This window comes from Cupressus sempervirens, chromosome 10, assembly GCF_028749045.1.
Source record: "Cupressus sempervirens isolate cs-2001-9-10 chromosome 10, ASM2874904v1, whole genome shotgun sequence".
Classification (NCBI taxonomy): Eukaryota; Viridiplantae; Streptophyta; class Pinopsida; order Cupressales; family Cupressaceae; genus Cupressus; species Cupressus sempervirens.
Window position 1 is genome coordinate 217,283,953 of NC_143127.1, and position 122,547 is coordinate 217,406,499.

General features: G+C 38.7%; 1 pseudogene; it reads left to right on the forward strand.

Annotated features, from left to right (window-relative positions):
• Positions 1-21,505: 21,505 nt before the first annotated feature.
• LOC149533409 (putative E3 ubiquitin-protein ligase ARI8) lies at positions 21,506-117,746 on the forward strand (annotated as a pseudogene).
• Positions 117,747-122,547: the final 4,801 nt, after the last annotated feature.

Below are 122,547 nucleotides of genomic sequence, written 5' to 3' on the forward strand. Positions count from 1 at the left end.
GAACATAAAATTTTGGGTCTATGAATTTCCCATCAAATTCTGCCTAAACCAAACAAAAAATAGGAATATGTATCCATATTTTCTATTCCGGAATAACTATTCCAAACTAACAATTCAAGTTCCCATATTTGTATTCCCGTAGCCAAACAAACTTTAAGCCACTTAGAATGGAGTGCAAATATTTTTCTCTTTCATCGTTCTATAACTACTTGCAAATTGATCATAAAAAATGTCAGTGATTCTATATTGCAATATGTAATACTTTTTTTAAAAAAAAAATTGCACATTGTTATCACCTAATATTAAAACCACTTAAATTGACGATTAATTCAAATAAATCTATGAGATAAAACATCTCAATAAAGAAAAGAGGAGAAAGAAGAGAAATATAAAGAAGAAGATTTCTCAACTGATGACACGAAACAATACAACTTTGTCATATAAATTATAAAAATATGATAACTTTGATTGAAAATACAAATTTGATCAAAAGCTTTGTTTCTTTTTAAACTAAATTAGGGAAGAAACAAAGTCAATGGCCTCTTGTTATTGTTGAGTGATGTGTTGTGGGCTTATAACTGTATAACGCTTACTCAACTTGCTCTCATTCTTCTCTGGTAGGGAGATTTGAACCTGTGTAGTTGCACTAGAATCACAATCAGTAGAGTAAGAGTAAGTGTCATTTTTTGTTGTGTACTCCATCATCATCTTCCCAACCTCCTCCTTAGTAATTGAATTTCTTCTGATAAGTGTTTATTAGGTCCCTTAGAGAAAAAAATTGATTATGATGGATACGCAGATGATTACATGACCCATTTATTTGTTTTCTTAAAAGTGTGTCTCTTCAAATTTATGCTTAAGATATCCTTCATATTAAATTTTTCTTTATTAATTTATTAATAACCATTTTTAATTTACAATTTTGTGTTACAAATAGCTATGATAACTAAATATTATTTCTTATGGGAGGGGGGGAAATAAAACTTATAAAAAACTTTAGTTGTTTATACACTTGACAATGCAAAGATTATAATCTCTAGACAAAATAAATTGAAAAATAATAATTTTTAAAAAATTGCCAAAACATGATGATTTTTATCTTTAAAAAATTGTTGTTTTTTATTTGTCAAATTGTGTTATAGAAGGTAGCCTACAAAATAAATAAATAAAGAGAGAAATTTCACCTTTTTGGAAGGAAAAAATGCCTAAGTTTTTGAAATCTCTCCATAGAAAAATGAAAAAAGGATTAAGTGTTGGAAAATTTCTCCTCCATATCTCAAATTTCACCCTCTTCAAGTGTACAACTGTGACTCTAGAAAAATGATTGAAGAAATTATAAGTACAAAAAGGGGCAATTCTTCAAAACATAAGAAAAGGTGTAATAGTGAATTTAAAGCATTTGAAGAGAGATGGGGAGAAAGCTCTAGTTCTAGAAATTCAAGAAAGATGCTCAAATTCAAAATTCTAGTACCAACATCAAAGTACTAAGTGATCTAGTCTTAGACATTCAAGGCTCAAATATCAAAGTTCAAATCCAAAAATCCAAGAACATGGAAAAGGAAGTTCAATGTGAGTAAATTCTAAAGTGACATAATCATCAGCAATGGATTCTAATCCATTACAAGGAGATAAATTTCCAAGAAGGTACATGAAAGATGGGATGTTCGAGGAGAGATTTTTGGAAAAGTGAATCAAAGTTGGATCTTATGATGCAATTGGAAAGGACTCAAGCTTACATGGCCTTCATCATAATTTTGTGGCACCCAATTATCTTTACTGATGATTTGGGAACTCCAAGTCAGACTTCTATGCATTCAAGGAATAAAATCAACAACAATCTATTCAAGGAAGACTGGGCATTTATCAAGGAATGGGCATGCATAGTTGATATTTATTACACCCTGATTCTCTTTCTGTACAAGCATGCATAGTGGAAATTTTCTACCCACTATGGTAGTGGATTTCTTATTGCATTAATGTTGATTCCTTTTCTTTTCCCTAACACTAATTAGGGTTGATGTGGCATGATCTAGGCCATCGATTCTTGTGATCATCTAGGCCATCTTCTGTAATCAAGGACATACATAAAGGCCTCACTTGTCATGTCATTTGTAAGGGGGGGATTTTCTAAGACTATTTCTATGAGCTACTAAGATAATAGAGTTTTCATTGAAGCTTGGTGAATACTTGATGTGTCTTAGTGCTTTCTTTTTCTCTCGAATTCCCTCAATTACATTAAGTTTAGCCTAGTTGAAGTGTTGTGATTATAATGGAGAATATGATGGTATATTAATGAATTCCTTTGGTTCATACTTTTGACATTTTAGTGATTCTAATTTATTGTGCAAAGTTAGCTTGAACCCATTTTATGCATATGTTTAACTTTGATCATTCATATACATTGTTCTTTATGATGGTGTATGTGGTGGTGTGATAATCATTAGCCTAACCCTTGAAGATTGCACCTTTTTATGTGTAGCTGTAGTATAACTTGGCAAAGTGGAGCTCAGTAAGTTAAAGAATTTGTCCACTAGAGTAACATTTATTGTCATCATTTTTCTTAGGAATAGATTAGAATCTCTAAACCCTATCCAATTTCATTTGCACATATTTTGTGAAAAACCCAAAAGGTACTTCATCGTAAAACCTTTAGATAGGTCTCGTATTTAGTATGGTTTTAAATGAATCTAAGTTATAATCAAAAAATCACATCAACCACCAAGCCTACCCACAATCAAGGCCTAACATTGAAGCAACCCTAGAGTCATCATATGATTTTCTAGCAATCTTAGCATACATGAGACTTTGTTCAAGTCATAAGATATTTCAGTATTTTGTTCTACTATTTGGTGGGTCATAAAACACACATGAACAATATATTATCTAGCATACTAAGACTGTAGTGGCTATCGTATAAAGATGTAGCACATAAAAAAAATGGTTAAACTTAAGAATGGAACATAAGAGGTATATTTGGGTCTTGACTTTCCCATGAATGCTTTGGCCTATATAAACTTTGTTCTGTTTAACGGAAAGTGTCCTTACTAATGTCATATAGAATTATGTAGTTCACTGGATAGATAGAGGAATAAATAATTTTAGTGAGATACAGACATTGGATTTAAGATGTATATCCAAATTTCTTTCAAATAAAAATTCTAAAGAGGGTTAAAATTGTAGAGGTGCTTTGTTTTAGGAGACTACCTTCTACATTCAATTTTAGAAAATATAGAATGTTCAATAAAAATTTAATGATCGAATGTCTTTATGAAAATGTTAATGTAAAATTAAATGGAAATATATATAAAAATATTTTCCGAATGCTTGGGTATTGAGGATTATTGAATATTGATTTAAAAATATCTTAATAGCTTTTGCTTCATAATACATATGCTACAACAATTTATTCTAAAAAGGGGGATACAATGTTCGATGGATACAATGTTCTTAGTTCATGAGATAATATAAACTAGGCTTTTGCCTTCAAATATTATTTTGGACATGAAATCTAAACTTAGAGCTATGTGAAAAGAATGCCCATGAGGCTTGTTGATCTCAGATTGGTTTTGACAAGTGAGTGTTTATAAACTTAAGTCATTTACTTAGTTCATGCTGATTAAGTAGTATATGCTAAGCACAACATGTATAAGAGAGAGTATGCCAAGTCCATAGTGAGTGTTGAGTCACTTAAGTGCTGAGCAAATAGTGTATGCTGAGTGATTTAGGAGCTGAGTAAGTAGTGCATGTCAAGTCATTCATATACTGAGTCATAGTATAGAAATTAGTATATGCCAAGCATCAGAGAATTTAGATGCCGAGTAACATTATTTTGTCATAGTTGTTTGTATTGGAACAAACTACTATGTAACCCATTTTTGAGCTGACTTACAGATTGAATTACAATATTTTGGTGATAATGACAAATCTTAAGTTGGAGTCCCTATGAAGTACATGCATCCAATCAGGTAAATGGAAGGTTTAAGTGGAAAAATGGATGAATCATAGCCATTGATTCATACCTAAATCTAAGTCACCTAGGTCTTCTTAAGGAGGACAAACCCTAAACTTCATATGTGCATGGAAAGGAGTGAAGAAAGAAGTTTGCATGCACAAATAGAGTATTCATGGTGGCTAAAATTTTTTGAATTGAAATTGCATTGCAAAATTAATTAAAGGATAATAGAGGAAGGAAAGAGTAAATAATAGAGACACATCTAATCAAGAAGGATCAAGAATATATTAGTTTAGAGGTGATTTGTCATCAAGAAAAAAAGTGCTAACAACAAGATCAATGTTGAGTCATTCTAATAGGTAAATTAGTTATATCTCTTAATAGAGTGGTTCTAATAGGCTGTATTAAAATCCTTTAACAAGGTGCTTAATTAATTGTTAGTTAAAGTCCTTTCACAAGACACACTTCTAACAGGGTGTTGAAATCCTTTAACAAGGTAAGACCTAATAATCTTTGTAAGACTTTAACAAAGTAGACCTTTCATAGAGTAGATCATGTCTCATGATAAAATATTGTAACCTTCATTGGATACACTTTATTACTACAATAGTGAAGATTTGTGGGTGTCATCTCCACCCCAATTTTACCTTCTCATTAGAAGGTTTCTGGGTAATCATATCTGGTGTCATATATGTGTGAATGATTACTTGTTTACATGATTTAGATGTACATTCTTTACATGGTATTTTAATTTACTTATTAAATGTATGAGATGGATGTGTGGTGAATGTTTTATGGGTCAAAGTTTAAACTACCAATTCATAGCCCCCTCCCCACCCCAAATAGAAGTTTACCTTTCCTATTGTAATTCAAAAAATTGGTATCAAAGCCTTATTCTTTGAAAGAGAAGCTTTGTAACTTTGAGGAAAGATCTTGAAAATGGAAGTCCATAAGTTGGAAAAGATAATTGAGAATCACAAAATTGAAATACAACTCATTCTACATCAACTAAATGAAGCAAGAGAAGGCTTAAAGAAATCTTTGAAGAGAAGGAAGGAAATTATTATTAAGGAGAATGAAACACAATACAAAGAGATGGACATTAATAAGATATTTTCTAATGGAGAATCCAATGAATTTGATGAAGAGATTGTAGACCTAATGGAAAAGAATAGAGACCAAGCTGAAGAAATTAAAAATCTCAAGTTAGAACAAGAAACACAAGCCATATTACTATATGAGGTGACTGAATAGAAAAAGAAAGCTATGGAAGACAAAGCCATGATTAAAGATGACAAAAGAGTTTTTACCAACAGACTGGAAGAGAAATCATTAGAGCTAACTAAGATTGCTAGCATGCATTTGGATACTTTGAGTCAAATGAGTAATGCCAACTATGAACTGAATGTCAAGGACATTGAGATAATAGCATTAAACTTGCAGAATGAGCAGCTGAATAATGACCTAAAAGGGAAAAGCAATTTGCTGAAAGTTTTAATATACTTAGTGAAGCCATCAAATACTTTGAGCAATTATTGATATCCCCTAAATCCAACAATGATACATCTAGACTAGGATACACAAGTACTAAAGAAGGAGAGTCATCCAAAAGTGTTGAAGAAAGGAGCAAAAAAGGTAAGAATTCTCAACCTACTTGTCATAATTGTGGTAATAAAGGACATATTGCTAATATGTGCAGGAGCAAGGCTACAAATCAGAATGTTAAGCATAAGAGAATGGTTTACTACCATAAGTGCAATAAGAAAGGTCATCAAACACATGAATGTAGAACTAAGACCATGCACACACAAGGATTTGAAGGATATTGTTACAATTGTTGGAAGTATGGACATAGAGCTTTTGAGTGCAAATCCAAACCCATGTCATCATCAGACAAGAAAATAAAGGTAAGGAACAATGACAACTCTTACAACTGGGATTATAACACAAGATATAGCTATCATTATTGTCAAGAGTATGGACATGTTTTTGAGAATTTTTTTAGGAATCACTTCAGAAGTGACTACAAAAGGTGGTTGAGTCAAACCACATGTTTTAGTTATTTGAAGATTGGTCACATTAGTTGATATTGTCCAACAAGGTCAAAGGCACCAATTTTGTGAGTTCAATAAAGGTAAAGGCAAAGGAAAAGCAGATATTGAAAATGTCAAAAATGAAATGAACAAGACATGGAAGAAAAAGAAGGATTACAACACATCAAGTGGAGAAGGGATCACTTCACCCAATGGGCCAAGTGATCACACCTCATCAAACTAATAAATTGAGAGGTATGTGGGACTGATATTCAAAAATTATATCATACATCAGTTCCAAAAGATTTAGTACTAAAAAGTCTAAGTAAGAATGAATAAAGATGCAAGATGTTATTAGGAATCAAAGAAAAAGTCTTTAAGTTTTTTATGTTATTACCAAGCATGAAAAGTTTTCTATGATTGTTGAGTGAAATGTTAGAGGATACTGAGCTAATAGACTAGATAGTTATTATCAAGCTCATAATGGTTGCTGAATGAATGAAAAACTAGTGGATGTTGAGTGAGCCAGAAATTAGTTGATGTCAAGGTTACAGTTGTGTAAGCACTTAGCATTAATTACAATATTTCAAAGAGGTATTTGATCAATTTTTTCTCATTTAACATCATTCAAAATGAAGAAAAAACAAGAAGATCTAGAGGTGATCTAGAAATTCATTTGAAGTGATTGTAGGAGATTTGAACAACAATTCAACACCATTTTATCATATTTTTCAAGGTATTTATCGTGTGTTGAGCTACGTTGTTCCCTATTTTGTAAACTCTAGTTTTGTAAAATGGCATCTAGTTCAAAGGGTGTGGAGGGTAAAGAGGTTTTAAATGTTTGGTTGGTTAGTAAAAAAGTAAAACAACCTATTTTCAAAGCCATACCAGACATTACATACAAAAAAGATCTCTCTGGTGCATTATCGATGATAGCACTAAAAGTGTTAATGATTCAAGATGTCAGAAAGTGTTACAATTGTAAAATTGGGAGTATTGGTGACATGGAAATAAGAGAAGAATATGAAAAACTTTGTGAAAATGGTGTGTTAAGGGAAGAATTCAAGATTGTAGAAATGAAAGGGTTAACTCATGCCCTAGATTTCCCTAATGTTTTCAAAACTGAATGGATCAAGATTGTATTGAGTAGGATTCATGATAGTTCACTATACTTAGACAATGGATCAATTAGAATAACCAAAAGAATAATCCATAGGGTAATAGGGTATCTAACCCTAGACTGACCAAATACTATGAGGAGAAAGTCAAAAGAGGTTATTGAAAAGAACATAGGGGCTATATGGAATAAGAGGGGAATGATAATTGACACTATCACAGATCCTCTGATAGATTTTGCAGTAAGGGTAATTTCACATAAGTTTTACCAATCAAGAAGATTGAATAGTGTACCCTATATTGTAGTGGATGTGGCTTACAAGATTGTGAAGAAGGATCATACATATGATCTTGCCAAGTTACAGGTACAACAATTGATTGAAAGGAGCAACAAGGAAAACAAAGGGTGCTCAGTACAAATTTGGATCTATTTTTTTAATGTTCAAAACACATTTCCTACAATTGGCACTATGGCATGGAAGAAAAATCAGTTTGTGGAAATTCAAATAGGAGAGTTCATTGAATAATTAGGTAAAAATTTTGATTCAATAATGACAAGTTACTTTGAGGACTTCAAGCAATCTATGAAGAAAAGATTGAGGATTATAGTATCATTAGTTGAAAAACATTATGATGATGTTTATTTCCTAGTTGATGTTGATTTTGCATTTTTTCAAGCAACAACTCCAACATTGAGATGGCTAAAGCCATTAGGCTATGAAACTAATGTAGATGAGGCCTCTGCAGCAATAACAACATTACTTGCAGAAGAGTTAGATAAAGATGTCAAAGCATTTCGTAATTATGTGATCGCCAAATCTAAGATTACCATTGAATTAAAGATTGCCTCTATCATCAAGAAGAAGGAGAAGTTGGTAAAGAAATTGAAAGCTAAATTCAGTGAAGTTGTTGAGGAGGAAGAGGATGAAGAAGAAGAAGACACTTAGACCCAAGCACTCCTTGCATTAACACAAGGAAAGGGTGAAGATCAACAAGAGCAAGAAACAAAAATTGAAGAAGGTGTTGAGGAAAAAGAAGTTGAGGAAGCACCTAATCCTACTAATAAGAAGAAGAGAAAAGATAAGACACAAGTAGTGACAACTGATGAGAGCAAATAATGCCCCATTTTCTATCACATTTCATCATATTTTTGCATTTCAATTCCATTCTATTTTCATATCATTTCACAATTTTATGTTGCAAATGATTTAATATATAATTTATATTTAATTTAGTTTTGAGATTAGATTATGGAAAGTAATTATTTATTATCTTTACTAATAAGCCTTATTCTTTTTGCATTGAAATATATATTTGCAGCATGCATTCTATCACCTTCTATGCAAGACTCTTATTGGTATTTATTTGGAGTATTTTCTATTACAACAATATTGACTAAGGAATATGTTGAAGAAAATATAATGATATTATTATATTTATTAGAATTTTGCAAGAAATCACAATTCAAACATTTTATATAGTCAATATTGTGTGGTAGTTTCTGAGAAAATGAAGAAGAATCTAAAAAATCTGAGATATGGGTTTGGTCCAGAATAGAGCCAATTCTCTCACATGGAAAAATCTTAGAAAGTGAATGACAATTTTTTTATTAGTGGTTCTCTAAAGGACAAAATTTTAGATTTACCATTTTGGCCAGATTTTCATATTGTTTATTTGTTATATTACTAGAAAATTAGTTTGCAAACAATTAGTATATTGTTAAGAAATTAGTTTATTGTCTTATAGAAAGAGTGGTCATATATTTTACACTCTTTATTAAAAATAAAACAATACGTTTCAGCCATAAAGACTAAACTTCCATGATAAACATGGAATTGTTTATTTTATATGTAAAAGGCTATATAAGCCATCACATATTCAACAGAGTAGGAGAAGAATGTATAAATGATAATATCATAGCTATATTATTTTGTTGAGCTGATTTAAGAGTTCTTTGAGAATTTTCTTCAATAGGTTTGTTGGGAGGAAGGGCACACACTCTCCGCTACCGAATGTATATAAATATATTTTATATATTTTTGTAAGTTGTATTTCTTAATTGTTTATGTTCTATATAATTTCATATCAATATTTTAGTGTCTTAATTATTTATGTTGTCTCATTTCAAATTATTATTTCATATAGTATTTGTATCTATAATTCATCACTATGTTTCATGCTTAATCATTTAGAATTATATTAGTTGTATTAAGGTTTTCACTATATACTTTATTGTTTGAAAATTTATGAATCTTTTATTTATTTTAAATTAGATTCCATGTTTTAGATTTGGCTTTATGATTTGTGTTAAAGTTGTTGTTTCAAAGTTTTTTGAAATTTTTTTATAGTTCCTATCACTTGAAGATAAAAGAGAAGATCTTGTCGCCAAGAAGTGACAATTCCTATTGCCAATTTTATTTTGCTTTGTTGTAGGTTTTCTTCCATGTGTTCTAGTTGCATTCATAATCACTCAACTCACAACTTGCATCCCTTGATAGCATATTTCTCAGATGCTTTTCGTAAGCTTACACTCTTGGATTGACATGTATAGACCAGCCTAACATTTTCATAAATCATTAATTCTTGTTAAAAATGGAAAAAGAAATATGGAAATAAGCAAAAACCAGGAAAGAATCTAAGTGAGTTAATGCATGAAAAGATATTACCATAAAATAGGAGAGAGAAAGCTTCAAGCTCCAACACCATGAGACAAGATATTTGGAAAGGGAAAAGCAAAGAAAACCCCTTGTGACATTATGAATGAGGCATGAAAAGCCTAAGAAGAAAAAGAGAGAGAGCAAGAGAGCAATCGCTCATACAATAATTGAGAAGAGGAAGAAACCTCATTAGAAATGAGAGAGGAGGGTCATATCTTAAATAGAGATGTGAGAGAGGAGTTAGAATGTAACTCCCATGTCTATGAATGCCACCATTCATAAGTGTGTGAGGCCAAGTGTGAGATTCCTCTTAAGGAGGAATAATCTAAATTACAAATTACAATATATATTTGTCCTCACATAGTCCACTAGATGAAAAAATAAGATGTAGTGGAAAAAGGACAAAAAAGAAATATATTAGGATACCTTGGCTTATATCCTAATATATTATAACAATAAATAAAGGAGGTCTAACCTTGGTTTATAAACACACCAAGAAAAGATTACAACTTCTAACAATTCTTTTATTATTATTTGCCTCAATGTTGGCCTATCATTTTGGCATTGTTGTTGGGGAAAGGTGTCAAAGGCATGTTAGCTTGATGAGTTTAGTTAGGAACAGTGCATTAGGATGAAAGCTTTTGCAATTGCTAGCCTTGCTTAAGTCATTAATCTTAATTTGTATTGCTTAAATCATATAGATGCATTGGTTTAAGAGTTTTGTTTTAGAGCTTGCAAGTAGGCCTTAGAAATTAGATTCATTAGTTGCTTTTGAAATAAAATTCAATTTTACATTATCCCTAGTTGTGAGTAATTGGTAAAGAAAAGAAGCTATTTTGAAGAAAAAATGTTTAAAATGATGCATTTCCAAGGTTGTTCAAGTACATCAATTTTGGGTGAAAATTGTTTCAAAATTGCAAAATTTGAAGGGAACACAAGGGGAAAAATGTGCTTGGGTGTTGCTCCAGGATCTCCCAAGGGGCATTGCCCCTTGACCCCATTGGTGGTTGCGACCCCTAGACCCACGCCTTCAAATTTAAAAATAAAAGAAGAAATTGGTAGGGAAATCACATTGACCAAAGGTGAGATTTTAATACCCTCTCTACCTAATGAATGCAACTTAAATGATCTCAATCTTCCATTATCTCAAGTATGCAATAATTCTATCTCTATGTTTGAACATGAGAAAATGATTGATGAATTCTTAGAGCAATGTGATTTTGAGGATGAAAATTTAACTATTTGTTGTTCCAATTGCTACAGGAAAGATGATCAATGCATATGCCTAGTCAACCAAGAGCATAATGTGAATGAGGTACAATATATCTGTGATCCTTACCATGAGAGTGGAAGTGAACAAGTTTTTCTTGTAATTTATGAACCATTTAAAATGCCAACTCACAAAGATCAAGGTATGCATTATGTTAGTAACATGTATTGTCACTCTAATTCATTACAAAGCCAACATATTTCTTCAAAATGTACTTCTCCACCTAGCATGCACAATGAATGTAAGCATGCATGCTCACAACAACCCATATATCCCTCTTATATTACACCATATCCATCCTTACCATCTTCATTTCACCCATTCTACTTATTCACATCTATGTTATCTCCATACTTCTTACCATATTCATTCTCTTATTCGCATCATATTCTATCCACTCGACCTTATCCACCAAAGGCAACTATATTGCCTTAGATACCACTTTATAATAAGGAGGTTAATAGTACATATAAATGTTCATGGATCCCTTTACCATCTAATGATATGGTTAAAATTGATAAATCAACATTGAAATATATCAATACACTTAAGGAATGGCATTTTGGTTTAATTAAATTAAACAAACAATATTATTTATTGAATTATAATCAAATTTGTTCTTCTTTTCCACTTAGTGAATTCAAAATACCCACAAATGAGCCCATACTTCAAACTACATCAATTTTAATTAGTGGACTGATAAGCATATGTGTTTATGATTATTCACTAAGTAATGTTAAACCATATGCATTTCATATTTCACAAACATGTTGCCAGATCCTCCAAGATCTATATTTTATTTTTGTACTTAGACATATTGATATTTGGAGGCCTATGGTTAAAATGTGCATCCCTCACATACTTATTGATTTGGGACCAATAATTGATTAAGCACAATTATAAGGGATTCTATGCATTAATGGCCAGTATGTTAAAACTGGATGATTTCTCATTGTTGATTCTTTCCATTGTCCTAAGATGACAAAATAAACTATGGATGATTATTTAATAAGGGTCAAGGTATTAATATCCATATATTCTTCATTCTTGGTTCTTCTATCTTACAATGATCATTCATTGATTATACATGATAATTTCTTGATTCCTTGGATGATTTGACTTCCCTATGCTTTTATAACCTATAGTTAAATGGGAGTACATCCATTGAATTATTGAAATATTAAATATATCTATCATTACAAAAGGCTCACAGAATTCTAATGATGTGCTACTCTCTCTTGGGTTGCCTAATTTTTTTCGTTTTCCTAATGTTCTCATGACCTTGTAGCATGAAGTTAAGTTTGGGGCAATCCCTCCAATCTTGTGGTTCTTGGATGATTTCTAGTCAAGTTTCATTGATTATCTCATTGGTCCTTTTTAAAAACTTCACCATGTGACATCTAAACAATTCAAGGTATGTATTCTTATGTTGATTGACATTGGTATAATCATTGTAATCACATTCTTTTATTTTTATAAGTGTTTATTTATATTAATGACTCAACCTACCATTTGTATAAATGTATTGCTCACTTAATGGTAGGGTTTTTAATTGGGTAAAATTGTTTTACTATACTTGATATGCTTGGTTTTGACAATATGGTTACAGGTCTCTTTTTGTGGTGACATGCTCCTAGAACTAATACCAATTGATGATGTTCTTCTAAACAAGCATTACAAAACATACTTTGTTGGCTTTGTTAACATTGTGTAGGCTTGCTAGCTATCTGATCTGTTGGCTCCTGATTTAATAGTTTTACAAACAACCAAGAAACTAGACAAATGCATCTAAGGCTAGCAAATTCCTATGATGAATGCACCTGACTGCAGTCTATTATTAATTTGCTAGCCTTAGATGCATTTGTTTGGTTTCTTGGTTGTTTGTAAAACTATTAAATTAAGAGCCAACATGGTCCATGTATGTTTCACCTATTCAAGATCACAAGAAGATTATGGCATAAAGTGTTTACCACATTGAGATGAGATTTTTTTTCTTTGGTGATTTATCACATGGAGGAAAAACATACAACCTAGTCTATGAGATTCATGATTATTCCACAACACATCTGATAATACTTTGAAGATATTTATAAGAATCTAGAGCATCTTTCCAGCTACTGCATTCCTCTCTTAAGTTCTATGGACACATTGGAGACTATCATTGGTATTTCACTCTATGACCTTGTCCTTGATAATGAAGGTGTTTTTTATTTCAGAAAATGGATATCTCTCATTCTTTACAAGGATTGGATATGTAGCACAACTTCATGCTGGGTGATCTAGTTTTATCATCATCAGAGCACTATGTCAAATAAGTATCATCATCCTTGTGAGTACTTATTTCATCCAATGTCCTAGTGTGTTCTAAAGTTCTCTAAGAAGCTTTCAAATTCAGTGGCATGAGACACATAGATCAAGGTTGATTGGTGCAGTGTTCCCAACTTTGCAGACCTTATTCTTGGTCACCATTTCAAGTTTCTTATGCAATCAAGTTTCAATAGTACCTTCTACATGGTCATGGAGAAAAGCTTAAGTTTTTTATGGTATCATTTTTCATCATCCATGTCAGGATTTCATTTCTTTGTTCATTGTATGCAGTTATTAAAAATGAAAAAAAATTGATAAAATATAGAAAAAAGAACAAAAAAAAGCAGAAAAAATAAATTAATAATAATAATAATAAAAGATCCAACAATTAAAACCTTCTGGTGTTGTTGGCCAGTTAATATCTGAAAACTGGTTTCTTGTAGATGTTAGTTGTAAAATTACTTTTTAGTGGTGAAAAATATTTTTACAATGCCATTAAGTTGTGAGCGATTGAAAACTGGCTTGCCAACAGTCACTTGTCATTATCAAAATTTATTTTTAAAAAAAACAAAAAATCAAAAAAAGAAACAAATGCAATAATTGGTTTGAGGTGGCTATTTTTTAGGGACACTTATCTACTTCTATAGGCCTTTATCTCTCTTAGTTTCTCTAATATCTTGTATTACTTAGTTTTGTGGTTGTGCTTCCATTATGGTGATCCCCATTGATCACCTTGGGTATACACTACACATTTAGTTGAGGTTTTATGAATAGTGAATTTTGCTCCCTTCAGTGTGATCTATATTGCTTCAATTAGATTTTGGTGGCTCCTCAAGTTACAAGACTTCTTGACTATTTTGGTTCCTTCTAGAAGAATTTTGTCTACTACTTTTAGTCTAATGGTGCTCTTTTGTGGTGTTGCAGTTCTTGGTATACTCTTTGGTTCCTTGTTGCAACTTTATTATCAATATTATTGAGATGCCTTGGCTTCCCTCAACATGTGAGTTGGTAAAATAGTCAATTTTATTTTTCATTATTTTATCTCTTACCTTTATTAATATTTCTTAATATATTGATCATTTTACAACACTCATACTTAGCCCCTCCATGTTTCCTAGGATGGTCAACCTTTTTAGTTGGAGGGGAGGTGTATCATCTAATTACTTATCCATTCGCCCATTATCACCCATTATTTATCCTTTTCCTTATCATTTCACCATAAATATCATTATTTCAACTTGCATAATAATTTGATTTCATTAATTAGTCCCCCTTATATTTCTTTTTGCCTATCACCTATTTCATATGGCTAAGCATGGAAACTAATTTTTGTAATGTCATCAACACAAAAAGGTAGAAAAGAAAAAAAAAAAAAAAATGAAAAGAGAAAAAGAAAGAAAGAAAAGATAAAGGTTACAAGTGCAAACCTAAGAGCTCTTAATCATAATGATTACACGAGGACATGCAATATGTTAAGTTCGGGGGAATGATGAGAGCAAATAATGTCCCATTTTCTATCACATTTCATCATATTAGTGCATTCCAATTCCATTCTATTTTCATATCATTTAACCGTTTTATGTTGCAAATGATTTAATATATAAGTTATATTTAATTTAATTTTGAGATTAGATTATGGAAAGGAATTATTGATTATCTTTACTAATAAGCCTTATTCTTTTTGCATTGAAATATATATTTGCAACATGCATTCTATCACCCTCTATGGAGAACTCTTATTGGTATTTATTTGGAGTTTTTTTTATTAAACAATATTGACTAAGGAATATGCTAAAGAAAATATAATGATATTATTATATTTATTTGAATTTTGCAAGAAATCACAATTCAAACATTTTTTATAGTCAATATTGTGTGGCAGTTTATGAGAAAATGAAGAAGAATTTGAAAAGTCCAAGATATGGGTTTTTTCCCAAAATAGAGCCAATTTTGTTCTCGCATGACAAAATCTTTAAAATGTGAATGAGAAAAGAGTTATGAGTGGTTCTCTAAAGGCCAAAATTTCACATTTACCATTTTGGCTAGATTTTCATATTGTTTATTTGTTATATTACTAGAAAAATAGTTTGCAAATAATTAGTATATTGTTAAGAAATTAGTTTATTGCATTATAAAAAGACTGGTCATATATTTTACACTCTTTATTAAAAATAAAACAATAAGTTTCAGCCATAAAGACTAAACATCCATGATAAAAATGGAATTGTTTGTTTTATATGAGAAAGGCTATATAAGCCATCACATATTCAAGAGAGCAGGAGAAGAATGTATGAATCATAATATCAAAAATATATTATTGTGTTGAGCTGATTTAAGAGTTCTTTGAGCTTTTTCTTCAATCGGTTTGTTGGGAGGAAGGGTGTGCACTCTCCGCTACGGAATGTATATAAATATATTTTATATATTTTTGTAAGTTGTATGTCTTAATTGTTTATGTTCTATATAATTTCATATCAGTATTTTAGTGTCTTAATTATTTATGTTGTCTCATTTCAATTTAGTATTTCATATAGTATTTGTATCTATAATTCATCCCTATATTCCATGCTTAATCATTGAGAATTATATTAGTTGTATTAAGGTTTTCACTATATACTTTATTGTTTGAGAATTTATAAACCTTTTATTTATTTTAAATTAGGTTCCATGTTTTAGATTTGGCTTTATGATTTGTGTTAAAGTTGTTGTTTTAGAGTTTGCTACAATTTCTTTATAGTTCCTATCGTTTGAACATAAAAGAGAAGATCTTGTCGCTAGGAAGTGATAGTTCCTGTCGCCAATTTTATTTTGCTTTGTTGTAGGTTTTCTTTTGTGTGTTCTAGTTGCATTCATAATCACGTAGCTCACAACCTGCATCCCTTGATAGCATATTGCTCGAATGCCTTTCGCAAGCTTACGCTCTCTCATTGACATGTATAGACAAGTCAAATGTCATCATAAATCATTAATTATTTTATTACTATTTTCCCTAGTGTTGGCCTATTAACAAGACTCAAGAAGGTCACTAAACCAAGCTAGCCCAAACATACACCACATACCACAAGGGCTAGTGCACATGTCATTGCATAAAAGGCTAAAGAGAAAGCATAACCTACAAAGTAGGAAGGAGGAGCACAAAAAAGACCAAGGAGAAAGTACATTGCTCAAGTTGAATCTGATGAGGAAAGAATAGAATCTTATGAAAATAACCAATTCCAAGTGGTGAGTCATAATCTATCTTAAGATCTAGACAACCTATGTGAGAATGTTAGAAATAATGCTGATTTATCAGGATTTTCTCACATTGATTTTGATAATCTTGGAAAAGTTGAAAATAATCAAGTGGAGGAGGCAATATATGCCATGATGAAATTTTTTAAGAAAGCACCTCTAGAGATTTCCAACTATATTCCTAAAAGCCTAGATGATAGAATTGAGCAAAAATAGCATTATTGTTTGAACCTAGAAAGACAAATTAGGGAAATGTCATTTGCTAAAGCCATAATGAAATATGCTATTAGATTTGTTCCTAAATATATAGCTTTCAACATATTGTAGAGTAACATAGAAGATGTTGTAAAGAAGACCACACAAATGTGGAAAATTACATATAGACTAGCTACAACAAAAGAAGGAGAATAGGAGCCTATTGAGGTTAAAGATGATAAAGAAGACGACAACAATAAAGGCATAGTTGAGGGAGGTACTAAATGAATGTCGATGATCAGGCAACAATTGAGGTAGAGCAAAAACAAGAACAGAGTGTACAAGATACACAATTGCCAAATGTTAGTCCTCAAATAACAAGGGTGAATATTAAAATATTTACAATAAAGGATGTTCTTTGATCTTACTGCTCGAAAAATCAACCCTTTAACAAAGGAAGACTTGAAAATGATACTTGATCAAACTACACTATAGGATAATTAATGTGACAACCCTATATTAGTGAGTGTAGATGAAATTTAGAAATCAGTGATTGACACTAAAAGGGAAGAGGTGAAAACACAAGAACCACCGAACATCACCCCTCGAGTCACTAGTATACAATATTTAGATAAAATACCAAAAGTTACATCAGAAAAGGTTGATACAGTTGGAGAGGATAAAATAGAAACTAAAGGCACTACTAAAACCTAGAGTCAAATAGGTTAGATAGATTTATCTACACCTCTAGCACAAGTTCAAGGTGCAATTCAAGGCATTGTGGCAAAAATGGACAAGCCTGAAGAGATCGAGTTGACACCCAAGTAGAAGGAGCAAGCATCAATTCAAGCCTTGGTAACTTTACTAGAATCTAGAACTCCTAGTCACACTCTTTAGAGGCCAAGTACAGATGCAACACCTTTGAAATTCTTAGTGCCAAGTCCAAGTTCATCAAAGGCAAAAGAGGTAATAATATATGGAAATGTAAGCCTAGATGAAGAAATTGTTTTTCCAAAATATGATTATGCCACAATGACAATAGAGCAAATGGGTATACTAAAAGAAGCCTTGGCCAAAAAGGAATATCAACAAATACTTAGAAGGAAGCATAGGCAGAGGCAAGCTTTGCTTGATATTAAAGATGTCTTCTTGGATGTATTCAGTCTGCCTACTCCAGATGAAACTAAGCCACTTATTAAACAATTGACAAATATAGTAAATGTTGAGCACAACATGTATAAGATAGAGCATGCCAAGTCCATAATGAGTGTTGAGTAGACACTGTATGCCTAGTGATTCAGGAGCCAAGTAAGCAATGCATGTCGAGTCATAGTATAGAAATTAGTATATGACAAGCATCAAAGACTTCATATGCCGAGTAACACAGTTTTGTCATAGTTGTTTGTATTGGCACAAACTACAATGTAACCCATTTTTGAGCCAACTTACAAATTGAATTATGATATTATGGTGATAAGGATGAATCTTAAGTTGGAATCCCTATGAAGTCCATGCATCCAATTAGGTAAAGGGAAGCTTTAAGCAGCAAAATGGATGAATTATGGCCATTGATTCATACCTAACCCTAAGTCACCTAGGTCTTCTTAAGGAGGAAAACCTTAAACTTCATATGTGTGTGGAAAGGAGTGAAGAGAGAATTTTACATGAGCAAACGGAGTATTCATGGTGGCTAAGGAGTTGTGGACTGAAATTGCATTGTAGAATCAATTAGAGGAGAATAAAGGAAGGAAATAGTAAATAGAAGAGAGACATATGATCAAGAAGGATCAAGAATACATCAATTTAGAGGTGATCTGTCATCAAGCAACATAGTGCTAATTGCATGACCAATGTTGAGTCATTCTAATAAGTGAATCAATTAAATCTTTTAACAGAGTAGTCCTAACAGGTTGTATTGAAATCTTCTAACAAGGTGCTTACTTGATTGTGATTTAAAGTCCTTTAACAAGGCACACTTATAATAGGGTGTTGAAATCCTTTAACAAGGTAAGACCTAATAGTCTTTGTAAGCCTTTAACAGGGTAGACCTTTCACAAGGTAGATCATGTCTCATGATCAAATATTGTAACCTTCATTGGATACACTTTATTACTACAGTAGTGAAGATTTGTGTGTGTCATCTCGCCCTAGTTTTACCTTCCCACTGAGGGGTTTCTAGGTAATCATATCTAGTGTCATATATGTGTGAATGCTTACTTGTTTATATAATTTAGATGTACATGCTTTACATGGTATTTTAGTTTACTTATTGAATGTATGAGATGGATGTGTGGTGAATATTTTATGGGTAAAAGTTTAAACTACTGATTCAACCCCCCCACCCCCCTCCTAGAAGTTTACCTTCCTATTGTAATTCCAATAGAGGCTATCTTATATGATTTTCTATTAAGCACTAAGTGTAAATGTATCATTCATTTGACATTGTCATATTGGTCATCTCGGGCCCTCTATAACCCTGCCTGACAACTAGTAACGTGGTTATTGATTTTATTATTTTTAGGCTAATTGAACATAATGGCATTTCTGACACACACACACTCACACACACACGCACACACACAGATTACTCAATAACAACCAGCCAACTCCATGGTGACAGCATGAATTTTATAGGCAGGGATCAAATGGTTACAAGGCACTCATAAATGGTTCATCACATGTATAGATTAATATAAATGAATAATTTGCAACACAAAGCATGAACCTAGCAAATTCTTTGAGAAACAATTAGTTGAGTTGTAGATACTGGAAATTTACTTGCTAATTGAAGCAAACAAAAATCATCTAACAAATTAATAGAGGTATAAGTGAATAGAGGTACAAGGTAATATCTCTATATGCCTTAGTGACCAATTGTGGTGAGTTCATAGATAGAGAAAATAGACTGATAGAGATAGAGGATCGCACTTTAAAGGCCACAAATCCATGTTAGAGGACTTGAGAGAATTGTTATCAAGGATACTAAGACCAAAAGGTGCATTAAGGCAAAAAAATCTAAGAAAATATGCTTGGCCAAGCCTTAAAATTAAAAGGATTGGTTCAAAACCTAAATGCAAATTTAACCCACTTTTTTTATACATTATGAAAAATACATCAAGTGCTAACTCTATTGATTTTCAATTCAGAGATCCACATGCCTAAGCCTGAAAAAGGATAACTTGATTGCCACCCAATTTAACCAGGTGATTTGCAAATTGTCTACCAATTGATCAACATAAAGAGGCCTTCTTAAACAAATAACCAATTTATTCATGGAAAATTCTAATAAATTTATTTTTATCCCCTCTCTTAGGAGAAGACACACGATAGTAGCTTGGTCTAACTTGAAGTACTTAAAACCTATAAATGGTAAGTCTAGTTTTACCAAATTTTCTTTGTATTTGAGTCGATGAGTTAAACAGCTATTATAACATATGTTTTTGAATCTTTTAGAGTCTTTTAAAAGAAATAATTTGAATTTTTCTATGATAAGAAAATATATAATTTATCATACCCCTATGATAAAAAAACCATTACTTATTTTTGATGAATAGTCCTTTACTATTAATAAATAATATACTAAGATTACAATTCACGAAAAAAGGTTGGGGGATACAAGATCACCCCGCAATAAGTTCACATGGCCATAGCCGAAATCAAACACTATTCATAAAAATATATATATAAAGCAACCTTAGGCAGCCAATGCAGTGCCAACTAAGGATGGTGGTTCATCATGATCATGAAAGCCCCAATCATCTTTGGGATTGGGGGGTGGGTTGGGAATAGTCCAACTATCTTGATAATTGAAATTCTAATCATAAAAGATAACACAATGTTTATTAAAGCAATTTGGGAAAAGAGAAGATTGTAAACTAATAAATTAATAATGGTTAGTGTTAAATTAATAATAGTAAAATTTAATATAAAAGGATATGTTTTGATTAAATTTGAAGAGATGCACTTTTAAGAAAATAAATAAGTGGGACATGTAATTATTTATGTTTGCTTCATAATTGATCACTAAATTAACAAGTGCCACTTAGTGGCTTATACTTGGCTTAAGTCATAATAGTTAATAAAGTAGAATAAAAATGGTATCATTAGACATAATTTCAGTGTAATTTATCAAAAACTATTTCATATTTAAATATTATAAAATAATATATTTATAGCATAGTTGTATGTTAAGAATAATATATTAATAGTATAGTTGTATGTTAATGTATCTTAGTGTATCATTAAACAAATTATAATTTATCTATATTCTTTTTACTATAATTATATATTAGTGTATTAATATTTTATTTCATTTTATTTAAATTAAAAAATTATTAAATATATTTTTACAAATTTTAAAATAATTTTATCGATTTTAAAAACTAAAAATATCACATATATACTTTTGAAAAATAAAAATTCACAATTCAAAATTAAAATACTTAAAATCATATTGGTTGAAAAGAAAAAGATTAGTCATTACTTAAATAAAAGTAATTACAATACTATGTTACCTACTGCCTAGGCCAAATACAATATGACAAATACAATAATAGTAAAAAATTAAAATTAAAATGTATGTTTTAACTTAATAATAGTAAAAATTTAATATGAAGATGTATGTTTTGACTTAATTTGAAGAGGGGCAATCTTTGAGCTACTAAATTAATATTAGTAAAAATTTAATATGAAAAGATATGTTTTGATTAAATTTGAAGAGACGTACTTTTAAGAAAGTAAATAAATGGGAAATGCACTCATCTGTGTATCTATCATAATTGATTTGCTCTGTAAAGGAGACAAACCCGTATCAGAAGCAATTCAATTACTAAGGAAGACGCGGGGAAGATCAAGATGGAGTACGCAGCATAGAATTACTCTTACGCTTCCTCTGCTCATTGTGATTCCAGTGCAACTGCATAGGTACAAATCTGCCTGCCAGAGAAGAGTGAGAGCAAGAGCAAATCATGGTACACAGTTATAAGCCCACAAGACATCAGTGAGCGACAAAAGGAGGTCATCGATTCTGTTTCTTCCTTCTGCTCTAATTTATCCCCCTCCCACTCCAAAATTCTCCTCCACCATTTCAAGTGGAATGTCTCGAATTTGTTGGATGAATGGTTCATGGACGAACACGCGCGGCTTAAACATCGCACACTAAGCGTTGACCGCTTAGTGTGGTACTGTGGGGTCCACTCCCCAGCTCCGTCCCCCATCTCCTCCGTAATCTTCCAAGTTCCTCTGTAACGCTGTTACTCCGTAACGGTGAAAGTAAACCGTAAAATCCAACATACTCCTGCCGTGACTGTTTCGTTTTTAATCCACCTACTTCTACCCATTGTCATTAAACCGTTTAATCGCTTCTCCGTCCCGCGCGCTCCACTCCATGTCTGGGTTTTTTATTTCTTTTACCATGATTTCAATTCGTTTCACAAGGGCACTGTTCAAGTTTTTTCCAGCCGATTCAAGGTATGTAATTTTAAATCCTATTCTCCATTTAAAATTCTTGTATTGCAAATGAATTGCAGTCTCATTTCTGTGTTTTCTATTAAAAACTGGAACGTTTCTCGATGCCGTAATTGATAGTTTGCATTCTATATTGAACGTTTAGCCACCTATGGCACAGATGATGTGGTGAGCCACGTAATTCACTGCGTTGTGTCTATTTCCATTTGCTTTTATTTTTCTCTTTGATGTCCTTTAATCTGCTCTTTAAACTCAATAAAATCGTTCCAACATTTCTAAATCAAGGGAAACAACTATTAAATAGCTACCAGACAACCATCAATGCCTGAAACTGGATCTTCTACTGCTGCTAGCAAAGAGGACTCAGACTGAATGCTACAGAATGGTATGAAGTAGTTGACGCGAGAGGGATACCAGATTTCCTCTATTATTGTAGCCAAAGAAATTATGGAAGTTGTCAACATAGCCTTAGCTTAGAACCAAGAAGAATAAAGAGCTAATGGGACAATCTAATAGAAAAACAGGGATATGAATAGTAGAAGGTTTTTGCAATAGCATTTTCTTCTGTGTATGAAAATTTGAACTATTTTCAAATTTCCCCTCAAACTGCTGCAAGGTTGTCCACCTCTTTGTTTTGCTCTCTAGGAACACCCTAAATGCCAAATGCCTCAAAGTCTATATTCTATCTTTATAAAACTTGAGTAGACTATTCTTCGCTATACTTTGAGTTCTATTTGCATTCACGGACATTTCAGTATCTTCAAATCACTATAGCAGATAAATATCCTCCTGTCTTGGCTCTAAATTCTCTAGACAAACATATAGCAAATATGGGGGAAGTTCTATAACTGAAGTGTCTTCCAAAACAGAGGAACTTATCCAAAAGGTAAGGCTGAGATTTTGACAACTCCTGTTCTCTTAACACCAGTACCATCCAATTTTACAACTCCTTTAAACACTAGTTCATACCTTATATTAGGCTAATTGGCCAAAACAATTTGGCATGACAGAACTACTAACCCTATAATAAATCATACGATTATGAACAAGGTGATTAGCAATGACTAAGGACATCCTCTTTTAATTGACATAGACTGATTGAAATTGCTATACTTTTGGCTGAAACATTATTTCACCGATTGAAGCTCCTTGGTGCCTGTTAAAGGAAATCCCTTTGTGCTAGCAAAGACAAAGCCTCCCACATAATGACAGTTGTACTCTGTTCTTAAAGTAATTCATTTTAGAATTAATAACACCATTTTCCTGCGTGATTCAAAACCTAAAGTATTTCCCAAATATTTGTCTTACATTCATGCAGAATTTACCATGGAAAGAGCAGGCAAAGCTAAGGCTATTAGCATTGATCTGAGGACAACTTACAGCTGTGTTGGAGTGTGGCAGCATGATAGAATTGAAATTATTCCGAATGACCAAGGAAACAGAACCACTCTGTCCATGGTTGCTTTCACCCCCAATGAAAGGCTTGTTGGGAATGCTGCCAAATTTCAGATTTCAACTAATCCTACCAACATCGTGTTTGATGTCAAGAGACTCATTGGAAGAAGATACAATGATCCCTCTGTGCGGTCTGACAAACAATTGTGGTCATTCACCATTGTTCCGGGGAAGAATGACAAGCCTCTAGTTCAAGTGAATTTTAAAGGTGAGAAGAGAGTATTTGCAGCTAAAGATTGGCTTAAACTTTGAGCTTGAAGGGTTTTTCAATCTTAACTCTTTTCTCAAAATAGACATAGGCGGTGCTCTATGAATGCTTGAAAATTGCTTTATGCACTAGGCTTGATGGGTTTTTCATTATTAATCAGGTTCTCAAAAGAGGTATTGGGGAGCACTATGAATCCTTGAAGATTGGCTTAATCACTGAAATTGATAGGCTATAATTGGAAAAGAGCCGAGACCATTTCAAACATAATCCATGATAGATATTGCTTCAACTCTCAAGAAGACAATCATACAATGTTGATAAGTTCCTGTAGCAACAATTAGATCATGTAAGCTCAAACTTTAATGCTTTTCAATGTAGGGACTTCTATAGCTGAACAATGTGATGATCACTATGATGTTCAAGGCAATAGGTGCATAATCCACCAGACATACAATCAAGGCAATACATGTTGCCCTCGCTATGGTTGGAATCTCCATGAATTCTGCAAGGAATGAAGAAACTTTTCTGCAACAATGGCTTCAACCAAGGAGGCCCAATTTCATTCTCTTCCAAACTCAGCATCCTTCTAACCTGCAAGTACCCAATTCAAATATAACCCAAATTTGATTACCCATATGAACTATGATCAAATTCTTATCATCAACATTCAAAATCAGTATTCCGCCATGAATGCATATCACACAAAGTAAAAGCCACCCACCATTGTTAAGGCAAACATGAAACTCAATCAACTGCCATGAGAGTTGTGATAGTTTAAATTTGTAGAGGAGGTGCAAAAGACAAACCGACATACATACCATGAGTTATTGGATTCTAATATTTTTTTGTTGTATATTAGATGGATCTTGATTGGTCTCACATCATGGACGAAGCAGTTCAATGCCCATGTAGTGGAAAATATTCTTATGTGGATCTTTCATGGAAAAAATATGTACTTAAAGATTCAAAACTATTTTCAGCTTGGGTTAAAGCTGATAGATTGAAAGATTTTATCGAGCGAGAATGTTCAAGGGACTCATATCCAACATGCTTTTACAAAAGTCATTCAAGGAAGCCCTCTCAAAGTTTCGATACAAAAGATACGATTAATAGTTATCTGGAATAAAACATGTAAGAGTAATATTCTAGCTAAGATTATTTATACTTTCAATTGTAAAGTAAAGAGTGCCTATAATCATTTGTTAATTATGCATATTATTAATATGAAGATTCTTCATGATTTCCATAGGTATTGGTGTACATTTGGACCAGAGGACTATAAAGAAAAAGATGCAACACCATTTGATCCTTCCTCTGTTCCCAAATTAGGGAAAGGTAGTAGACCTGGTTGCAAACATACATGATGTGGTTGTACCTGTCATTTTAGCACCCAAATCATGGTTCATAGGCCAAACCATGTATTGATATGGTACCATCAAGTTCAACATGTGAACAAGAGTGGCATACCTTATCATGGTCAAATGAACAATGCATTTTTTGGATCAAGGTCCTTCTTTGCACCATTTATTAGTAAGCAATTACATCAATGGGTCGAATCATTGCTATTACTTGGCATGCCTGCAGATGCAGTGCATAAAAAACATAAGCAAATGGTGCATGAAAAGATGACAATATTTGAGGGTCAATCTTCTAGGGATGATTTTCTTACGATGGATGATATTGCAAATATTGATCACAAAATTAAGTAATTAAAATACATGTATGATAGTAGTGATGCTCTTTCAGTGCAACAATGGGTTTTGGCAAACCCTGACAAATGGTTTGCATATCAAGAGTATAGTGCCACTATTGATGGAGATGGAGAGGTCCCATTTGTGCTAGGGATTCAATTGCCAGAGCAACTTGATTGGATGCTTCAATATGGCCATAACAATATATTGGCCATGGATTCTACATTTGGTACCAATGCAATGAAGGTATATAGTGTATTGCGTTGTAGATTTAACTTTGAAATATTTACAGTTAAAGTATAGTATTGATACATTATGCTGATGTCTTATGATAGTTTCAATTGTATACAATGCTTGCATTCGACTCAAAGCATATGGGGGTACCTGTGGCATGGATTATTATGTTCGGATCTTGTGCACATGATATCACATATTGGATGCACATTCTTCTTCAACGAGCTCACTTGAAGAATATTAATTGGAAACTAAATGCATTCATGGTGGATGATGCAGCTGCTGAGATCAAAGCTATTAGGTATATTTTTTTAATCATTTATCCCTTTTTTATTTTTTAAAATATTTCAATGCCTCCTATAATATAAAATTTGACACTGAGTGAAAGTATTTATGATGCAGAGAAGTTTTTCAGTGTGATGTATATCTGTGCACTTGGCATGTTAGACGTGCGTGGCTAAAGAAATTGATTGCAAAGGTCAAAGATAATGCAATTAGACAAGAGATGTTTGATAGACTTGGATTTATCATGCATCATTCAAAAAGTGAGGATTCAACAAAGAATGAGATTCACAATTTTATTGACGACTTTAAATATGCACAACCCTCATTCATTGAATATTTTAAGGGACAGTGGTCTAATAGATTGAGTATGTGGGCTAGATGTTTCCATACACTTAAACATGCAGGACAAGAGAAAAATGGTGCCATAGAGTTTTACCATTCACACTTAAAGAGACGATTCTTGAAAACAATTGAGCATGCTATAAATCGTCGTGTTGATTGGTTGGTATATCAACTTTCAACACATGTTTATGTCTATTATTGGTGGGTGCAAGTTAGTAAAAAACATGGTTTCTATAGGAACTTTGATATTGAAAAAATTGAAAATACATCTTGGGTTCGGGCTATGAAAATTCCAGATGAGCATGTTATATTCAATGACACTAATGATCACATAGCATGGGCGACAAGTGAAAGCAATCCCAATTTTTGATATGAAGTGTATAGCTCCTCACCTAGTCTATCTATGTGCTCTTGCAAATTTTCGATACAAGGATACATGTGTAAGCATGTGATGAAGGTTAACTTGATGAAAGAGAGACAAAGGCAACATCTATCTAACAACTTGGATGTAGACGTTGATAATATTTCCAATACAATTGGTTCTATAGAAGAAGGATGCTCCAACAAATTCTCTAATTAGTTGGTACTTAAAAAACATTGAGTATTTTATTATATTGATATAAAATTATTTGCAAACTACATGTTTTAAAATTTTTAAATGTGTTGCAATATGAATGTAGGTAACCGATGCATTTGAAGAGATTGTAAATAATGAAAATTGCCAACCCTTGGAGGATTCTTCTATGCCCATACAGGTGAATTTATAACCATATCTTTGCTGTTCCAATTTTGATTATTTGGTTATATAATTTCTAAAATATGTTTGCATTATTTTTGTAGACTGCTGGAAATAGAGGTGAAACTGCACTAAAAGAAATGAGGCTACAAATAACACAAGAGTTGGACAAGTTACAAGAAATTTCAACTCACGCGTCTGATTTGGCAACACTTACTTTCATTAATAAGAATTCAAAGGACTTGTCAAATAAGCTTGAGAGTAGACATGTCTCATCCCAACTTGAATTAGACCATCCAAGTGCAAATCCATTTCACGTTGTACAAGATGGGTTTGGTCACACTATTCATTGACAAAGAGACTTGATTGAGTGCATGAATGTAAGGAGAAGATCAAATATTTCAAGGAGAACGCCTATGTTTCCACCATTGCCACAAAATCGCAAGCGCCGAAATTGGTTTGATGATCTTGATAGGGAAAATGAATGAGATGAGGAACAAATTTAGATCAATGAACATGATTTTGATATGGTTACACAAATGTTTGAAATCGTCCAAGATACTATTATAAGAACACAAGATTTTATTTCCATCCATTTTTATTTCAATATCACCTATTTTTGTCCTATTTTCATTCCATTTCAATCAACTTTGTATACATGCAAGTAAAATAACAAAAAATAATATGTATCTTCTTGCAGAAAATGTTGATTTATGAACCATCCAAGAGAATCTCAGCCAAAAAGGCAATGCAACATCCTTATTTTGATGATTTGGACAAATCTCAATTCTGATTTTAAGCCAGATTTCTGAAAATGCCCAATTTTCATAAAAAAAACTATTTAGGTCTGTACATGATATGTGGGGTACATGATACTATTTTCATAGTTCGGCTGTGAGCTACATGGGATACCTATCTGAATTTCAATTTTCTCATACTTGGGAAGCGTTTTTAATAATATTTAATCTTTCCTATTGAATATCTAGTGCGTGCATCTGTCTCTAATAATATTTCAATCCTTTCTATTAAATATTTTATTCAGCTGTCATATAAGGCTAAATTGTAACCAACTTATAACAGTCATTTAACTGACTGTTATGGTTGGGTAGAGAATATCTAGCCTTGAAAGGCTTTATAGAGGGAATGTAGGCGTGGTTAGATAGTATGGAGAGATGGTGGATACCGAGAAAAGTATTGTAGTGAAGTTTTAATCAATAAAACTAAGTCTATTCTCTGCAATTTACTCTTTATTCACGGTACAAGTATGAGACAGTGAGTTGTAGTAATTGTTTGCAATGTGATCTTAATGTAGGAATGATATAGAATGTGGCATTAGTGGTATCCCACACTCCCTTTCATTCTTCTTATCATTTCATTGAGTTTTTGTTGAAGAATATTAGATTGGTGTATCAAAACCAGTGATTGATTAGACACAGTCAACCTTTTATTGTTTTGAAGTTCTTAGAATGTTGAATCTCTCCCACCCTCTATAATTCCTATGATTGGTGGGAAAGGATGAAGATGTAATATATTCTTGGTTCATACTTGTCTTATGCAGGGGATTTGAGAAGAAGTGGTTGAAGAACTACAAACGGTTGTAGTGAAGTTTGCTGACAGAGAACATGCTCTGATTTGGAACTAGTCACCATGGAGTGACTTCCCTTAATGTTGGGGATATTGGGTGATTGATTTTTTTTGTATGGATCCATAATGATGCATTTGATCAGTTGGAGTGGTCTGGAGAAGGATTGAGTGTGGAAAAGGGGTCTATGATAGTCACAGAGAGAGAGAGAGATTTTGTCACAGAAAATTGGGTTCTGTTGCGACGGTCATATCTCCCAACCCCACCGTTGGATTTTGCTCAGATTTTTATATGTTGTTTGGGACCAAATTATGCCAAATATCAATGGTTAGATTGAGAAAATATTGTCTGGTTCAAAATTTATACATATCTATTTGCGGATCTATCCAGGAGATAGCAAGAAGGTATGAGAATTTTTTCCAAGGTTGTGTTTAATGGATGAAAGGAGTATGGTATGCTTGGATAGTGTCTAGAGAGGTTGAATAGGGTATTATGGAGAAGGTAAGGTTGTCTCAAAACATTAAGAGTGATAGGGGAACCAATGTCTAGTTGTGATCTAAGGTCGGGTTCAAGGAAGTTGATCCATGTGAAAAGGCTACTAGCTTTAAAGGCTGAATGTGAGTCTTGGGTAGAAGATTGGTTGTGCTGATCAAATGGGTTGTTGGGACATGGTAAGTAGGGCATGAGAAGACATTTTATTAATTTAAAATGAAGTTTGAAGTCTTGTGTAAAGATATGATGTTTGGAAGGCACTAGGTGTACTTGGGTAGCCTAGAAAGGAGGCCTTGAGGGGAATTTTGTAAAGAAGAAGTTGTTACATTTTGAAGTAGATTGTTGTCTGATATGATCAAGGAGGTTACCATCCACCACCTCTGCATCAATGAGAGATATTAAAATAACATGGAATTTAAAAACATGCATGAAAAACACTTAACACCAAATATGATCAATTCTGTGTTACTCGGCACTACTAAAATTTAGATTGGCTTTGCACCTAAACATGCTCAACATCTATTGTTTACATGGAAAGAGACATTATAAAGGGAAAGAGACATTATAACATCTAAACATCTTATAAACATAAGCAACATGAAGAAGAAAGAAATAAACACTCATGAAATGCAAAGAGAGGCAACATATAGAGATAACTATAGAGATAAAACATCATGAAATAAGAGAATACAAGATTAAATCAAGAGACAATAAAATATGCTTCCCACATAATATTTCAAAAAATGCTCATGTATAGGAAGAAAGGATCTATGAGAAAGAAAAGAATAAGTGAGACTAAGTGAAATTATGTAGAAATTGGAACATCTCAAGGGTATAAGAAAAATGAAAACAATTGATAATATTGTGAGAATCATCATAGTGGAAAGGACATGAATATACAAAAAGATAATCTTCAAGAGGCTAGAATTATGAATAGGATTTTTAAAACCCTACTCATTAATACCAAGTCCTAAGTTTTTATACTTTTATTTCATTATTTTTCCACATCATCTTCACATCTATTATTTAAAGAGCTCACACATGCAATACATAATCATTATGCAAGGACAAGAATTAAGCTCTTAGACATCTTAACATCTTAGGCCGAAGTTCTACTTTTCTCTATGTTCTCAAAATTTGCACATTTCTCACCATAATATTGCATGCAAATTCAACTTGGAGACAATTTTTTTCTCTATTTGGATAATCTTTGTTCATGTCATTGATCTCAAAGTACTTATCAAACTCTTGGATCTAATTTAGGAATATATCAAGATTGAGCTCATCTTTAACATAGATTTTTGTTTGTTTGTTTAGTTAACTATGTTATGTTTTTCTTGAAAAATAGCACCACTTTTTATGGTCCCCTTTTTTGAGAGCCTAAAAATAAACCATTTCAGAAAAAAAACTTAGTAGTTTAGAAACTAGATTCAAAGGACTAAGTTACTTTTATTTTTGTCATATCATCAAATTTTGAGTGTAACATCTTCAAATACTTATAGAAATTTAGAAATTTCTGATTCTAGAATAAAAGAGGCCACTTGTACCCAACTTTAGGAACCACGATTTTGTATACTTACCCAAACAACCTAATAACATGCACTCTCAAGTTTTGCTGAAATTACTATATAAATTCATTTCTCCTCCTATTGTTAGAAAAAGGCTGAGAACTTCAATCTCAAGTCTCAAATTATAGACATAATAATGAATCTCCCAATCGTAGACAAATATTAAGACCCCCATCTATCATCTTGTAAATGATAGATGAAATAATGAACATAGTTTTTATGCAGCTAATCGATTTGGAGTGTTACCACAAGATGGAGATCCTACCCTTAATTTTTTTTTCATAAATTGTAATATTTTATCATGGAATGTTGGAAGATTATTTTATACCCATTCAAAGTTCAAATTGAAGGATACTTTATTTAAAACTAATTGTATTATTTCTATAATAAACTAAATGATGATTCAGAGGGTGCATAGGATATATTGCAAGTTATTAGCTAGGGACTATTTTTATTAGTTTTATTCTTCCTATGTAAATGTCAAAAATAAAAACTCAATAGTGAAACTAAAATGTTAGTTCATAGTTTTAGCAGGCTAGCATAACTTAGTATATTGTTACTCTATTTGTTATTTTTTCTTATATTTGGTTGTTCATGTGAAATATGTAAGTTATTCTAACTCATCCAAATAAATCATATTACTTGCTTATATAAATATATCTTTACCTCACATAGAGGCATATTGGAATGCAAGCTTTGTAATGTTATTTTGTAGAGAATATTGTAATTTAATTTTGTATAAGTGATGCAAGAGCATCTTGGGTGTAAGAGTAATCTTGCATCACCCAAAAATATTTCATTTTTAGTCTTTTCTATTTTAATAAGGACCAGTAGACAGGGTGATTACTATTTGTGGGAACTTGCTATTTTTAGTAAGTTTTTCATATCAGCTCGGAATGTTCTCATTTTGTACATGAAGGTTCAGCTTAAGTACGAGAGATGCTATTGTAGATTTTCAGTGGAAAATTTTGCAAAAAAACCTTCAGGCTCTCTATTGGAGGCCTTCGAGTGCCAAGATTAGGTTTAAAAACAAGATGGAAGGGTGCTTGTGCCATTTTGAGCGTATAGATCAGAAGCTGGCTTTTTTGAAAATTGATTGTAATAGCCAATCGGAGCAATGGTTCGAGAGTTATGGCTTTCCGAAGTTGGGCTGCTGAAATTTCTAAAATAATTTATCAAAAAATGTATTTAGCCAACTCTATATGTATTTTTAGGGTTTTTCGACCCTAGGTATTAAGTGTGAACATCTAGAACCTTCTCGAGGGGCATAAAATTGCCTATTTAAGAAAGGCTTGAACATTGTCTATGACAACTCTAGGTGATAGTTCACAGCTTGTCTTGCAGATTTACCATAATGAAGGCACCCATGTGAGCTAGCATATTGTAGTTATGGATTTTGTAATTATGCATTTGCAACACAAATAAGAAGTCCATATTTTGTTTTGGCATTTTCTATTGTTTCTTTGTTTTTGTTATGAGTTTATGGTATTAAGGGGAGCACCCTTTATCAATAAATCTTTGTTCTTTTGTCTCCAAATCTCTTCTTAAGCTACTGATTAGATTTCTTACTTCTATATTATTGGGAGGCTTAAATTATTTGATTGGCTTTAAATCATAATAATATGTTTGAATTTTTAGCTAAGAGAGTTGTTGAACTTGTCGATGTGATGATATAGTAATTTAGTAGCTTTATGCTCTTGGAAGAGGCTTCAATAAGTTACTAAATAAAAATGCATGATGGATCTCAACATCTTATTATGCTCCATAATTGGGTCCTTGATATGGAGACTTGGTTTTCCTAAAATGGAATTGTAGTTGAAGATAATGTTCCTTTTGCAAAATTAAAGCTCTCTCTTGTTTCTAAGGTAATGGTCACTAAATGACAATATGCTCAGGACTAAATGTTATCTTATGCTTATATTTGCATGTTAGATTACTTTCTACATATGATGTTGTATATGTTAGGAGTGACATTCCTACTATGTTAATACCGATGATCTCTTCGGTGATTTGGAATGTTACGCACAGAGGGATGGTTAGGACCCACGATGGTCTAATGATGCTATTAACGGTTGGGAGGAACCGTGCACTTAATTTATTATGTTTGATCTTTATGATGGATGTATATGTCTTCTATGATGATGTATCATGTGATTATCTTTACTTTGATGTATCATGGATTAGAATAGGATGATGTACCTTATTCTATGTATGTATATTCTTTGAGCTTGTCATACCCTGTGGCATGTACAGTGGATGATGGAGTATTTGAAATGTAATGAATAAACATTGGACTTATCATTATTATTTCATGTGGATGTTGTACTAGATGGATTCATGTATGTAATTCAACGTTAAGGGATCTTAAAGAATGTAATCTGTTATGTATGATATGTTTAATTTCAGATGGACATTACTATTGCTTCCGTTATTGTGCATGAGGGTATGTGCAGGATCATGGTGTGCCAAAAAGTGGCGATGTGAAAAAAAAGAGTTTGAAGACGCCTAAAAGCGCTTCAAAATCCGCTCTGACTTTTTTTTACCTATCCAGGAACCAAACCTGGAAGGTTAAGCTGAGCCTTATCAGATATCTGATATCATATCGGATATCCAATTTTAAATCCAATATCCGACTAATAATTAAAATCATATAATAGTATGATATATTATTTAATATTATTATTATTGATATAAAATAATAATAATATTATTAAATAATATATCATACTATTATATTATAATAATAATATTATTATTTAATATTATTATTATAATAATTATTATACTATAATATAATAATATTATTATAATTATTATTATACTATAATATAATAATATTATTATTATAATAATTATTATACTATAATATAATAATATTATTATAATTATTATTATACTATAATATAATAATATTATTATTATAATTATTATTATACTATAATATAATAATAATAATAATATTATTATACTATAATATAATAATAATATTATTATTATTATATTATAATCGTATAATATTATACTATAATAATAATATTATAATAACATATTATATTATAATAATATAATATAATATTTCATATATTATAATATATAGTTATGTAATATAATATATATATAATATAATATAATAATAAAAAGTAATATCTTATAATATAATATATAATGAAAAAGTATAATATATTATAAATTATAATAATATAGTATAATAATAATATTTTATATTATAATATATAGTAAATTAATATAATAAATATAAAATATAATATAAAAATATATAAAATGTAATATATATGTTATATTATATATATTATAATATCGGATATCTGATACCTGTGCATGGATTAAACACAAAATCACAGACCAGCGGCCCTTATTTTCACGCGAATTTGGGCCAGTCAGATCAGATATTAGATAATAAATCGGATATCAGATAGCAAATCGGATATCAAATATCAGGTATGTTTCCACACCCCCCCCCCCCCCCCTGACTCATTTTTAACCTAAATTTAATAGATTTTAACAAGATTTTGTTTGTTTTAGTTGAATCTAGGGTTTTTTTGACAAAAATGGTTAAAATTTAGATTTTTTTTTAATATATATTACGTTTTGCAATTCAATAGGAATGGCTGATCAAAATGATGACACTGAGGCAGGGAATAATATTCCTCGCAACCCACCACAAAACGATCCAGTATCCCCACAAAACCGTCCACCAAATGATCCTCTACCTCCTCAAAACCCTCCTCGAATCGAGGATTTGATAAATGAAAATCTCACTGAGTTGAGAGGTTTGCATAGAACATACAATAATGTACCTGCACTGGCTCCTATGTTATCCACGTTAAACACCATAGTGGATAACATTGAAACTCTTACAAACCAACAAAATGCCGCTCTTCGTTGGCGTGATGAAATGCACCAGATGTTTGATGATGGTTTGGATTATAATGAGGTCGCGGCCCTCAACATAACCAAAGACGATTTGGCAAGCCTTTTTGCTAACCCAAAAACGGGTATACCAGTTGACCCAAAAAAACCAAACTATCGATTAAATGGTGCACAAATGACGCCATACGTGCAAATTTTTGGGACCGTTGGTGGATGGTCTTTGATATCCCTCCACATGGCAATTTAGACATACCATTTTATTTCCTTAAAAAATTATATGCAGAATTTGTGTTGAAACTTAAAGTGAACTATTGGAGCATGAAGCCCAACATGGGCTTAGGACTAGGAGCTCCTCAGGATAGACCCTCTTTCCAGCGGAAGAAACTTGGCACTTTTGTCCCCCCCCCCTGATATCTCCCCCCCTCCTCGAGTGCAGCATCTAGATATTATGGCAGAGGCTAGCTCTCAGACCATCAGATCCATTCATAGGCTGATTAGCCTAATTATATCTCAGGCTAGGTCAGTCTTGCCTCCTCGTGTTGATGATGTTGGTGCCAGTTCATCATCGGCTAGCTCATCACACATTTGTGTGCCTCACACTTGCATTACATGCAAGAATATTTCCCTGGGTCCCATAGGTGATCTTCCTGAGTATCATTTTGTATTAGACGAGGATACACCAGACGCACGTGCAGAGGCTACAGACCCTGATGCGAGAGAGGAGGGGAATGTAGAGGCATGGACTCCTTCGGTGTCGGTACGTGTATACATTTTTTTGTTATGACATATGTGATTTAAAGTTAATTTTTATAATAGAGTAATTTTAATTTTTAAGCCATACTGACTTTTACATGTATGTGATCTTCATTCATGTTTAGTTGATGACCGAGGAGGAGCTCAGACAGATAGATGATGCTACACTCTCGGCCATTTCATTTGGCCTTAAGACATCTATGGTACATTATGTTGTGTTTGCATTTCTTTTTTCTATTTGATATTGTAGCATATATGGTTGCTAATCTTTCTTTTATCTTGCAGATACCACCTGCCCCGGGGGGACAAAGTGCGGGGGGTGAGCCAGCATGCATTGACAAAGGAAAGGTAATTAGATGTTTTCTAATTGATTAAATATTGATGCATTCTTGTAAAATGTTTGTGGTAATCTCATTTTATTACATTATTTATTGTATATAGGGTGTGGCTACTGGCGATGAGCCTGTACAGATTCGGCGTCCTAGATCATCAGGGATTTTCATTCGCATAGAGAGCCCCATTGTATGTATAAGTATCATTTATTTTTTATTTTTTTAATTGATGCAGAGGAAAGTATGATTGTTGTTCTATACAATTTCTATGATTTTTTCCGTACCAATAATGATTCATGTCTTGCATATGTTCATTACAACTTAAATAGGCTTATATGCACCTGTCCAACCAACCAAGTTGGTTACAAAGGTTTATTTAATCAAACAAATACCAAATTACTACTTTCCCTCCAAAACTAATATGACCGTTTGAATTTGAAATTCAAATTTCAAACTATAGTTTTTATGCATTCCCTAACTTTCTAAACTATTCCATTGACTCAAAATTGGTCATATGGATTTATTAAATGCAACTAAGTAAATTTCCAGAAAATTGAAGTTTTTATTATTTTTTCTCCAAACCACCGTACACTCTGATCTCCCCCTTTCAACTGAGATCACATATGACATATATAAAGGTCTACATGACCGTTGGAACAACCATATAGGCGTTCCCAACCATAAAACAAACAAACAACCACTTTTTGCTAATACTGTTTAGACTCTAAATACCCTATTCTAAGGCCTTTTGGTCCCATGGAGTCACTTGGTTTATAACCACACCAAAATGCTTGTGGGCCTTACATGTGCCTTTATTACAAAACATAGACCAACTTGTAAAATATGGACCAAACCTTTATTCCAACTTCCTAATCTACTTGAATCCTCGCTTTCATGGAGTGGCAAGGTGTCCGGCAACAGAGATACTTGTTCCCCCTTGCCACATAGGTTAGGTGCCCTGCACCACCTTTCCTCTCTCTCATTCTGAACACTAGTCCACCAAGTGAATGATGTTCCTCTCAGTCTTGTTGTTGCTACTTTTACCTTCTTATCTGCCTCTATGTCTTCAAGATCAAAGTAGTTCTCAAGGGCCTCTATCCACCCTAGCACTTCTTCACTATCCATTTTACCCTGGTATATTGGAAAATCAATATGGTTCTTCCCACCATTACCTTGTACTGCCTTAATGATTCTCATAAATCTCCTTTCTTCAGGATCATCTGTTGTCTCATGCTCTTGCCTTGCATTACCAACCTCTTCTTCTTCATGGTTCTCTCCATGATTTCTTCCTCTAACCTCTTCTCCTCTAGGTTCTTGCCTTTCCTTTTCTACGGATTCTATCCTTGCAATAAGCTTCAGCCTCTCTCTTCTCATCTGTCTTTCTTCCCTCACTCTAGATGCTTCAAGTTCTCTCCTCTCTCTTTTCTCTTTTGCCAACTCTTCTCTCAATTCTTCAAGTTCTCTAGCCATTTGATTTTTAGGAGGCATTTTCACAACAAGTTTTCTTCCTTCCCAAGGGCCAAATCACTGATTCTCTTTCTTTCCTCACCAAGAAATCTCTGGACACCACTTATGTACCTTTCAACTCTGGGACACACAAGGAGGAATTAGACACACCAAGGCTTCAACAAAGGGACCAACAGACTAAGGATTTTCAAGATTATAGGTCTTGGTCACACTCCTAAACACCCAAACTTCAAAACCCTCCTTAAAATGGCTTAAAAACCAGGGCGTGCTTGTTCAAACCCCAAAACTCAATTCTAGAACGTTTTGACTTGTCTAATGACAAGATATGATCATGACAACCTACATGAACCTATCAAATGACACATCTACCATATGAAATCCTAAAATCCTATCTCATGCCCAATTACAACTTTCTTCCACATATGAGTCCAACATTATAACTTTGTATGCTTCCATGAGCCATAATTGGTGCAAGGATTGCCCAATTGACTTCAAGAGATGTTCCATGACCTCTGTAATGCCTTGGATCTTCAATGTTCCCCTGATGAGCACGGGATGCTCTTGCATCACTTATCTTGATAAATAAATTCAAAACTAATTTTTGTGATATTAACAACTACTATTTTGTATCTCATAGGAGACTCCTAGTGCACATGAGGTTCGACGGGACAGTTATGTAGATTTGATGACGCGGCCACTCACTCCTGAGGAGGAGCCTACAATAGTAAGTTGTAGTTTGAATTCATGATTAAATATGTTATAAATTTAGCATGCTATGAATTATAATGTTATAGTTTAAATTGTAGATTCATCTGACAAAGGTATTTGAACATATACAACCCACAATCACGGAGGTACCAGCATTGCCGAGGGCATACGAGAGGACTCCTAACCGGCGCAGGAGGTCGACGAGAGAGGTATTTATTATGAAATTTTGATAGTATTAATCTCCAATATGGAAAAGATCATTATGAATTTGAGTAATTCAATGTTAGATACGTAGAATCATATAAATTTAGTAGTCTAACTTTGGGTTTTCCTTTTTTGTTTATGTAGGAGGCATCTGATCCACCTAGTGCAGCGAAGAGGCTGCATTTTGATCATCCACCAGCACCCTAGGATAGTATAGTTTTTGAAAGATATGGACAATGAGTAGCATGAACATTGTCCAACATGATCGTTGAGAACATGAACAAGCTGGTGAATCCTCCTTCACAAATGAGGGCACAATGTCAAGTTTTCTCATCCAACATCAATCTGCAAGATGATCATTCCAAGCCATTTCCATTGCTCCCTTTGGACACAAATCTGCATATGCAACACAACAAAATAACAAGGACCATGGGTGCTTTCCACCCAACCATAGGCCTCAAAGAGACCACCCCCGCGCTAGGGAACAAGGCTCAAACTGGGATACACATACAATCTTTCAATGCATAAACATTACATTTCAAACTTGAACAATTTCCCCCCAAGACTATTTCACAATGGCTTCACAGATGGAACCATAAACATATGGTGAAGGTGTTTTCTAAAATGGAGACTTGCCATACCAAACCATATTTGCAATAAACAATTTTCATGCCCTCTCGGGGCTATCATAATTCACCAAATTTCATGCCCTCTCGGGGCTATCATAAATGAACCATTTAATGCCCTCTCGGGACCTCCACATTTCCTCCTCCAAACCCACTACCATCAACTATAACTCCTCAAACTTCCTTTCTACACCATACTTTCCTTATCACCCCCAACAAGATATGAAATGTTATGGCATACAATGGAGCCCATACTCCAAGGTTCTCAATACATTTTTCGAACCCAACTTAAGCCCTTCACCCTGGACTTCTCTTCCCTTCCCACAAGGGTGAGTGTAAGTCCCAATCTCTCTACGTGCATCCTACACAACCAATAAAACATGCGAGCATTCTTGAATTGACCTGTACAGTTATCTGACCGAATGATATGTCTATCCATAGCAATTGCATGCTCGTGTAAGAAATAAAAAAAATTCTCGAAACAATGTTGCACAAACTCGTGAGAGTGAGATCTATCATCACTCATATAAAAATGATACTCTCTAATAATCTTTTGATTATCTTCCGCACTATCAGGGGCATGTTTATATGTTATGTGAACAAAAATTGCAATCTGAATAGAGTTGTAATACTGAAATTGTGTCTCATTTTGAGGTTGCAATGTGTAGTTCTCAGAAAAATCAACAACTGATATAATAGTGCCAATGGGAAAAGTCTCCTTACACGTTCTAAATTGTTGATCCAACCACTGAGACCTGTGACTATGTCTTGCATACTTGTAAAAAAGATTTGCCTTGAAATCTGAAATAAAATTAACCACATTGATATCTTTTCCAACCAATTCACATCTAGAGCTCTCACTCCCACTCTTCAATGTGTATTTCACCATTTCATAGACCCTTTTTTTCACTATTGTCTTTCCAAGATCTTGTTCACACCCCTCATGGAAACATGTGTCAAATTTGGATAAGCCACCACATTCTGAACACTTCTCATTTAAGCAAGCATTTTTATAAAAGGAACAACCATCAACTCTACGACATAAGAGTTGATCTAACAAGTCTCTTGATGATTTTGGAAGCCCACTAGCCCCACAATCCTCCAACATTTCTTTACTATGCAAAGTAGAACGGATGGAGCATAATAGTTCATGGTGCATAGAAAACTCAACATGATATTTGCAACAACATGTATTTCAAATTTTGAGTGGCACACAATAAAATGGCTTCAAAGATTCAAAAGCCCTTTGTGATATATGAACACTTGGATGACTCTCTCTAAATTGTTTGAACAACATAGTTTGACTTACCTCCAAATAGTGTTTAGGATGTGGCGTGCGGTCTCTGATGCCAATTCTCAACTTTAAGACATCTTTAGCATTGGGTGATACTCGTGAGTTAGAGTGCCAAAATTGTATAATTTCTTCCTTCACATCGTCGGATAGCTTCTTATCAAAACGTGGAAGTCTCCCACCAAATGCCCATGTTTCATTTTGAAGAGGATCATCAATTTTCTCTCGTCAACTAAGTGCTCTTCTCAAAGTAGTACGATTTAGATTCAAATCAATACAAGTTTGTCTCATATATCTACCCTTTCTCAAATGATGACTTACCAAAGAGGTTGTAATAACCCTTCGAGTAGCTCTATTATCCTTCTCTCTGCTATTTTTCCCAACGCTATTGAGAGCACTGAAAAGATTCTTCACAATAATGGCATTTCTTTCCAACTTTTTATTGACACGAATTTTCAATTTGGAAAGCATAGGTCTCATCTTTTGCATCTTTAATAAGTGCATGAAAAGCTGACATTGCTCTACCACTGTCTTGTTGCCGAAAAACATCTAATATAGTCTTGAAGCCCATAACCGAATGGTTCTTTTTTATTCTTTTCCTTCCAAACTAGTCATAATCGTTTCATCAATTTCAATTATCCATTTTGGTGTTTTAGAACCTTCATGTCGATTATAATTAGGAGATATGTAAGGTTCTTGTGCATTAAGTTCCTGTGCATTGTCATCTTCGACATGGTCAATTATGCAATTTGGATTATCACTTGGTGGCATTTCTTCTTCAAAATTTTCAATCTCTACATTTTCAATTTCTGCATTATCATTTTCAATAGGTACATTTTCATTCCCCAACTGTACATTTTCATTATCTAACTCTATGATTTCACCTTCTATTAATTCATCGTCAACTTGATTGATATTTAGTATACCTTGTCTTTTTTTTTGGTGTTTCATTTTGTCCTTTTCCCTATATGCTGCAATGTCTTCATTGGATATCTTCCTTTTACGTTTATTCTTTTGACGACTACTGCTCCCCATTCAGATGACAAATTCGAACACCTAAGGTTATATTTTCGAATTCTTTTCGATTGGTTGGGCCCCAAAACACGACTTTTTACAAATCCCCTGAAAAAAGAGGTAAAAAAGTAATGTTGTCGGGGCTGTAGGGACAGTCAAATATTTGAAATTGATGCCAGTATAATCGGATATCCGATAATAGATCGAATATCCGATCCAGGATCGAATATTCGATATAGGAAAAGGACTTTTGGGGGGGAAACTTGCTAAGGTTTTCCTCCTTTGCCACAATAATATTAATATTATGAAAATATTTGGAGGCAAACGACTTTAATTTATAACTAAGTTAATAGTATATTAGTATTAGTATAAAATATCAATAATATTAATATAAAATAGTATTAATATACCTATAGTATCAATATTATTATTATACCTATAATAGTATTAATATTATTAATATAGATATAATAGTGTAAATATATAGTGTTTATTTATATTAAGCTACAATATATAGTATTAATATATATTATTATTATAGCCATAATAGTATTATTATTATTACTATACATATAATAATATTAATATTTAGTGTTTATTTATATTATAATTATTATCCTAAAATAGTATAAATAGTATATCCTAAAATATTATGTTATATATACTAAAATATTACGTTATTATATAGATATATTAATAACATATATATTAATATACTAATATTTATAATATATATTATATTTAATAAAAATATTACGTTGTTATATATATATATATATATATATATATATATATATATATATATATATATATATATATATAATATTATTATACATATTAATATAATAATATATAATACAAAGAGGGTCGTCATTTAATGGGTCAAAGGGGTTCCTAGGTCACCCTATGACCCCCTTTGACCCATATGAACGACTCGACTATGTCGCTAGGGGTCCTAGGACCCCTAGGGACATACGTCGTCGTTTAATGGATCAAAGGGGGTCATAGGTCACCCTATGACCCCCTTTGACTCATATGAACGATTCAAATATGTCCCTAGGGGTCCTAGGACCCCTAGGGACATATGTCGTCATTTAATGGGTCAAAGAGGGTCATAGGTCACCCTATGACCCCCTTTGACCCATATTACCCATTCGAATATGTCCCTTGGGGTCCAAGGACCCATACGGACATATGTCATCGTTTAATGGGTCAAAGAGGGTCATAGGTCACCATATGACCCCCTTTGACCCATATTACCCATTCGAATATGTCCCTAGGGGTCCTAGGACCCCTAGAGACATATATCATCGTTTAATGTGTCAAGAGGGTCATAGGTCACCCTATGACCCCCTTTGACCCATATGAACGATTCGAATATGTCCCTAGGGGTCCTAGGACCCCTAGAGACATATGTCATCATTTAATGGGTCAAAGAGGGTCATAGGTTACCCTATGACCCCATTTGACCCATATTACCAATTCGAATATGTCCCTAGGGGTCCTAGGACCCTTAGGGACATATGTCGTCATTTAATGGGTCAAAGAGGGTCATAGGTCACCCTATGACCCCCTTTGACCCATATTACCCATTCGACTATGTCCCTAGGGGTCTGAGGACCCCTAGAGACATATATCATCGTTTAATGAGTCAAGAGGGTCATAGGTCACCCTATGACCCCCTTTGACCCATATGAACGATTCGAATATGTCCCTAGGGGTCCTAGGACCCCTAGAGACATATGTCATCGTTTAATGGGTCAAAGAGGGTCATAGGTCACCCTATGACCCCCTTTGACCCATATGAACGATTCGAATATGTCCCTAGGGGTCCTAGGACCCCTAGAGACATATGTCATTGTTTAATGGGTCAAAGAGGGTCATAGCCCATTTGACCCATATTACCCATTCGAATATGACATATGTCGTCGTTTAATGGGTCAAAGGGGGTCATAGGTCACCCTATGACACCCTTTGACCCATATTAACAATTCGAATATGTCCCTAGGCGTCCAAGGACCCCTAGAGAAATATGTCGTCGTTTAATGAGTCAGAGAGGGTCATAGGTCACCCTATGACCCCCTTTGACCCATATTACCCTTTCAAATATGTCCCTAGGGGTCCTAGGACCCCTAGAGACATATATCGTCGTTTAATGGGTCAAAGAGGGTCATAGGTCACCCTATGACCCCCTTTGACTCATATGAACGATTGGAATATGTCCCTAGGGGTCCTAGGACCCCTAGGGACATATGTCGTCATTTAATGGGTCAAAGATGGTCATAGGTCACCCTATGACCCCCTTTGACCCATATGAACGATTCGAATATGTCCCTAGGGGTACTAGGACCCCTAAAGACATATGTCGTCATTTAATGGGTCAAAGAGGGTCATAGGTTACCCTATGACCCCATTTGACCCATATTACCCATTTGAATATGTCCCTAGCAGTCCTAGGACCCGTAGGGACATTTGTCGTCGTTTAATGGGTCAAAGGGGATCATAGGTCAACCTATGACTCCCTTTGACTCATATGAACGATTCAAATAGTCCCTAGGGTTCCTAGGACCCCTAGGGACATATGTCATCATTTAATGGGTCAAAGGGGGTCATAGGTCACCCTACGACCCCCTTTGACCCATATGAACAATTCGAATATGTACCTAGGGTCCTAGGACCCCTAGGGACATATTTCGTCATTTAATGGGTCAAAGGGGGTCATAGGTCACCCTATGACCCCCTATGACTCATATGAACGATTCAAATATGTCCCTTGGGGTCCTAGGACCCCTAGGGACATATGTCGTCGTTTAATGGGTCAAATGGGGTCATAGGTCACCCTATGACCCCCTTTGACTCATATGAACCATTCGAATATGTCCCTAGGGTCCTAGGACCCCTAGGGACATATATCTTCATTTAATTGGTCAAAGAGGGTCATAGGACACGCTATGACCCCCTTTGACACATATTACCCATTCGAATATGTCCCTAAGGGTTCGAGGTCCCCTAGAGACATATATCATCGTTTAATACGTCAAAGAGGGTCATAGGTCACCCTATGACCCCATTTGACCCATATTACCTATTCGAATATGTCCCTAGGGTCCTAGGACCCCTAGGGACATATGTCGTCGTTTAATGGGTCAAAGGGGGTCATAAGTGACCCTACGACCCCCTTTGACCCATATGAACCATTCGAATATGCCCCTAGGGTCCTAGGACACCTAGGGACATATATCGTCGTTTAATGGGTCAAAGGGGGTCATAGGTCACCCTATGAACCCCTTTAACCCATATGAACCATTCGAATATGTCCCTAGGGTCCTAGGACCCCTAGGGACATATGTCTTCGTTTAATGGGTCAAAGAGGGTCATAGGTCACCCTATGACCCCCTTTGACCCATATTACCCATTTGAATATGTCTCTAGGGGTCCTAGGACCCCTAGGGACATATGTCATCGTTTAATGGGTCAAAGAGGGTCATAGGTCACCTTATGACCCCCTTTGACCCATATTACCCATTCGAATATGTCCCTAGGGGTCCTAGGACCCCTAGAGACATATATCGTCGTTTAATGGGTCAAGAGGGTCATAGGTCACCCTATGACCCCCTTTGACCCATATGAACGATTCGAATATGTCCCTAGGGGTCCTAGGACCCCTAGAGACATATGTCGTCATTTAATGGGTCAAAGAGGGTCATAGGTTACCCTATGACACCATTTGACCCATTTTACCCATTCGAATATGTCCCTAGGGGTCCTAGGACCCCTAGTGACATGTCGTCGTTTAATGGGTCAAAGGGGGTCATAGGTCACCCTACGACACCCTTTGACTCATATGAACGATTAAAATATGTTCTAGGGACATATGTCATCGTTTAATGTGTCAAAGCGGGTCATAGGTCACCCCATGACCCCCTTTGATCCATATGAACGATTCGAATATGTTTCTAGGGTCCTAGGACCCCTAGGGACATATGTCGTCATTTAATGGGTCAAAGAGGGTCATAGGTCACCCTGTGACCCCCTTTGATCCATATTACCCATTCGAATATGTCCCGTGGGGTCCGAGGACCCCTAGGGACATATGTCATCATTTAATGGGTCAAAGAGGGTCATAGGTCACCCTATGACCCCCTTTGACCCATATTACCCATTCGAATATGTCCCTAGGGGTCCTAGGACCCCTAGAGACATATATCATCATTTAATGGGTTAAGAGGGTCATAAGTCACCCTATGATCCCCTTTGACCCATATGAACGATTCGAATATGTCTCTAGGGGTCGTAGGACCTCCAAAGACATATGTCACCGTTTAATGGGTCAAAGAGGGTCATAGGTTAACCTATGACCCCATTTTACCCATATTACCCATTCGAATATGTCCCTAGGGGTCCTAGGACCCATAGGGACATATGTCATCGTTTAATGGGTCGAAGGGGGTTATAGGTCACCCTATGATGCCCTTTGACCCATATGAGCAATTCGAATATGTCCCTAGGGTCCTAGGACCCCTAGGGACATATGTCATCGTTTAATGGGTCAAAGAGGGTCATAGGTCACCTTATGACCCCCTTTTAACCTATAATACCCATTCGAATAAGTCCCTAGGGGTCCTAGGACCCCTAGAGACATATGTCATCGTTTAATGGGTCAAATGGGGTCATAGGTCACCCTATGACCCCCTTTGACCCATATTACCCATTCAAATATGTCCCTAGGGGTCCTAGGACCCCTAGCGACATATCTCGTCATTTAATGGGTCAGAGAGGGTCATAGGTCACCCTATGACCCCCTTTGACCCATATTACCCATTTGAATATGTCCCTAGGCATCCTAGGACCCCTAGAAACATATATCATCGTTTAATGTGTTGAAGAGGGTCATAGGTCACCCTATGACCCCCTTTGACCCATATGTACGATTCGAATATGTCCCTAAGGACATATGTCATTGTTTAATGGGTCAAAGGGGGTCATAGCTCACCCTATGACCCACTTTGACTCATATGAACGATTCAAATATGTCCCTAGGGGTCCTAGGACCCTTAGGAAAATATGTCATCATTTAATTGGTCAAAGAGGGTCATAGGTCACCCTATGACCCCCTTTGACCTATATGAACGATTCAAATATGTCCCTAGAGGTCCTAGGACCCCTAGGGACATATGTCATCGTTTAATGGGTCAAATGGGGCCATAGGTCACCTTATGACCCCCTTTGACCCATATGAACCATTCGTATATGTCGTCAAGGTCCTAGGACCCCTAGGAACATATGTCTTCGTTTAATGGGTCAAAGAGGGTCATAGGTCACCCTATGACCCCCTTTGACCCACATTACCCATTCGAATATGTCTCTAAGAGTCCTAGGACCCCTAAGGACATATGTCATCGTTTAGTGGGTCAAAGAGGGTCATAGGTCACCCTATGACCCCGTTTGACCCATATTACCCATTCGAATATGTCTGTAGGGATCCTAGGACCCCTAGAGACATATATCGTCGTTTAATGGGTCAAGAGGGTCATAGGTCACCCTATGACCCCCTTTGACCCATATGAACGATTCGAATATGTCCCTAGGGGTCCTAGGACCGCTAGAGACATATATCGTCATTTAATGGGTCAAGAGGGTCATAGGTCACCCTATGACCCCCTTTGACCCATATGAATGATTCGAATATGTTCCTAGGGTCCTAGGACCCCTAGGGACATATGTCGTCATTTAATGGGTCAAAAAGGGTCATAGGTCACCCTGTGACCCCCTTTGATCCATATTACCCATTCGAATATGTCCCTTGGGGTCTGAGTACCCCTAGGGACATATGTCGTCATTTAATGGGTCAAACAGGGTCATAGGTCACCCTATGACCCCCTTTGACCCATATTACCCATTCGAATATGTCCCTAGGGGTCCTAGGACCCCTAGAGACATATATCGTCGTTTAATGGGTCAAGAGGGTCATAAGTCACCCTATGATCCCCTTTGACCCATATGAACGATTCGAATATGTCTCTAGGGGTCCTAGGACCTCTAGAGACATATGTCATCGTTTAATGGGTCAAAGAGGGTCATAGGTTAACCTATGACCCCATTTGACCCATATTACCCATTCGAATATGTCCCTAGGGGTCCTAAGACCCATAGGGACATATGTCGTCGTTTAATGGGTCAAAGGGGGTTATAGGTCACCTTATGATCCCCTTTGATCCATATGAACAATTCGAATATGTCCCTAGGGTCCTAGGACCCCTAAGGACATATGTCATCGTTTAATGGGTCATAGAGGGTCATAGGTCATCCTATTACCCCCTTTGACGTATAATACCCATTCGAATAAGTCCCTAGGGGTCCTAGGACCCCTAGAGACATGTGTCGTCGTTTAATGGGTCAAAGGGGGTCATAGGTCACCCTATGACCCCCTTTGACCCATATTACCCATTCGAATATGTCCCTAGAGGTCCTAGGACCCCTAGCGACATATCTCGTCGTTTAATGGGTCAGAGAGGGTCATAGGTCACCCTATGACCCCCTTTGACCCAAATTACCCATTTGAATATATCCCTAGGGGTCCTAGGACCCCTAGAGACAAATATCATCGTTTAATGTGTTAAAGGGGGTCATAGGTCACCCTATGACCTATGACCCCCTTTGACCCATATGTACGATTCGAATATGTCCCTAGGGACATATGTCGTTGTTTAATGGGTCAAAGGGTGTCATAGCTCGCCTTGTGACCCCCTTTGACTCATATGAAAGATTCAAATATGTCCCTAGGGGTCCTAGGACCCTTAGGGAAATATGTCGTCGTTTAATGGGTCAAAGGGGGTCATAGGTCACCCTACGACCCCCTTTGACCCATATGAACCATTCGAATATGTCCCTAGGGTCCTAGAACCCCTACGGAGATATATCGTCATTTAATTGGTCAAAGAGGGTCATAGGTCACCCTATGACCCGCTTTGACCTATATGAACGATTCAAATATGTCCCTAGAAGTCCTAGGACCCCTAGGAACATATGTCATCGTTTAATGGGTCAAATGGGGCCATAAGTCACCTTATGACCCCCTTTGACCCATATGAACCATTCGAATATGTCGCCAAGGTCTTAGGACCCCTATGAACATATGTCTTCATTTAATGGGTCAAAGAGGGTCATAGGTCACCCTATGACCCCCTTTGACCCACATTACCCATTCGAATATGTCTCTAAGAATTCTAGGACCCCTAAGGACATATGTCGTCGTTTAATGGGTCAAAGACGGTCATAGGTCACCTTATGACCCCATTTGACCCATATTACCCATTCGAATATGTCCGTAGGGGTCCTAGGACCCCTAGAGACATATATATTCGTTTAATGGGTCAAGAGGGTCATAGGTCACCCCATGACCCCCTTTGACCCATATGAACGATTCGAATATGTCCCTAGGGGTCCTAGGACCGCTAGAGACATGTGTCATCATTTATTGGGTCAAAGAGGGTCATAGGTCACCCTAAGACCCCATTTGACCCATATTACCGATTCGAATATGTCCCTAGGGGTCATAGGACCCCTAGGGACATATGTCGTCATTTAATGGGTCAAAGAGGGTCATAGGTCATCCTATGACCCCCTTTGACTCATATGAACGATTCAAATATGTCCCTAGAGGTCTTAGGACCCCTAGGGACATATGTCGTCGTTTAATGGCTCAAAGAGGGACATAAGTCACCCTATGACCCCCTTTGACCCATATTACCCATTCGAATATGTCCGTAGGGGTCCTAGGACCCCTAGAGAAATATATCATCGTTTAATGGGTCAAGAGGGTCATAGGTCACCCTATGACCCCGTTTGACCCATATGAACGATTCGAATATGTCCCTATGGGTCCTAGGACTGCTAGAGACATGTGTCGTCATTTATTGGGTCAAAGACGGTCATAGGTCACCCTATGACCCGATTTGACCCATATTACCCATTTGAATATGTCCCTAGGCGTCACAGGACCTTTAAGGACATATGTCGTCGTTTAATGGGTCAAAGGGGGTCATAGGTCACCCTACGACCCCCTTTGACTCATATGAACGATTCAAATATGTCCCTAGGGGTCCTAGGACCCCTAGGGACATATGTCGTCATTTAATGAGTCAAAAACCCTATGACCCCCTTTGACCCATATGAATGATTCGAATATGTCCCTAGGGTTCCTAGGACCCTTAGGGACATATGTCGTCGTTTAATGTGTCAAAGAGGGTCATAGGTCACCCTATGACCCCATTTGACCCATATTACCTATTCGAATATGTCCCTTGAGGTCCGAGGACCCCTAGGGACATATGTCATCATTTAATGGATCAAAGAGGGTCATAGGTCCTCCTATGACCCCCTTTGACTCATATTACCCATTCGAATATGTCCCTAGGGCTCCTAGGACCCCTAGGGACATATGTCATCGTTTAATTGGTCAAAGGGGGTCATAGGTCACCCTATGACCGCCTTTGACCCATATGAACAATTTGAATATGTCCCTAGGGTCGTAGGAGCTCTAGGGACATATGTCGTCGTTTAATGGGTCAAAGAGACCTATGACCCCCTTTGACCTATAATACCCATTCGAATATGTCCTTAGGGGTCTTAGGACCCCTAGAGACATATGTCGTCGTTTAATGGGTCAAAGGGCGTTATAGGTCACCCTATGACCCCCTTTGACCCATATTACCCATTCGAATATGTCCCTAAGGGACCTAGGACCCCTAGCGACATACCTCGTCGTTTAATAGGTCAGAGAGGGTCATAGGTCACCCTATGACCCCCTTTGACCCATATTACCAATTCAAATATGTCCTTAGGGGTCCTAGGACCCCTAGAGACATATGTCATCGTTTAATGGATCAAAGAGGGTCATAGATTACCCTATGACCCCATTTGACCCATATGACCCATTCCAATATATGTCATCATTTAATGAGTCAAAGGGGGTCATAGGTCACCCTATGACCCCCTTTGACCCATATGAACGATTCGAATATGTCCCTAGGGTCCTAGGACCCCTAGGGACATATGTCATCGTTAAATGGGTCAAAGAGGGTCATAGGTCACCCTATGACCTCATTTGACCCATATTACCCATTCGAATATGTCCCTTAGGGTCCGACGACCCTTAGGGACATATGTCGTCATTTAATGGATCAAAGAGGGTCATAGGTCCCCCTATGACCCCCATTGACCCATATTACCCATTCGAATATGTCCCTAGGGGTCCTAGGACCCCTAGGAACATATGTCGTCGTTTAATGGGTCAAAGGGGGTCATAGGTCACCGTATGACCCCCTTTGACCTATATGAAAAATTTGAATATGTCCCTTGGGTCCTAGGACCCATAGGGACATATGTCGTCGTTTAATGGGTTAAAGAGGGTCATAGGTCGCCCTATGACCCCCTTTGACCTATAATACCCATTCGAATAAGTTCCTAGGGGTCCTAGGACCCCTAGACACATATGTCGTCGTTTAATGGGTCAAAGGGGGTCATAGGTCACCCTATGACCCCCTTTGACCCATATTACCCATTCGAATATGTCCCTAGGGGTCTTAGGACCCCTAGCGACATATCTCGTCATTTAATGGGTTAGAGAGGGTCATAGGTCACCCTATGACCGCCTTTGACCCATATGTATGATTCGAATATGTCCCTAGCGAGATATGTCGTCGTTTAATGGGTCAAATGGGGTCATAGGTCACCCTATGACCCCCTTTGACTCATATGAACGATTCAAATATGTCCCTAGAGGTCCTAGGACCCCTAGGGACATATGTCGTCATTTAATGGGTCAAATGAGGTCATAGGTCACCCTATGACCCCCTTTGACCCATATGAACCATTCGAATATGTCCCTAGGGTCCTAGGACCCCTAGGAACATATGTCTTCGTTTAATGGGTCAAAGAGGGTCATAGGTAACATTATGACCCACTTTGACCTATATGAGCAATTCGAATATGTCCCTTGGGTCCTAGGACCCATAGGGACATATGTCGTCGTTTAATGGGTCAAAGAGGGTCATAGGTCACCCGATGACCCCCTTTGACCTATAATACCCATTCGAATAAGTCCCTAAGGGTCTTAGGACCCCTAGACACATATGTCATCGTTTAATGGGTCAAAGGGGGTCATAGGTTACCCTATGACCCCTTTTGACCCATATTACCCATTTGAATATGTCCCTAGGGGTGCTAGGACCCCTAGCGGCATATCTCGTCGTTTAATGGGTCAGAGAGGGTCATAGGTAACCCTATGACCTCCTTTGACCCATATTACCCATTTGAATATGTCCCTAGGGGTCCTAGGACCCCTAGAGACATATATCATTGTATAATGGGTTAAAGAGGGTCATAGGTGACCCTATGACCCCCTTTGACCCATATGTATGATTCAAGTATGTCCCTAGGGAAATATGTCGTCGTTTAATGGGTCAAAGGGTGTCATAGGTCACCCTATGACCCACTTTGACTGATATGAACGATTCAAATATGTCCCTAGAGGTCCTAGGACCCCTAGGGACATATGTCGTCGTTTAATGGGTCAAATGGGGTCATAGCTCACCCTATGACCCCCTTTGACCCATATGAACCATTCGAATATGTCCCTAGGGTCCTAGGACCCCTAGGAACATATGTCTTCATTTAATGGGTCAAAGAGGGGTCATAGGTCACCCTATGACCCCCTTTGACCCATATTACCCATTCGAATATGTCTCTAGCGGTCCTAGGACCCCTAGGGACATATGTCGTCATTTAATGGGTCAAAGAGGGCCACAGGTCACCCTGTAACCCCCTTTGACCCATATTACCCATTCGAATATGTCCGTAGGGGTCCTAGGACCCCAAGAGACATATATCATCGTTTAATGGGTCAAGAGGGTCATAGGTCACCCTATGACCCCGTTTGACCCATATGAACGATTCGAATATGTCCCTAGGGGTCCTAGGACCGTTAGAGACATGTGTCGTCATTTATTGGGTCAAAGAGGGTCATAGGTCACCCTATGACCTATTACCCCATTTGACCCACATTACCCATTCAAATATGTCCCTAGGGGTCATAGGACCCCTAGGGACATATGTCGTCGTTTAATGGGTCAAAGGGGGTCATACGTCACACTACGACCCCCTTTGACTCATATGAACGATTCAAATATGTCCCTAGGGGTCCTAGGACTCTTACGGACATATGTCGTCGTTTAATGTGTCAAAGAAGGTCATAGGACACCCTATGACCTTATTTGACCCATATTACCCATTCGAATATGTCCCTTGGGGTTCGAGGACCCATAGGGACATATGTCGTCATTTAATGGATCAAAGAGGGTCATAGGTCGTCCTATGACCCCCTTTGACCCATATTACCCATTCGAATTTGTCCCCAGGGGTCCTAAGACCCCTAGGTACATATGTCAACGTTTAATGGGTCAAAGGGGGTCATAGGTCACCCTATGACCCCCTTTGACCCATATGAACAATTCGAATATGTCCTTAGGGTCGTAGGACCCCTAGGGACATATGTCGCCATTTAATGGGTCAAAGAGACCTATGACCCCCTTTGACCTATAATACCCATTCGAATATGTCCTTAGGGGTCCTAGGACCCCTAGAGACATATGTCGTCGTTTAATGGGTCAAAGGGCGTCATAGGTCACCCTATGACCCCCTTTGACCTATAATACCCATTCGAATATGTCCCTAGGGGTCTTAGGACCCCTAGAGACATATGTCATCGTTTAATGGGTCAAAGGACGTCATAGGTCACTCTATGACCCCCTTTGACCCATATTATCCATTCGAATATGTCCCTAGGGGTCCTAGAACCCCTAGCGACATATCTCGTAATTTAATGGGTCAGAGAGGGTCATAGGTCACCCTATGACCCATATTACCAATTCGAATATGTCCTTTGGGGTCCTAGGACCCTTAGAGACATATATCATTGTTTAATGGTTTAAAGAGGGTCATAGGTCACCCTATGACCGCCTTTGACTCATATGTACGATTCGAATATGTCCCTAGGGCTCCTAGGACCCCTAGAGACATATGTCATCATTTAAAGGGTCAAAGAGGGTCATAGGTTACCCTATGACCCCATTTGACCCATATTACCCATTCGAATATGTCCCTAGGGGTCCTAGGACCCCTAGGGACATACGTCATTGTTTAATGCATCAAACGGGGTCATAGGTCACCCTATGACCCCCTTTGACTCATATGAACGATTCAAATATGTCCCTAGGGGTCCTAGGTCCCCTAGAGACATAAATCGTCGTTTAATGGGTCACGAGGGTCATAGGTCACCCTATGACCCCCTTTGACCCATATGAATGATTCGAATGTCCCTAAGGGTCTTAGGACCGCTAGAGACATATGTCATCATTTAATGGGTCAAAGAGGGTCATACGTCACCCTATGACCCCATTTGACCCATATTACTCATTCGAATATGTCCCTTGGGGTCCGAGGACCCCTAGGGGCATATGTCATCATTTAATGGGTCAAAGAGGGTCATAGGTCACCCTATGACCCCCTTTGATCCATATTACACATTTGAATCTGTCCCTAGGGGTCCTATTACTCCTAAAGACATATATCGTCGTTTAATGCGTCAAGAGGGTCATAGGTTACCCTATGAACCCATTTGACCCATATTACCCATTCGAATATGTCCCTAGGGGTCCTAGGACCCTTAGGGTCATATGTCGTCGTTTAATGGGTCAAAGAGGGTCATAGGTCACCCTATGATCCCCTTTGACCCATATTACCCATTCAAATATGTCCCTAAGGGTCCGAGGACTACTAGAGACATATATCATCGTTTAATGGGTCAACAGGGTCATAGGTCACCCTATGACCCCCTTTGACCCATATTACCCATTGGAATATGTCCCTAGGGGTCCTAGGACCCCTAGGGACATATGTCGTCGTTTAATGAGTCAAAGAGGGACATAGGTCACCTTATGACCCCTTTTGACCCATATTACCCAATCGAATATGTTCGTAGGGGTCCTAGGACCCCTAGAGACATATATCGCTGTTTAATGGGTCAAGACAGTCATAGATCACCCTATGACCCCGTTTGACCCATATGAACGATTCGAATATCTCCCTAGGGTCGTAGGACCCCTAGGGACATATGTCGTCGTTTAATGGGTCAAAGAGACCTATGAACCCCTTTTACCTATAATACCCATTCGAATATGTCCTTAGGGGTCCTAGGACCCCTAGAGAAATATGTCGTCGTTTAATGGGTCAAAGGGCGTCATAGGTCACACTATGACCCCCTTTGACCCATCATACCCATTCGAATATGTTCCTAAGGGTCCTAAGACCCCTAGCGACATATCTCGTCACCCGATGACCCCCTTTGACCTATAATACCCATTCGAATAAGTCCCTACGGGTCCTAAGACCCCTAGACACATATGTCGTCGTTCAATGGGTCAAAGGGGGTCATAGGTCGCCCTATGACCCCCTTTGACCCATATTACGCATTTGAATATGTCCCTAGGGGTCCTAGGACCTCTAGCGACATATCTCGTCGTTTAATGGGTCAGAGAGGGTCATAGGTCACCCTATGACCCACTTTGACCTATATGAACAATTCGAATATGTCCCTTGCATCCTAGGACCCATAGGGACATATGTCGTCGTTTAATGGGTCAAAGACGGTCATACGTCACCCGATGACCCCCTTTGACTTATAATACCCATTCGAATAAGTCCCTACGGGTCTTAGGACCCCTAAACACATATGTCGTCGTTTAATGGGTCAAAGGGGGTCATAGGTCACCTTATGACCCCCTTTGACCCATATTACCCATTTGAATATGTCCCTAGGGGTCCTAGGACCCCTAGCGACATATCTCGTCGTTTAATGGGTCAGCGAGGGTCATAGGTCGCCCTATGAACCCCTTTGACCCATATTACCCATTTGAATATGTCCCTAGGGGTCCTAGGACCCCTAAAGACATATATCATCATTTAATGGGTTAAAGAGGGTCATAGGTCACCCTATGACCCCCTTTTACCCATATGTACGATTCGAATATGTCCCTAGGGAGATAAGTCGTCGTTTAATGGGTCAAAGGGGGTCATAGGTCACCCTATGACCCCCTTTGACTCATCTGAACGATTCAAATATGTCCCTAGAGGTCGTAGGACCCCTAGGGACATATGTCATCGTTTAATGGGTCAAATGGGGTCATAGGTCACCCTATGATCCCCTTTGACCCATATTACCCATTCGAATATGTCTCTAGGGGTCCTAGGACCCCTAGGGACATATGTCGTCGTTCAATGGGTCAAAGAGGGACATAGGTCACCCTATGACCCTCTTTGACCCATATTACCCATTCGAATGTGTTCGAGGGGTCTTAGGACCCCTAGAGACATATATCGTCATTTAATGGGTCAAGAGGGTCATAGGTCACCCTATGATGCCGTTTGACCCATATGAACGACTCGAATATGTCCCTAGGGGTCCTAGGACCGCTAGAGACATGTGTCGTCATTTATTGGGTCAAAGAGGGTCATAGGTCACCCTATGACCCCATTTGACCCATATTACCCATTAGAATATGTCCCTAGGGGTCATAGGACCCCTAGGGACATATGTCATCGTTTAATGGGTCAAAGGGGGTCATAGGTCAACCTTCGACCCCCTTTGACTCATATGAATGATTCAAATATGTCCCTAGGGGTCCTAGGACTCCTAGGGACATATGTCGTCATTTAATGTGTCAAAGAGGGTCATAGGTCACCCTATGACCCCATTTGACCCATATTACCCATTCGAATATGTCCCTTGGGGTTCGAGGACCCTTAGGGACATATGTCGTCATTTAATGGATCAAAGAGGGTCATAGGTCCCCCTATGACCCCCTTTGACCCATATTACCCATTCGAATATGTCCCTAGGGGTCCTAAGACCCCTAGGGACATATGTCAACGTTTAATGGGTCAAAGGGGGTCATTGGTCACCCTATGACCCCCTTTGACCCATATGAACAATTCGAATATGTCCTTAGGGTCGTAGGACCCCTAGGGACATATGTCGTCGTTTAATGGGTCAAAGGGACCTATGACCCCCTTTGACCTATAATACCCATTCGAATATGTCCTTAGGGTTCCTAGGACCCCTAGAGACATATGTCATCGTTTAATGGGTCAGAGAGTGTCATAGGTCACCCTATGACCCCCTTTGACCCATATTACCCATTTGAATATGTCCCTAAGGGTCTTAGGACCCCTAGAGACATATATCATCGTTTAATGGGTTAAAGAGGGTGAAAGGTCACCCTATGACCCCTTTTGACCCATATTACCCATTCGAATATGTCCCTAGGGGTCCTAGTACCCCTAGTGACATATCTCGTCGTTTAATGGGTCAGAGAGGGTCATAGGTCACCCTATGACCCCCTTTGACCCATATTACCCATTTGAATATGTCCCTAAGGGTCATAGGACCCCTAGAGACATATATCGTCGTTTAATGGGTCAAGAGGGTGATAGGTTACCCTATGACCCACTTTGACCCATATGAACGATTCGAATATGTCCCTAGGGGTCCTAGGAGCCATAGAGACATATGTCATCATTTAATGGATCAAAGAGGGTCATAGGTCACCCTATGACCCCATTTGATCCATATTAACCATTCGAATATGTCCAAAGGGGTCCTAGGACCCCTAATGACATATGTCATCGTTTAATGGGTCAAATGGGGTCATAGGTCACTCTACGACCCCCTTTGAGTCATATGAACGATTCAAATATGTCTCTAGGGGTCCTAGGACTGTTAGGGACATATGTCGTTGTTTAATGAGTCAAAGGGGGTCATAGGTCACCCTATGACCACCTTTGAACCATATTAACGATTCGAATATGTCCCTAGGGTCATAGGATCGCTAGAGACATATGTCGTTGTTTAAAGGGTCAAAGAGGGTCATAGGTCACCCTATGACCCCCTTTGACCCATATTACCCATTCGAATATGTCCCTTGGGGTCCGAGGACCCCTAGGGACATATGTCATCGTTTAATGGGTCAAAGAGGGTCATAGGTCACCCTATGACCCCCTTTGACCTATAATACCCTTTCGAATATGTCCCTAGGGGTCCTAGGACCCCTAGAGACATATGTCATCGTTTAAAGGGTCAAAGGGGGTCATAGGTCACCCTATAACCCCTTTTGACGCATATTACCCATTCGAATATGTCCCTAGGGGTACTAGGACCCCTAGCGACATATCTCGTCGTTTAATGGGGTTAGAGAGGGTCATAGATTACCCTATGATCTCTTTTGACCCATATTACCCATTCGAATATGTCCCTAAGGGTTTTAGGACCCGTAGAGACATATATCATCGCTTAATGGGTTAAAGAGGGTCACAGGTCACCCTATCATCCCCTTTGACCCATATGTACGATTCCAATATATCCCTTGGGGTCTGAGGACCCCAAGGGACATTTGTCATCGTTTAATGGGTCAAATAGGGTCATAGGTCACCCTATGACCCCCTTTGACCCATATGAACGATTTGCATATGTCCCTAGGGGTCTTAGGACCCCTAGAGACATATGTCATCGTTTAATGGGTCAAAGAGGGTCATAGGTTACCCTATGACCCCATCTGACCCATATTACCCATTCGAATATGTCCCTAGGGGTCCTAGGACCCTTAGGGACATATGTCGTCGTTTAATGGGTCAAGAGGGTCATAGGGTGATTTGACCCATATTACCATTCGAATATGTCCCTAGGGGTCCGAGGACCCCTAAAGACATATATGATCGTTTAATGGGTCAAGAGGGTCATAGGTCACCCTATGACCCCCTTTGACCCATATGAACGATTCGAATATGTCCCTAGGGGTCTTAGGACCCCGAGAGACATATTTCATCGTTTAATTGGTCAAAGAGTGTCATAGGTTACCCTATGACCCCATCTGCCCATATTACCCATTCGAATATGTCCCTAGGGGTCCTAGGACCCTTAGGGACATATGTCATCATTTAATGGGTCAGAGAGGGTCATAGGGTGACCTATGACCCCCTTTGACCCATATTACCCATTCGAATATGTCCCTTGGGGTCCGATGACCCCTAGGGATATATGTCGTCATTTAATGGATCAAAGAGGGTCATAGGTCCCCCTATGACCCCCTTTGACCCATATTACCTATTCGAATATGTCCCTAGGGGTCTTAGGAAACCTAGGGACATATGTCGTCGTTTAATGGGTCAAAGGGGGTCATAGGTCACCCTAAGACCCACTTTGACCCATATGAACAATTCGAATATGTCCCTAGGGTCGTAAGACCCCTAAGGACATATGTTGTCGTTTAATGGGTCAAAGAGACCTATGACCCCCTTTGATCTATAATACCCATTCGAATATGTCCTTAGGGGTCCTAGGACCCCTAGAGACATATCTCATTGTTTAATGGGTCAAAGGGCGTCATAGGTCACCCTATGACCCCCTTTGACCCATATTACCCATTTGAATATGTCCCTAAGGGTCCTAGAACCCCTAGGGACATATGTCGTCGTTTAACGGGTCAAAGAGGGTCATAGGTCACCCTATGACCCCATTTGACCCATATTACCCATTCGAATATGTCCCTTAGGGTCCGAGGACCCTTAGTGACATATGTCATCATTTAATGATTCAAAGAGGGTCATAGGTCCCCCTATGACCCCCATTGACGCATATTACCCATTTGAATATGTCCCTAGGGGTCCTAAGACCCCTAGGGACATATGTCATCATTTATAGGGTGATTTGACCCATATTCGAATGGGTAATATGCGTCAAAAGGGGTTATAGGGTGACCTATGACCCCCTTTGACCCTTTAAACGATGACATATGTCTCTAGGGGTCCTAAGACCCCTAGGGACATATTCGAAAGGGTATTATAGGTCAAATAGGGTCATAGGTCACCCTATGACCCCCTTTGACCCATATGAACGATTTGCATATGTCCCTAGGGGTCTTAGGACCCCTAGAGACATATGTCATCGTTTAATGGGTCAAAGAGGGTCATAGGTTACCCTATGACCCCATCTGACCCATATTACCCATTCGAATATGTCCCTAGGGGTCCTAGGACCCTTAGGGACATATGTCGTCGTTTAATGGGTCAAAGAGGGTCATAGGGTGATTTGACCCATATTACCATTCGAATATGTCCCTAGGGGTCCGAGGACCCCTAAAGACATATATGATCGTTTAATGGGTCAGAGTTACCTATGACCCCCTTTGACCCATATTACCAATTTGAATATGTCCTTACGGGTCCTAGGACCATTAGAGACATATGTCACAGTTTAATGGGTCAAGGAGGGTCATAGGGTGACCTATGACCCCCTTTGACCCATATTACCCATTCGAATATGTCCCTAGGGGTCCGAGGACCCCTAGAGACATATATCATCGTTTAATGGGTCAAGAGGGTCATAGGTCACCCTATGACCCCCTTTGACCCATATGAACGATTCGAATATGTCCTTAGGGTTCCTAGGACCCATAGAGACATATGTCGTCGTTTAATGGGTCAAAGAGGGTCATAGGTTACCATATGACCCCATTTGACCCATATTATCCATTCGAATATGTCCCTAGGAGTCCTAGGACCCCTAGGGACATATGTCATCGTTTAATTGGTCAAAGGGGGTCATAGGTCACCCTATGACCCCCTTTGACTCATATGAACGATTCAAATATGTTCCTAGGGGTCCTAGGGACATATGTCATCGTTTAATGGGTCAATGGGGGTCATAGGTCACCCTATGACCCCCTTTGACCCATATGAACCATTCGAATATGTCCCTAGGGTCCTAGGACCCCTAGGGACATATGTCATCGTTTAATGGGTCAAAGGGGGTCATAGGTCACCCTATGACCCCCTTTGACTCATATGAATGGTTCAAATATGTCCCTAGCGGTCTTAGGACCCCTAGGGACATATGTTGTCATTTAATGGGTCAAAGGGGGTAATAGGTCACCCTATGACCCCCTTTGACCCATATGAACCATTCGAATATGTCCCTAGGGTCCTAGGACCCCTAGGGACATATGTCGTCATTTAATGGGTCAAAGAGGGACATAGGTCACCCTATGACCCCCTTTGACCCATATTAACCAGTCGTATATGTTCGTAGGGGTCCTAGGACCCCTAGAGACATATATCGCCGTTTAATGGGTCAAGAGGGTAATAGGTCACCCTATGACCCCGTTTGACCCATATGAACGATTCGAATATGTCCCTAGGGTCATAGGACCCCTAGGGATATATGTCATCGTTTAATGGGTCAAAGAGACCTATGACCCCCTTTGACCAATAATACCGATTCGAATATGTCCTTAGGGGTCCTAGGACCCCTAGAGACATATGTCGTCGTTTAATGGGTCAAAGGGCATCATAGGTCACCCTATGACCTCATTTGACCCATATTACCCATTCGAATATGTCCCTAAGGGTCTTAAGACCCCTAGCGACATATCTGATCGTTTAATGGGTTAGAGAGGGTCATAGGTCACCGTATGACCCCCTTTGACCCATATTACCAATTCGAATATGTCCTTAGGGGTCCTAAGACCCCTAGAGACATATGTCACCGTTTAATGGGTGAAAGAGGGTCATAGGTTACCCTATGACCCCATTTGACCCATATGACCCATTCGAATATGTCCCTAGGGGTCCTAGGACCCCTAGGGACATATGTCGTCATTTAATGAGTCAAAGGGGGTCATAGGTCACCCTATGACCCCCTTTGAACCATATGAACGATTCGAATATGTCCCTAGGGTCCTAGGATCCCTAGGGACATATGTCGTCGTTTAACGGGTCAAAGAGGGTCATAGGTCACCCTATGACCCCATTTGACCCATATTACCCATTCGAATATGTCCCTTAGGGTCCGAGGACCCTTAGGGACATATGTCATCATTTAATGAGTCAAAGAGGGTCATAGGTCCCCCTATGACCCCCATTGACCCATATTACCCATTTGAATATGTCCCTAGGGGTCCTAGGACCCCTAGGGACATATGTCATCATTTAATGGGTCAAAGGGGGTCATAGGTCACCCTATGACCCACTTTGACCTATATAAACAATTTGAATATGTCCCTTGGGTCCTAGGAGCCATAGGGACATATGTCATCGTTTAATGGGTCAAAGAGGGTCATAGGTCACCCGATGACCCCCTTTGACCTATAATACCCATTCGAATTAGTCCCTACGGGTCCTAGGACCCTTAGACACATATGTCGTCGTTTAATGGGTCAAAGGGGGTCATAGGTCACCCTATGACCCCCTTTGACCCATATTACCCATTTGAATATGTCCCTAGGGGTCCTAGGACCCCTAGCGACATATCTCGTCGTTTAATGGGTCAGAGAGGGTCATAGGTCACCCTACGACCCCCTTTGACCTATGACCCCCTTTGACCCATATGTACGATTCGAATATGTCCTTAGGAAAATATGTCGTCGTTTAATGGGTCAAAGGGGGTCATAGGTCACCCTATGACCCCCTTTGACTCATATGAACGATTCAAATATGTCCCTAGAGGTCCTAGGACCCCTAGGGACATATGTCGTCGTCTAATGGATCAAACGGGGTCATAGGTCACCCTATGACCCCCTTTGACCCATATGAACCATTCGAATATGTCCCTAGGGTCCTAGGACCCTTAGGAACATATGTCTTCATTTAATGGGTCAAAGAGGGTCATAGGTCACCTTATGACCCCCTTTGACCCATATTACCCATTCGAATATGTCTCTAGGGGTCCTAGGACCCCTAGGGACATATGTCGTCGTTTAATGGGTCAAAGAGGGACATAGGTCACCCTATGACCCCCTTTGACCATAATTACCCATTCGAATATGTCCGTAGGGGTCCTAGGACCCCTAGAGACATATATCATCGTTTAATGGGTCAAGAGGGTCATAGGTTACCCTATGACCCCGTTTGACCCATATGAACGATTCGAATATGTCCCTAGGGGTCGTAGGACCGCTAGAGACATGTGTCGTCATTTATTGGGTCAAAGAGGGTCATAGGTCCCATTCGAATATGTCCCTTGGGGTTCGAGGACCCCTAGGGACATATGTCGTCATTTAATGGATCAAAGAGGGTCATAGGTTTCCCTATGACCCGCTTTGACCCATATTACCCATTCGAATATGTCCCTAGGGGTCCTAAGACCCCTAGGGACATATGTCGATGTTTAATGGGACAAAGGGGGTCATAGGTCACCCTATGACCCCCTTTGACCCATATGAACAATTCGAATATGTCCTTAGGGTCGTACGACCCCTAGGGACATATGTCGTCGTTTAATGGGTCAAGGAGACCTATGACCCCCTTTGACCTATAATACCCATTCGAATATGTCCTTAGGGGTCCTAGGACCCCTAGACACATATGTCATCGTTTAATGGGTCGAAGGGCGTCATAGGTCACCCTATGACCCCCTTTGACCCATATTAACCATTCGAATATGTCCCTAAGTGTCCTAGGACCCCTAGCGACATATCTCGTCGTTTAATGGGTCAGAGAGGGTCATAGGTCACCCTATGACCCCCTTTGACCCATATTACCAATTCGACTATGTCCTTAGGGGTCCTAGGACCCCTAGAGACATATGTCACCGTTTAATGGGTCAAAGAGGGTCATAGGTTACCATATGACCCCATTTGACCCATATGACCCATTCGAATATGTCCCTAGGGGTCCTAGGACCCCTAGGGACATATGTCGTCATTTAATGAGTCAAAGGGGGTCATAGGTCACCCTATGACCCCCTTTGACGCATATGAACGATTCAAATATGTCCCTAGGGTCCTAGGACCCCTAGGGACATATGTCGTCGTTTAACGGGTCAAAGAGGGTCATAGGTCCCCCTATGACCCCCATTGACCCATATTACCCATTTGAATATGTCCCTAGGGGTCCTAGGACCCCTAGGGACATATGTCGTCATTTAATGGGTCAAAGGGGATCATAGGTCACCCTATGACCCACTTTGACCTATATGAACAATTCGAATATGTCCCTTGGGTCCTAGGACCCATAGGGACATATGTCATCGTTTAATGGGTCAAAGAGGGTCATAGGTCACCTGATGACCCCCTTTGACCTATAATACCCTTTCGAATAAGTCCCTATGGGTCCTAGGACCCCTAGACACATATGTCGTCGTGTAATGGGTCAAAGGGGGTCATAGGTCACCCTATGACCCTTTTTGACCCGTATTACCCATTTGAATATGTCCCTAAGGGTCCTAGGACCCCTAGCGACATATCTCGTCGTTTAATGGGTCAGAGAGGGTCATAGGTCACCCTATGACCCCCTTTGACCCATATTACCCATTTGAATATGTCTGTATGGGTCTTAGGACCCCTAGAGACATATATCATCATTTAATGGGTTAAAGAGGGTCATAGGTCACCCTATGACCCCCTTTGACCCATATTACCCATTCGAATATGTCCGTAGGGGTCCTAGGACCCCTAGAGACATATATCGTCATTTAATGGGTCTAGAGGATCATAGGTCACCCTATGACGCCGTTTGACCCATATGAACAATTCGAATATGTCCCTAGGGGTCCTAGGACCGCTAGAGACATGTGTCATCATTTATTGGGTCAAAGAGGGTCATAGGTCACCCTATGACCCCATTTGACCCATATTACCCATTCAAATATGTCCCTAGGGGTCATAGGACCCCTAGGGACATATGTCATCGTTTAATGGGTCAAAGGGCATCATAGGTCACCCTACGACCCCCTTTGACTCATATGAACGATGCAAATATGTCCCTAGGGGTCCTAAGACTCCTAGGGACATATGTCATCGTTTAATGTGTCAAAGAAGGTCATAGGGTGACCTATGACCCCATTTGACCAATATTACCCATTCGAATATGTCCCTTGGGGTTCGAGGACCCCTAGGGACATATGTCGTCATTTAATGGATCAAAGAGGGTCATAGGTCCCCCTATGACCCCCTTTGACCCATATTACCCATTCGAATATGTCCCTAGGGGTCATAAGACCCCTAGGGACATATGTCGATGTTTAATGGGTCAAAGGGGGTCATAGGTCACCCTATGACCCCATTTGACCCATATGAACCATTCGAATATGTCCCTAGGGTCCTAGGACCCCTAGGAACATATGTCTTCATTTAATGGGTCAAAGAGGGTCATAGGTCACCCTATGACCCCCTTTGACCCATATTACCCATTCGAATATGTCCCTAGGGGTCCTAAGATAGCTAGGGACATATGTCGACATTTAATGGGTCAAAGGGGGTCATAGGTCACCCTATGACCCCCTTTGACCCATATGAACAATTCGAATATGTTCTTAGGGTCGTAGGACCCCCAGGGACATATGTCATCGTTTAATGGGTCAAAGAGACCTATGACCCCCTTTCACCTATAATACCCATTCAAATATGTCCTTAGGGGTCCTACGACCCCTAGAGAAATATCTCGTCGTTTAATGGGTCAAAGGGCGTCATAGGTCACCCTATGACCCCTTTTGACCCATATTAACCATTCGACTATGTCCCTAAGGGTCCTAGGACCCCTAGCGACATATCTCGTCGTTTAATGGGTCAGAGAGGGTCATAGGTCACCCTATGACCCCCTTTGACCCATATTACCAATTCGAATATGTCCTTAGGGTTCCTAGGACCCCTAGAGACATATCTCACCGTTTAATGGGTCAAAGAGGGTCATCGGTTACCCTATGACCCCATTTGACCCATATGACCCATTCGAATATGTCCCTATGGGTCCTAGGACCCCTAGGGACATATGTCATCATTTAATGAGTCAAATGGGGTCATAGGTCACCCTATGACCCCATTTGACCCATATTACCCATTCGAATATGTCCCTTAGGGTCCGAGGACCCTTAGGGACATATGTCATCATTTAATGGATCAAAGAGGGTCATAGGTCCCCCTATGACCCCCATTGACCCATATTACCCATTTGAATATGTCCCTAGGGGTCCTAGGACCCCTAGGGACATATGTCGTCATTTAACGGGTCAAAGGGGGTCATAGGTCAGCCTATGACCCACTTTGACCTATATGAACAATTCGAATATGTCCCTTGCATCCTAGGACCCATAGGGACATATGTCGTCGTTTAATGGGTCAAAGAGTGTCATAGGTCACCCGATGACCCCCTTTGACTTATAATACCCATTCGAATAAGTCCCTAAGGGTCCTAGGACCCCTAAACACATATGTCGTCGTTTAATGGGTCAAAGGGGGTCATAGGTCACGCTATGACCCCCTTTGACCCATATTACCCATTTGAATATGTCCCTAGGGGTCCTAGGACCCCTAGCGACATATCTCGTCGTTTAATGGGTCAGCGAGGGTCATAGGTCGCCCTATGAACCCCTTTGACCCATATTACCCATTTGAATATGTCCCTAGGGGTGCTAGGACCCCTAAAGACATCTATCATCATTTAATGGGTTAAAGAGGGTCATAGGTCACCCTATGACCCCCTTTTACCCATATGTATGATTCGAATATGTCCCTAGGGAGATATGTCGTCGTTTAATGGGTCAAAGGGGGTCATAGGTCACCCTATGACCCCCTTTGACTCATCTGAACGATTCAAATATGTCCCTAGAGTTCGTAGGACCCCTAGGGACATATGTCGTCGTTTAATGGGTCAAATGGGGTCATAGGTCACCCTATGATCCCCTTTGACCCATATTACCCATTCGAATATGTCTCTAGGGGTCGTAGGACCCCTAGGGACATATGTCGTCGTTCAATGGGTCAAAGAGGGACATAGGTCACCCTATGACCCTCTTTGACCCATATTACCCATTCGAATGTGTCCGTAGGGGTCTTAGGACCCCTAGAGACATATATCGTCATTTAATGGGTCAAGAGGGTCATAGGTCACCCTATGATGCCGTTTGACCTATATTACCCATTCGAATATGTCCCTTGGGGTCCGAGGACCCCTAGGGACATATGTCATCGTTTAATGGGTCAAAGAGGGTCATAGGTCACCCTATGACCGCCTTTGACCCATATTACCCATTCGAATATGTCCCTTGGGGTCCGAGGACCCCTAGGGACATATGTCATCGTTTAATGGGTCAAAGAGGGTCATAGGTCACCCTATAACCCCTTTTGACGCATATTACCCATTCGAATATGTCCCTAGGGGTACTAGGACCCCTAGCGACATATCTCGTCGTTTAATGGGTTAGAGAGGGTCATAGATTACCCTATGATCTCTTTTGACCCATATTACCCATTCGAATATGTCCCTAAGGGTTTTAGGACCCGTAGAGACATATATCATCGTTTAATGGGTTAAAGAGGGTCACAGGTCACCCTATGATCCCCTTTGACCCATATGTACGATTCCAATATATCCCTTGGGTTCTGAGGACCCCAAGGGACATTTGTCGTCATTTAATGGGTCAAATAGGGTCATAGGTCACCCTATGACCCCCTTTGACCCATATGAACGATTTGCATATGTCCCTAGGGGTCTTAGGACCCCTAGAGACATATGTCATCGTTTAATGGGTCAAAGAGGGTCATAGGTTACCCTATGACCCCATCTGACCCATATTACCCATTCGAATATGTCCCTAGGGGTCCTAGGACCCTTAGGGACATATGTCGTCGTTTAATGGGTCAAAGAGGGTCATAGGGTGATTTGACCCATATTACCATTCGAATATGTCCCTAGGGGTCCGAGGACCCCTAAAGACATATATGATCGTTTAATGGGTCAAGAGGGTCATAGGTCACCCTATGACCCCCTTTGACCCATATGAATGATTCGAATATGTCCCTAGGGGTCTTAGGACCCCTAGAGACATATGTCATCGTTTAATTGGTCAAAGAGCGTCATAGGTTACCCTATGACCCCATCTGCCCATATTACCCATTCGAATATGTCCCTAGGGGTCCTAGGACCCTTAGGGACATATGTCATCGTTTAATGGGTCAAAGAGGGTCATAGGGTGACCTATGACCCCCTTTGACCCATATTGCCCATTCGAATATGTCCCTTGGGGTCCGATGACCCCTAGGGATATATGTCGTCATTTAATGGATCAAAGAGGGTCATAGGTCCCCCTATGACCCCCTTTGACCCATATTACCTATTCGAATATGTCCCTAGGGGTCTTAGGAACCCTAGGGACATATGTCGTCGTTTAATGGGTCAAAGGGGGTCATAGGTCACCCTAAGACCCACTTTGACCCATATGAACAATTCGAATATGTCCCTAGGGTCGTAAGACCCCTAAGGACATATGTCGTCGTTTAATGGGTCAAAGAGACCTATGACCCCCTTTGATCTATAATACCCATTCGAATATGTCCTTAGGGGTCCTAGGACCCCTAGAGACATATGTCATTGTTTAATGGGTCAAAGGGCGTCATAGGTCACCCTATGACCCCCTTTGACCCATATTACCCATTTGAATATGTCCCTAAGGGTCCTAGGACTCCTAGCGACATATCTCGTCGTTTAATGGGTCAAAGTTACCTATGACCCCCTTTGACCCATATTACCAATTTGAATATGTCCTTACGGGTCCTAGGACCATTAGAGACATATGTCACAGTTTAATGGGTCAAAGAGGGTCATAGGGTGACCTATGACCCCCTTTGACCCATATTACCCATTCGAATATGTCCCTAGGGGTCCGAGGACCCCTAGAGACATATATCATCGTTTAATGGGTCAAGAGGGTCATAGGTCACCCTATGACCCCCTTTGACCCATATGAACGATTCGAATATGTCCTTAGGGTTCCTAGGACCCATAGAGACATATGTCGTCGTTTAATGGGTCAAAGAGGGTCATAGGTTACCATATGACCCCATTTGACCCATATTATCCATTCGAATATGTCCCTAGGAGTCTTAGGAACCCTAGGGACATATGTCATCGTTTAATGGGTCAAAAGGGGTCATAGGTCACCCTATGACCCCCTTTGACTCATATGAACGATTCAAATATGTTCCTAGGGGTCCTAGGGACATATGTCATCGTTTAATGGGTCAACGGGGGTCATAGGTCACCCTATGACCCCCTTTGACCCATATGAACCATTCGAATATGTCCCTAGGGTCCTAGGACCCCTAGGGACATATGTCGTCGTTTAATGGGTCAAAGGGGGTCATAGGTCACCCTATGACCCCCTTTGACTCATATGAACGATTCAAATATGTCCCTAGCGGTCCTAGGACCCCTAGGGACATATGTCGTCATTTAATGGGTCAAAGGGGGTAATAGGTCACCCTATGACCCCCTTTGACCCATATGAACCATTCGAATATGTCCCTAGGGTCCTAGGACCCCTAGGGACATATGTCGTCATTTAATGGGTCAAAGAGGGACATAGGTCACCCTATGACCCCCTTTGACCCATATTAACTAGTCGAATATGTTCGTAGGGGTCCTAGGACCCCTAGAGACATATATCGCCGTTTAATGGGTCAAGAGGGTCATAGGTCACCCTATGACCCCGTTTGACCCATATGAACGATTCGAATATGTCCCTAGGGTCATAGGACCCCTAGGGATATATGTCATCGTTTAATGGGTCAAAGAGACCTATGACCCCCTTTGACCAATAATACCGATTCGAATATGTCCTTAGGGGTCCTAGGACCCCTAGAGACATATGTCGTCGTTTAATGGGTCAAAGGGCGTCATAGGTCACCCTATGACCTCCTTTGACCCATATTACCCATTCGAATATGTCCCTAAGGGTCCTAAGACCCCTAGCGACATATCTCATCGTTTAATGGGTTAGAGAGGGTCATAGGTCACCGTATGACCCCCTTTGACCCATATTACCAATTCGAATATGTCCTTAGGGGTCCTAGGACCCCTAGAGACATATGTCACCGTTTAATGGGTGAAAGAGGGTCATAGGTTACCCTATGACCCCATTTGACCCATATGACCCATTCGAATATGTCCCTAGGGGTCCTAGTGAAATGTCCCTTTTCTGATTTTTCATGATATTTCCAACCTCTAATCAGATCTTTAAAATCAAACAACTGCTATCACAAAGATCCACCAAATTCCTTAAGAAACCCCAAATCGGGTATGTTGAAAATAGTGCTAAAAGCTTCACAACTTCACAAATTATTAATGAATCTGAAAATGGAAATTTTTACAGAACTTTCAGCAGCATAACAGCCTACAAATTGATATTTCCAGATCCGTATAGCCTTTACACAACAGCTCGAAAATGTAGGACCAAAACTATGCTCATCGGGCTCCCGAAATAGCACAAAATATGCTCGGAAACACCACAAGAACACTAATAATCTATCTCAGAAGTTTAATCACGTCCCAATATATATATTCAGCTCTATTTTAACAGCTTAAAGTATAAAATATAGCAGCAACCAAAACTGATATGAAATACTCAACCGGAAACACCAAACTCTTACAAAAATACACCTGGAAACTCACAAATCTGCACTGTTCAGCACAAAGGCAAACTCTGTATGAGCATGCACATGGAATGGCTTCAAACTCCCGTCCTTAGCCTTCCTGGAAACCTGCAAACTCCCGTTCTTGGGTCTCCCTGGAAACCTGCAAACTCCCGTTCTTGGGTCTCCTTCTCCACAGGTTTGGCAGCCTCTGAAGAATAACAAAGAATGAGTGAAAATCAAGTCTGGAATCCCCCCAAAATGCCTCCAAACCTCTTTAAAAAGGGCATAACTGTAACTCACGTCCAAGAGAGGTTAATGAAACATATTTTAATAATAATTATCATTTATTAGTCCAACGGTTTCCAAAGATTAACTCCCTTTTTCCGAAACTTCACTTTCTTGGGCCTGCCTGTCTTAGCAAAGATTATTATTTTTTAATTATTTGAAAAGGGGACATGACAAGTCCTCCCCTCCCCAAACATTGCTTGTCCTCAAGCAATGGCTGAACAATAAACCAATCAATCCTCCTGGATCCCAAATGTAGTCATGAACTATACTACTACCAATTAACACAGACTCCTGCAAGATCCTCTGCAATATGACCAAGAGGAATCCATAATCAAACTGGCAATTATAGCTCAACCAAACTCCAAAATCACCATTACCACAGTCAAAAACCCATGAGACACAAACTCTTAGAATATCAAAACCCAAGTAAAGTGGACTACCAACATAGTAAATACCATCAATGCATTCCACTGGCCTATATGGAATGTACAATCCAACTCTGCAACAATGGTGAATGCTCTCAAATGAAACTATACCAAGTATGGAGAATCCACACACTATACAACTCCTGCAGTCAACACAACTCTGTAGATCATTGGCCACTGTCTCATAACCATAACTCCCATGCACCCCTGATGGTGAAAAGCCATCACAAGATAAACAACAAGAAATGGAACCCAAACCAAATTTTCCTGCCATCAACTCCTCAGCATAAGGATCAATTGTTAACTGATGTACATACCTTGCAATATAATGTTGATTAAAAAAACCAACCTCAGTCAACAACTCACCATGAACAAGTGATACAACCCACTGTGACTGATCACTAGCTAAGTCAGGAGATGTCATAGCCAAAGGAGTAGAATCAATAACAACACTTGCTGAAGCATCACTCCAAAACTCCTGCTCTAAGTCATGTATTATCAAGCTATCAACTACAAAACCTGTCGCCATGTCGTGCCCATCACAACTCTCATCTCGAGGCATCAAACTATTCCATAATTGATGATAAGCACTAGGAACCAAAGTACATCTCTGTATCATAATCTCATCAACATGGTCATCAAAGGTAAATTGATGAGCGTACCTCACAGTGTAATGCCGATAGAATGCGCCAATCTCAGTCAGTGGCTCAGACTGTAATCCAGATGAAACTAACTGCAATTGATCATCAACCATGTTGGAACTGACTACTACCTCCAAAGATATCACCAAGGGAGTAGTATTACTATCAGGAACCATGCCAACTGTCGACTCACCAACATCACACATGACCTTTGATACATCTCTAGTCTCTGTGCCTTCAGTACTAGAGGCCACCACCCTGTCAGGCATACAATAATCTGCTACAATACCCAACTCAACTAAACCTGACTCTAGTGGGAATGAACCTGACATGCCAATGTTAGTATCAAGGATGGATGCATCCCCATCTCCATTGTCTCTGACAATCTCAGTCATGGACATCCTCGAATCACCAAACACCATAGCTTGTGACTGTATAGAATCAGATAAAGACTGTAGTCGCTCTAACTCCATGGTCACCTTAGCCAAATGAAACTGTGACTCCTTGAAAGCCAACTGTGTACTCTCAAGAATCTCAAAAGTCACCTCAAGCTGCTCAGTAAGCTCACTCACCTCATCTTCCTTGGCCAACAATGCATCATATGTTGTACTACCCCACTCCATAAGATAATCTCTATCAGCTACCAACTGCATATAATTCTGTCTCAAAATCTGAATAGCCTCCCATAAAGAGTGGATCTCTGTCAAGGAAAGATAACTTCCTTCCTGCTCATCACTAGTAGGAGAACCCCATCCATAAACTGCTAATAATTGACGAGCAGCATCAAAATGTTGGCAAGTGATAGCAATGTCTCGGTCACTAACTCTCAACTGATTAGACACATGATGGCATTGGCTTGACTGTCTCCTACAAACCTCCTTTGATGCACTGTCTAAAGGAGTATCCTCAAAGTTACTAGTCTCTAGAGTATTACCATCCATGTCCTGTGAATCAACTCTAAAGCTCATATCAACATACAGAGTATCAAAATTTGTAGCACTGCTGTCCAACTCCTCTGTACCCAAAGAAACTAAGTCTTCAAAATTGCCCACTACATCCTCCTGGATGTCATCGATGCCAATATGATCCTGGGACTCATCTGTACACACTGCCAAATATGAAAGATCATCAACACATTCCAGCAAGTATGGTCGACTGGATATATGAACAAAGCCCAACACCGGTGTATAAAAACTAATACCAACATCAGACAAGATACTGGCACAAGAAAAGACAACACCGTGTAATCTGCTAATCAAATCCATGATAGCACCCAAACAAACACTGTGACCAAAAAGTGTTAAAGATCTCCAGTCAACTGAATCCCAAACACCAATATAACAATCTTGTGTCCATATCCGTAAACTAGAATCAACTGGTAACTCAAGCAAACTCCTCACCTGAGTAATATGACCAATACCAACTAACTCCACATACCTGTCATGATAAGGTAATGAAGTCACAATACTATCTTCACTCACCTTCAGCTGGCGGGATAAATCATGTGAAATACTACCTGCCTCAACCTCATGTGATGAAGCATCTAATTGCGCCTGGTACTCTTTCTCAGCAAATTCATGAATGCTCAATGTCTGCTCATCTCTACTAGGTATCTCACCATCCTGCACAACAACATCCTCATAATCATCATCTGAACCCACTACACTGTAGTCACTGCCTGTTGTAACTATACCATCCTGAATACCTGTGGCATCACCCTTTGACAACCTGTAAACAATTGTCTCAATTTGAGTATCAAGTTGACTGTTACTATCAATCTGTGTAATATCCTTTCCCACCACCTCCTGTGGCAAAGTAGAATCTGAGACCACTACCTGGCTATCAGCTAGTTTCTCAAACTCCTCATGCAAGTTCTTGGGAATTGTGTCATCTGTCCTGTGAGAAAATCTGCCAAATAGAAATCCAGTCAACTTATCCACCTTAGCTGGGTCAGATAACATGTCATTTATACGGTGGTGCTCAACCAACTGTTTAGACATGTCATGGCTTATTTTCATAAGTTTATCTCGAATGTCTAAATAACCATCCTTTCTACTATTTTGACTCTGGCTATCAATTGTCCAAGATCGTTCCCTCTGAGACTCTGTACTATACCTGTCCATTCTGGATAAAGTAGAGTGTAACCCCAATAGGATATAACTTCTTCAAGCACCAAGAACTAACATGCAAATGATTAGAAGTAGCATGCAACCATAGATTTGGACATGCAACTGATTAGAAGCAACATGCAACCACCAAATTATGACATGCAAGATCTGGGTAGTTGTCAAAACTGACATGCAAACTTCTACAACCGCCAAATTCACCAAGAACTAATAGGAAAATGATTAGAAGTAGCATGAAACCATAGATTTGGACATGCAACTGATTGGAAGCAACATGCAACCACCAAATTATGACATGCAAGATCTGGGTAGTTGTCAAAACTGACATGGAAGATCTGGGTACTTGTCAAAACTGAAATGCAAACTTCTACAACCACCAAATTCACCAAGAACTAACATGAAAATGATTAGAAGTAGCATGCAACCATAAATTTTTACATGCAGCTGATTAGAAGCAACATGCAATCATAAATTATGACATGCAAGATTTGGGTAGTTCTCAAAACTGAAATGCAATATCTGGGTAGTTGTCAAAACTGACCTGCAACTTCTACAAACCCTCAGGCTGGCAAGATCATGGCTCTGATACCACTGAAATGTCCCTTTTCTGATTTTTCATGATATTTCCAACCTCTAATCAGATCTTTAAAATCAAACAACTGCTATCACAAAGATCCACCAAATTCCTTAAGAAACCCCAAATCGGGTATGTTGAAAATAGTGCTAAAAGCTTCACAACTTCACAAATTATTAATGAATCTGAAAATGGAAATTTTTACAGAACTTTCAGTAGCATAACAGCCTACAAATTGATATTTCCAGATCCGTATAGCCTTTACACAACAGCTCGAAAATGTAGGACCAAAACTATGCTCATCGGGCTCCCGAAATAGCACAAAATATGCTCGGAAACACCACAAGAACACTAATAATCTATCTCAGAAGTTTAATCACGTCCCAATATATATATTCAGCTCTATTTTAACAGCTTAAAGTATAAAATACAGCAGCAACCAAAACTGATATGAAATACTCAACCGGAAACACCAAACTCTTACAAAAATACACCCGGAAACTCACAAATCTGCACTGTTCAGCACAAAGGCAAACTCTGTATGAGCATGCACATGGAATGGCTTCAAACTCCCATCCTTAGCCTTCCTGGAAACCTGCAAACTCCCATTCTTGGGTCTCCCTGGAAACCTGCAAACTCCCGTTCTTGGGTCTCCTTCTCCACAGGTTTGGCAGCCTCTGAAGAATAACAAAGAATGAGTGAAAATCAAGTCTGGAATCCCCCCAAAATGCCTCCAAACCTCTTTAAAAAGGGCATAACTGTAACTCACGTCCAAGAGAGGTTAATGAAACATATTTTAATAATAATTATCATTTATTAGTCCAACGGTTTCCAAAGATTATTATTTTTTAATTATTTGAAAAGGGGACATGACACCTAGGACCCCTAGGGACATATGTCGTCATTTAATGAGTCAAAGGGGGTCATAGGTCACCCTATGACCCCCTTTGAACCATATGAACGATTCGAATATGTCCCTAGGGTCCTAGGACCCCTAGGGACATATGTCGTCGTTTAACGGGTCAAAGAGGGTCATAGGTCACCCTATGACCCCATTTGACCCATATTACCCATTCGAATATGTCCCTTAGGGTCCGAGGACCCTTAGGGACATATGTCATCATTTAATGATTCAAAGAGGGTCATAGGTCCCCCTATGACCCCCATTGACCCATATTACCCATTTGAATATGTCCCTAGGGGTCCTAGGACCCCTAGGGACATATGTCGTCATTTAATGGGTCAAAGGGGGTCATAGGTCACCCTATGACCCACTTTGACCTATATGAACAATTTGAATATGTCCCTTGGGTCCTAGGAGCCATAGGGAGATATGTCATCGTTTAATGGGTCAAAGAGGGTCATAGGTCACCCGATGACCCCCTTTGACCTATAATACCCATTCGAATTAGTCCCTACGGGTCCTAGGACCCCTAGACACATATGTCGTCGTTTAATGGGTCAAAGGGGGTCATAGGTCACCCTATGACCCCCTTTGTCCCATATTACCCATTTGAATATGTCCCTAGGGGTCCTAGGACCCCTAGCGACATATCTCGTCGTTTAATGGGTCAGAGAGGGTCATAGGTCACCCTACGACCCCCTTTGACCTATGACCCCCTTTGACCCATATGTACGATTCGAATATGTCCTTAGGGAGATATGTCGTCGTTTAATGGGTCAAAGGGGGTCATAGGTCACCCTATGACCCCCTTTGACTCATATGAACGATTCAAATATGTCCCTAGAGGTCCTAGGACCCCTAGGGACATATGTCGTCGTTTAATGGATCAAACGGGGTCATAGGTCACCCTATGACCCCTTTTGATCCATATGAACCATTCGAATATGTCCCTAGGGTCCTAGGACCCTTAGTAACATATGTCTTCATTTAATGGGTCAAAGAGGGTCATAGGTCACCCTATGACCCCCTTTGACCCATATTACCCATTCGAATATGTCTCTAGGGGTCCTAGGACCCCTAGGGACATATGTCGTCGTTTAATGGGTCAAAGAGGGACATAGGTCACCCTATGACCCCCTTTGACCATAATTACCCATTTGAATATGTCCGTAGGGGTCCTAGGACCCCTAGAGACATATATCATCGTTTAATGGGTCAAGAGGGTCATAGGTTACCCTATGACCCCGTTTGACCCATATGAACGATTCGAATATGTCCCTAGGGGTCGTAGGACCGCTAGAGACATGTGTCATCATTTATTGGGTCAAAGAGGGTCATAGGTCCCATTCGAATATGTCCCTTGGGGTTCGAGGACCCCTAGGGACATATGTCGTCATTTAATGGATCAAAGAGGGTCATAGGTTTCCCTATGACCTGCTTTGACCCATATTACCCATTCGAATATGTCCCTAGGGGTCTTAGGACCCCTAGGGACATAGCTCGACGTTTAATGGGACAAAGGGGGTCATAGGTCACCCTATGACCCCCTTTGACCCATATGAACAATTCGAATATGTCCTTAGGGTCGTAGGACCCCTAGGGACATATGTCGTCGTTTAATGGGTCAAGGAGACCTATGACCCCCTTTGACCTATAATACCCATTCGAATATGTCCTTAGGGGTCCTAGGACCCCTAGAGACATATGTCGTCGTTTAATGGGTCAAAGGGCGTCATAGGTCACCCTATGACCCCCTTTGACCCATATTAACCATTCGAATATGTCCCTAAGTGTCCTAGGACCCCTAGCGACATATCTCGTCGTTTAATGGGTCAGAGAGGGTCATAGGTCACCCTATGACCCCCTTTGACCCATATTACCAATTCGACTATGTCCTTAGGGGTCCTAGGACCCCTAGAGACATATGTCACCGTTTAATGGGTCAAAGAGGGTCATAGGTTACCATATGACCCCATTTGACCCATATGACCCATTCGAATATGTCCCTAGGGGTCCTAGGACCCCTAGGGACATATGTCGTCATTTAATGAGTCAAAGGGGGTCATAGGTCACCCTGTGACCCCCTTTGACGCATATGAACGATTCGAATATGTCCCTAGGGTCCTAGGACCCCTAGGGACATATGTCATCGTTTAACGGGTCAAAGAGGGTCATAGGTCACCCTATGACCCCATTTGACCCATATTACCCATTCGAATATGTCCCTTAGGGTCCGAGGACCCTTAGGGACATATGTCGTCATTTAATGGATCAAAGAGGGTCATAGGTCCCCCTATGACCCCCATTGACCCATATTACCCATTTGAATATGTCCCTAGGGGTCCTAGGACCCTTAGGGACATATGTCGTCATTTAATGGGTCAAAGGGGATCATAGGTCACCCTATGACCCACTTTGACCTATATGAACAATTCGAATATGTCCCTTGGGTCCTAGGACCCATAGGGACATATGTCGTCGTTTAATGGGTCAAAGAGGGTCATAGGTCACCTGATGACCCCCTTTGACCTATAATACCCTTTCGAATAAGTCCCTACGGGTCCTAGGACCCCTAGACACATATGTCGTCGTGTAATGGGTCAAAGGGGGTCATAGGTCACCCTATGACCCCCTTTGACCCGTATTACCCATTTGAATATGTCCCTAGGGGTCCTAGGACCCCTAGCGACATATCTCGTCGTTTAATGGGTCAGAGAGGGTCATAGGTCACCCTATGACCCCCTTTGACCCATATTACCCATTTGAATATGTCTGTATGGGTCCTAGGACCCCTAGAGACATATATCATCGTTTAATGGGTTAAAGAGGGTCATAGGTCACCCTATGACCCCCTTTGACCCATATTACCCATTCGAATATGTCCGTAGGGGTCCTAGGACCCCTAGAGACATATATCGTCATTTAATGGGTCTAGAGGATCATAGGTCACCCTATGACGCCGTTTGACCCATATGAACGATTCGAATATGTCCCTAGGGGTCCTAGGACCGCTAGAGACATGTGTCATCATTTATTGGGTCAAAGAGGGTCATAGGTCACCCTATGACCCCATTTGACCCATATTACCCATTCAAATATGTCCCTAGGGGTCATAGGACCCCTAGGGACATATGTCGTCGTTTAATAGGTCAAAGGGCGTCATAGGTCACCCTACGACCCCCTTTGACTCATATGAACGAAGCAAATATGTCCCTAGGGGTCCTAACACTCCTAGGGACATATGTCATCGTTTAATGTGTCAAAGAGGGTCATAGGTCACGCTATGACCCCATTTGACCAATATTACCCATTCGAATATGTCCCTTGGGGTTCGAGGACCCCCAGGGACATATGTCGTCATTTAATGGATCAAAGAGGGTCATAGGTCCCCCTATGACCCCCTTTGACCCATATTACCCATTCGAATATGTCCCTAGGGATCATAAGACCCCTAGGGACATATGTCGATGTTTAATGGGTCAAAGGGGGTCATAGGTCACCCTATGACCCCATTTGACCCATATGAACCATTCGAATATGTCCCTAGGGTCCTAGGACCCCTAGGAACATATGTCTTCATTTAATGGGTCAAAGAGGGTCATAGGTCACCCTATGACCCCCTTTGACCCATATTACCCATTCGAATATGTCCCTAGGGGTCCTAAGATAGCTAGGGACATATGTCGACGTTTAATGGGTCAAAGGGGGTCATAGGTCACCCTATGACCCCCTTTGACCCATATGAACAATTCGAATATGTTCTTAGGGTCGTAGGACCCCCAGGGACATATGTCGTCGTTTAATGGGTCAAAGAGACCTATGACCCCCTTTCACCTATAATACCCATTCAAATATGTCCTTAGGGGTACTACGACCCCTAGAGAAATATCTCGTCGTTTAATGGGTCAAAGGGCGTCATAGGTCACCCTATGACCCCCTTTGACCCATATTAACCATTCGACTATGTCCCTAAGGGTCCTAGGACCCCTAACGACATATCTCGTCGTTTAATGGGTCAAAGAGGGTCATAGGTCACCCTATGACCCCCTTTGACCCATATTACCACTTCGAATATGTCCTTAGGGTTCCTAGGACCCCTAGAGACATATCTCACCGTTTAATGGGTCAAAGAGGGTCATCGGTTACCCTATGACCCCATTTGACCCATATGACCCATTCGAATATGTCCCTAGGGGACATATGTCATCATTTAATGAGTCAAATGGGGTCATAGGTCACCCTATGACCCCATTTGACCCATATTACCCATTCGAATATGTCCCTTAGGGTCCGAGGACCCTTAGGGACATATGTCGTCATTTAATGGATCAAAGAGGGTCATAGGTCCCCCTATGACCCCCATTGACCCATATTACCCATTTGAATATGTCCCTAGGGGTCCTAGGACCCCTAGGGACATATGTCGTCATTTAACGGGTCAAAGGGGGTCATAGGTCACCCTATGACCCACTTTGACCTATATGAACAATTCGAATATGTCCCTTGCGTCCTAGGACCCATAGGGACATATGTCGTCGTTTAATGGGTCAGAGAGGGTCATAGGTCACCCGATGACCCCCTTTGACTTATAATACCCATTCGAATAAGTCCCTACGGGTCCTAGGACCCCTAAACACATATGTCGTCGTTTAATGGGTCAAAGGGGGTCATAGGTCACCCTATGACCCCCTTTGACCCATATTACCCATTTGAATATGTCCCTAGGGGTCTTAGGACCCCTAGCGACATATCTCGTCGTTTAATGGGTCAGCGAGGGTCATAGGTTGCCCTATGAACCCCTTTGACCCATATTACCCATTTGAATATGTCCCTAGGGATCTTAGGACCCCTAAAGACATATATCATCATTTAATGGGTTAAAGAGGGTCATAGGTCACCCTATGACCCCCTTTTACCCATATGTACGATTCGAATATGTCCCTAGGGAGATATGTCGTCGTTTAATGGGTCAAAGGGGGTCATAGGTCACCCTATGACCCCCTTTGACTCATCTGAACGATTCAAATATGTCCCTAGAGTTCGTAGGACCCCTAGGGACATATGTCGTCGTTTAATGGGTCAAATGGGGTCATAGGTCACCCTATGATCCCCTTTGACCCATATTACCCATTCGAATATGTCTCTAGGGGTCCTAGGACCCCTAGGGACATATGTCATCGTTCAATGGGTCAAAGAGGGACATAGGTCACCCTATGACCCTCTTTGACCCATATTACCCATTCGAATGTGTCCGTAGGGGTCTTAGGACCCCTAGAGACATATATCGTCATTTAATGGGTCAAGAGGGTCATAGGTCACCCTATGATGCCGTTTGACCTATATGAACGATTCGAATATGTCCCTAGGGGTCCTAGGACCGCTAGAGACATGTGTCATCATTTATTGGGTCAAAGAGGGTCATAGGTCACCCTATGACCCCATTTGACCCATATTACCCATTAGAATATGTCCCTAGGGGTCATAGGACCCCTAGGGACATATGTCATCGTTTAATGGGTCAAAGGGGGTCATAGGTCAACCTTCGACCCCCTTTGACTCATATGAATGATTCAAATATGTCCCTAGGGGTCCTAGGACTCCTAGGGACATATGTCGTCATTTAATGTGTCAAAGAGGGTCATAGGTCACCCTATGATCCCATTTGACCCATATTACCCATTCGAATATGTCCCTTGGGGTTCGAGGACCCTTAGGGACATATGTCGTCATTTAATGGATCAAAGAGGGTCATAGGTCCCCCTATGACCCCCTTTGACCCATATTACCCATTCGAATATGTCCCTAGGGGTCCTAAGACCCCTAGGGACATATGTCGACGTTTAATGGGTCAAAGGGGGTCATTGGTCACCCTATGACCCCCTTTCACCTATAATACCCTTTCGAATATGTCCCTAGGGGTCTTAGGACCCCTAGAGACATATGTCATCGTTTAAAGGGTCAAAGGGGGTCATAGGTCACCCTATAACCCCTTTTGACGCATATTACCCATTCGAATATGTCCCTAGGGGTACTAGGACCCCTAGCGACATATCTCGTCGTTTAATGGGTTAGAGAGGGTCATAGATTACCCTATGATCTCTTTTGACCCATATTACCCATTCGAATATGTCCCTAAGGGTTTTAGGACCCGTAGAGACATATATCATCGTTTAATGGGTTAAAGAGGGTCATAGGTCACCCTATGATCCCCTTTGACCCATATGTACGATTCCAATATATCCCTTGGGGTCTGAGGACCCCAAGGGACATTTGTCATCGTTTAATGGGTCAAATAGGGTCATAGGTTACCCTATGACCCCCTTTGACCCATATGAACGATTTGCATATGTCCCTAGGGGTCTTAGGACCCCTAGAGACATATGTCATCGTTTAATGGGTCAAAGAGGGTCATAGGTTACCCTATGACCCCATCTGACCCATATTACCCATTCGAATATGTCCCTAGGGGTCCTAGGACCCTTAGGGACATATGTCGTCGTTTAATGGGTCAAAGAGGGTCATAGGGTGATTTGACCCATATTACCATTCGAATATGTCCCTAGGGGTCCGAGGACCCCTAAAGACATATATGATCGTTTAATGGGTCAAGAGGGTCATAGGTCACCCTATGACCCCCTTTGACCCATATGAACGATTCGAATATGTCCCTAGGGGTCTTAGGACCCCTAGAGACATATGTCATCGTTTAATTGGTCAAAGAGCGTCATAGGTTACCCTATGACCCCATCTGCCCATATTACCCATTCGAATATGTCCCTAGGGGTCCTAGGACCCTTAGGGACATATGTCGTCGTTTAAAGGGTCAAAGAGGGTCATAGGGTGACCTATGACCCCCTTTGACCCATATTACCCATTCGAATATGTCCCTTGGGGTCCGATGACCCCTAGGGATATATGTCGTCATTTAATGGATCAAAGAGGGTCATAGGTCCCCCTATGACCCCCTTTGACCCATATTACCTATTCGAATATGTCCCTAGGGGTCTTAGGAACCCTAGGGACATATGTCGTCGTTTAATGGGTCAAAGGGGGTCATAGGTCACCCTAAGACCCACTTTGACCCATATGAACAATTCGAATATGTCCCTAGGGTCGTAAGACCCCTAAGGACATATGTCGTCATTTAATGGGTCAAAGAGACCTATGACCCCCTTTGATCTATAATACCCATTCGAATATGTCCTTAGGGGTCCTAGGACCCCTAGAGACATATGTCATTGTTTAATGGGTCAAAGGGCGTCATAGGTCACCCTATGACCCCCTTTGACCCATATTACCCATTTGAATATGTCCCTAAGGGTCCTAGGACTCCTAGCGACATATCTCGTCGTTTAATGGGTCAGAGTTACCTATGACCCCCTTTGACCCATATTACCAATTTGAATATGTCCTTACGGGTCCTAGGACCATTAGAGACATATGTCACAGTTTAATGAGTCAAAGAGGGTCATAGGGTGACCTATGACCCCCTTTGACCCATATTACCCATTCGAATATGTCCCTAGGGGTCCGAGGACCCCTAGAGACATATATCATCGTTTAATGGGTCAAGAGGGTCATAGGTCACCCTATGACCCCCTTTGACCCATATGAACGATTCGAATATGTCCTTAGGGTTCCTAGGACCCATAGAGACATATGTCGTCGTTTAATGGGTCAAAGAGGGTCATAGGTTACCATATGACCCCATTTGACCCATATTATCCATTCGAATATGTCCCTAGGAGTCCTAGGACCCCTAGGGACATATGTCATCGTTTAATGGGTCAAAGGGGGTCATAGGTCACCCTATGACCCCCTTTGACTCATATGAACGATTCAAATATGTTCCTAGGGGACCTAGGGACATATGTCATCGTTTAATGGGTCAATGGGGGTCATAGGTCACCTTATGACCCCCTTTGACCCATATGAACCATTCGAATATGTCCCTAGGGTCCTAGGACCCCTAGGGACATATGTTGTCGTTTAATGGGTCAAAGGGGGTCATAGGTCACCCTATGACCCCCTTTGACTCATATGAACGATTCAAATATGTCCCTAGCAGTCTTAGGACCCCTAGGGACATATGTCGTCATTTAATGGGTCAAAGGGGGTAATAGGTCACCCTATGACCCCCTTTGACCCATATGAACCATTCGAATATGTCCCTAGGGTCCTAGGACCCCTAGGGACATATGTCGTCATTTAATAGGTCAAAGAGGGACATAGGTCACCCTATGACCCCCTTTGACCCATATTAACTAGTCGAATATGTTCGTAGGGGTCCTAGGACCCCTAGAGACATATATCGCCGTTTAATGGGTCAAGAGGGTCATAGGTCACCCTATGACCCCGTTTGAACCATATGAACGATTCGAATATGTCCCTAGGGTCGTAGGACCCCTAGGGATATATGTCATCGTTTAATGGGTCAAAGAGACCTATGACCCCCTTTGACCAATAATACCGATTCGAATATGTCCTTAGGGGTCCTTGGACCCCTAGAGACATATGTCGTCGTTTAATGGGTCAAAGGGCGTCATAGGTCACCCTATGACCTCCTTTGACCCATATTACCCATTCGAATATGTCCGTAAGGGTCGTAAGACCCCTAGCGACATATCTCATCGTTTAATGGGTTAGAGAGGGTCATAGGTCACCGTATGACCCCCTTTGACCCATATTACCAATTCGAATATGTCCTTAGGGGTCCTAGGACCCCTAGAGACATATGTCACCGTTTAATGGGTGAAAGAGGGTCATAGGTTACCCTATGACCCCATTTGACCCATATGACCCATTCGAATATGTCCCTAGGGGTCCTAGGACCCCTAGGGACATATGTCGTCATTTAATGAGTCAAAGGGGGTCATAGGTCACCCTATGACCCCCTTTGAACCATATGAACGATTCGAAAATGTCCCTAGGGTCCTAGGACCCCTAGGGACATATGTCGTCGTTTAACGGGTCAAAGAGGGTCATAGGTCACCCTATGACCCCATTTGACCCATATTACCCATTCGAATATGTCCCTTAGGGTCCGAGGACCCTTAGGGACATATGTCATCATTTAATGAGTCAAAGAGGGTCATAGGTCCCCCTATGACCCCCATTGACCCATATTACCCATTTGAATATGTCCCTAGGGGTCCTAGGACCCCTAGGGTCATATGTCGTCATTTAATGGGTCAAAGGGGGTCATAGGTCACCCTATGACCCACTTTGACCTATATGAACAATTTGAATATGTCCCTTGGGTCCTAGGAGCCATAGGGACATATGTCATCGTTTAATGGGTCAAAGAGGGTCATAGGTCACCCGATGACCCCCTTTGACCTATAATACCCATTCGAATTAGTCCCTACGGGTCCTAGGACCCCTAGACACATATGTCGTCGTTTAATGGGTCAAAGGGGGTCATAGGTCACCCTATGACCCCCTTTGACCCATATTACCCATTTGAATATGTCCTTAGGGGTCCTAGGACCCCTAGCGACATATCTCGTCGTTTAATGGGTCAGAGAGGGTCATAGGTCACCCTACGACCCCCTTTGACCTATGACCCCCTTTGACCCATATGTACGATTCGAATATGTCCTTAGGGAGATATGTCATCGTTTAATGGGTCAAAGGGGGTCATAGGTCACCCTATGACCCCCTTTGACTCATATGAACGATTCAAATATGTCCCTAGAGGTCCTAGGACCCCTAGGGACATATGTCGTCGTTTAATGGATCAAACGGGGTCATAGGTCACCCTATGACCCCCTTTGACCCATATGAACCATTCGAATATGTCCCTAGGGTCCTAGGACCCTTAGGAACATATGTCTTCATTTAATGGGTCAAAGAGGGTCATAGGTCACCCTATGACCCCCTTTGACCCATATTACCCATTCGAATATGTCTCTAGGGGTCCTAGGACCCCTAGGGACATATGTCGTCGTTTAATGGGTCAAAGAGGGACATAGGTCACCCTATGACCCCCTTTGACCATAATTACCCATTCGAATATGTCTGTAGGGGTCCTAGGACCCCTAGAAACATATATCATCGTTTAATGGGTCAAGAGGGTCATAGGTTACCCTATGACCCCGTTTGACCCATATGAACAATTCGAATATGTCCCTAGGGGTTGTAGGACCGCTAGAGACATGTGTCGTCATTTATTGGGTCAAAGAGGGTCATAGGTCCCATTCGAATATGTCCCTTGGGGTTCGAGGACCCCTAGGGACATATGTCGCCATTTAATGGATCAAAGAGGGTCATAGGTTTCCTTATGACCCGCTTTGACCCATATTACCCATTCGAATATGTCCCTAGGGGTCCTAAGATCCCTAGGGACATATGTCGACGTTTAATGGGACAAAGGGGGTCATAGGTCACCCTATGACCCCCTTTGACCCATATGAACAATTCGAATATGTCCTTAGGGTCGTAGGACCCCTAGGGACATATGTCATCGTTTAATGGGTCAAGGAGACCTATGACCCCCTTTGACCTATAATACCCATTCGAATATGTCCTTAGGGGTCCTAGGACCCCTAGAGACATATGTCGTCGTTTAATGGGTCAAAGGGCGTCATAGGTCACCCTATGACCCCCTTTGACCCATATTAACCATTTGAATATGTCCCTAAGTGTCCTAGGACCCCTAGCGACATATCTCGTCGTTTAATGGGTCAGAGAGGGTCATAGGTCACCCTATGACCCCCTTTGACGCATATGAAAGATTCGAATATGTCCCTAGGGTCCTAGGACCCCTAGGGACATATGTCGTCGTTTAACGGGTCAAAGAGGGTCATAGGTCACCCTATGACCCCATTTGACCCATATTACCCATTCGAATATGTCCCTTAGGGTCCGAGGACCCTTAGGGACATATGTCGTCATTTAATGGATCAAAGAGCGTCATAGGTCCCCCTATGACCCCCATTGACCCATATTACCCATTTGAATATGTCCCTAGGGGTCCTAGGACCCCTAGGGACATATGTCGTCATTTAATGGGTCAAAGGGGATCATAGGTCACCCTATGACCCACTTTGACCTATATGAACAATTCGAATATGTCCCTTGGGTCCTAGGACCCATAGGGACATATGTCGTCGTTTAATAGGTCAAAGAGGGTCATAGGTCACCTGATGACCCCCTTTGACCTATAATACCCTTTCGAATAAGTCCCTACGGGTCCTAGGACCCCTAGACACATATGTCGTCGTGTAATGGGTCAAAGGGGGTCATAGGTCACCCTATGACCCCCTTTGACCCGTATTACCCATTTGAATATGTCCCTAGGGGTCCTAGGACCCCTAGCGACATATCTCGTCGTTTAATGGGTCAGAGAGGGTCATAGGTCACCCTATGACCCCCTTTGACCCATATTACCCATTTGAATATGTCTGTATGGGTCCTAGGACCCCTAGAGACATATATCATCGTTTAATGGGTTAAAGAGGGTCATAGGTCACCCTATGACCCCCTTTGACCCATATTACCCATTCGAATATGTCCGTAGGGGTCCTAGGACCCCTAGAGACATATATCGTCATTTAATGGGTCTAGAGGATCATAGGTCACCCTATGACGCCGTTTGACCCATATGAACGATTCGAATATGTCCCTAGGGGTCCTAGGACCGCTAGAGACATGTGTCATCATTTATTGGGTCAAAGAGGGTCATAGGTCACCCTATGACCCCATTTGACCCATATTACCCATTCAAATATGTCCCTAGGGGTCATAGGACCCCTAGGGACATATGTCGTCGTTTAATGGGTCAAAGGGCGTCATAGGTCACCCTACGACCCCCTTTGACTCATATGAACGATGCAAATATGTCCCTAGGGGTCCTAAGACTCCTAGGGACATATGTCATCGTTTAATGTGTCAAAGAGGGTCATAGGGTGACCTATGACCCCATTTGACCAATATTACCCATTCGAATATGTCCCTTGGGGTTCGAGGACCCCTAGGGACATATGTCGTCATTTAATGGATCAAAGAGGGTCATAGGTCCCCCTATGACCCCCTTTGACCCATATTACCCATTCGAATATGTCCCTAGGGGTCATAAGACCCCTAGGGACATATGTCGATGTTTGACCCATATGAACAATTCGAATATGTCCTTAGGGTCGTAGGACCCCTAGGGACATATGTCATCGTTTAATGGGTCAAAGAGACCTATGACCCCATTTGACCTATAATACTCATTCGAATATGTCCTTAGGGGTCCTAGGACCCCTAGAGACATATGTCGTTGTTTAATGGGTCAAAGGGCGTCATAGGTCACCCTATGACCCCCTTTGACCCATATTAACCTTTCGAATATGTCCCTAAGGGTCCTAGGACCCCTAGCGACATATCTCGTCGTTTAATGGGTCAAAGAGGGTCATAGGTAACCCTATGACCCCCTTTGACCCATATTACCAATTCAAATATGTCCTTAGGTGTCCTAGGACACCTAGAGACATATGTCACCGTTTAATGGGTCAACGAGGGTCATAGGTTACCCTATTACTTCATTTGACCCATATGACCCATTCGAATATGTCCCTAGGGGTCTTAGGACCCCTAGGGACATATGTCATCGTTTAATGGGTCAAAGGGGGTCATAGGTCACCCTATGAACCTTTTAACCTATATGAAAAATTCGAATGTCCCTAAGGTCCTAGGACCCCTAGGGACATATGTCGTCGTTTAATGGGACAAAGAGGGTCATAGGTCACCCTATGACCCCCTTTGACCTATAATACCCATTCGAATAAGTCCCTAGGAGTCCTAGGACCCCTCGAGACATATGTCATCGTTTAATAGGTCAAAGGTGACCTATGACCCCTTTTGACCCATATTACCTATTCGAATATGTCCCTAGGGGTTCTAGGACCCCTAGCGACATATCTTGTCGTTTGGTGGGTCAGAGAGGGTCATAGGTCACCCTATGACCCCCTTTGACCCATATTACCCATTTGAATATGTCCCTAAGGGTCCTAGGACCCCTAGAGACATGTATCATCGTTTAATGGGTTAAAGAGGGTCAAAGGTCACCCTATGACCCCCTTTGAGCCATATGTACGATTCGAATATGTCCATAGGGGTCCTAGGACCCCTAGAGACATATGTCATCATTTAATTGGTCAAAGAGGGTCATAGGTTACCCTATGACCCCATTTGACCCATATTACCCATTCGAATATGTCCCTAGAGGTCCTAGGACCCCTAGGGACATATGTCGTCGTTTAATATGTCAAAGGGGGTCATAAGTCACCCTATGACCCCCTTTGACACATATGAATGATTCGAATATGTCCCTAGGGGTCCTACCCCTAGGGACATATGTCGTCGTTTAATGGGTCAAAGAGGGTCATAGGTCACCCTATGACCCCCTTTGACTCATATGAACGATTCGACTATGTCCCTAGGGGTCATAGGACCCCTAGGGACATATGTCGTCGATTAATGGGTCAAAGGGGGTCATAGGTCACCCTACGACCTCCTTTGACCCATATGAACTATTCGAATATGTCTCTAGGGTCCTAGGAGCCCTAGGAACATATGTCGTCCTTTAATGGGTCAAAGGGGGTCATAGGTCACCCTATGACCCCCTTTGACTCATATGAACGATTCAAATATGTCCCTAGAGGTCCTAGGATCCCTAGGGACATATGTCGTCGTTTAATGGGTCAAAGGGGGTCATAGGTCACCCTATGACCCCCTTTGACCCATATGAACTATTCGAATATGTCCATAGGGTCCTAGGACCCCTAGGTACATATGTCTTCGTTTAATGGGTCAAACAGGGTCATAGGTCACCCTATGACCCCCTTTGACCCATATTATCCATTCGAATATGTCTCTAGGGGTCCTAGTACCCCTAGGGACATATGTCGTCGTTTAATGGATCAAAGAGGGTCATAGGTCACCCTATGACCCCCTTTGACCCATATTACCCATTCGAATATGTCCGTAGGGGTCCTAGGACCCCTAGAGACATATATCGTCGTTTAATGGGTCAAGACGGTCATAGGTCACCCTATGACCCCCTTTGACCCATATGAACGATTCGAATATTTCCCTAGGGGTCTTAGCAATTCTAGAGACATATGTCATCGTTTAATGGGTGAAAAAGGGTCATAGGTTACACTATGACCCCATTAGACCCATATTACCCATTCGAATATGTCCCTAGGGGTTCTAGGACCCGTAGGGACATATGTCATCGTTTAATGGGTCAAAGGGGGTCATAGGTCACCCTATGACTCCCTTTGACCCATATGAACAATTCGAATATGTCCCTAGGGTCGTAGGACTCCTAAGGACATAAATCGTCGTTTAATGGGTCAAAGAGAGTCATAGGTCACCCTATGACCCCCTTTGACTTATAATACCCATTCGAATATGTCCCTAGGGGTCTTAGGACCCCTAGAGACATATGTCATTGTTTAATGGGTCAAAAGGCGTCATAGGTCACCCTATCACCCCCTTTGACCCATATTACCCATTCGAATATGTCCCTAGGGGTCCTAGAACCCGTAGCGACATATCTCGTCGTTTAATGGGTAAGAGAGGGTCATAGGTCACCCTATGACCCCCTTTGACCCATATTACCAATTCGAATATGTCCCTAGGGCTCCTAGGACCCCTCGAGAAATATATCATTGTTTAATGATTTAAAGAGGGTCATAGGTCACCCTATGACCCCCTTTGACTCATATGTACGATTCGAATATGTCTCTAGGGGTCATATGTCATTATTTAAAGGGTCAAAGAGGGTCATAGGTTACCCTATGACCCCATTTGACCCATATTACCCATTCGAATATGTCCCTAGGGGTCCTAGGATCCCTAGGGACATACGTCGTCGTTTAATGCATCAAAGGGGGTCATAGGGTGACCTATGACCCCCTTTGACTCATATGAACGATTCAAATATGTCCCTAGGGGTCCTGGGACCCCTAGAGACATATATCTTTGTTTAATGGGTCACGAGTGTCATAGGTCACCCTATGACCCCCTTTGACCCATATGAACGATTCAAATGTCCCTAGGGGTCCTAGGACCGCTAGAGACATATGTTGTCATTTAATGGGTCAAAGAGGGTCATAGGTCACCCTATGACCCCACTTGACCCATATTACTCATTCAAATATGTCCTTAAGGGTCATAGGACCGCTAGGGACATATGTCGTCGTTTAATGGGTCAAAGGGGGTCATAGGTCACCCTATGACCCCATTTGACCCATATTACCCATTCGAATATGTCCCTTGGGGTCCGAGGACCCCTAGGGGCATATGTCGTCATTTAATGGGTCAAAGAGGGTCATAGGTCAGTCTATGACCCCCTTTAACCCATATTATACATTCAAATCTATCCCTAGGGGTCCTAGGACCCCTAAAGACATATATTGTCGTTTAATGCGTTAAGAGGGTCATAGGTTACCCTATGAACCCATTTGACCCATATTACCCATTCGAATATGTCCCTAGGGGTCTTAGGACCCTTAGGGTCATATGTCATCGTTTAATGGGTCAAAGAGGGTCATAGGTCACCCTATGATCCCCTTTGACCCATATTACCCATTCGAATATGTCCCTAAGGGTCTGAGGACTCCTAGAGACATATATCATCGTTTAATGGGTCAACAAGGTCATAGGTCACCTTATAGCCCCCTTTGACCCATATGGACAATTGGAATATGTCCCTAGGGGTCCTAGGACCCCTAGGGACATATGTCATCGTTTAATGGGTCAAAGGGGGTCATAGGTCACCCTACAACCCCCTTTGACCGATATGAACCATTCGAATATGTCCCTAGGGTCCTAGGACCCCTAGGGACATATGTCGTCGTTTAATGGGTTAAAGGGGGTCATAGGTCACCCTATGACCCCCTTTGACTCATATGAACGATTCAAATATGTCCCTAGGCGTCCTAGGACTCCTAGGGACATATGTCGTCGTTTAATGGGTCAAAGGGGGTCACAGGTCACCCTATGACCCCCTTTGACCCATATTACCCATTCGAATATGTCTCTAGGGGTCCTAGGACCCCTAGGGACATATGTCATTGTTTAATGGGTCAAAGAGGGTCATAGGTCACCCTATGACCACCTTTCACCCATATTACCCATTCGAATATGTCTCTAGGGGTCCTAGGACCCCTAGGGACATATGTCATCATTTAATGGGTCAAAGAGGGTCAATGGTCACCCTTTGATCGCCTTTGACCCATATTACCCATTCGAATATGTCCCTAGGGGTCCTAGGACCCCTAGAGACATATATCGTCGTTTAATGGGTCAAGAGGGTCATAGGTCACCATATGACCCGCTTTGACCCATATGAACGATTCGAATGTCCTTAGGGGTCCTAGGACCCATAGAGACATATGTCGTCATTTAATGGGTCAAAGAGGGTCATAGGTTACCCTATGACCCCATTTGACCCATATTACCCATTCAAATATGTCCCAAGGGGTCCTAGGACACCTAGGGACATATGTCGTCGTTTAATGGGTCAAAGGGGGTCATAGGTATCCCTACGACCCCCTTTGACTCCTATGAACGATTTAAATATGTTCCTAGGGGTCCTAAGACCACTAGGGACATATGTCATCGTTTAATGAGTCAAACAGGATCATAGGTCACCCTATGACCCCCTTTGACCCATATTACCCATTCAAATATATCCCTAGGGGTCGTAGGACCCCTAGAGACATATATCGTCGTTTAATGGGTTAAGAGGGTCATAGGTAACCCTATGACCACCTTTGACCCATATGAACGATTCAAATATGTCTCTAGCGGTCCTATGATCTCTAGAGACATATGTCACCGTTTAATGGGTCAAAGAGGGTCATAAGTTACCCTATGACCCCATTTGTCCCATATTACCCATTCGAATATGTGTCTAAGGGTCCTAAGACCCCTAGGGACATATGTCATCGTTTAATGGGTCAAAGGGGGTCATAGGTCACCCTATGACCCCCTTTGACCCATTGAACAATTCGAATATGTCCCTAGGGTTCTAGGACCCCTAGAGACATATGTTGTCGTTTAATGGGTCAAAGAGCGTCATAGGTCACCCTATGATCCCCTTTGACCTATAATACCCATTCGAATATGTCCCTAGGGGCCCTAGGACCCCTAAAGACATATGTCGTCGTTTAATGGGTCAAAGGGGGTCATAGGTCACCCTATGACCTCCTTTGACCCATATTACCCATTCGAATATGTCCCTAGGACCCCTAGCGAGATATCTCGTCGTTTAATGGGTCAGAGAGGGTCATAGGGTGACCTATGACCCCCTTTGACTGATATGAACGATTCAAATATGTCCTAAGGGTCCTAGCACCCCTAGGGACATATGTCATTGTTTAATGGGTCAAAGGGGGTCATAGGTCACCCTATGACCCCCTTTGACCCATATGAACCATTCGAATATTTCCCTAGGGTCCTAGGACCCTTAGGGACATATGTCGTCGTTTAATGGGTCAAAGAGGGTCATAGGTCACCCTATGACCCCCTTTGACCCAAATTACCCATTCGAATATGTCTCTAGGGGTCCTAGGACCCCCACAGACATATGTGGTCGTTTAATGGGTCAAAGAGGGTCATAGGTCACCCTATGACCCCCTTTGACCCATATTACCCATTCGAATATGTCTCCAGGGGTCCTAGGACCCCTAGAGACATATGTCGTCGTTTAATGGGTCAAAGAGGGTCATAGGTAACCCTATGACGCCCTTTGACCAATATTACCCATTCGAATATGTCCCTAGGGGTTTTAGTACCCCTAGAGACATATATCATCGTTTAATGGGTCAAGAAGGTGATAGGTTACCCTATGACCCCCTTTGACCCATATGAACGATTCGAATATGTCCCTAGGGGTCCTAGGACCCATAGAGACATATGTCATCATTTAATGGGTCAAAGAGGGTCATAGGTCACCCTTTGACCCCATTTGATCCATATTAATCATTCGAATATGTCCAAAGGGGTCCTAGGACCCCTAAGGACATATGTCATCGTTTAATGGGTCAAAGGGGGTCATAGGTCACTCTACGACCCCCTTTGAGTCATATGAACGATTCAAATATGTCTCTAGGGGTCCTAGGACCATTAGGGACATATGTCGTTGTTTAATGAGTCAAAGGGGGTCATAGGTCACTCTATGACCACCTTTGACCCATATTAACGATTCGAATATGTCCCTAGGGTCCTAGGACCGCTAGGGACATATGTCGTTGGTTAATGGGTCAAAGAGGGTCATAAGGTGACCTATGACCCCCTTTGACCCATATTACCCATTCGAATATGTCCCTTGGGGTCCGAGGACCCCTAAGGACATATGTCATCGTTTAATGGGTCAAAGAGGGTCATAGGTCATCCTATGACCCCCTTTGACCTATAATACCCTTTCGAATATGTTCCTAGGGGTCTTAGGACCCCTAGAGACATATGTCATCGTTTAATGGGTTAAAGGGGGTCATAGGTCACCCTATAACCCCTTTTGACCCATATTACCCATTCGAATGTGTCCCTAGGGGTCCTAGGACCCCTAGCGACATATCTCATCGTTTAATGGGTTAGAGAGGGTCATAGGTTACCCTATGACCTCTTTTGACCCATATTACCCATTCGAATATGTCCCTATGGGTCCTAGGACTCGTAGAGACATATATCATTGTTTAATGGGTTAAAAAGAGTCATAGGTCACCCTATGATCCCCTTTGACCCATATGTATGATTCGAATATATCCCTTGGGGTCCGAGGACCCCTAAGGACATATGTCATCATTCAATGGGTCAAATAGACCTATGACCCCCTTTGACCCATATGAACGATTTGAATATGTCCCTAGGGGTCTTAGGACCCCTAGAGACATATGTCATCGTTTAATGGGTCAAAGTTGGTCATAGGTTACCCTATGACCCCATCTGACCCATATTACCCATTTGAATATGTCCCTAGGGGTCCTAGGACCCTTAGGGACATATGTCATCGTTTAATGGGTCAAAGAGGGTCATAGGTCATGGTGACCTATGACCCCCTTTGACCCATATTACCATTCGAATATGTCCCTAGGGGTCCGAGCACCCCTAGAGACATATATGATCGTTTAATGGGTCAAGAGGGTCATAAGTCACCCTATGACCCCCTTTGACCCATATGAACGATTCGAATATGTCCCTAGGGGTCTTAGGACCCCTAGAGACATATGTCATCGTTTAATTGGTCAAAGAGGGTCATAGGTTACCCTATGACCCCATCTGCCCATATTACCCATTCAAATATGTCCCTAGGGTTCCTAGGACCCTTAGGGACATATGTCGTCTTTTAATGGGTCAAAGAGGGTCATAGGGTGACCTATGACCCCCTTTGACCCATATTACCCATTCGAATATGTCCCTTGGGGTCTGATGACCCCTAGGGACATATGTTGTCATTTAATAGATCAAAGAGGGTCATAGGTCCCCCTATGACCCCCTTTGACCCATATTACCCATTCGAATATGTCCCTAGGGGTCTTAGGAACCCTAGGGACATATGTCGTCGTTTAATGGGTCAAAGGGGGTCATAGGTCACCCTAAGACCCACTTTGACCCATATGAACAATTCGAATATGTTCCTAGGGTCGTAAGACCCCTAAGGACATATGTCGTCGTTTAATGGGTCAAAGAGACCTATGACCCCCTTTGATCTATAATACCCATTCGAATATGTCCTTAGGGGTCCTAGGACCCCTAGAGACATATGTCATTGTTTAATGGGTGAAAGGGCGTCATAGGTCACCCTATGACCCCCTTTGACCCATATTACCCATTTGAATATGTTCCTAAGGGTCCTAGGACTCCTAGCGACATATCTCGTCGTTTAATGGGTCAGAGAGGGTCATAGGTCACCCTATGACCCCCTTTGACCCATATTACCAATTTTAATATGTCCTTAGGGGTCCTAGGACCCCTAGAGACATATGTCACAGTTTAATGGGTCAAAGAGGGTCATAGGGTGACCTATGACCCCCTTTGACCCATATTACCCATTCGAATATGTCCCTAGGGGTCCGAGGACCCCTAGAGACATATCATCGTTTAATGGGTCAAGAGGGTCATAGGGTGACCTATGACCCCCTTTGACCCATATGAACGATTCGAATATGTCCCTAGGGTTCCTAGGACCCCTAAAGACATATGTCGTCGTTTAATGGGTCAAACAGGGTCATAGGTTACCCTATGACCCCATTTGACCCATATTACCCATTCAAATATGTCCCTAGGAGTCCTAGGACCCCTAAGGACATATGTCGTCATTTAATGGGTGACCTATGATCCCCTTTGACTCATATGAATGATTCAAATATGTTCCTAGGGGTCCTAGGACCCCTAGGGACATATGTCGTCGTTTAATGGGTCAATGGGGGTCGTAGGTCACCCTATGACCCCCTTTGACCCATATGAACCATTCGAATATGTCCCTAGGGTCTTAGGACCCCTAGGGACATATGTCATCGTTTAATGGGTCAAAGGGGGTCATAGGTCACCCTATGACCCCCTTTGACTCATATGAACGATTCAAATATGTCCCTAGGGGTCCTAGGACCCCTAGGGACATATGTCATCATTTAATGGGTCAAAGGGGGTCATAGGTCACCCTATGACCCCCTTTGACCCATATGAAGCATTCGAATATGTCCCTAGGGTCCTAGGACCCCTAGGGACATATGTCTTCGTTTAATGGGTCAAAAAGGGTCATAGGTCACCCTATGACCCCCTTTGAGCCATATTACCCATTCGAATATGTCCCTAGGGGTCCTAGGACCCCTAGGGACATATGTCATCGTTTAATGGGTCAAAGAGGGTTATAGGTCACCCTATGACGCCCTTTGACCCATATTACCCATTCGAATATGTCTTTAGGGGTCGTAGGACCCCTAGAGACATATATCATCATTTAATGGGTCAAGAGGGTCATAGGTTACCCTATGACCCCCTTTGACCCATATGAACGATTCGAATATGTCCCTAGGGGTCCTAGGACCCCTAGAGACATATGTCATCATTTAATGGGTCAAAGAGGGTTATAGTTTACCTTATGACCCCATTTGACCCGTATTACCCATTCGCATATGTCCCTAGGGGTCCTAGGACCCTTAGGGACATATGTCGTCGTTTAATGGGTCAAAGGGGGTCATAGGTCACACTACGACCCCCTTTGACTCATATGAATTATTCAAATATGTCCCTAGGGGTCCTAGGACCCCTAGGGACATATGTCGTCGTTTAATGAGTCAAAGGGGGTCATAGGTCACCCTACTATCCCCTTTGACCCATATGAACGATTCGAATATGTCCCTAGGGTCCTAGGACCCCTAGGGACATATGTCATCGTTTAATGGGTGAAAGAGGGTCATAGGTCACCCTATGACCCCCTTTGACCCATATTACCCATTCGAATATGTCCCTTGGGGTCCGAGGACCCCTAGGGACATGTGTCATTGTTTAATGGGTCAAAGAAGGTCATAGGTCACCCTATGACCCCTTTTGACCCATATTATCCATTCGAATATGTCCCTAGGGGTCCTAGGACCACTAGAGACATATATCGTCGTTTAATGGGTCAAGAGGGTCATAGGTCACCCTATGACACCCTTTGACCCATATGAACGATTCGAATATGTCCCTAGGGGTCCTAGGACCTCTAGAGACATATGTCATCGTTTAATGGGTCAAAGAGGGTCATAGGTTACCCTATGACCCCATTTGACCCATATTACCCATTCGAATATGTCCCTAGGGGTCCTAGGACCCCTAGGGACATATGTCATCGTTTAATGGGTCAAAGGGGGTGATAGGTCACCCTATGACCCCCTTTGACCCATATGGACAAATCGAATATGTCCCTAGGGTCCTAGGACCCCTAGGGACATATGTCGTCGTTTAATGGGTTAAAGAGGGTCATAGGTCACCCTATGACCCCCTTTGACCCATATTACCCATTCAAATATGTCTCTTGGGGTCCAAGGACCCCTAGGGACATATGTCGTTGTTTAATGGGTCAAAGAGGGTCATAGGTCACCCTATGACCCCTTTTGACCCATAATACCCATTCAAATATGTCCCTAGGGGTCCTAGGACCCCTAGAGACATATGTCCTCGTTTAATAGGTCAAAGGGGGTCATAGGTCACCCTATGACCCCCTTTGACCCATATGTACGATTCAAATATGTCCCTAGGGGTCCTAGGACCCCTAGGGACATATGTCGTTGTTTAATGGGTCCTATGACCCCCTTTGACCCATATGACTGATTCGAATATGTCCCTAGGGGTCCGAGGACCCCTAGGGCCATATGTCGTCGTTTAATGGGTCAAAGAGGGTCATAGGTCACCCTATGACCCTCTTTGACCCATATGAACGATTCGAATATGTCCTCAGGGGTCTGAGGACCCCTAGGGACATATGTCATCATTTAATGGGTCAAAGAGGGTCATAGGTTACCCTATGACCCCATTTGACCCATATTACCCATTCGAATATGACATATGTCATCGTTTAATGGGTCAAAGGGGGTCATAGGTCACCCTATGACCCCCTTTGACCCATACGAACAATCCGAATATATCCCTAGGGGTCCAAGGACCCCTAAAGAAATATGTCATCGTTTAATGAGTCAAAGAGGGTCATAGGTCACCCTATGACCCCCTTTGACCCATATTACCCATTCGAATATGTCCCTAGGGGTCCTAGGACCCCTAGAGACATATATCATCTTTTAATGGGTCAAAGAGGGTCATAGGTCACCCTATGACCCCCTTTGACCCATATGAACGATTGGAATATGTCCCTAGGGGTCCTAGGACCCCTAGGGACATATGTCGTCGTTTAATGGGTCAAAGAGGGTCATAGGTCACCCTATGACCCCCTTTGACCCATATTACCCATTCGAATATGTCCCTAGAGGTCCTCGGACCCCTAGGGACATATGTCGTCGTTTAATGGGTCAAAGTGGGTCATAGGTCACCCTATGACCCGTTTTGACCCATATGAATGATTCAACTATGTCCCTAGGGGTCCTAGGACCCCTAGGGACATATGTCGTCATTTAATGGGTCACCCTGTGACCCCCTTTGACCCATATGAACGATTCGACTATGTCCCTAGGGGTCCTAGGACCCCTAGGGACATATGTCATCGTTTAATGGGTCAAAGAGGGTCATAGGTCACCCTATGACCCCCTTTGACCCATAATACCCATTCGAATATGTCCCTAGGGGTCCTAGGACCCATATAGACATATGTCGTCGTTTAATGGGTCATAGGGGGTCATAGGGTGATATGAACGATTCGGCTATGTCCTTAGGGGTCCTAGGGACATATGTCGTCGTTTAATGGGTCAAAGGGACCCCCTTTGACCCATTAAAGGACGACATATGTCCCTAGGGGTCCTAGGACCCCTAGAGACATATATCGTCGTTTAATTCGTCAAAGAGGGTTATATGTCACCGTATGACCCCCTTTGACTCTTATATATTAATAATATACATATTAATAATATACATATATATTTATAATATAAATATCAATATAATAATATATATATATATATATATATATACATATACATATTACATTATTATATTCAATGAAAATATTACGTTATTATATAAATATATTAATAACATACATATTAATATAATAATATTTATAATATATATTATATTTAATAAAAATATTACGTTGTTATATAAATATTATATTATTATACATATTAATATAATAATATATAATACATATTACATTTAATGAAAATATTACGTTATTGTATATATTAATAACATACATATTAATATAATAATATATAATACGTATTTTATATATATATATAAATTACGTTATTATATTTAGTAAAAATAATAATAATATATATTATATTTATAGATTGTAATAAGATTAACATAAGATATTATTATATATTACTAGATTATATCTTGTATGTTTACATTACGTTATTACATATATATAATATATTAAAATATGCCTTTACATATTAATATAAGTGAAATAATTTAAAAATAAAAAACTAGAATGTTTAAATCGAATTTCCTTCCAAAATTTGAAGATTTTTGGAATTTGACTATCGAGCCATATCGGATATCCGATTTTGAATCGGATATCCGATTTTGAATCGGATATCTGATCAGGCTTGGTATTTACCAAGCCTGCCCGGTCAACCCCAAAGATGTGTTTATAGAGAGTTTTAGTGATACTCAGACTTCGAGTAGCTGTCTGACAATGTTATTTTGATCGAAATTGAATGAAACGAAATGGGTTTTTTAATATCGCTCTCTAGATTCCATCAATATAATTTCTGTCAAATTCTGAGTTCGATAAGTATTTATTAGTTAATTATCAATGAAGATTATTGTAAAGTGCTGATTGACATACTGAATGAAAAATAGCTATAACTTTCAAACGGTACAACATTTTTTAAATCTAAAAGTTGCGTCACATTCTATACTTCGCCTAGTATAAGAAAAAAACAAAAAAAGAAAAATTTGATCAAATTTTCTATTAGTTAGGGTGGTCAGACACGGGACTTTTTTTAATCCGAAAAAGTTTTGGTAGAAAATTCATATTTAATTATTTATTTGGAATAAAAATATCAAAAAATATGCGTCACATCCGGGCATGAGTCTAGTTTTCATATCTATAATTATATTAAAAAAATATTATGATTTGATTTTGATTAAGGTGGTCAGACATACACCTACTTTTTATTTTCGCCCTGAAATTTTCTTAGTACTGCATTAAAATTCAAACTTTTGACCAATCAATTATTTTTGTCTCCTGATAAGGCCTAGTAGTTTAGAAACTACATTCAATTTTCTACAAATTATTTTCTTACAACTTTTTGATATAAAGTCCATAACCACTTCAAAATTATGTGTCAAGTTGACATAAACCTGATTTGCTGATTTTTCACTGCCACTTAAGGCCATAGTTTGGTACACCATGATCTTGCACATACCCATGAGTTATATGTGGTATTTACTTTCATGTTTAAAAAAAAAAACAAAAATGCTACCAAACTTAGTGAAATTCTAGGTTAATTCTTTGGATCCCTTGGTGGGGCATTACATTTTGTCAAGCCTTAGCTTTGGTGGTCTAACTCGGCTTCTTCAAATCATATTTTTTAGCAATCAATATATTATGTAGTAGTGTATTCTTATTCAAATTCAAGGGATTCCTCTTCATCCATTTTCTTATTTCTTATTTCTTGTGATTTCAAAATATAATACTTGTACCCTTTGTGACTATTTCTATGGATCTACTATGAATCTCTTCTTTTGGGAAGCTATCACAACCCAATTTAAGCTCTCATAGAGACATCAAGAGATATTGAAATGGTTATTTCTTCTCTACTTTTTATTATGCTACATAGCATTGGTATTTATATTGTTCAATTTTTGTTGAAGTACTAGAATTTCTCTCTTAAGATAACTTTCTATAAATATAAGATGCATTTGATCTGCCATTTACTTTCTATAAACTTTCTCATGGTTTCTTCTTTGAGTCTTCAACACTGCCAGTATTTGTAGTCACCCCTATTTTTATGGAAATAATGGTCCCCAAATATATGCTTGGGTATTATTGATCCTAATCTTAATCATTTTATATTGTAAATTCATTTTGATACTTTCCTATGGGTTTACACCTTTGGTATATGGGTATTTTGGACTGTCATCATCCTACAAGCAACTAGATTCCTTCAAACACCTCTTCTAGTTTTGTTATCATCCTCAAAATTTGTGAATTTAGATACATGAAAATTTTGTTCCTTTCGACTAAAACCTTTTCCTAGTATTGGTTTCTTTTAGGGGATTGGCCTTACATCCCCTTTAAGTATACCCAAATCTAGGATGCTTTTAAGGTGGAGATTAATCTTTCTTTATGGAATGATAAGATGTTATAATTTCTCAAAGTTCTATTGAAACTTACATTTCACATTTTACTACAACTTGTATTTCTAACAATTTTATGCTTCTAGGCCCATGATTAAGTCAATAATGTGGGATTAGAGGTGCTCCACCACCAAGAGCTTCTTGATCTCTAGACCATACCCATTACACTATGGGCAAGTACCCCTTGGAAAATAATTCTTCTTGCAATCTATCCATACTTTGTGTCACTAATATTGTGAATGTTCTCTAGCTCCTCTAAATCCATCTTTTCATGGTGGAATTCATTAGGTTGTGATTAAAGAAGGTATCGGATAACCAAACTCCTCTATCTAGCTCCTTGGATTGGCTCTAGAGATTCCATTTGTGTGCAAAGATGATAAAGTTAAAAAGGAGGGTGAAGTAGCTATTGATAAGGGTTAGTCCATTCCCACCATTGCATTGGACCCCACAAATTCATGGTGAAAACCAAATGACTAGAAACCCCCTTAGCCTCCCTCTAGTGTTTATCTATGACTTAGGAAGCTTTATTATTGTTTTTCTTTTCTTTTCTTTCTTTCCAAGTATTTTGTGTAATTCTAATGAGTGTCCTCGTGTCCTATTTTGGTGAAAGTGTATATGTTTTTATAAATTTATAGAAATTGACACATGTATATTAAAAAGTAGCCACTATATATATATATATATATATATATATATATATATTTCTAAAGAACAAAAACTCAAATTGGTGAATCTTTCAAAGGATGATCTATTAGTGTATTTAGTCAAGAAACTATTTTATTTCTTAAAATTCAATAAATATTGTATTCTTTTTAGAGGATCAAAAAATCATATGTAGAGTGTGTTAGATCTTATATTTCCAAGAAAATTTCTCAAGCCTTGAATGTATCTGCTTCATAATTAAACCAACTTGAATTTCATTAGTCTTGAGAGATGCTAATTTTCTTAGCTATTTCATTTTATAATTTGTATAAATTATGGTAATTCAATTTTTACATTTATCTATGTACAGGAGATTATATAGCATTTGAGCATTCTAAGGTGCCAATTTGACATCATCAATTATGATACCAAAACAAGTTTGAACTTAATAATTATGCTTCAAATATTTATTTTATTGATATGTCTATGTGTCATCACACGATTTATACTTAAAAAAAAAAATCTTAGGTGAATGTGACAATTTATCTATCACTCATGCTCATTTGATAAATGATATTTATGTATATTGTATCACCAATAATGGCTCATAAAGTGCAAAGTCTACTTTATATAAACCTCATTTGTCAATGAATCTACATCCTCATCCAAATTCAATTGGGTGGAAGGATAATGATTCATCTTTATAGATCACAAATACTTACACTATGTTTTTGCATCTGGTTCCAAATTCATTGATGATGTCGTATGTGATGTGGCTACCATGGATTATCATGATTTATGTTGCAAAACCCTATCAATATGATAAGAAAGCTCAGTATGGTGCATTTAATAACACTTACACACATCAAAGACCTCACTCAAATTTAAAGGACCCTGTCAAATAAGCTTTTTCCATTGCAGCAACTATGTCGCTCGCATCGCAGTCGCCCTGCTCTCCCCAGCAGACCTTATAAACAGCCAGACTCGCGGCAGGGGCAATCCCCATAGCCGTTCCTTTGCCAAAGCCATTGTAGTTGGCCCCCCTTATAGTGGAATGCAAAATAGTAGAAGCAGTATGTGTGTCGTGGCCTTGCTTGTCTCTTGGAGATATGAAATCCTTGCCCACATGCGATTTGTAGCCCACCAAGAAATTGAATCTTGCTCCGATGAGTTTTCTGTTGCACATGGACGAATCGAATTGGTCTCTACTTTCACACTTGCCCTTCCATATGGATGGAATGGGGCTAAGACCCTCATCATGGAAGCTCTCACTCTCAGGCCGGGAAGTTAGAAAATTTGGCAAGGCGCTATGGCGCCATCGAAAAATGGAAAGGTTTTCTGATGGCGACATAGCGCCTTGCTGAAAAACCTTGAAAAATGGAAGAGTGGGTCTCGAGGTGATGTGGCGGTGTCAGCAAGTGAAAGTCTGGACACAAAACCATGCGCTGGCAGAGTATTGGGCGGGAGAGTTCAAAAATTGAATTCAAATTAAAGTGTAGCAGTGACTGTTACTCAAACTGGAACTGCTACGGAATCAGTAAAGAGTCACAGAACTGCTATGGAGAAGAGAATAGAAATGGAAATGTCTGAGGGCTCCACAACAGTGTGAAAAGAAGGGCCCACATCACACCTAAGCAGTCAAAGCTTAGTGTGTGATGTTTAAGGGTGGCTGGATGAACAAAAGCTACGGAAAGAGTTAGGGCTACTTGAGAAAGAGAAAGCTTCAGTAAAAGAGTTGATGGAGCAGTTATTGTGTTCCATCTGCATGGAAACCCACTCCATTATTGACATGAAAGCTCATCATGGTTGTGCCCATTATTTCTGTAATGATTGTTCTACAAGGCCGGGCTTAAACAACACACACTAAGCTTTTGACTGCTTACGTGGCTGTGGGCCCATTCTTCCCTCAAAACATTCATTCGTGTCTACTTCCATTAATAAAGTATTCACCATTACCATTTTGAATTCAAAAATTATTCCCGCTTGTTTGATGGTATAGAAGGAAGCGAAGGACAAGAGCACAGTACTGGACTCTGTATACATCGTAGCTGTCATGGAACACTTCACCACTAAGACACTTTTCACAACCTTCATTGCTTTATGCAATAAAGAGAAGCCATGGACGTCAACCTATGCCCAAATAGGAGGTTTAGAATAGGTCATTTCCATCCATTGAAAAAGAATGTAAGGGAATTCACTATCGGATGCTCTATTTGACATGTTTGCGAAATGCAGAAGTATAGATATCTCTCATGAAATGCTACATGGTTGCAACATAAGCAGAAACTATGCGTGTCGAAAAGGAATTAGAAACTTCTAACCAAGTGTGGTTGGCAGGTATAAATCCAAACTCGGCAGCCTTTGGGAAATAGAGAGCTTGGGAATAGAGTATGAACTTCCATATCAGAGACGTATCTGCAACTGCTATGGGATGTGTGTAAGATTATACAAGGAAAATGAACTATTTGATAGAATGCCTCAAAGAAATTTTTTTACATCTGAACGCACTTTGTTGCATGATATTAACAAAATGGAATAGAGGTATCTTCACAAAGATTAAAAAAATCTACTAATGGATGCAGGTTATGGTTGTTTTGTTTGTAGGAGTTGGATAATTCAATCTATTTTATTAAGCTTCTCGAGTAGTGTGGATGTAACATTTATATTAAGATTTATTAGGAAAAAAAATTCTTAACAGAATCTTCAAATTAATTAATCTAGAACGATATAATAAATAGTAAAAGAAAAGTTGAGGTGGATGATTAATTAGGGAGAATTCAGATATTACTCAAACAAACCAATTATTGAACTAAATTTGGTATTTCAAATGGATATCCTAAGTAGGAGGCTTACATCCTCAAACTCATTACTATGTGAAAAAACTAGTAAAGAATTTTTGATTGAAGAAAATTGTAAATTTTTGTTTTCTTTTATGATTTTTTTTTCTATTAGATATAAGTAAAAGTCACTTAATAGTTCATAACAACATAATAAAGTTTACGAGCTAAAGTATCAAGCTTACGATCTTCAGTCTGTACATATCCTCACTAAAATATTGGACCAACCAAAAAGGACAAAACCGTATTAACTATCAATATATAAACCTCAACACTTCATCCATGTTGTCAATGGAAGAGGTCCCTTAGTCCACATGAGCCTCAAGTCACCATCCCTAATCACAGTGTTTGGATCTTTCATAAGTTATTGCCATGGAAGTGCTAGGGAAAGAGGGATAGTAATTATCATTATACAAGGGGTTATTCCTTCATTTAAGTCATCCACATTTTCAGTAAACACTATTATGTTGTTTGTTTCAGTGTTGTCATCCAAACGATTAAAAAATCTACCCAGCTTGGTCCCACTAGTATTGGTCCTACCAACATTAGAGTTGATTCTTGCTTGATTCACTATTTTACTCTGTCTATTTAGCTCATTAAGTTCCTTTACCAACTTGATTTGTTCCAACATTTCTTAAAGGATGCCCTCGAATGTAAATGTCTCATTGATTTCTGCTTTAACTTCAAATTGGATGTTCTCATCCTTAAGCACCATAGATCATTCACTGGTGGCCCTTAATGTTTTTCTTTCCTTCACTTTGGAGATAATAGTCACCTACAAACAAATTTTATGCATAATGAGTCTTCGTAGACTCAATAAGGATTCTACTCCTATCTTTAAATACATCACCATTCCTAATTAACTACATAGACCAAAGCAATTAAGAAGAAAAAATAGCCCATAATCTATTAAGATGCTTTGGGAGACCAGGAATAGAGCCCGTATTAGCATAAAAGGTGAGAATATCAGAGTTTGATTGGATTCCAAACTAGTTCTAAACCACTTTGGCAAAGCTACATTTGGATAGCAAGTGAGACAAAGTTTCAGGCTCCAAATAGAAAGAACAAGGGAGAGGAACACCATTAACATTGTTCAAGGGTAATCAATGGAGCAAGGCTTGCCAAATAAAGCATTGAATCTTAGGTTCAACATTCCTTTGCCAAATAGAGGAAAGGTGTTTGGACCAGCATTGGGGTTCAAGGTTACATTACCACTTAGTCTTGAGGTATTCAAAAATAGAATTTTTGTCTGACAGTAGGTTATACAGGTATTTAGCCTTGGTGGAGAAGAGGTGCAAGCCATCTGGCCAGGTAAGGAGAGGAAGCCTATCAATCTCATCACCATACTTTTGAGGAAGTTCAGCACACAACCAAGTGCTTTTGAGGATAACAAACATTATTTTTTTTGTGATGGGAAGACTTTGAATTTTGAGGGTAGCTCCTCCCAAGTTAAAAGTATGTACTTTTCTATGAGATCCTTGAATGAATGGATTCCTATTTTATCCCATGCCCTAGTTGAGCATCCTTGTAGGAAGGCTAAAGGTTTGCCTTTTCTTTCAAAATTCAACCAAGGGAATTTCTCCCCACAAATCTTGTCTTGGTAGTTTGATATCTCACCCCTATAACCCACTGCTTTACTTTCTCCCATGCCTTCGACATAGCTTTAAATAATGTTGACCCTTTCACCTTAATCTTCCATCTACCTGAGAGTAGGTCATGGATATTTAAACCATTCCAAGATTTTTGCACACAAAGAGTGCCTTGAGCAATATTGTGTCTAATTAGGACCTTCCAAGGTTTATTTCCTTTTCTAGATCTAGCAATCTATTTGGTAGCAAGAGCTATGCCTTGTAACCTTAGATCTTTCATAGCCAATCCTCCTACCTCCTTCCTCATTGAGCACCAACTTCATTTAACAACATGTCTCTTCCTGCTCCCTTTACAATCTGACATTAATAATTTTCTAATCACTTTGTGAATATAGTTAATATGATTTGATTGAAGAGCCATGCAGAAGAGTATTAAACCATACATGTTGATAACACTTTATGACAAACTTGTGTTCTTCTAGCAAGGAATAGATAGTTGTTGTTCCATCTATTGAGCTTGTGTTCAATCTTTTCTTAACTCATTCCAACATAGTTTTTAGGTTGGGGTATATAGAGAATGGTATCCCCAGATATCTAACTATATCTGTTGGTCCACCCAAGAGAATCCAAATTTACAATACCATGATGGAGGCTACTCTGCCCAACCTAGCATAATGGATTTAGCAATAAACACTTTGCAACTTGAAGCATTGCAAAAAAAGTTCAATTTAGTTGAAAGGTTGGTGACATTGATTTCAGACAACTCAAAGAGAAGTGAAGTATCATCAACAAACTGTACATTATTGATTTCTTCATGGTTGGGTAAGGTTATTCCTTTAACTTAAAGGGATAAAGAGTTATCTCTAAGAATATAGTGCATGCTATCAACAACAATGACAAACAAGGAAGGGGCTAATGGAAACCATTGTCTTACAGATCTAGAAAGGAAAATGGAATCTTATCTTAATCCATTGACCTCCACTATTGCATAGGCATCTGCCAATATTGTAAATATGATCTTGATAAAGTATGCAGGGAATCCTAAAAATTCTAACATCAACCTTATAAATTTTCATTCTATCTTGTCATATGTTTTTTCATAATCTATGAGGAACATGGTTGCTCATTGACCAGAATTCTTAGCCCACTCCATCATTTCCCAAAAAGTAGTAAAATTCTCCAAAATATACCTCTCCTTTACAAATCCAACTTGAGTATGATTAGCAACATAGGGTAAAACCTCTTTGAGCCAAAGAGCCAATATCTTTTCTAGTATCTTATTAGAGACATTAAGGACCATGATAGGACAACAATTCTTAATTAGGATCTTGTCCCCATCTTTTGGAATCAGTTTGATTAATCTAGAATCAACCTCAATCCCTAGTGATCCACGTTCAATGCCTTCTTAATACAACATTAAATGATATTGCCAAATCAAGTCTATGTGGGTTTTATTAAATTTTGCATGAATTCCATCTAGCCCTAGGGCCTTGTCATTATTCATCGGTGATATAGCCTTCACAATATCTTCTTTAGAAATGGGTTCATCTAGCATAGCATTGTCTTTCTCTGTCATCTTTCTTGGAATTAGTTTCCTAATTCTATTTCTTTCACTTTTCACTACAACATTTTAGGTCAAATTGCGATGATAGTGTAATTTGTGGCAATTTTCATGTTTTTATTTGGCAATTATCTCCAATGTCATTGCAATATTGACATTGGTGTCATAATTGTGACGCCCATGTTAGTATTTAAAAACAAAAACAAAAAAGCACGACATAAATCATTCTCCTTTTGGTTTGATTGTGGAGAGCGACATGCGAAAGAGGGTGGAGATTTCTAAATGAGGGTGGATATTGTCGTGTCCTTTCTTTGCATTTCATTTCCATGCCCTTGTGATCTCTATGATTTCGTTGTTGTGCACTTGCTTTGTGATTTCATTGTCATGCCCTTGCTCTGTGATTTCATTATCGTGTCGGGCCCTTGTGATCTCTATGCCCTTGCTCTGCGATTTCATTGTTGTGTCATGCTCCTGCAATCTCCATGCCCTTGCTCTATGATTTCATTATTGTGTCATGCTCTTGCAATCTCCATGCCCTTGATTTACAATTTTCTTCAAGGGATATATAAATATTCTTTTCTTTTCCTTCTAAACATGTATATCTCTGAGATTTTTTTAAGGTGCTTATTACATCTTAGCACAACAAAAAAACTGATCTAGCTAAATGCATATTCCAAAATCCAAATAATAAAATAATAAAACTCACTCAACCCGTGCTAAGTGAACTATGACTTACCTCAAGATCAAAAATAATGTAGACCAAGAAAAATGGGTAGAGTTCGCAAGAAATTTTACAAAAGCATATCATAGCAAATATTTTGAGAAAGAAACTAGCCATAGCCCAATTAAATGGGTCTAGTTGTTGATTAGCTAGGTTGATTACAAATTTCTATAGAACTTTCATCAAATTAGGTACAATAAAATGAACAATTAGGTGTTCCTAGCTAGCAAAGATCAAATACAATTTTCCAAGGTGATGAAATTGCACATCCACATGCATCGCTTCCATGACAGGCATGAAGTGCATTCCCCAATTTATAACAAATGGTTGGATATAAAGGCTCCATACATTGGCCCAACAATGGAAGCCAATGATGTAACCATGCATGTCTTGGCACACTCTCCCTGTGAGGATCCCAAGTATCTACTATCATTGTTAATTTGAGCATCACTATATGATCCAGAATGTTATGAAGTACTGAAGCTGGTAGTAACTTCTCCCATGTCTCCATAGACTATAGCATAGGTTCAGGGTCCCTTGGTTCCCAAGAATTTGTAGCAGCTATTCTCACTACTGGAAGAATAACTTTAGTGAAGAGTTGAGTGTAAAGAGCTGAAGAAGAAAGTTCTTCTATGTAAATTCCATAATCATGAGACTCATTGCCTTCTAGAAGCCTCTACCACAATGACATTACCTCTAAACCATACAAAGGATGTATGTATGTATGTGTCTGTATATGTATGCATGTGTATATATATGTATGTATGTATGAATAAATGTATGCATGTATGTATGTATGTATGTATGTATGTATATAGAGAGATCTTGTGGATTGTGGAGATCTAGGATTTCGTTGCCATGCCCTTGTGATCATTGAATTTCATTGTTGTTCCCTTGTGATCTTTGTATATGTGTGTATGTATATATATATGCATATACATGTATATGTATATATGTATACATCTATATACATATATATGTAGATATATATACATATGTATATGTGTATGTGTGTGTGTGTGTGTACATACATACACACGCATATGCGTGTGTCTATGTATGTATGTATGTATATAAATAGAGAGATCTTGGCACAACAGAAAAACAATAAAACTAACTCAACATGTAGCATGGCCATAGATGTGATGGAAACACCTATTGGTAAGTAGATTCCAATTTTCTTTCTCATTTTTCATTTATTTATTTCACTTGAATTATTATTTCTTATGGGGCATTTTGTAATATTGGATTTATTTTATGAATCCAATGGTTGGCCCTGATTAGTAGAGAATATTAAACTATTATCAAAACCAAGGGAATCTAAACATTATCCTATGATTACATGAAAATTAACTATGTGAATATCTTGGTTTCAGGGAATGCAAAAGGAGGCCATAGTTCAATATGCAATCTCAATTCATATGCATACAACATCAGGTGCAACTGAAAAATGCAGCAGGTTTACATTTTTTGTTAGAGGTCTTTAATTGAGTATTTTAAGTTCTAGACCATCACGAGCATTATAAATTTGAATCTTATAGGCAAGGGTAATGTCCTTAGCATGCAAGAAAATCAAGAATTTCTATGTGTTGGCTTATTGAGGGCATTCTCTTGGCCATAGCAGCTAGAGTTCTAATGTTCATGATGGTCTATAATTTTAAAAACTTAATAGACCTATTAAATAAATGTAATCATGCTACATTTTTTTAAATGCACCTATTGTCCATGTATATAGAACATAGTTGCACATGCATTCTCAATTCAGAGTGACATATTGCTATTTTGGATGTGAGAGAAAAATGACACGCACCAAAAGATGGGAAAATAATGTCACTTTTGTAGGTTTGAACCCTTATTTTGTACTTTAAAGATTGATCCTTTATTAAAGATTTTAGGTGTTAATGTGGAATGGGTGGGCCAAATGAGCTTCCACCTTCATGTGGTTGGCCCTGATTAGTAGATAATATTAAACTATTCTCGAAACCAAGTGAAGCTCAACATTAACCTATGATTGCATAACAACTAACTGTGCCAATCTATTGGTTTCAAGCAATGTAGAAGGACACCATAGTTCAATATGCATAATTATATGTGAATGATAACCAAAATAGATATATTTGATAACAAAAATGTGCATCCACACAAATGCCACAGTTATAAATGATACAATGATATCAATTTGAACTTTTATGACAAATGATTATAAATAGCCATTTACAAAAATTTGTAATACATGTCAAATATATGTCCCTTGTATAATATTTTTTAACGAAATGAACATAACATGTATATGTGTACATTGTGTGTATGTGACAACTTTATAAGATTGTTTCAATTAAGTCTAGATAGAGTCTATATCACATGGGTGGACTACCTGACACATAACTAGAATAAATATAGAACTAGATTCACTATATAATTTAATAGGTATATTGTCACGATCATGGCTAAGGTTACAAGGGAAATAAGTAGGACTATGGCTAGAGTTAGAGTTAGTGTTAGGTTTAGAGTTAATTTTAGGGTCAGGCTTACAATTAAAACATTAGGGTTAGGTTAAGGCTTATTATTAGGGTTATAGTTAGGTTTAGAGTTATAAAACTAGTAGTACTTATTGTTCTTGTTGCACGTGCCTCATAGCATAAATTAATTTGATTAGGGTTGGCATTCAAGGTTAATGTTATATCATAACTATGGTTTATATTATGGTTCTAGGGCTAATTTTAGGGTTAGTGTTTAGTATTAAGATTGAGTTTAGGGTCATTATTAGGGTTTAATCATGGTAAATTTTCATTAAGTTAGCATTAGGAAAATATTTAGGGCTAGGGTTAGGAGTGTGTGTTCAAATATAGTGTTCTATGTTGAGTAGGCTATTTTGGTTATAGTTAGGGTTAGTGTTATAATTGTGTTTATATAGTTAGATTATTAGTGTTTAATATTGGTGTGAAACTTAACACTACAAGTAGAATTATGATTAGGTTTAGGATTTAGTGTTATAGATTGAGTAAGTTAATATAATTAGGGTTAGGGTTTAGTTTTAGGATTAAGGTTTATGTTATGGTTATAGTTACATGGTTAGGCTTAGAGTTAGGATTGTGGTTAAGATTTAGAGCTATATGGTTAGAATCATGATCAATGTTAAGGTTAATATAATGTTTAAGGATCTTTAGAATTAAATTTTTAAGGTTAGTGTAAATCTAGATTAAATATTTTAGTTAGGATTCATATTAGGATTTTTTAGGGTTAAGAAGTGAGGATCGTGATGTAAAAATTTATAGTTGGTCTCCACATCATGGTTAGGTTCAGTGATAACTTTTGGGTTAAAATGATATAACTTTAGGTTTAAAGGTTTATGTTTAGGGTCATACTGAAGTTAGAGAAATAGTTATATAATTGTGGTTATGGTATAGCCTACATTCTTGACTAAGATTAAACAAGTAGGATTATGGTTACGATTTAGATTTGATGATTATGGTCAAAATCTAGGTCAATTCTAGGGTAAATATAAAATGTTTAGAGTTAAGATTAGGAATAAATTTACATGAGGGTTAGCATTCTATTACATGAAATTTTAGGGTTAGGATTGTGGCTATATTTCTTTTTTAGATTATGATATAGTCAAGGTTTAATAAGACTTAAGATTAGGGTGAGGACCAAGGTGAAGTTTATATTAGGGTTCATATCATGACCTAATCCATTGGAACTAATGTTAGGTTTAGTTGAACATTAAAAATATTTTTAGGGGTGAGGTGAAGATTTAAACACACACACATGCACACGCGTGCACGCACGTATATATAAAATTATATTTTAATATATTACAAGTTTTCATGTGTACATTATAAATTAAAATGTATGTGTATATGCACAATATGTATGTACACATACATACATACATACATACATATATATATATATATATATATATATATATATATATATATATATATATATATATATATATATATATATATATATATATATATATATTTGTTGGAAATATAAGATAGGCTAGGTTACTAAGAGGGGAGGGGTGAATCAGGAACCAATAAAACATTCAACTTACTTCACTAATTAACCCTTTATATGTTATTATGATCTAATTGCATGCATGAAAGAATTAAAGCAATAATACATTCATAACACTTTGACACAAGATATGGTGACCTAGAAACCTTCCAAATAGAGAATAAAACTAGGGAGGGGATGATACCCACGAGATTTAGTACTACAATATAAAGTTTTCCTATTAAGGCTTTCAATTGACCACTTCTGGTGATTTTTCCTGCTAGGAGCAATAAGGATTGCTAGGCCCACCTTGTACAAGGATTTACAAACATACAATAAAGTATGCACTTTGTTAAGAGATTTGGCACAAGACTGTTAAGTCTACCCTATTAAAGGATTTGACTAATGCACTTGCTAGGCTGAATCAGTGGCTGATCTATGATATACATCTTGGTTTGCTAGTTGATAATCCCTATAATGCAACAATCACCTGATTCTGATATATAAGTCTTTGATGCCCCTTATATTGCTTTTAGCCTTCAATTCACACTCATATACTTCATATTCTCAATTCGTTACAACTTCATACCCATGGATGTGATACAATACAATATATATATATATATATATAATCCAATTAACTACTCACTAGAGTCAGCTACAAGACCAGATTAATCCTAGTTCACAAAGTCAGCCCAATTGTTGTAACTCGGGTTCCAATAATCGACTTGGTGATGTTCTGACACTCAACAACCATTGTCAGCTCTTGACAACCTCTGGCACTCGGTTGACGTTGAAGCTTGGTCCATATTGATCACTTTCAAGTAGTTAGAACTCGGTCAATATTGTGTGACTCGGTGAACAAGTTGATAAACTTGGTAGCTACTTAATCTCTTGGTTGACACTGCATGACTCAATCAACACTAGATTTACTTAGTTAACACTGTGAGCTTGATTAACACTGGAGAGCTTGGTTAATACTGCACAACTTGGTTAACACTAGAGTCTCCATCACTTTCACTGGATAACTTGATAGACACTGCTATGCTCGAGTTATACTACAAACTGACTCTAATGCTCGGTGGATACTATGTAGCTCGGCATGAACTGCAAATTGTCTATTTAGCTTGATAGCAACTAAGACACTTTGTTAACACTGTTGGATGAATGATAAGCTTGGTAGAAATTGTAGAGCTTGATAACAATGTAACCATTTGACTAAGTGTTGAGTCACTGATAGGAAAATTGACCTTAATGTCAACAATATTTACATGTATATATATACATATACACATGTGCATATATATATATATACACACACACACACAAAAATGTATAAAACGAAGCTAAAATCATCTATAATGTGTAAAAAAATGGGAAAATCATACCTTTTTTGAAGTCTGATAGTTTCGGATGCCCCTCTCTGCACTTCTGATTGAAATTGTCTGTAGGCCCACTGTCGAAAATGACATGTAGGGTCATAGTGAAACTATTTTTAATTCCATTTTTTTGTTAGTTTTGATCAAAACTTTATTCTAGCAAGCCTAAGACTGAGGTTGACAAACCCAAGCTAGGCTTGGTAGTTTTGATCAAAACTATCTATGTAGTTTCAATCGAAACTATGTGGAACTTGCATTTTTGTTAGTTTCGATAGAAACTAAATCAAAAACTTTAAAAACATTTTCTATCGAAACTAAGAAATGGAAAAATTGTAGTTTTGCAATTTTGGAGGAATTTCTTCAGCTGAAAAAGTGTAACCCACTATTGTGGGTTCACCTAACTACAACTTTTGTTCTAGTCATATCTTGAAATATTTTAGTTTAACTATCTTGAAATTCTGGTCAAAGTTTAGAAATCGTTGATTTTAGAAAGAAAGTGGCATCTTAGACCCCCCTTATGGTACCATAACTTTGTGCACTTACCCCTATATCAAATCGATAGTCAATAATCTCTTATGTATATAGGAACTACAACTCCTTTTTACATAAGGTAAAAGAAACTTTAAAGATCTTATCCTAATCTCATTAAGATTGTACCAATCCTCTTTTAAAGTTTATCAGAAGGAAGTGGGGAAGATTAAAAATTGTAGGAAGAAATAGATTTCTTTAGTTTAATCCTCTCATTATCAAAAGTGAAGACAGTGAAATCATAATGGTGTAATTAATTGAGGAGGTTAGTTTGGATTCCTTGTAAACAAACTCAATTAGTCTTAAGGACTCATAATTTTATGTCGAGTTATTCTAGAAATATTAGTTTCTTATTAAAAACTAAATTATGGCAGGTTCTAGTGAATCCCAAAGGTACTAAAAGAGCTCAATTATGCCTTTAATTTGAAATCTGACAATATAAATAAATTCTCTCTATATTTTAGATCATTTAATGATCCATAATTATCCATTATGATTCATTCCCTTATCTATCTCACTTTCTATAACGATGGAACATGTAGAGTATCATCCTAAATCTTGACAACTAAATTTGTTCATTATCAAATACAAAAGTTTTCAAATGAATAAAATAGATTGTGATAAAATTCTCCTATGATTATACTTTTATTACACTAACCCACAAAAATTATTCCACTGAATCTTTTATATATTTTATAATAATCTCTCCATGAAACTCTTTAGAAAAGACTTTTCACTTCCATGAAAAACAATTTAAAAATTGTGCTTCACTCTAAATTACCAAGAATAAAATGGCTTAATCATGGAAATATCCATCATTAAAGGTATCAATGCAAAACATGAAAGCAATCCCTTTCTTCACAATACAAATAAAAGGGAAAAATAATCAAGATTGATTAAGCAATTAACATAATGAACTAATTGAAAGTTTTTCAGAAAATTGGCTTTTATGATAATTTGAAGGGATTTCTTTTAGAATGAAGTAATATTTGGAATCCTTTTGCTTGGGTTGCCATTGTTTAGATCATGTGACACTTAGACAATGATTAATTATAAAATATATAATATCTTAATTATCCTAATTGATCATTACCTCAAATTTTTGGTGATTATAAATAGAGGAAGATTTCATTTCATTTGTTAGCATTATGTCTTTCTAAATTAATTAATTTGAAAATTCTGTTAGGAACTTTTTTTGTACTTGCCGTAGGCTAGTACTCTTGCATTCACTATGTCTGATTAGTGAATTAATTTTGAATGTATCAATCAATTATATACAAGTATTTTTACCTCGTTTCAATTTTTATAAAGTTTTCATATTTTTAATCAATATAATATATTATGAAAAAATATTTATCTTCATTCTAATTGGTTGAATTCATTTTGTCTTATAAGACCCCTTTTCTCGGAGCTCCCACCATATTGCTTTTTTAATGGCATGAATTTCTCAAATAAATATAGATATATACACAATTATTACATTCACAAACTACTATTAAGAAACTAATTGATTTCTATTATTTTCCCTATAATTGTGAAGTAAGTTATTGTTCTAATTTATATAAATTTTCTTTAAAACACAATGTAAATTTTTTTAATGTTTATTTCATAATTTTTTAAAATTTTTTAATTTTATATTTATATTTCAAAAATATAATAGTAAAATTGAAATACAAGCACCCCTAATTTAAAATTTAAATTATCATTTAAAATTTAAAATATTACCATTAAATTTTTTATTTTTATTAATTGTTGATGAAAAATAATAATTAGCAAGTTATATATTACATTTTCTTTAATATTTTACTATACATAATGCATGGTAAAAATAATGTTCAACATACAAATTTAATTTCTATTATATTATTTTATAAAACATATTACAATACTAAAATATTATATAGTACATAATTAAAAATTAATAATTGTATTATATATCTATTTTTTAAACTTCAATTTCTTATACATATTCATTATTATAATATACAATATTGTTTCTATTACAATACTTTCTAACGGCAAGTATATTCCACTATGTGACACTTGTTTCTAATAAATTTTAATATAAATGTTATAGCTACACTATTTGAGAAGTTTAATAAAAAATATTGAATCATCCAACTCCTACAAACAGAGAACAACCATAACCTGCAACCATAGTATTTTATAAACCATTATTACATTTTTTTAATCTTTGTGAAGATACCTCTATTCCATTTCATTAATATCATGCAAGAAAGTGCATTCAGATGTAAACAAATTTCTTTGAGGCATTCTGTCAAATAGTTCACTTGCCTTGTATAATCTTACACACCTCCCATAGCAGTTGCAGATACAACGTTTTTGTGATGGAAGTTCATACTCTGTTCCCAAGCTCTCTATTTCTCAAAGGCTGCCGAGTCTGGGTTTATACCTGCCAACCACACTTGGTTAGAAGTTTCTAATTCCTTTTTGACACACGCAGTTTTTGCTTATGCTGCAACCATGTAGCATTTCATGAGAGATGTCTATACTTCCGCATTTCACAATCACATCAAATAGAGCATCAGATAGTGGATTTCCTTACGTTCTTTTTCAATGGATGGCAATTATCTATTCTAAACCTCCCATTTTGGCACAGGCGGACGTCCATGGCTTCTCTTTATTGCATAAAGCAGTGAAGGTTGTGAAAAATGTCTCAGCGGTGAAGTGTTCCATGACAGCTGCGATGTATACAGATTCCAGTACTGTACTCTTGCCCTTAGCTTCTTTCTATACCATCAAACAAGCGGGAATAATTTTCGAATTCAAAATGGTAACGGCGAATACTTTCCTAACGGAAGCACACATGAACGAACATTTTGAGGGAAGAATGGCCCACAGCCACGTAAGCAATCAAAAGCTTAGTGTGTGCTGTTTAAGCCGGGCCGTTGGGGCAAGTACATTCAGACCTCAATTAGGGAAGATGGAATGGGGTGTCTCACTTTGAAATGTCCAGAGCCAAAATGTGGGGCTGCCGTGGGTGAGGAAATTGTGCTCTCTTTCATTACAGATGAACAGGACAGTTCAAAATATGGACAATTTCTTGTTGAATCATATGTTGGGCAAAATGGAAGAATCAAATGGTGCCCTTCCTGAATGTGAGTATGCTGTGGAATTGCATATTGGAATCACAGAATGCTACGATGTCACCTGCAAATGTTGTCATCATGTTTGCTGGAGTTGCTCGGAAGAGATGCATCGGCCTGCAAATTGTGATACCGCTAGAAAATGGGTGTTGAAGAACAGCGACAATACAGAAATGGAGAATTGGAAGCTTGTGAACACAAAGCCGTGCCCGTAATGTGGGCGGGCAATAGAGAAGATTGAAGGTTGTCTGCATATGACATGTGTGGAACCCTGCAAACTTCACTTTTGCTGGTTATGCCTTGGGGATTGGCAAGGACATCCTAATGTTTATGCCTGCAACATATTTAATGTTGATGAAATCAGAAATCAGAAATCGGAAACCGAAGAAGAGAAAATAAAGAGGGCAGAGAGGGAAGCCATTAAACAATCCTTGGACAGATACAGTCATTATTATGAGCGATGGGCAGCCCATGAAAAGTCCAGGGCCAAAGCAGAGTCGAATGTGATCACATGTTCAATTGGTGAGAGATGCATGGGCTCAGATCGTTGAATGCGCAAGAGTGTTCAAGTGGACATGTTTATGGGTATTATCTCGCTGAAAATGAAAATAAAAGTGCCTACAAGGAGTTGTTTGAGAATAACCAAGCTTCTGCCGAATCTCATTTAGAACAACTCCAGCAATGTGTTGAAGGGGAGTTGCAGGCCTTTATTGAGAGCCAAAAGCCTGCAGAAGAATTTAATGAATATCGAATCAAGCTTGATACCATCACCAATGCCACTATTTTCACAACCTTGTCAACTATATCGAAAAGGAAGCGGAAGAAGACTGAAACACTTTAATTTGGGAAAAGATTATGCAGGCCAAGTTGTAATGGACAAGATTAAGCAGTTACAGATCAAATTTATATCTTCAATCAAAATTATCAGATTTTTACAATGTATGTTGTACTGTTTCTGAATTTGACTACAAAAATAATGCAGTCTTTAGGAAGGAATTGTCATGCACAATTTGTGCCTTGAAACTGGGGTTCCTACGAAAGTAATTTTTGCTTCTATATATATGCGGAGGGTTTTCTTTTGTCTAGGAAAAATCAGCAGTCAGCAATTGAATTTTATAATCAGCTATTCTTAAACTAAACAGCATCAACCAAGCAAGATCGAATTCAAATAGTCTGTGTTTTTGCATTGCTGACCTGTACGATTAAATTTGATAGATGTGAAAAGTATTCAATGAAATGAGACTTACAGAATACTACTTAAATATATATTTTCTGCAAGTTTGAATTATATATAAATGCACAGTCTTACAAAAAAATAATATTGTACGTATTATCATCTATCTTTGATTTTGGGAGTTTTGAGCATTTTATCATATTTATTGTGAAATCAAGCCTATTAGTTATCTATGTTATGGAATGGAATACAGCTGCTAGGAAAAAATACTACTTCGGTGGCTTCTCTGATTCTCTTAAGGCCAGATCTGGATTTTTGGTTATTTGAATTACCCTTAGTCTTCATTCTCTTTCTCTTGTTTAGAATATGTGAATAGTTTACATTTTAAATAGTTGTATTGGCATGAGCTTATAATAATGATTTGTATGAATTGTCATGAGAAGGAAAAAATTCTTGAAACTAGCAACAATTCATGTCAAAAAATTTGCTCCTTACTTACATTTAGAAATGCTTTCAACTTGTAATTCAGTTTTCTCTCTCATCTGTTTTATTTCTCTAGAAGCAATTTATGAATTTGTGCATATTTCTGCCAGTTTCCAGTCTTCATGGATATCAATATGCAATTCATGGAATTTCTAATATTGTTTACACAAATTTGTTTCAATTTGACAATTTTTCTAAGAAAAATTGGAAGTTTTTTCCACTTTTGGTACTATTTGAATTTATTATTGAATTATCATATCTTTTTTCTGTTATAAGTTCTACATCTTTGACATCATATATAATTCTTGCTGCAAAATTTATGAATGTGACTACTCCAATTACACTAGCAAGTTGAACAACAGAAGATAGTTTTACCATTAGTATTACCACAAGATGGAATATTCAACCTACTCTCTCTTCTTCAGATCTTCAATGTTGCTGAAAATTTTCCAATTCTCTGCTCACATTGATGGTCTATGAGTTATTTCTAGCTTGATTGTGAATTTTGAAGGCTGAGATATTCCTTTTATACTTAGTTAAATCTAAAGCATATAGTAGTAAATATGAAGGCATTAAGGTAACTTGTGAACTTTGAATACTGTATAGTATATGTTCTACTGATGTATACTAGTTACAATTTATGAGAATGTTATTTGATTGCTAAAAGAATATTGTCATGGGAAATTTTCTTTTGAGATTTCTCTTTATTCTCCTCTTTTCTATATATAGATGTTTTATTTTATAGATTTATTTGAATTAATCATCAATTCAAGTGGTTTTAATATTAGGTGGAGGAGGTAGTACTGTAATACTAAGGGATAAAATTAAAAATTAATTGACATTGGGTATGATAAATACCATGCTAATTTGGTGAAGTTTTCCATATATGTTATCAATAAACTAGAAGAAAATCAAATGTTCTATTAATAGTTTATTTAGATCATGTATTAATGTAAATAATGTCACCCATTTAGACTTTAAGGAAGGTGTACACATATAAAAAAATCAAAATATATGAGAATTGAAGAATAAGTGGAACTCAGGAAATGAAAATATATTATAGGCACATGTACAAATGACATGAATGGTGGTAACAAAAATATAAAAGTAAGGAATAAAATCAATTGAAGTTAGTAAAAAACATTAGAGTCTGTAAAACAATTTTGATGGTAAGGGTAGTTTCTTCAAGTAAATATGTTGCAAGAATGGTTACTTCAAGGAGAGAACCCCAAGATGTCCTTGCTAAGAGTTACACGAAATAGCAACATGTCTGGCTTGACAACATGTCTGGCTTTGAGACCTTCCAGGTTGTGGCCTTATATAGAATAAGAGTTGCAAATTAGAGTCCCATCTCACAGCTCTATCTTTTACTCTTATTGATCTAAGTTCTAAATCTACTTACCTACATCCAACCCAGATTCTTATAGCACCAACTAAGCCACAAGTAGGCTAGTCAAGAATTTAATTACATCATAGGTCCAATTTTGCAAGAGTAAATAAAAACCAAGTGTAAGGCAACATAAGGTCACACACATTTAAATAGATTTGAATGGGAGTTACGAGTTAGCTCCCAACTATGCAAGACATTGCATCATCACTAGCTGAATGAAAATTGTAGGAAATAGAGACTATAAAGAAAAACATAGAAATTGAAGAATAAAAAACATCAGAATATGTGCAAATGGGAAAAGGATCTAGGATAGGTCCTCAACATGATGTGAACTAATTACAATCTTAAACCATGAGAAACAATGGCTACTTCACAAACAACAAACTGACACATAAACAAAAAATATTTTTGGTTGATGCAAGATTTCTCATTAACCCAAGACACTCCCACATCAATTCGCCAGATGTATAACACCTGGTCTTAAAGTATTGTAACTATATAATCCATTGTGTACTTCTAAATCCAACCCTTTATGTGAAGTTGAACTTTATCCAAGCATCTAAGTTTTTTTATATCAAAAACTTATTCAACTTCGATTAACCTAAATTAAAAAGGTCAAATTTGCAAGAATATTTATTCCTCTTTTTCAACTTCTGATACATCAATTTAAAATTTGTATGAAAATCACAAACAAGTAATTATGTAGTATGTTATAATTTTAATTTATTGTTGATGTCATGATAAACTAATACCTTGATGTTTCTTGATGTATGAGAAAGGTTTTAATTATGTTTTTACTTGTATTATTTAAATGGGTCCGGACCAATTTTTAAATATGGTGGTGAAGCTACAGGAAAGAAACATTACATGCTTCAAGCTGAGACATAAGGATTAGTGGGAACTAGGAAGGGGCGGACATTAAATCTATTTTCAATTTGAAATTTGAAATTTTTGGGTCTATTAGTCACTACAACATTTTGGGCCTCAATTTGCAATGGCAGTGGTGATTTTCATATATTTGTTTTGCAATTGTCTCCAATGTCATCGCAATGTTGATGTTGGCATCTTAATGGTGACACGCATGGGTATAAACAAAAAGAAAAAGAAAATATGGCATAAATCATTCCCCATTTATTTTGATTGTAGAGAGCTACACACGAAATAGGTGGATATCTTTAAACAAGGGTGGAGAGCTCTGGACGTTGTCATGCCCTTATGATTGATGCATTTTGTTGATGTACCCTTGTGTTCTCTACATTTTGTTTTCATACCCTTTCTGTGTGATTTCGTTGTTTTGTTGTGCCCTTGTGATCTTTGTACCCTTTCTCTATAATTTCATTATCGTGTCGTGCCCTTGTGATCTTTGTGCCCTTGCTCTGCGATTTTCTTCAACGGGAGAAGAGGTACCTATGCAAATGTTCTTTTATTTTACTTCTAAGCATACATGTCTTTATATTTCCTTCTAAACATGTATCATCTTTATATATAGAGAGAGATCTTTTTGAAGGTACTTATTACATATTAGCTCACAACAGAAAAGTTGATCTAGTTGCATACATATTCCAGAATCCAAATAATAAAACAATAAAAGTCACTCAACCTATGCTAAGTAACTTAGCTTAAGTTCCTACACAAAAATAATGCAGACCATAAAAAATGGGCAGAGTTCACAAGAAATTTTACAAAAACATATCATAGTAGATATTTTTAGAAAGAAACAATTCATAACCTAGTTAAATTGGTCTAGTTGCTGATTAGCTGGGTTGATTACAAATTCTTGTAGAATTGTCATTAGATTAGGTACAATAAAATAAAGAATTAGTTGTTCCCAACTAGCAGGATCCAATACAAATTTTCAAGGTGATAAAATTGCATTTGCAGATGCATCACTTGCATGCCAAGCATGAAGTGCATTCCCCAACTTATAATGAATGGTTGGATATAAAGGCTCCAACCATGCATGTGTTGGCATTTTCTCCCTATGAGGATCCCAAGTATCTATTGATGTTGTTAATTTGGGCATCATATATTATCTAAAATGTTATGAAGTAATGAATCTTCTAGTAACTTCTCCCATGTCTCCAAAAAACGTAGCATAGGTTTAGGATCCCTTGGCTCCCAATAATTTTTAGAAGCTATTTTCACTGCTAGAAGAATAACTTCAATGAATAATTGAGTGTAAGGAGTTGAAGAAGCAAGTTCTTCTTCTATGTAAATGTCATAATCATGAGGCTCATTCCCTTGCAAAAGACTCTTCCACAATGGAATTACCTCTAAACCATGCAAAGGATGTTGAATTGGTTTCCAACCTTGAAACACTCTTATAAGCAATGGTAAAGAAAATATAGATGCAATACACGACAAATTGCACAACTTGTAGTCTTTATATATAGAGAGAGATATTTTTTTAAGGTGCTTATTACATATTAACACAATATATAAATTGATCCAGCTACATACATATTCTACAATTCAAAAACTTGTACTAAGTGACTTAGCTCAAGATCCTGCAGACAACAAATGTTGACGAGGAAAAATGGGTAGAGTTTGCAAGAAATTTTACCATAGCATATCATAGCAAATAT